Raw genomic sequence first — 144,179 nt, forward strand, 5'->3', positions numbered from 1 at the left:
GGAAGAAATGAGAAGCCGGTGAGAATACAATCTTAAGTCATCCACATATAACATACTAGCTGACCCGGCGAACTTCGTACCGCCTAACAATCAATGAACTTACAGTTTACTTACACCATTTATAAATCAGGAGCGGCTGTAATGTTTAATATATTATAATAAAATAAGGGTACAAATTCAATAAAACTACGTAAATGAGTACCAAAATTGCTTGTCAGAAAGACATTTTCTTTATTGAATCTACATAGGGTGAATCAGAGCGGATTTTTTCAACAAATTTTCTTACGTTTTAGCTTAAGAAATTTTGGGCATTGTGGTTTAATAAAGCAGTTCATGAAATAAAAATTATACGCATTCAGTTGTTGGCTATTTTCGTTATTAGGTGTAAAAAAATGTTTTTAGGTCCAAGTCTGTTGCATACACTTGGCCCATTCAGGGGGCAGGTTGACACGACCCCAGACCGACGCTTGACTGATGCTCAAAATCGTGCAAGAAAAGCCCCTATGAAGCAGCATTCGCATTAAATGACTTAAGGCGCGCCAGTTTTAGTATCTCTGTTTGGAAAAAATGCACTGCGTAAACGTACTGCATGCGTAAACGCACCACGGTGAGCCCTACACATTCGGGTTTAATGTCTTGCGTCAAGCACCTTCTGAGAAACAACAGTTTTTGTTTTGTTATCAGGCGCAAGATGAAGCGGATGAAGCTAAATAAATATAGCGAAGCAAAGCAGTGACGCAGCGAGGGGAGGTTTTGGGGGATAACCCCCCCCCCCCCCCAAGAGCTTAGAGAATTTTTTAATGAAAGATTTTGTTATTAATATTAGGGGGACGGATGGCTAACAAACAAAACATATTTAACTATTCACACAGCCGCAAAACCCACTATTTTGAACCATTTATCTCAAAAAATGTCTGAGGGAAGTGCCCCCACACTTCCCGCTTACCTTAGCGAGTTCTCTATACCCTACAGACCCGTGGTATTAGCTGCGCCCAAAACCCCCTATCCTAGCTACGCACTTGAAGCGAAGGATGAAATACAGAGGATGGTTTATCGACTCGTGAACATAGCACGCTAAATTGACTATGAGAAAATCATGGGTTTTCATTAGCACATGAGCACAAACAACACAAAAACTGAAAGAATGACCATGCGATTTTTTAATCGTTATCACGAATGCAACACGAGTTGTAAATTGAATACGTTTTAGCTCAAAAGGGCATATGAGTTGAGATCATGGAATCTACGGAATGAGGACTTCCTAACCTTTGAATTTTCCTTTGAGTAAAGTTGCGTGAATCACATTAATCACCAATTTTTTTAATGATCAAACACGTTCCGTTGGATAGTTATGGTTGGTTTAGGCTTCGAAAGATCATGAGCACAGAAACTTCATTTTTCTGTAAATCGTGCCTTGGTAAGCCAGGTACGTCCAAGGACTTAAAATATTCAGATAGATAGTTGGTGATTTCGTCTTCGTTTGTTACACATTTAAAAGATTCGAATCCATGCAGAGTAAGAACTATTTGAATTTACCTCGTTTTAGTCATCCACATCTTCGTTATTGCTCGCTAAATCAACCATCTTTGATTCTTTTGGTGATCAATCATATTCTGGAACTCTTTGTTGATGAGCAAACTACTCGATTCCTCGACAGGAACACGGACATTACCGTTTGTCAACAATTGCTTGGAGATTTGTTTACAAACACGGTAGTGAAGTGTCAACTCGAGCTGGGCCACGGCTGGGCTTACAATCAGCTCGAATTAAATTTTCAAAATGTAATTTCAATTTAATTAATATTTTGAATATATTTAGTAATTAAAATGTTATATTGTTACTAAATTCAGTTATTAAAGTGGTAAAAACAAAACTAATTATTTAATTTGCAGTTTTGACCGACTTATCAATTGTTGTGTTACTATAACTCCTAAATGCATGTCCATAGGAAAGAGATGAATTTTTTGTGTGAAATTATCCTTTTTTTAATGGCCTATATGTTAACCCCGCCTGTGACGAATCCAAAGAACCAAATCTCATTGAAATCGGTGCAGCCGTTCTCGAGTTATAAGTGTTCTAACTAACACGATTTTCGACTTTCTTTTATATATATAGATGAAATACGATAATCGTAAAACTTCTTTTTTTCTTTCCTCTAATTTTCTCTCTGCGATTCGATTCGTAATTCCCACTCATTTCCGTTTTCCATTGCATCATTTTGCAATAATTTCACTTCATTTTTGTTAAAAGATTAGTTTATTCCAAACTACTAATGATTTCAAGTACCATTATCCTATTTCAGTCTGGAATCTGTTGACTCATTTTAACCCATTGTTGGTTCTAAGTGATATCAAAAATTTATACATTTTCAGCTCTATTCAGGAAATATTTAAACTACATGTTATCTTCTGCTGTAAAGTATATTGGCGTAATATGTACACACACATTTGCCACAACAATTATGACGAGGATGAAATTTAAACATTTCTAACATGAGAAGTCTTCAAATTAAATTTCCCCGAGACGCAGCCCTGGGTTAGAAAAGGTTAATGTCTTTAAGAAAATCATTCCATGAAGCAACTAGAGTTATAAAACCACTTTATAAAATCATTACTTGCTATACTTATCAATTGAATGGAAAATTTTTTGAGCTTTATTAATATGCATATAATCTGTGTTACCACTAAATGTATTCCCGAGGCTGACATTGATCTCTAATTTTTACTTTACCACGAATCTGAAGAAGAGCATTATATAAAAGTAAAACTTTCAAATGTGATAAAAGCCAGGAAAAATAACTGCAAAAGAACTGATTTTTGAACTCCACACAGTTTATTAATTACAGAAATTAAGCATTCCATACATAAAAGCATTCAATTTCAATGGTCATTATAAACTTATAATCAAATATTCGACGGGCCGAAAGCAGCTCATCATAGCTCAGAGAAAAGAGCTATGTGCAGTGAAAGGATGCGAGGGGCATGACGCAGAAACGATGGAAGTGCTATGAAGGAAAGGAGACTTTGGGACGCCGTTTGAGAGTCAGATGTCGTGTAGGGAAAAGAAGGACCCTTTCGTGTGCATACCTTCACAGAGAAGGGTGCGCGTGGTTCACCTTCCGAATCGCTGCACTTGAATAACCCAAACTCCCACGGTCTTTTTCCCTCTTTCTCCATGCCTCTCTTTTCGGTTCGCTTGCTAGTGCTACTTGGTGCACTCCAACAAATAAGCAGCGACGAATTTATTCGCTATGCAACCCTTCACTCACGATGCTTATGGTCTTTTCCATATTATCTCCTACCCATTTGTGATATCCGTCCTTATCTTTTCATGTTCCCAATTTACCAAAAACAACTGAACGTCAAGCAGTAATAAACATGTAAAGATTTAAAGCCGTGACATATTTAACTTGAATAATTTTGACTGAAATATCTAGTGTGATCAGATGGTTATTTCATAGAGCACAATGCTCTTCATAGAGCACAATGCTCTTCATATACCGAGGAAAATATTTTTATTTTATACTTCTCCTTTCGGTTAGCTTGTAACAAGCACTGGTGTTATCTCTATCCAATATGATTTAGCATTTAGAGCTAGCCGTCAGAGCCGAAGAAAACGCCACCATAGCATTTTATGATAAAAGCACTGAGAGACAGTTTCCGCTTGATTTATCGGTTACTGCTTGGGTAAATATCGCATCAGGAACTAATAATTCCTTTATTTTATCGGCATAGAACCGAGAAATTCTCACAAGGTTTAAGGAATAGATATGCTCCAAAGTAAGAGAGCCAAATCTAATTCCATGGGGACAAAAATTTAATATGCATCATAACCAGAAAACACCAATGTGGAAATATTATCGGCACGTAGCAATAAACAGAGCCTTTTAACGAATCGCAATCAAAAGTCATTGCACCGCAATTACCCATTTACAAATGGTAACAGGGCCCTCAATATACTTATGGGACACTTTCCATTAAATTAGAGAGAACACTTGAGCGTCTCATAGCCTATGACTCGTGTTGGGCCCAGCAAATACCAACAATGAACTGATACCTTCACAGAGAAGGGTGCGCGTTGTTCACCGAGTTCATCATCTGCATATTTCCACCCCTACCCAAATTGTTCTGGCCGCGCTGACTCTGTTGACGCAAATGACTACCCTACACTGAAGCGACAAAAATGCCACCAGTGACAGCTTGAGAGGTCTAAAGGACCATGAGCATGAATCTCCGGAGTGCCTAAACGCTGATATTAATTACATTTGCCTTATTACGCCGAATTAATGGAAAAAAATTGTCAAGAATAAATAAAAAGTTGGCACGTTGGTATCTGATTCATAATATTACACCAGTGAGAAGCTGAAAGCAAATGAGTATTTATCCAGGAAGATTAAATTGGAATGATTATATCTCACAATTACCTCAATTAAATAGTAGCCATAAACAATAATTATTATCAATAAATTCTTATACTGATTAAAGTAGGTTTTCATGGGGTATTCATCGAGTATTCTGGTAGTATTCCCTCTCTTTATGGTCTTCTCTCCTAAATTCTCAAAAAGACCTACTCTCTTTAATACTTTAAAACTATCCAAAATAGATGTCTCCTCAGCAAAGGAGACAGCTGCATCTAGAAGTTGCCTCTCCTCACCCACCATGTCCAGCACTTCGTCGTTCCTCCTTCCACTACCACGTCCACTTCACCTTCTCTAATCTTCTCCTCGCCCACATTTCGAACGCCTCCAGTCTTCTCTTGTCCTCCTTCCAAAGTGTTCACGTTTCCGCACCGTAAAGCACTACCCTGCGGATCAGATTCTTGGTTAATCTTTTCTTTAAGCTCCTACGTAACGATCCTTATAACCTCCTTCCTGTCCATGAACGCCTCCTTTGCTAATGCAATTCTCATCAAGATATCCTTACCGCTTTACCGCTATACCGCCATTTGTCCAGGAAGATTAAATTGGAATGATTATATATCACAATTACCTCAATGAAAATAGTAGCTAACAACCATCACAAGTTTACCTTTATTTCCTGACACAAAGTGATCGTCGCCTAAAACCTATTTTTCCTTCGCCTTTTTTATTCTGTTTAAAATCCTCAGAGATACTTTCGACGCGAGTGGTATTAAGCTGATAGTCCCATGAACTCCGCATTCTGCTGTGATCCTGTAATGTGATGCCCAAATATTTGAATTGATCTACTTTCTGTGCTTTTCTCCACCTATCTTTACCTTGAGTCTCGCATTCCAATCTTGCGATGCTTTACAAAGCCGCATAACTTTTGTCTTCATCTGATCGATAATCATACCATACTCCTCGAATCGCTTATTTAATGCATCCACTATTACCTGGAGCCCCCTTTCTGACTGGAAAATCAACGCCTGATCATCTGTGAACCACACTGATTTAAACAACATTCTCTCAACTCTCACTCCAACTCCCAGCTCATCCCACGCCTATCTGGCCATCTCATCAGCGTGCACGTTAAAAAAAGCTAAAGCCTTGCCTCACTCCTCGGTCAATGCTTGCCCACCCTGATTCTCCGTCCGCTACCTTCACTTGTGCAGTCTGGTCCACGTATGGATTACGAATGAGTTACCTTTCCCTCCAGTTTACGCCAACTTTCTTAAGAATTCATGAATTTTACTCAACCCACTCTATCAAAAGCTTTTCTAACATCCACGAGGCATACATACTCGTCCTGAATAAATTCTTTATTTCTCTACACTAGGGACTTTCTTAAAGCTATTGCATCACAAGTTTACTTTTCTTTCCTGGCACAAAGTGATCGTCGCCTAAAACCCATTTTTCCTTCGCCTTTTTCATTCTGTTTAAAATCCTCAGAGATACTTTCGAAGCGAGTGGCATTAAGCTGATAGTCCCATGAACTCCTCATTCTGCAGATTTCCTCTTTATCGGTTGCGGAATCAAGACCGCTTTTACTAATTCTTCAAAACACCTCCTCATATCTACGTACTTGTTCGTAATACCTTCTCTCACCATCCTTGCCTAGACTATTCAGCAGCTCACTCGGAATATTCGACCCTCACCGTCTCCCCGATAGACAATAGTTATAATTTTTTTGCTATAAAATTACATTTTTCAGCTAGCAAGGGGTATCGTAGACAAATATTAATTTTTAATTAGTAAAATAGATAAATTAACACATACAATATAGGTTAATTTCGCTCTTTTTAAAACGTGGTGAAAAATTCTCAAATTGTTCCCGGCATTTTCTTCAAGTACCACTAAATTTCGGTGACTTTAAGAGGGCTAAGATTCACTTTGTGAAAAATAGTGGTAAAGCGATGCATCCGATTTCCCTCACCAGATGGACCTATGGTTAAGTGTTCGCCTTTGCCCTCCAACCGCTCCTGCGAGAAGATCACTCTTCCACATCACTTCTCAGCCTTAAAGACTTCTCCCGTACCATCTGCAATTGCCGAGTAAACACCGATTTCCGACTGCTGCGGTGCGTGAGACTCCGATTTTCCATTAGGTTTGCCTCTCTTCACTCGCGTTCACTGTGTGTGTAAACCCGAAAGTGGGCGGAAATGACCGCCTCTTCCCAGTGCCACGCCATCATTAGCACTCCCTCAATATCTATCTGCGACTACTCTGTCCTCAACTCCCTCTAACCCTTCGCGGCATTTGTAGAAACGTGAACTTATTAGGTGCTAATCATGAAATTGCATGCAATATATATCCATTTCGAGGCTTGGTAAATGAATATTAACGCCTTGCGCTGAAATGACGAGTCTAGCTTGTTATGAACTTCCAATCGGTAAACCGCCAAATCGCCAAATGACTTGTGTAGCTTTTCATCAGATTTTCATAATTTTAGCACTATTTAGGGAAACAATATAAATATTTTGAAAGTATAACAATATTAAAATATCCATAACGTACTTTAAGCACTCATATTTCACGAAATGTGATCCATTGGAAGGAATAAAACGATTTTATACGAGCGGCGATAGCTGTGTTCTCGTTGTTCTTACGGAAAAAGTGTTCGTTCATGAGCAATATCAAGTAAAAATCACTTTTTATTTCACGGTTCTACGTTGACTACAGGCTAAAAAATATAATTCCATTACATACCATTCTATTTAAAAAGAACCACAGAATAATTTATAGAGGATAGAAGAACGATTTTCAGAAAATATGTGGAAATGGAAAGGGTTAATTGCAGGAATAGAAGGATCAACAACTTTGTTATTTCCACATATTAATTTTCCACATAGTAATAAGGAGACATTTATAATGTTACTCTGTAACGAAACCATGGTCGGTGTCAATAAATTACTATGTGGAAATAGCAAAGTTGTTGATCCTTCTATTCCTGCGATCATGGATTTCCACCAAGTTACGCCCGCTACTATTAATTAAAGGGTTAATTTCTTACATTTTTATTATATTCTTTTAAAATTATGGGCATCAATTTTTCGTATACGGAGTAATTATTAGGTATACTTCGAATTTTTACAGAATTATGGTGTAGTTTTTTTATTACCAGCCCTATATATGGTAAATAAATTCAGCAAACATTGGCTCTAATAAAAAATTAAATCCATCACTCGTTAAGCCTCCAAAATTATTTATTTTTGATGAATGCCTCCAAAATGATGTATTTGGGCAACCCAAGAACTCTTTCTGCTATCAATTTGCCTAAAAAGTACAACGGTCTTCCTTACGTTTCTATTTTTGGCTGACCTTCATGGAATTTTTACAACGGAGAATAATTGTAGGTATACATATTCATTTGCCAGATTTGAGAATAAGTAAGAGATTTTTTCATGTTTTTGCATCGTCTGTTTCATAATAATTTTTACAGTGAAATTTTACTTTATCAACCTGTAATGACGTCATCACTCGTAATAGTAAATGAACATACTGAAGAATTAGCTATACACCAAATTAATAAAAAATTATCAATCCTCCATAAATATGCATGATAAATATTCAGCCAGTGTAATTCCGGAGGAAGTATTTCTGCATTAATTAAAATAGGGATTGAATCCTGAGTTATATGAATGTCATATGAAATAAATACAGCGTTTCAGGGCACATAAGGAATGTCGCTTAAAAATGTCGCTTGCCCTGACGAACAGATCCCAACAGAATGCCAGCCAGGTGTTTCTAATAATTAAGCGACAACTTCGTCATCTTGCTTGTTTAATTGCTGCTGTGGAGGACTGTTTGTTGAAACTTCCGTGCACTTGCGGGTAACTACTTATTCAGGTTCACGGATATAGCATCCTAAGACATAACGCCATGAGCCTAATAAGGCAAATTCCGGAATTAAATACAGATGCATACATGTCTGCGTTAAGTGATAGCTATTATTTGGCAGAATTATCGTCAAGAGCATTACTAAATTGGAAGATAATTTTAATTATTTACTTTGAAGGATATTCGCGTTTTGATAGCTAGCAAACTCCGTCTTAAAAAAACTTGGCTACTGATTTTTTTGTCTCTAGAAGAACAAAAAATCTTGGTATCTCAAAAAAAAGTAAAATTTAGCATGGGATTCCTCTGCTTCGCTACGTTTTTCAGTATGATGAGGAGTACGTTGCATTGGATGTAGAAAAGTAAAGTCACATGCTCAGTTAATTAAAAGCATTCTGCGCATTACCACACTGACTACAGCTCCGTAATGCATTCTCAGAGCATAGGAAAACTCTTCCCACCCGCACAGGTAATCTGAAATTTGCAGAGCAGCGGGAACCCCAGGGTAGCTTAATTGGCTTATGCAGTCTGAGCTAATTTTAGTGATGTGAGTATGAGTTTCTGTCCAAGGGAATGATAAAGCCACGTCGAATTCCGCACACGCCCCATGCTGGTGTGAAAATGCAGGGCATTTAACGATTTGGATTCATTCCAGGTCACATCTTATCACGTAATGTTAGCACTAGAGCATTAAATCTCACTCTTTCCAAATATCAGATTTTAGGATTATTGAAAATCTTCTTTTATGGCACATTGCCATAAATAATTGAACTTTTGTCGATACCTACACGATTGCTTGTAATTTAAAGCACATTGACTAAAAACGATCAATTACAGCGGGGAACAACCAATTCAAATTCGTGACTAACTTTTGGCCTATGGATAAGAAAATAACGTCAGTTTTTATCTATAACGTAAACTTTTAAAGCTACAGGACAATATCTTTTTTCTATCGTTTGTTACACAAAATTTGCATTAGAAGGAACTCAAATGGAAATATTACCATATATACTGGCCATAGAGTTGAATTACCGAATGAATGATTGGTTCACCGATGCGTGCGAATTGGCAACAAAATATCAGTGCGTGCAACCCGCTCAACACATAAGCTCCCTATTAGACTTTTGGACTAGGTGCCTGCGTAAAAACTATTACATCTCATGCATAACTAGACAACTATACACCTGTCAATGGCCTCCTACGGCGTCAGTCAGCCGGCAATAGTCGCATTAGGTTAATGTCAGCCAATTGGAGAGCAATGACGCCTCTTGTCTTGTCACTCAATCTAGAAGATAGTGGTCACAATCACACAAGTGCAGTGAAAAAACTTAACGAGGTAGAATAAAACAGACATTTTTGATTTCAGATTGCCTATTTTACCCAAAAATCACCTCAAAATTGAAGTTAAGAGAATACTATGTGTTAGAAGCTGTTCTCCAACGTTATCAAACCGTAACAAACTCGATTGTTTCAGGCTTAACTTTGTGAAAACCCATTGTAAACAATTAAAAATGTTAGGTACTTCTTCACACAATTTATTTAATACCATTTAACATCGAAACGAACGTCCAGTCTTGCTATGTAACAGGTCTCACAGTCACTGCACTTGAGTTTGTAAATGCCAATTCTATCATTAATGACAATTTTGTCCTTGGTATTACGAATGATAATAGTGCCTAAAATCAACTGTGTGAAAAAAGTACCATACCATTTTAATTGTTTAAACAGTAACAAGTACATACACTATGATAAAACTGTGATTCCTCACGATATCCTTTCCAAGATTTCATTTATGGTAACCAAAGTTTGATGTATAATGTAATTACTTTGCAATTTCTATTTTATTCTAAGATTTACTCGAAATTAAATTAATCCCATGAATTTATGCTTGCTTCCAATAAGATCACAAGCTTCACAATCTTCGTATTTAGCATGTTGTAAGAATTCAAACTAATTCCGTCGTAAATATCTCCTTAAGTCCACAGATCAATCATAATTGTATACTAATATTAGTGACCGTTCATCACTCCTTACATCATCGGTGCTCAGACTAAGTAAATCGCACTGTATTAGAAAGTTTCAGACAGGTAATTAAGAAAAATTGAAATTAAGCAGACATGAGTTTTGCAAAGTATGACTTCTTTTTCTTAGAAATTGGCGACCAGTAAGCTGGTTTAGTTTAAAATTCTATTTTTACAGCAGTTGTAAACCAATTATATATTTTAATAATTCAAATTATATTATTTTTCATTTTAATATTCTTGACTCAGAAATATGAGCTCGGGAAAACGCTATTTATTAATTGAATAAACAAATTTTATCATGGTATGATCATTTACACTCAACACAACGATCGAGTATCAAAACACAACATGGTGAACGAATACCACATTTACTCCAGGAAAGAACTATATTTAAATCTCATTTTTGTTCATGAATTGGTGGAATTGAATTTGTTAATTTATTATTAATTGATGGTTTTTAAAACAATTTAATGAGGTGTCATTGTATCCCCCGATAAAACTCTTGCCGAATGCGAAAAAAGTAATATTATACAATCATACCATTTAAATGTATTTATTTTGAAATGTAGGTATACAGAAACTGAAATATTTTTTAAAAGTTCAATGTATTCACTTTTAGTAATGTCAGTAATACTAGGACCATAAATGGAAATATTCACATGAACAAATATAATATAAGGTTTTACTTAAATATAACTTTACTTTATGTAACTATACTGCGGAAAGCATTAAAAATAAAATTATAAAATTTGACGTAAACGAGTTGCAATGATGAAAATCCAGAATAAAATATTAGTGGCGTAATATCAGTTGTATCAAAATTTCAAGGCATTACTTTTATTTGATGCTAAATTAATCATATTAGTAGATCTAAAACGTCCAAAAAGATGCTGAAAATGACCCTTATTTCGTGTTGTATACATTGTAGGTACCTAAGTAAATACGTAAATGATAAATATTTAATATAAGTATAAAACAGACAGAAAACATTGAACCATACCTTCATAAACAAGTTTTATACAATATATGCTCGATAATGTAGTTCCATTTGTATTCATTAAACACCATTATTTCGATCTCATTTTTTCCTTCAAACTACGGCGCATACAAAAGGCCAAAAAATTACCGTGAAATCCCGGAATCTTTCCCCTCTAACCTACTTTCCTCTCCCTTCATTAATTTATATAATTACGCAGAACAATTAAACGAATTAGAAAAAGCATTTGCTCAAAAACATATTCATTTCTACGTGCACATTGGACCACGATACCCGCCAAGGAAAACTCTCTCAGCGGGACACGAATTTCGAGGCATAATATTTCGTGCACACTTGTATATTTTTACCCGTCGTGAAAAAAATAATAAACCCTTAGCAGGGAGAAAGGGGAATGACACGAGGATACCAAACTGTGAGGTTGATGGGAGGGAAAAGGAGAAAATTAACACCGGTGTGGACCTCGTTATGAGAAATTATTTTTGTTTCGCCTCCCGTCCGCCGCCCCACACCTCACCGACACGACTCTGTTGGCAATCCTAACGAGTTGAGCCACATTTGACACGGTGAAGGGAAAGAATGGCTCCGGCCAAAGGAAGGGAACTTATTATTTCTTCGGGGCGATGTAAAGGAAACGCGAGCAAGGAAGGGAGAAGAAGGGTTATCAGAGGATGACGGCTACCGGTTAGACACTGTTTCTTGGGAGCAGAGGAGAAACGTAGTTTGAAAAGGAGTAGCACGATACTTTGAGGAAACTACTGAATAGAATCTGATAATTTAATTCCTCACCTATTTCAACATATCCGAAAAATGTTACATCTAGATCTAAGATCATGGCAACATATTACTCTATGCAAAAAAAGAAGTACATAAAAGAGTATCAAGTATTGTAAAACTAAAAAAAGAAGGATTTTCTGATGCTTTAATATGTGAAAATATTGCGCTAGCTCCCCTGATTTTCTTTATAAAAAGAATAACTTGGGAGCTAGTTTCAAATCGATATAAGCTTTTGTTTATGGATATGATAAAAGAATTATTAACTAATAAAATTGATCATCTACATTAATGGCGGCCTCTATACGAAAAGCTACGTAATTAGTGAACGAACCGACTGCAGCTGGATCCAACACTTCATCAAACAAACGTAATGCAGTTCAATTTTTGATTTTTTATTGAAAATAGTTCAGAATTAGCTGCGCGACGTACTAATATTATATTTTAATCGCTAATTATTAAATATATTGCACCTTCCATTACTTTTGGCTAAATTTCATTTGTATTCTAACTATAATGTACATTTCTATCCCGAAGAAGCACTAATTATCGCAAAGTCATGCAGAAAAATTTTGAATTGAAGCAGTAAATAGCAAAGCATATACCGCGGGAAGTCAGTTTTTTAACGGTAGTTGATTAAGATATAATAACAAGATCATATTTTTTTAGTTTCGATTCAAATAAAAAGTGCATCAAAATAAAGTACTCATAGATAAACATAGGACTATAACTAATAAATTTCCGGTTGAATACCCCAAGTATAATCTTTTTTGGAGCAAAAGAATCGGGAAGGAGTATTTCTAGCGAAGGTTGATAGTTAAAAATCGAAGACGGACGAGTTATTTAAGAGGTAATACGGAGGAGAAGGTCATATAGATTAATTACAGGAAAATGTTTGCAATAGTCAATATGCACTGAAAATGTGAAGATCGCAGCATGAGTTTAAAGCAAGCAATACGTCACTAAAAAAGAATGGTATAGCAGGAGAGATGCGTTCTCTTAATATCTGCTTGCTTTCGGGCACAAAACAAGCGGACGCGCGCTAAGGGTTGGAATAGCGTGAGGTGAAGGCGTGCGGGAGAGGCAAAGCTGAGGGGAGGTGAGGTAGACAGAAGGGGTGGGGGGACAAAGGTGTGCGTGCTTGACCCTTGTAAGAATTTCCTCTTCCCCCCCGCCCCTTCCCGTTCCTGCCCCTTCCTTTCCCATGGTCAGCAGTTGCGTTCCGCCGTCTACCGGCATGCAAGTTGTTAGGGTCTGCGTCGCAGCGCCAAACAGAACAAAACGCTCCGAACGAAATCGTGCCCCAAGATATAACGCAGGGTCCAGATACATTACGTCGTAATTCATATCTTTACTTGCCTAGCATCATAAAATTTTTCACCGCTTTAAGTGTGGCACAAACCGTTTTGTGATTTCGTACATTTTTGAGTAATGGTGTGGCATTAATAAATTAGTATGATAAAAGTGTTTGTAGTGAAATAGCAGGGAAGCAATAAACCGTAGGAAAAATTAATATGCATGCAGCATATATAGTACTCTACAGCGCAGCTTTATTGTCAAACTCAACTAAGCTTTATTAGGCCATCATTTTTAAACGAAGAAAAATACCTGTTTCATGAAATAAACAAAGAAGTTTTGATTAAAGGGAAAAGGTTAAGAAACTAAATTATGTTGCACGAAGATTGCTATGTAAAAGAATGTAAATCAACAAGACATTGGGATAAAATTTCTTCAGATGGAGCGGCAATTCGCCAGGAAAGTTTACACTGACAAAAAAGATCTCTGATGTTGACATTACTACTGTATAATAGGCACGTCGAGTTAATGAGTGAAGTCATTTTTTTATCTGTGGTTTATAAACGAGACAAGAAAACGGTCGAAATGAGAAAAATGCAGGGAATAGGTAAATCAAATACACAGTTTACGCTCACAAATAATTGAACCTCAAAGCTAGGCTAGAAGACTATGTTGAGTAGGTATCACATGCCTAGGAAGAATACAATGGATTCCGATAATTGCAGAAGGCTGATCTTTCGACAGCAAAAAGGAAGGAAAATATCAAAAAGTACCTTATAAAAGAACAATTGTACCGTAAAAGTTGAAATCCTGAAAGGCGTACTCATTGGAAAAGACAAGAAGAATCAGTAAACAAACACTTAAATTGGAACGAAAGTAAAATGTATTGAAATGGGAGAACAGAATGAATAGAATGCACTAATTTTTGCAGGTATATCACTGCTTATTATGAAGTTTATAAACAACGAATATTGGAACTTACCTATTGAACTAGCACTATGCTTACATGATGCTATCACTTTATTTAAATTAAACTACGCTGCCCTTTAACTTTTCATAACGGAATTACGAAAACTATGAATGTAACCAACTGCACAGGAATAAAAATATTTTCTACAGATTTTTTAAAGTGGACTGCCATATTACTTTGCTGTACATTGTTTTCAATCGTATAAACATTTTGAAATGTAATTTGACATTTTTTTTACAAATTTATGCATGAAAACCTGAGTTGAAATAGAAGATAGTCCGCAAAATTTTTATTTTCTTCAATTTCTCCTGTATTCATTGCTTCTAATGTTTCGAAAGTTCGAAGGTGAACGTTATCCTCTAATCGACTAAAGGTTCCCAGTGTTCCGCGAATTCCTCCACAAACCTCCCCAGGTAGCCCTATCTATCATGATCACCCTCTCCCTGGCTTCACGGCCGAAAACACCCGAGGCCTTTCCGAATGCGCCTAAACACTTCCCATCATCCACAGCTCTACACTTCCTTTGATTCTGTTTACGTGCCAACACGATCGATGGCGTTCACCCAAACGTTTTATATTCATCAACAGTTAGTTTCCAGGTAACGCTTCCGCACACCGACGGCAGACCACTCGAAGCGGGGCTGATGTCAATACGCCGTAAAAGTCTACGAATGTGGCCAGTAAATGCGCTGCAAGGGCAACCATCTGGACACACCATAATTCGCTCTCTATCGGATCAATTTCTCCCTTACTCTAACCCTTCGATCATTATGCATTAAATGAAAGTAAGATTTTTTTTAAAGATTACAATAGACTCTTCTCCCTCATAGATAGTAGTATATTTTTACCACTGAATCGTGTTAGAAACCATTAGAAAGTATCCATATTTCTGTGATTTTATATCTTTAAAAGTAGTGATTCCTTTTACTTATACACATTACTTTCACGTTATTGACATCCAGTTTTTGGAAAATGTGTTAACATACCAATTATTCAGCATGTTCGGGTAAAATTCTTTTCATTATATCCCATTTTTATCATATGATTTAGCCCGTCTGAGACAGTGCTACGAATCTCCATTATGTCAACAGAGACTCCACATCGTCATCGATAGCAATTTTACTATTAAAGTCGACACTGATAACGTGATGTTGACCCATAGTTGAGCCTGTTTAAGTAGAAGGGATAGGATTGTTGGCTAATCCGGATGCAGTTCACTCTATATACACCATTTCTTTCGCATGAACACCCTAAGGTAATTCTTCTAGCAACATGGTAGAACTTCTATCTGATGCTCAATAAAATAACAGTTTTTACATGTTTCACAATTCAATTCACAATTCTATTAATTTTCGAGTTTCGAACAGAATATAAAAAATATACTGTGTACCTAATCGATTGTCCGATAATATGCTTGAATAAAAGGAAAAAAAATGCTTATGATAAATTTCTGTTTGAAAAACTGCCATTTCACAGTTAAGTAAATTCTACATCATCTTTATTCAACCGACTAACATACAATCTGATGCCAGTTTTGACACCAAAAGTAAAAGCAATAGTAAGCATCATATAAAAATGCCATTTTTAATGCATTAATACCGGTAATTCCCTATTACTTTTACATTTGGCGTGGAATGCTCTATCGCACGACCTGGAAAATATAGCTCCAAAAGAAAATTTCCAAGAATCCTTCGATGGTGTCAAAATCTTTGTAAGTCACCACTGATTTTTCATCCATCAAAGCCAAGAACTTCTTTACACTTTGCGGTCCAGAAAGAAAACTAAACCTAAAAGATCAAAGTAAATTGAGTACCCTATTAGCACGGGATCAGAGCCTGCAGACGGCTATGATCCTTAATCTCGCCTCTCTTTCCTCAGTAGCCGGCTCCCAGATACCCACCACCTTCCTCACTCCAAGTGTCAGACAAGCACGTTAGATACTTCGGAATAGTTTTGCGGGAGAAAGAGAAGGCTTGTGGGACTCACCGCTGCAGTAAATCGATTTTCGCGATCGTAGGTACTCCAATTCCGCAACCTCTCCGCTCAGCAATGGCTCTCCCATAAATAATGAAAAGTAATCGCTCACTTCTGCCGCTGGTGTCCACGTCTCCAAAATGACTAGCTGCCGACTGACAATCGATGGTGAAGCGATGCAGAATCGAAAGATCTTATTCTGAATGAAATCTAACTCTGAAATCGACATCATATCTTGCAAAATAAGAAGATGGGGTCTAGAAATACGGTCGATAGTAACTTTTAAGGAAAGGTTTGGCATGGCATTTGGAGGATGCGACCGACAGGTAGGGTAATTAGCGCCGTAGAGAAGGGTTGGGAATGAAGGGTGGAGAGAACCACGGCACGCCGCAGCGCATTGTGGTCCCAATTCGAAAAATGCTGGCCAAAAGTCATTTTTTCGAATTTTTACATGGAATTTTTCAATGCTGTATTTGAATACTACAGGATATGGTTTACAATGTAAGTCACTCATTTGAAATTTTCGTTGATCAGAGCGGCTGGATGCCAGATGCCAGTGGCGTGAAATCGGACGATTATGTACATGTTCTTCGAAGAAGAGGAGAAGTTTCGTGGAGGACATATATTTAGCCAAAACACATTTTTACCTTTAAATAAAAACATTAGTGAATGGTGGAAAATATGTTTCTTTCGAGTTTTCCACGTCTACTATGTTATGTATATTTTTAAACTTTTAGAATCTTTTACCCGAATTTTCAAATAAATGTACAACATCGTTAAGAGTGTCACTTTCCGTCGCGGTGTCTTTTGCACGATTACACAGGAGACATTAAATGCACGTAGCAGTAAAGAAAATGTTTGCTACTAATTGTTACCCTGGAGTCAGCATTGATTTAACTACAATGATGCAATGCGCTGACGCAAGCGGCGGCTAGGTTGGCGCGTGGCAGGGCTCGAGGAAATCCAATATTTATGGGTATTATTCCATGTTTTCCATTGTTTATTTTCCATAACAAATCTATGCCTCATAAATAAACATCTTCTCTCATAAGTGGTACATTTTTGCATCTATTAATGGTTTCCAGTTGACGTTTCTTATTATTCATGTGTGCCGATGCTCTCCTAAAAATAGTCTCTTAAGAACTCCAGAGGAAGGTAATAATTGCGGAACGAAAGTAAGCGGCTGAGCACATAGTAATCTATTACAACGTGATTGCAATCAGAACAAAAAAACTCCCTCAAAATACTACTCCACCCTGTTCTATCGTTAGACCGATAAGTTTTCGTCCTCTCGCGGCACATTGATGTCACCTACGTAGCGGGCTCCTCAACCGCATGTAGGGCAAACGACTGCCGAAAAGGCTTAGGCTATTTATTGCGCCCACTGGGAAAACACAGCCACAGCTATCTTTACACTAGTAATAAATTGCACATTGGCGATTTGGGATAAAACGAGTAAGACTTCTCACCCTCCACGTGCGAATTTTCTCGGAAAATGAAGATAAAAGCATTGCGAACCGCACCCTGTGGAAAATCCAAATTACTTCTAGACATCGCTTGTTCGCAAATTTCGCGCAAAACTTCAGTATTACCCAGAGTTTGCCCAAAGAAAGACTTGAAAGTGAGTTACTCCAGGCATGGAAGAGGTCGAGTATTCTCGAAGTTTTGGGAAGAAGACTGCAGGGTTGAAGAAGAGAGGCCGTAGAATGTTGGTGCAGTGAAGTTTAATAACTATTTACTATTCTGTGACCATTTTTGGTGCAGTTATGGCATTGAATTAGTTATCGTTGTTTTTACCTTAAAACCACTTGGTTAAGAGTTAAATTGATATGAGAATTTTAACGCGTTGAATGTGGAAAAGGATCTATATCGTGTAGAAAAGGATCTATAGACTACTTAAGCAAGTTAGTTAGTTATGGACGCTAATGCAAAAATCACCTAAATAAGCTTTATGGAAAAATATTTAAATGTCATCCCAGTACATGCGGTAAGTATATGATGCTGGATTTGTGACGAGTTTAGAATTTTATCCAAATTCTTTACTTCAATATGTAAATAAAAACGCTACTTTCGAAGGATAAACAGAGTTGGCTGAAATTGGTAGATAAAAACATTATTTTAAGATAGCATTGAAAGGACAAGGAGAAGGAAAAAAGATACATGGACCCTTTCCGACAGCCGTCGCTCAAGAAGCTGCCCTTCCTTTTGGCCACTTGTCCGAGGAAGCAATGAAGGCGAAGGTTTGTCAGATAATGATTATGATTGCATAAAGAATTATTTCTTCACAATAACTCTGAGAGATAAGGAAAATTGTTAATTTCTTTCTTTGACGGTTAAATAACATCAAGTGAATGCTAAATCTCATTAAAATTATCGTACCAATTAATGTGCACGGTAATTAGATTCCCCACCACAAAAATATCTTATTGCAATGGGAACATTAAATTTGACGTTTAACTCGAGTCCATAGGAGTTATGAAATATTTTTCACTGCAATGTATCACATTTCAATGCTCGCATCACATTTTAATGCTCACCTTCATTGAAAATTGTGAAAGAAAGGACTCACTTCAAGAGTGCTTCCAAATCCATTGGCCCGTTTCAAGGAACTATAAAATTGACTGCGTCTGCTTTATTTGAATTATTTATTATATTTTTTTAAACAATCAATGCAGCAAAATAATATTTATCATAGGTTCATAATATAAAATTACAAATGCGATTACCTCAGTACTAAATACCATAAAACATATTAGAAAGTTGAAAAGTTCTCTTGATTCATTCACAATAAATTGTTCAAATATTGTCAAAAAATAAACAATAAAACTTTTAAATATATTTTGACTAAGTATCCTCTTCAGTATAATAAGATGGATCATTTGTTTTACTATCGCGGAAATGACCTTAAACTAAACCTTAAACACTAAGTGAAACAAGCCAATATTATGGAAGGAGCACAGGAAAGTCGCGCGGAGACAACTTGCCCACGCGTCCGTCCGCATTGCCATGGCGACGGGCGACGCGACGGGATGTTCGACGTGACCGCTCCCAATTTGCCGCCCTCGTCGAAGGCTACATGCTTTATCGCCAAACGCCCACTTCGACTCAAGTACTCGACCGACGTTGCCGCCAACCACGCCCCTCCAGGCAGGCAGCCTGCCTGACCCACTCCAAAAGGTTCTCCACACGCTGCGGTCTTGTCGGCTACTCCTCATCACCCGCTCTCAAAACTATTAAGTTGCCAGTCACTCACTCATACCACGGCCTAAGGGTTCATCCCCTAGGACGACTCTAGGCGTCATTTTCACAAGTCGAACCTCATGGTGTGACCAGTGACCATGAGCGTACTATATTTTTCATTCATTTCCTTATCGTTTTATTTCTCGATTTTCCCCGATTATTGATTGAAACCGACTGTGCGATGAGGAGGTTAATTTTTAGAGCCTAATGATCTTAGTATTCCTACGAAAATTTTTAATATGCACTATATCGAGAGTGTCCTTTTTTTAAAGGGGAATATTTAAAAATTAGCAATAAACGATTACAAACGATCATCAGCACCTATGCGGAACTCGAACCCACGACCGTCAGTTTCGTAGGCGAGAACTCTACCCTGCCGCCAACAAAGCCGATATCAGAGTGATCGAAATACATGCGAAATCTGGAAAAGTCATGGTGATGAATTTTCCAGATTTCGTATGTTAATGGTAACGGCTTTTCCAGATTTTTCATAGAATTCTCCCGGTTGAAGTAGGTTTACAAGGAAATTTTTCGAGTGCCTTAATTTAATTTTCCTCGTCGATTCCCCGTAAGGCTTATTTGCTTTCATTTCATCTATGCATTCTACTATCTTCCACCCCCTATCCTGTTTACCTCTCGTTCTTCCCAGTTCCACGAAATTTAATGTTCCCAACCCACTTAGCATCCTCCTCTTCCTCCTTCGGATTACTCTAAACGGGTCTTTTCCTCGCCCACCATTGGCTAGCACTTTGCCACTTAACCTTTTCTTAACATAACGATCCATCGATCAGCTATTTCCTATTCTTAAACGCCTCCTTTGCTGGGGATAATCTATTTCTCATATACTTACTGATTTTTCACTTTCCCTCAAGTGTACTGCGCAGATATTTTTTCAATGCTCCACAAGCTCCTCCTTGTGCCCATTGTGCATCATTATGCTAGCCTGTGATGTTTCACAAAACCCATAAATGTGGCTTTCCTGTGATCATTTTCATGCGACATTCCGTTTACTTAATGGATCTGATCAACTAATCGACCAGAGGTTGCAGTCATCTTCCGAATTCCAATTTTCCAGTTGCAGTCGTCTTGCAGCCGAATAGCAAATCGACGCCTCATCATTCACGATCCCCACTGATTTTAGAATCACTTCCGCACCTCAACTCCCATCTCTCATCCCACGCCTTCCCTACAACCCTACCACAAGAAGGTTTCATGGCAACAGCGATAGTGAATAACCTTGTCTAAAGCCTCGGCTAAAGCTCGCCCATCGGTCGGCTACCCCAACTATTTTATAATGAGCCATTGAGCTTGCATACCTAAATTAACTTTACTTAATGACTTCCTCCTAGATTCTGTGCAGATTTTCACTAAAAGTCTGCACAGATCCATAGTTGCCAGGATAATTATTAGTTAGCTCTCCTACCCTCGCAATCAAATGGATTAATTAGGTAACATCGGTTTTAAGGTACAACTGCAGAGTTAGTGCAAAATATTTAAGTGTCATCTAATAACACTTAGACTCTCTTAACCAAAGTTTTTATTGGAATACTTGCTTTAAATCTGTGAGACATAATTTGTACGGCTTATGCATATAATATTATAATCATTATAGTATTCTACCGGTTAAGGTACGTTTCCATGGAGTACTAAATAAGTGATCTGGGAGCCTCCCTATCCTTCCAGCACTGCCGCCTTCAATTCACTGAAAAGCCTACTCCCTTTCAATCTATCTAAAAATCCTATTCTTTTCCTTCCCCTAGCATTCTACCATCTAACACCATTTTCAATCCTCCCAACTAAGTACACCTCCCATCCATACCTTCTGTCTCCTCCGAATCTAATCTAAAAGCTGCCTCTCCTCGCCATCCATATCCAGCACTTCGTCGTTCCTTTTCCTCTCCAACCATTTCAACTTCTCCATTCTTCTCCATACCCACATCTCGATTGCCTCCAATCTTCTCTCGTCCTCTTTCCTCATTGTCCACGTTTCCGCATCGTACAGAGCTACACTCTAGATCAAACTTTTCGCAAACCTTTTCTTTAAACTCTTACATAACGATCCTCTCAGCAGCTCCTTCCTGTTCATGAACGCCTCCTTTGCTAGTGCAATTCGCTTCCTGATTTCCTTGTTACTGTAGCCGTTTTTCTCTAATGTGCTGCCCAAGTGGTTGAATTGCTCTACCTGCTCAAGTTTTTCCCCACCTACATTTATCTTGAGTCTCACATTCCTCGCTCACGAATACATATGATAATACATTTTTAATAAAATGTTTAAGCAGAAAAAATGATTTTCCGGTATCCAATTTTAATAATATAAGGATATTATTATGATTTCCCGGATAATAATTAATAAGGATAAGAGCCAGTCAAGTCTAAAGGTGTGCATTTCACAATGTGCAAGCTACCTTAATACTAATTGAACGACAAGGACTCTGCACCGCTCAAATCTACCACCTCTGGCAAATTGCTACCCGGTGCGAGTCCCCTATTTCCCTCTCTACACTACACAATTGGCTAGAGCGTAGAGGCACAAAAGTTCGCCGAGCACGGTGGAAAGAGAGGCGGTAAGGAGAGGGTGTTGGGAGTTGTTGGTGGAGGAAGAGGAGGTAAAGCTGTTCGAATAAGCTGAGAAAGCTTGCGTGACCAAAAAAAAAGCAGCCGAAGGGCCAGCAGAGCCTGAGAGCAGGAGGGTGAGTAGCGTGGGCGGACGGGAAGAATAAGGGGAGGGCGATGGGATGAGGCGGGCTGATTGGCGCACCCCCATGGGGAGGAATTTACAGTGGAGGCTAAAATAATTTTGAAGTTCTCAAAAACTAGAAAAGAAAACTCATTGGGCGGAATGGCTTTCTATGATGATACTAATAATTCCTCAATTTGTTGCCGGACTTGAGAACCCTTTAGCTGAATATAAAAGTAGTTTCCCGAAACTGTGCTCACTACCAAGATGTACACATGATAAAGTCACCCTATCAGGTCCCGTTGAGCAAGAAAACTAAATGACGAAAGCTATTCACGCTTATATATTAGAAACTGAAAATGCAATATAATCAGGTTTAGCGCTATTGCTTGATTATAATTCTATCCTTAATATTCCATCACGAAGGAAATGGAATACAAAAACAATTTTTTTTGTAATGGTTAAAACACAGTCCATTATTTGCAATTGATGTAATTATCTTTTAATCCTTCGGTGTTATAAAAACACATCACGCAAAGACTAAAATTATAAATGACAAAAACGGTCTATGTCAAAATCACGCTATTAAATCAACGGTGTGTGGTAAAATGCTGCGAAATATAGGCAGATAGTTATAAGGAAAAACAGAAATATTAGGTCTCTAAGATGTCCTGTTTTATTATTTGGCAGCAACGGATTGGCTATTGGCAAACCTATACAGAGTATCTCTCGGGTGGGCGATAAACTCTATATTAGTACAAGAAAAGGACAAAAGATTATTAAACCCAGTTGTACCAGTGAAGTAATCAAACCGATGGAAATATGGGGTAACGTTTTTTCAACATTTCATATATTTGTGTAATTTCATATAAATGTCGGATGACCAGAGACGTGACTGTTCAAGGACGAATATGATCCGACAGCTGGCAAAAAAATACAAAGTGGCCTAGTTACATATTACTATAAATTATCTACCTTCATTTTAATTTTTTACTGACGCCTGTATTTCTTCAATTCCGTATTTATATCCTTGTAAAGAGAGCCCTGGTCCAGAGGAATAGGGGGCCGGATTGTGGCCTCATCTCGGCCAGGTAAAAGAAATAAATAAAATCAAATCAAATAATTATCGAAATCATATAAATTTGCGCTCAACTCCATTCGTTGAATCACTGTGATTCCTTTCCAACAGCAGCCATTTTGGAAATTTCCTTCGCGGGGAATATGGGAACGCCCCTGCCAACTGTGTCGGGCGAACGTGGACCAGGTGGCGAAAGATGGCGTGGGAGAAGGCGCCGCAGCGCCGGCCAAAGTGACGCGTCGAGGTTGTGGCGTGATGCAGGCGAAGAAAGTGGAGATTGGAGACGGATGAGGGGGGAGTAATTTCAAGTGAGTGAGAAGTGGTCACGATATTCCGAGAGAGGCGAGACAAGTGGACGTGGGAGAACAGGAAAAGAGACAGTAAAGAATGACAACTAAAGATAAGGAAAAAATGAGAAACGGGGAAGTATATTGCATAAAATATGAAAAATGTGCTTAAGTATTGTTTTCAAAAGGACCATCAAATAGTAGCATTTCAAAGATTTTTTATGCATAAATTTGCAATTATTAAGTATGTTTAAAATAATATCCCTCCTATTTACTGAATTTAGACTATAAATAAAAAATATAAAAAATATGATTGATAAGGAGTCAAATTACGCCCTCATAGTTGATGAAAGCAAGGGAGAATTCACTCCCTCCCTCACCTCTAATGATTGCTTAAGGTAAGAATAATAAATCGTAATAATATTACTTTATACATGTTAGCGGTAAAATAATATTTATTTTGTTTAACCCAATCATATTTTCCAAGACATTATGTATGGCTAATATTTTCTGGTTTGAATAGCACTTAAAAGAATAAAAGTGACCAGTATAAAAACGATATCTCACAAAGCAGACCATTTTACTTTTTTCTTAGACCTATCACTGCTTCTTAGTCACGTTGGGAGAAAGCAGCTGAAGTGGTAAAAGCCTTGTTGAAGGAGGAAGGCAGGAAAAAACACACAGGAGTGGTCGGAGTGAAAGGAGCTAGGGAGCTGATGATAGCGGCGGAGTGATGAACGAAAAGGCTCCAGAGGACGGGGAGAAGTGGCCGGAGTGAAGAGAGACGAAATTAGATGTGGGCCTACGCTGAGTGGGCTCCGCGGAAAAGAGTAATCTGTGCGGAGAATTGGAAGACGGATGGAGAACAAGGTGACGGAGGGATATCTCTGGCTCATAAGGAAATAACTGCTTTAAAAGTATGAGGGTATTTATTATTTTACGAACCAATGAATATTGAGAAATTTCCCACGTTCTTTAACCAATTAAAGATATGAATATTTTAGGGCCTTTTTCCACCGGAGGAATTACGTGTAACGTGACGACTACCCCACACAACCATGTCCAGGGTAGGAACAACCTGCTCAGACGGAACTCGAACCTGCGACCTTCGGTTTGGTTAGCGATGACTTTACCCTGCCACCACCGAGGCTGGACAGTACGTTTCCGAAGCATTGTATCATTTTCTAGTCTAATTGAGTCATTCTGGTTAATATGGTAAGGGGAATGAGTAGATATCAGCAGAAAAAAAATCGAAAATAAATTCCAGATATTGACTTATATCCAAGTGTCAGTGACATTGACTTATATCCAATTATATTCAAGTGTGCAGCAGAAAGGAAGAAGTCAAGACTATAAGTCACTAACTCTTGCTTTACTTGGTGGTATTCCATTTAAGTTTTCCTGGATATACACAATTACTAATGCCACTTATATTTTATATCAGAGCGCGACCCGGGCTTCAATGAATTAAGATGATGATAATTCATTGAAACCCGGGTCACGCTCTGATATAAAAAAATAAGCAGTTAAAGTAATTGTGTATATCCAGGAAAACTTTGAAGTCAAGACTGACGTTAAATTAGGTAAAAAATAACTTGCAGAGGTGGATGAATTCTGTTATCTTTGAAGCACGACAACTATCGATGGAATAATTAAGAAAGAAATTATCAGAAATTACAGTTGGAGTATGCTTCTCTACGGAAAGTGAGACATGGACATTGACTACAGCGGAGAAACCAAGGAAAGGAGCATTATAAATGTGGTATTATAGAAAAATAATGAGGATCAAATGGATCAACCGAATTAATAATGAGGAAGTCCTAAGAAAAGTTGGAGAGAGGGGAGGCCTCGTGAAACATTTTGTTAACCCTACTGGCGAATAAAATTTTAAATACGAATTATTTAAACGTTTTACTCTAAGGCAAGATTGATAGGCAAGATTCCTTTGCCAGTTAACCCCACGGTTTAATAAATCAATTAATTCTCATAATTATACCTCATTTAACGACTTAGTGGATAGAATTTGAGAAATCTGTGATATTATTATGCAAAAAGACAAAAAATGAATTCAGTATGTGAGAAAATTAATGCAAATTTTACATTGAGCACTGATACAATTTACGATTTTGTGAGAGTAAATTGTTTCATTTATGATTAATTCCTAAGTATTATCAAATATTTTTTATTTTGGAATCCAATATCAATAAATCATCCGTAATTCAAGGTATTGCATACAAAGAAAATGAAAAAAATGCACAAATTCAAAATGTTATAGGTTTATCATTGAAGAAGTTTTAAACTATATTCACCGAAGAAGAAATTATGCCAGAAACCAATAGATGAGATGGAAAAAGATAGCGAGGGAGATTTCTTTTAAAGATTTAGGGTCAATAAGTAAGAGATATCATACATTTTTTACTGGATTTCTTTAACAATAAAGTATTCGTAATAGAAGGTATTGGAGTAAAAGAGAATGTAAAAAATGCACCAATACAAGATCTGATAGATTTATCATTGAAGATTTTTTTAACACGATATATGCACCAAAGGAGAAACTAAGATAGAAATGAATAGGATAGATGGAAAAAGAAAGCGAGGGAGTCGATGAGACGGCAGGGGTGGGGAGAAATGAAACGATTTGCGTTAGGCAAAGATGTATGGCCGCGAAAACAAACGGTAGCCCGTGCCGGGGAGAGGGGAGACAGGCGGGAGAGGGGAGGGGAATAAAGGTAAACAATGAGGAGGGGGGGAGGATAGGGGAGGGGTATAAAAGTGAATGGGACGGAGGTGTGGGCGGGGTGAGAATGGCAGCCCCTTCAGAGAGGAGTGGGAGGAGGAGGAGGAAGAGGGGATGATATTCTTTTTGAGAAAAGTGAAGCGAAGACCACAATGGAGGGCGGAGGAGTATACGAAGAAAAGAAGTGAAAAACGGAGGTCAGAGTGGTGTGGGGAGCACGAGTAAGTGTGCCAGAAAAGGGGTGGGGGAAAAGTGAAGAAAGGCTCTGGTAGTGGGATGGGTAGGGTGTCTGGAGACTGGAGATAATGGCTGGATTGATAATGGAGTTGATTGAAGAAGAAGTGCCCCACTACCTCTCTCGCCCTGTCTTGGACAGTGAGTTATGAGGAGGATGTGTTTATGTTGATTAATCGTCGAGGATAAACCACTTTATTAATCATTTAGTTGAGGGGTTGGGATGGAATCAAGGCAATTGGATTGGCCAAAGCGCACGGCCGAGGTGTTGGCGGCGCCACTGAGGCGATTGTGGTGAGGATAAAAAAAAATCACAAACGGAAAAAAATAAACAAACGTCTGCGAAGCGGGCGTACTCCAGGTGGTGCGCGAAGGTAGCTATCTCATAATCAGGGTTTAAATTAAGATATCGTGGTGTGGTTCCGCTCCGCTTTACGCTCCGAATGAAACGACGGGAAACGGGAACATCACGATTTAAGGGAGTTTAAATACACAGGGACTCTTTCCATTCTCGCTCTGGATAACCCGAAACGCGAAATAAAAAAGTTTACCCCACGATGATCTTTGAGTTATTCATTTACGCGTGTGTGCCTAAGCTGGATGTTCAAATAACACAGGGGAGGCAGCGCAAATGGCATTTATTCGCTCCAAAAATCCTAAAATTCCTCCTGTACACAGCGTAGGGTACATAAATGGAGGTAGAAGCAAACATTGCTTTGAAAAGGCTTTTCAAGGGACCAGGAGATCCTGAAAACAATGACCGCCCTAGGTAATTAAAAATCATACGAGGTCCTAGAAATCCTGGAATATTAGCTTAACGAATAATAATATGATAATAAAAATACTGGTATGGTAACGGGTAAGAATAGTACGAAGTATAATTTTTAAACAAATAATAAACGCATTTTTCTTCAAGAAGTTGTCAGTTTTGGGAATTCTAGAATTTTTTATATGTATATTGGAGAGAGTCAACCTAGACATTGACTTGAAGGATTGAGAAGTGCTAATACGGAAATATTTGCTAAATAAATAATTGAAAGCATTTTCCTTGATAAATTAAGCATTCAAAGGTCCATTTATCTCATAGCACACCTATATGATGCGCATGCGATGAATAAGATCGCATAATTTACACCTGTAATAAGTAGTTAAACTTTCAAATCTACCAGACAATTTTCTAAAAAAAACGGTATAAAATAGTTAGTTCCCCAAAGAAACAATGAATTTTTGCAGTAAATTTTAGGGCAAAAGATATGCCACCATGAGACAATTACAAAATCGTTAAACACATGGACGTTGAGGCGAAAGCAGTTAGTTTGAGTGATATTTGTATTGGGATCTATTGAAATTCATACTGAAATTATGCAGATTCATAATAAATTCGTTTGAGAAATGTTAAACATAGCAATTAAAGTAATCCCATTGCTAAGTACATTGAACAATTAGGTGAAGATATGTTTAAAAAGGCTGACATTAGAGAGTGGGAAATTAAGGATTCTTCTGTCATCAAATATAATTTCCTTCCAATGTAGGAAAATCCCACATTTTTTGTGGAAAAATCCCACATATAAATTATTCTTCAATGATATTATTAAATTCTAACTTCCCTGCAGGGTAAATGATACAAATAATTTAGCTCATTTACCTACGGAATATAAGAGAAAAACATAATTATTCAATTCCATGTCTCCTCATGACTAGATTTACTTCAATGACCCAGCCCGTTTCAGTAATTAAGAATTATGCACAATGGTTTCGAAGCCGGTACTAACTAAAGTTTATAAGATGGCTAAAATATGGAGGACATTATGAAAAGAGGTATTGATAATTCTAATAATAATACTAGGAGGGAGTGTTGCATTTAATTCTTCAATGAAATCTACCGTTTCTTACTGAATCATGGTTAATTTCCAAAGAAAGACCTACAATATTGCAAAAATGGCTGGTTTTTTACAGAGCATTTATCTTACAACAGAAGTAAAGCTACACAAAATGGGATAAAAGATAAGGTAATTCACGAATTCAATTTTAGCACAAATATACAACTCCATCCCTCTTCAGAGCGAACACGTGTATTGTTCACACGAAGGAAAGAAACACAGTAGGCACTGATTCCTTAATTAGGTGGAAGAAAAATGAAATCGCACTCGCAACGTGGAAAATGGAACCGAAATCAATTTTACATTTCGCTGTAACTGGACGTGAGAGCGCGAACTTTGGCGGAACAAGGGAAAAAAATAAAAAATAAACGCTTCGAAAAGACGCGAAACTACCGCCGTAAACATCCACTTATTAAAAATAAATGAACACAAAAAAATAATGCCTCGCGAAAAGAAATAATAACCGCCGGGAGGTAGGGATAACGAAATCCGGGATATATGTCTTTTTTTCTCCTCGTGATTATTTTCTTCGATCCCGACGAACTCGAGACGGCTGCAATTAAAGGTTGGAGTTCATCTTGCTGACCGCTCATTTCCGGCCAAATTACTCCGATGGCGACGCGGCGGCTGGCGGTTCACAGCTGCTAGCCGAAACTACAGCGAGAGAGGGAGACGGTGGGGAGTGAAAAGGGAGAAATGGAGTAAAGCGGGACGAGAGAAAAAAAGAAATCGAATACGAGAGAAAAATCCCACCGGCGGTGCGCGAGAGAGCGGGTATATATTTAAGTTACGAAGTGCGAGGCTGGTTCGGAATGGAGCCTCTGAGATGCATATGGCCCGGTGCCCCATTTGGTAAGGTTTACAAATTTTCAAACCGGCAAAATGAGATTTTTTGTGATTGAGAAGCTTCTTTATTTTCACATGTTAACAGCATTTCAGATTCTAGGAAGTGGTGACGTGAATTTTTTCCATGATATCTGACTCGCCAATGAATGAAACGAGATATTTGCTCATTTGAATTACACAAGCATATATTATAAATTTCGTTAAAAAAATTCCCCTAAAATTTAAAAAATACATGTTATTCCTCAAATATTCTTGAGATTAGACTTATATAAAGAATAATAAAGAGAACAACGAGTGCCCTAGTCTAAACACTAGGTTAGGGTACCTAGTGCTGGAGAGAATAAAATGCCTATCTCGAAATATAAGATGCTCGGGGGTAATTGGAGTATGAGTATATCATATGCATACTTATGGGAATTTTAAGTTTATCAGATAGGCACACCTACTTCTTCCTCTTTTGCTCCTTGAACAACATGCCTTGCCTCATTTGGAGACGTTTTGTGAATTTGGGAAGCTGTGGAATTTTAGTGTGGAGATTTATCAAAACAACCACCTGTCTCAGTGAGATTTGCTGACTTTCATTGCAATATGATTTATTCCTGCATGTGATTGTTATCGCCCTTGTTATCCGGTAGGTTTTATAATAGTGGTGCTCCGGTTACCCCAAAAGTTATTAATAAATGGGGTAAATGGGGCATGGTGTTGGGGTAACTGGGTCATGACGAACCCATCTACTCCAAAAGTTAATATGAATGCAAATTACACATGAAATATTTATTATGTAACTTAACGTAGCTCATAAATAGCTTAAAATTCCTTAACTTTAAAACATAACCTTTTTGCTCAGCTGCAGATCATGGTGCTAATACACGAGGAAAACTCAGAATATTGCTGGACTAGCCTACTCAATTGAATTGGTCGTGAAAATGCTGTAATAAATGATGTAAAAAGTGGGAAAAAAACTACTTCTGGAGCAGCATTGCTTTACCTCATTTCTATGAGTATGGCACAAAATCATGTTTCTGAAACTCGGAGAAAAGTACTCATATCTTAACGCCTAAGGGTGGTGGGGAAGTGACTTCTTATTTCTCTGCTGCTGAGGAAGAGGAATTTGCCATTGCAATAAAAGTTATGGAAAATAATGGCTTTGGCCGTACTTGCGAGGAGGTATAAGACAAAGTACAGTGTTAAATTGTTTTATACAAATTCGATACCAGATTCAGAAATCTGTGACCTGGCCCAGAACAGTTTCCTCTAGTCCTGGAAGAGATAACACAGCATCATCGCTTTGTTTTTTTGCTAATGGTAAGATGTTTCCTCTATTGTATGTTTTGAAAGTAAAATCCGTGAGGCCTCCGTTACTGTGCTAACACAACGGGCACAAAATGCATATTCATCAAAAAGTTGCGTAAACAAATATTTTTTCTGAACACTTGAAAGTACTCAGATAGATACTGTTACCCAAAATATTTGTGCTCAAATGGGATTGGACATGGGATGATCAAGTCGTGGGGTAATTAGAATCAACTGAGACGTGAAAATAATATTAATATAAAAATTGTTGAAAGGTAAAAATTGCATTTAAGTCACATGATGTGCTATTCCGACTGTTAATAAATCATAACGTGTTTTTTTCTCAGCAACCCTTTGGTGTTGTACGTCCAACAAAAAATATTTGAAAATTATGTTGTACTATCACATTGAAAACCCACCGGGAAGTTGTAAATAAATAACGGGCATTTAATGTTTGCATTTATTTACAAGACTAGATTTTCAGAGGCCAAATAATTTCTTAGATGTTGTTCTGCAGAGCTCAAAGCATGAAGTGAAGAAGAAGAAAATTAGTTATACCAGTTGTCTGGCTGTCAGCGAGATATCCCGAGAGAAAAACTTCAAACTCGTCCCCGTTCGTTCACAGGCGCAAACACACGCGCGTATGTGCGTGACGAACTGCCAGACTTGGCCGCGTCGGCGGTTTCGGTCCTCCCCCATCTTTCCCTTCCCTCCTCAGAAAAATCCCTCTCCTATTCGATTAGAATGGAGTGCTCGCAGCCTTTTATCCCGAGTGGAAGTGAAGAAAAGAGATGAAGGGAATTGTGGGCGAGAAGTTCGGGTTGAGGGGAGGAGAGACTGGAGGGCAGTAACTTATTGTCAACAAGACGGTGGATGAGAGAGAGAGAGAGATTTTTTTCTACATTTATTTCCCTTATCATTATTTTCTTTTTATTATTCCCTTCTACCTTGAGCCGGCCCTGACAGTTATTTATTTTTCCCAATTTCGCATGAACTGCGCAGGAGAGGAGGGAAAAGATTTATGCACGCTGCTCAGCACGAAGAGCAAAGCGGTGGGGTTAAGGAGAGGGGGGAACGTTTGGATGTGGTGCCGTCGGAGCTATTACTATCCATCATCAAGCGAATGGTGCAAATCTAGTCGCGTGATTTTTTTTAATTCTTTACTCGTACCTCCTCTACACCAGCTTGCACCCTACCAACCAATAGAGAGAGAGAGAGACCATTTCTTTCCTCCAAATCCAATTTTCCTCGCTCCGAAAGTTAGTTTCTCGTGCTCACTGCAGTTAAAAAAGTAATAAATGTTTAAAAAAAAGTGGAAGCACACAGTTGTGAGGAAGCAATAGCCAGAAGAGAGAAGTAAAATATAATGTAGCAAGCTCATTTGACCAGTTTCCCTCGGATTTAATTTATTTGCTTTCCTCTTTTTATTCGGCTATCGTATATTTTCCTGACCCTAGAGCGCTCCGCGGTTTGCATGCAAAACTGTTCGAGATAAATCACGCGGTTCTGATATCGGTGGATATTTCCTCATATGTTTGAACAACCTGGATGATAGATCCAAATTTAAGCTAATAGTTTTCTTGGTGGCCTACAAAACCTTTTACATGGGATGCAATACAGACAATTTTTGCTGAAAATGCAGCGCGTGGTACCGTAAGTGCATTTCAAATGTTCAAGGCCACTATTTCTTCCAAGAAATTTCCAGCGTATTAGTTTCACAGGTTTATGAGTCATGACATGCATCTAAAAACGGATATTCAACGGAAAACAAATAGCACTGAAAGTTTGAATTGTGTGCGAAATGATAGTAGCGAAGATATGGTTATAATAGATGAAAGTGACAAAAACGTAGACGTTGTCTTGCCAGTTCTGATCACCAAAATCACGCATTAAAGTTATCCATTTAAAATCAAGCGAGAAATATAGTCGACTCTCACCTTTGATTCTTGAGGAAATGTAATTGTGTATTCATAAATACTTGAAAAACGTATTACAAGCAGTGACATATACTTCTGTAGTTGCCCACATCATATCTTCAAGTACCCAAATTATATGTAGAAATATAAATGAATGGAAAATATCCTGATATATTACGAGGATGTATAAAGAGGCGTGATTATTGCGGCATAGTCTCTTTTAGGGCCGTAATATCACATTAAATTTCATGGATCACAACTTCAATTTGACTCCATCTCATTACAGATAACGAACTGTCTTAAAACTCTTCACAAACGATAAATTCAGCGAACGCTGTTCCCAAAGTGCGGCGAATAAATGAGAGATGTAGACTCAAAATTTGGTAAAATTGTACATATGACAAAAAAAGGGTAATATACACAAAAGTCAGCAATAACGCAGCTAGTTGGCTGACTTACCTTATCCGGTGATCTTCAACCATAGACAAGATGTTTTCTTCTATAGAGCTGGATTTCATCTTTAAGTCTAAAATCAACAGAAACTACTTTATACGGTCGTCCTGTAAGAAAATAATAAGCAAACACTCATTATTCACCCAATTACTTTCGGCTTCAAATCTTGGAAGTGATTAGTTTTCATACAAATAAAGTCACTTTTATTATTTCACTTATAAGTGAAAGTACGTAGTTGGTACTTTAAAAAAAATACCAACTACCCGCTCAGAAAAGAAAAAAAAACTAGGCTTAAAATTTTAGCATGATCACATATAACGAAAAAATCTCCAAGTGGTGACAAGAACCACAAACATTTTTCATATTGCCGGTATGAAATAAACACTGAAATTACGCAAAAAAGACAATTTTAGTTATAATAAAATATATTCTGTGGAATTGATATGCCTAATTTCATCTGTCCCCATGATGGAAAAATTCTACAGAGTATCGACGGAAAGTTTTTTCATTTATCATATTACATTACAACATAGACAGCTAACACCATTATCTATGTGGTAACTAGGGAAGATCTTGTGCTTCTTTGAGAATATGTACCGTGGGTCAGTCTAAAATGCTATACGCATTTTACACTAGCAAAATATTCTCAGAAGGGATGCAGGGATGTAACATTCCAACACATTTTGGAACTAAATAGGCGTAGAGAGTAAAACATAGAAAAATATTTTCATCCTTTTAATATCAATTGTAATTATACATGAAATCATTTATTTCACAAATAAACAAATGTGTTTCATAGAGTGGACAAGTAGATTTCAAGTACCTAAGAATTACACTTTTCAAGGTGAATCTGTTCTCTTTTAAATTGATGACTTTTCAGGTAAGCTCCGTCATCAGTTGGAGAAATTAAAAGGGCTGAGTTATTATCAGGCAGTAATGATTTCTTTCAGTACAGAAGCAGTAAGAAATAATCCCTTAGCCAATATCCCATCCCATCGTAAATACCCCTTGATATATCATAAGTGATTGACGTTCTTACAGCCAAGACAGAGCCTCCAACCGAATACCAGAGAATGGAACTCACCACATATCTACAAGAATCCTTCGCTTCTTTTCAACTTGATTCTGCGCAATCACAATATGAAGTCATCATTGATATGCATCTATGCTCAACTTGGCACTACGAAAATAAAAATTTCCGCGAGACGGTTTTTTACCATCGTTTTCACTTTTAGCCCCCGTAGCATATTTGTCACCGGATTAAAGTACCCTTTTACCAAACATCGGTCACTCTCGTTGCCTTATTTGCTCAAATCAAATAATTTGCGTTCATATCTTTAAGAGTATGTACACAATTTTACTATTCGACCAAAAGAAGACTTCACGGTGACATGAGTTTATCATCCACCAAGGCCTTCCAAGACTGAAAAATATAAACCCAGTCCTTCCGGTTTTCAGAGATGGGTTCCATTATATTCATCAAGTATTGAATCAAAATATTCCCCAGCCGGTCAATACCCTCATATGAATCAATAACGCCAAAGCGGTAAGATTTATCAGAATATGTTTGGCGTACTCCAGTTTTCCCTCCGCGGCGTCCAAAAAAATTCGTCCCTCTATATTCGCGAAGACACGCGATCGACTTCGTCGCTCGTCGTTCCTCCAATTCGTAAGAAGTCCTTTCTTAATCCGGCACCGTGATTTTAAGCGTCCAGGATGAGAAAGCTGGCAGGAGGCAGCGTGGAAAAGAATTTGAGACCGAGGCTTTTTAACTTGAACGGCGGACGTCCCATCATTACGACACCAGAGTTTAACACGCATAAAAGATTCAAAACCACCCCTTGGCGCTCAGAGAAGGGCGGTGGGGACGTTTTTGAACGTAACCGAGCTTGATAATCAAGACGACAAACGCAATTATCGAAAATTCTCACGTTCCGAAATCTCAACGTCAATTATCCCTAATGAAATTCCTGCTGCCCGTAGAAGCCGACGACAAATTATGATGTTCGCGATGATGAGGTGTTGACATGCGTTGCTGACGTTATTGAATACGATAAACACCATATTCTTTCACGAAATTTAGAAAAATCCCACGTTCTCATGCGTCGACGTAAATCTTTCCTTTTGAATTTCCCGCTGGCATGACGAGCCGACGACGGTTGATGACGTCAGCGATGACGAGGTGTTGACGTTGCCCCTTTCTGGCTTCCGTGACCTTCCCCGCCTCCCTGGCGGTACGGTGCTACGAGGTGGCGGCGACCGCGGAGGTGCCGGCGGCGTAGCCGGCTGCGATGCGGGGGAAGGACGGGGAGTGGGCGGAGAAGGAAGGAGCGGTCGCCGCCACACCTCTGACTCCCACGGAGTGGCTCCTCGGAGCCGAGGGCGGCGCTGATGATGACGCGAGGAACAGTGAAGGTATGAGGCGCGAAGAGACGAAGGCCGACATCGCGGCCAACAAGAGGGTGAGCGTAGGTGAAGAGGAGAAGCCAGAGGCTGCGGCCCTAACTGCAATAGACACAAGATGGAAGAGGGAGGTAGGGAGAGGAATATAATGTTAACTTACAGCAAATGTTAGTACAGTATCCCTTACCCAGCGGTTTCAGAAAACCGCGAACCAGAAAGTTAGGACTGTACGCTGTACAATCATTATTACTATGTATAGCAAAGTAACGCTATCGTGATTGGATGACCTTTAAAAAGATAAGTAAAAGCTAACATTTTTTACCATCTACAAATTCCATCTCACGAAAACTTTCTGTGCTAAAAATTTATTAGTTAGAAATAAACTGACAGGCGAGATTATTTGGCATTGCGATTTACGCAATGAATAAATCTTTTTACATTCTATAGATCTGATGACATGCAGCACTTGTTGCGTAGTTTGCACCGGGGAAACAAAACTTGAGGAATATTAAAATTCAGCGAATTTATACACATTATTTTTAATGGTGGTGAGTTCACTGCATAATTACAATTTGTATGGTGTACATCTTTGGCCGTGGTATCTTAATTGAAGTTCCGTTCTTTGACGACTAACTTTTTCAATATTTTGCTGACAGCAGTTGGAGGTGACACTTCTTTATTAGCACAATATTAAGCATGGAACCTGATAATTTACCGAATTACAATTCAACCGCACTAATTGAACAACTTAATGATAGATACCGGACAACACTTACAGGGCTGAACCAAATCCATGCCCGTAGCTATATCGGCACTCAGTTGGCCATGTCCATTGCTATAATAGTTTTGGCAAGTTAGCCCTCTAGGTACGAGCAGCGTTTCCGGCAAAATTGAATCCTAATTCATGCGTTCGCATTTAGAATTAACGAAATTGCAATAATCACTGGAAAAAAACTAAATTAACTTACTGTTTTTCTGGTGGAAAAGAGTAATATATATTTACCCAAAAACGTAATCAATTGCAGATAAGTTTATAGTTCTCTAAATTTTTGGAATGAAAAACTAAGTAGTAGAAACGATATTATTTCTATTTCTTAATTTTAGAATTTCACCCTAATTTTTAAAAACTCTCAAGACCAATTTTCTGCTTGCTGTAAATGAGCAGTCATAAGATGGATGTGGACCAGATATTTATAAAGAAGGTTAAACGACATCTCTGCGATCACTTTTTAAGTAAAAGTCTGTTGCAATAAGACCCTCGTAACACAATACGGAAAGAGAAATTTGGAAATATCGAATGGCTGTAGAATCAGAAGACGGAATGATGGAAGAGTATAGAACAAAAACGGTCGTACACTCACTATTCACACGTTTTCTTAAACATATTAGCATATTTTGGAAAAACTGTAGGGCAAAAGGGCTTGACAGGCAAACGGTCTTCTCATATTTGAGATTAAAAAAAAAACATACAAGAATTTCTGTACGAAATATTATCGTCATTTATGATGAAACTTATTAATATGAAAATATTAATAATTCACATATATAATAAATACAGTCATTGATCCCTTTTTCCACATGGGCAATGATTAAGGCTCCGTGATACTAAAAAAAACGAGCGTAATAATAAATGTTATAAAACTCTTGTCAATTTTTTAAGCGTCTGAGACGGGCACGTGCCCCCGTGCAAACCAACTAAATCCGCCTATGACAAATTATAAACATAAAATTTGCAGAATAGGAAAATAGAGACGCAGAATTAGTGTGAAAGTAAAATGAAACATAAGAGAAGAGTACGTCATTCGAGGATGAGCAGAAAGTAAACAGTGCGTGCAAGACTCAAAAACAATGACATTTAAAAAAAACGGACGATAAGAGTTTGAGGGACGGATCCGAGAGGAAAAAGAGGTGAAGTACCCAGCCAAGAACGAACGCCAGAGAAGCGTGAGGGGAGTGAACGGTAAGAGATGGACAAGGCAAGGCAGGGGGAGAAGGAAATGCAGCACTCGCCAAGTCGCGAGTGTCGAAACAAGAGAAGAACGAAAATGAAAAAAAAGCGTAACGCCCATGCACATAAACGAAAATAACAGATGCATTACGGCTTTAAAAAAAAAAGTACTGCTGGTATTTCCTTATTTCTTGCCCTTGTTTTTAATTTCTCCTGTTTTTTATTATTTCGTTCGTCAAAACGATGGTCGGAGGAGTCTTTTATGCGATAAATTTTCTTTTTTCCCTGCCTCATCCTTCACCTGTTTTCAGAAGGGGGTTTGAGTGAAAGAGAAGAAGGGGGTAGGAATGGCCTGAGTGAAGATATAAAAAAAAAAAAAAGATGGAACGGGACCCGTAGCGATGCACGTTTCGGAATCATAATCTCGCTGAAAAACGGCAGATGTCGCAAAAGAAAAATAAGCGCCAGGCGGGTTGGCGGAGTATACTCCGCTCGACATATTTACTTAGTCTGATGCAAGGAGACTCGCTCGAGATGCTGCTTTTGCCGTCGCTGGATGAAACTGACCGACTTCATCTGTTGCCTCACTCCGTACGCCTCGGGACGTTTTGAGGACTCAGTTTCGCTCCCACGAGTCTAAATTAAATGGAGGTATTACCAATTCTATTACTTCAAGTCGGAGGTAAGAAGTTCAAATACGTAGTAAGACTCGGGATAGATTTAACCTGAAATGTTATTACACTCTAAGAGATCAATATAGCCTCCACAAATAAAACGATAAAAAAATCTGCTCAACATCTCCTAGGGCATCATTTCATCAACGAAGTTAAGGTAGCCATAAAAGTAATATATTCAAATTTTCCTAGTTCACCGAGATGGTGATGCAACATAATATTTTTTTTTATTTGATCCACGAAACTTTCACAGACTTCAAGGATTCCGAGACAGCAAACAAATGTCATGGTCATCAGTACAGTCGAGACGATCGGAACCCTAAAATATGAGAAATTTAAAAAATTAAATGCTATTCATTGTAACAGGCTTCCTCCACGCTCCACTCCTCTCCATCTTCACAGATATTTTTGACATACGTACCTTAAGGTAACACCCAAATGAAGTACATTTCAAATACTCAAAATAAATTCTTGATAGGAAAATTCTAGCAGAACTTTTGATGAAGACATACGCCAAACTTTTAACTGGCTATGCAGCTTTTTATCGTTCTTCCGTGGCTGGATAAAAAACTAAACAACTCTTTTCCTTACTTCAGTCTTTACGACTGCGATCGTTTTAAATGCTGTGGTTTTTTCCAAGGATCGTTTTGAGAACAGATTTCTGGCCACGAGTCATCATTAAAATGCAACTACTTTCATAAGTAGAACTTATTTCCAATCCAAGGTATGGCAAATAAATAGATAACCAAGATCTGGATCAAATTTTATCAACCTCAAAGATCCGTAAGATTTCTACATAGATACTTAAAGTTCTTTAACAATATTCAAATAATATTTTAGCATTTATCAAAAGATAACAAATTTCGCAGTACATCAAACTCTCTCTCCTACTCAAGTTCTCAACATATCCCTCCACTAGTTAGATAAAGCAACAAAGGAGACTTTGGTCGAATATGAGGCTATGCGGTTAAACTTTTATAGGGGTGAAACATTTATAAGTAAAACAAATTCCAATAAACTCGAAAGACAATAAAATATACGGCATGATGGAGCAGAAGAACGAAATTATCATACGAGTGTTAGCGACTCATAGATTAACAGCTTCAAATGGTCACAAATATTTTTACTGAAAATATTTTGTGGAATGTGGGATATTGAAAACCTAATGAAGCGTCGTAACTCAACAAAGCAAGCATGATAAATACCATCATAGAAGACGATTAACCAATCCAAACCCACGCTACTCGGTAATTCCGCGATAACCTTCGAAACAATCCACTACCTCTTCTAGGATAGGAGGTTGCGTGGCGTTTGAGTATGATTCCAGCAATTGCAAATGCTCATGAAATATTTTCTACCACGCCATATGAGGTTATTTTAATGACTGAAAGGATACTTTACAAAATGAGTAAAATATGTTACGAGGTCTATAAACCACGCTTATATCACTATGTATCACTATTTTATCACTAATCTAGTCTGTGTCCATAACTTAATTGATTCGTTAGCTTAGATGAAGGTAACTTCTTATGGTGTAGTTATGAATGGTATCCACGAGTAAAGAGATGAATTGTAGGACAAGGCTATATATTTTTAAATAAATTGCAACGCTATTGTAAGGCCTAAATTTTAATTATATTCGAGATAGAATTTGCAATAGCAGTCGGTTATGAGGGGTCACAAGCATTTAATGTCTGATTACTAAGAGTGATTCAAATGGAATAAAAATAAAATTAAACTAATTGTGTAACTATAGCTATTCTGCAGTAAAAAGTGCGTTGTATCCCAAAATGGCTGGAAGCCGCTATTGAATGCTGTTTTTATTCTTTCTAGATATAATTTAACCAGGAAAACATATAAATTACAAGAACCAAACATTAAAAAAACTATTTCATTCTCATTGCAAGACTAATTTTCAATCTGTCTAAAATCTACGAGTTTTTATTAGAATTAAAGATCGTAGGCTAACATTCTGTACATCTCTATCTTTATTTTGAACTTCTTTAGAATCATGGTTTAGATGAGGATCCTTTTATCCTCTATTAGTCGACTAATATGAAGGAGGTTGAGCAATTTTGGAAGAAAATTATCTTCCTTTGGTCATCAGCTTTGACCATGGCCTGGTTGAGTTTGAAATTTATGGCATGAGTAATTTGCAAATTTATATCATCATTTTTAGGGTTAGAAACTGGTGCTTCAGTGATAATTCAAATAAAATTTTGGTTCCAATTAAATAAATGAATTCCATTCAATTTACGATCAGCGGTTAGTTAACTAAAATGTAAATTATTTTGTAAAATAAAGTGTAATAAAAAATTTAAACATTTAAACAAAATCTCATCCCAGCTTCCAAAACAATATAACGCACGATAAGCTTCATTAATCAGATATGAGCATCACTGATTCTGAAAATATTAGGCGGAATATTCCACTGTTAAATATTTAATGCAAATGCTCTGGCTGAAAGATAATGATTACTTCAAATATGCACAGTTGGAGTACAGTAAAATCAAAACAGTAAATAAGGCACCATTAATAGATATACAAATTGATATACCCTATCTTCGTTTTCTGCTATGTATTATTAATGGAAATTGTTATTAAAAGGAAAAAAGTCCTTATACGAGAACAATATATAACAAGACATGGACTTCATACAAAAAAATTTCTGATAACGTAAAGTTTATTCTTCCTGCTCTTAACCGATTTTACTTCCGTAGGCATATCATCCAAGCATTCATCCCACCACTGGTGTCATAAACGTCCGCAGCACTCAATCACAAAGTAAAAGCATTTGAAAAGTGAAAAATTAAGAAGAAAGTATGTCAAAGAAGTGGCTGCATCCTTGTTATAACTAACTTCTATGTACCCGGAAGAGTTTCCAACAAACATCTTACCCTAGAAGGCAATGAACCAATTACAACGCACATTTTTCATTCATCTTGCATTCTCCATAACTTCCTATAATGTTCACATAGCATTTAAAATTTGGTCGTAGGATTTTAGATAGGAATTATGTGTGCGATTGAATATTGACGAAAACAAACAAGGGGATTCATTGTTGGAAACAAAACACAAGACGGTCACATGACAACGGTAACAAATTAAAACTGTCTTCTTCGGCTGAATCGAATGCTCGCAGAGGATAGTCGAGGAAAAGGGTCGATATTAAAGGGAAAGTCGATAGTTGTAGCGCAGAAAGCGATAATACATACGATCTCCTCTCTACGACACGGAAACGGATCTTTCAAAGTATCTCATCCCCAAGTGCCTTCTCCGCCCATCCCATTACACCCGTCTTTGGAGCTCGAAACTCATTCGGGCAACCATACCCTTATCAAACACTCCGGATGACAACATCCACACCCGTTATCTAGCTTTCCCTTTCTGAACGAAACACAATTATGAACTACGGAATTAAGAGGGTGCTTTCAACTCTTCCGGAATCCATGCAATCAAGATTTGCATAATTTCTCAATCTTGAGATGATTAGTTTTTGGGCGCTGCACTCCATCGTTTCCGCACATCTCGATATCTCTATGAGAATGGTAAATGAGTTATAACTATTCGGTAATTTTTTCCTTGAAAAAAATGATATCTTACATAGTCTACTGCTGCGTTTAGTGCAATGCCGTAGAATAAAATGACATTTTATAACCATATTCGTGGTAAATACGCTTTATTAAAAAAATTATGATCTGAATTACATTATCAGTTGAAATCAGCTGAAAGTTAATGATAAGAAATGCCAAATTAAATATTCTACACAGCAAGGGAAAATGTAATCAATGTATTGAAACATTGAGACTACACTCAATGAATGTAATTTTATGTTCGAACTATAGCAAAATGGAATTAAAAAATGTATGTAAATGAAAAAAATACTTTTTTCTACATTATCGTTTGATTATTTTATGGAACATTTTTTGAAAAACTTAAACTCATTCAGTAGCTAATTATTTAGAAATGTGTACTGCCAGAGACGTAAAAGACGAGTTTAACTGCTTGGAATGGTTAAAAAAACAACCGATCTAACTTGAGGAACTGTTCATAGGAATGGGCTTTCGTTTAGTCCGGGCATTCGTTTTTATCCAATGGCTTGTGATTATCTTGTCGTTTCCGCTCTTTTGTGTCATGTTCGTTTAAAACATTGACTCTAATTTCCCACAGTTTACAATTGAAGTCTGCTTCTACATTATTCAATTGTAATTTGAGAACTAATTCAACTGTAATTTGAGCGCAAGAAATTCCAACTCTGCTGGGGAAAGTCGGCGGAAGCATATACACATTTTTTTCAACGTAAAAAAGAAATTGCATCGCGCCGATTTTTTTCGGCGGAACATGTTATTTCACGAGATTTTATTAAAAAATATCGTGAGCACTTACTTAATTGTATATATACACCTAAAAACTCAAATTCTTTTTTATGTTATATGCTTCACAAAGTTACAAGTTATGTGGATTAACATCAAGACAGAGAAAATGCTTTTAATCTTTACTGTGAAGTTTTAAAGTTACATAAATAGTTATAGAAATAAATAGTGAGTCATAAAGAAAAGCAACTTATAATAAATCGCAAAGAAAGTCGACCTGTGGAGTAAGTCTCTGCATCAAACAGAGAAAAAGTTTGTTTTACTTCTGGGGAGAATAAAAATAGAGATTTAAAAAATGTGCTTTTTATGCTTTGTAAATAGGTAGTAACGTATTATCAGGTTGGTAGCAAAAATTATGACGCTGCCTAGTTGCTTATTGACAAGGTACACTCTTAGCATACGAAAAAATTTTTCAAAACGAAATATTACTTTTATACTACATTTCAAATAATGTCGCATACGTTAAAAAACTGTAACTGTAGGAGAAAAACTCACGATTTATGAGAAAAACGTACGTAATTGTCCCGCAAGAAGATAGTGAGAACCTACGTCACCGTCATCCTGTAGGATATGCAATGGTAGCAAAACACTATAGATAAGATTGTGCATAACCTCCAGGATAAAAGAAACGAAGCATTGGACTCTGCAGCAATTTGATGGACATTCCTACCACGAATTCATTGTGTTCGGAATATGGGCTTTAGCATTAATAAGAAAATACCATTTTTCTATTTCGAATTGCAAGGCGGAAACAATTTTTTCTGCTTTGATCGGGATTTGACGCCCGAATTCACGCCACCTAATAAACCTTTAAGACAAACACTTCCACTGCAGAATTTTGCTTGCTTCAGAGGTTCCATAAATGTAACTTAACTCTTGGCTAGTATGTGTTGTTTTATGGCTCCTTAGCCATCGTCAATATTTGAAATGTGTCTGAAGTATTAAACCCTTGCCTGCCAGCGCTAACGAGAGGAAAGTGCTTTCCGTTCTACGAGTAGCATAAGAATGTTTTAAACCTCTCTATAAGCATCCATTTTCAGGGAAGGAGTTTCTCGGGTATCAGCTTATTAGGTTACCAGTGTTTTTAAACCAAATATTGCTTTCGTTTTTCAATAATTCACACTTTTATATGAATAATTCGTACTTTCAGGAATTGTAGAATTTTAAACGATTCTCAATCACTCACAATAACAACGTTAGTAAACACAAGGTACTAAAATTCTAACTCCAGAAGTTGTTAATTGCAACGCTAAAAATAAGTTTAAAAATCCATTACGCAAAAACACAAAGAATTCTTTTTAAACTATAAACTATAAAAAATGGAGAATGCAACAAAATGTTTCTTTGCACTTCACATCAAATTTCTGCATTGATGGGGATCATAAATGTGTAGGGGTATCGGGGCAAATAGCCAAGGAGTGGCCCCAATGTCTCGCTAAGCTGGGTTTCAGGCAGGGCATGAATAACTTCAACCATTGCTATCTCAGAGGTCACTTCCTTTCCCCCGCGTCGGCTCTAGTCATTGTTCGTGTGTTTGCGTTGAAAACTTCACGCAAGCAAGAGCAAACCTTAGGTCATTCGAGTATTAAAATGCTCGTCGGCCAGTGCCGACGCTCGGTGCGAAAGGGTTAACCTATAAACTAGTTTTCTGCTTTAATAACTTGAATCACACACACCTATGAACAAAGATTCCCTGCTGTCTATGACAGGAGACAGGGCCGGTGAGGCGTCCGGGCCGTCTTCTCTCCTCCCCTCGCTCGCCTGCACTCCCCGGGACTCGAACCGCGACTCCACGCTACCGTCTCCCTCCCACAGCAGGGCCGAGATGGTGGCCACGCAGCGGAGTCGGATGATGCGGGAGTTGTGGTAGGGATGCGGGGAGCCGTCCCGCCTCCGGCCGTTGCCTCCTCCCCTCTCCGCGTCACTGCCACCGCCGCCGCCTCCGGGGCCCGGCTCCAGGAATTGCTCCGGACGCGCCCGGAAGCGAAGGCCGAGGACGGCACTCATGAGGCCGTGCGGGCCGTGAGGAATGGGATCACGCTGGATCAACCAATTAGGGATCGCCTTTTGAAGTGCAAAGGGAAGAGCATGTTAATAAATAACCCGCACTAGGGATGATGAATCAATGTATACATAATAAGTATACATATTCTGCAATCAATATCAAATCAATATTCACCCAAAGTAATTAAAGAGCTTGGTTATGCATGGCTAGAATACTATGCGGAGGAAGTGATAAATGTGATGATGAAGGCGGGAACGCATAATAAGGAATTGGAGGTTTCTTTTCAACACTCGCTGCATTGACTGGATTATTATCAAAGAGAAACAACGTCAATAAAAAACGAGTTAGACGTTTATCCGCTGTTCCATGCATGTAAATCAATAGGGTCATTTACTCAGATGCGGATTTTCCATTCTTTGGAGAATTCCGGTGGGTATGTGTGAAAACTAAGTTTAACGAAAATGAATCTTCCCCATTTATTCATTATCGCCAAAGCCAAAAGAAATTACAGCCCATTTTGCAGGAATTGGTGAAGTCATACACTTCTTTACAAGTCTCTTTATTCATTGACTCTTGGACATTTAATCGTATTTATCCATCAACCTGGGCTACCCTTTATTCAAGCAGTTCTCACAAGGTCTGCATATTACTTACATTCCAACCCAATGCCAGAGCAAAAACGGATCGGATTTGAGTAGTATTTAAAGTTTCAGCTCCCATTCCCGTGGAATAAAAATGAATACCGGCGGTGACGTAGATTATTCATGAGCATTTTGATATGCATGACACTCCCTCCGTCGGATTGGAAGCTTAACCTTGATGTCCTTCCCGCCCTTCCTTAAGAGAAAAGTTCCGATGCCAGGTTTCCCTCCAGGATTCATTTCATGATTTTTCTTCATCGCGCACACAACTTGCGGTGTCCGTCGCGGCTTCTAGTATTGATTCCCGTGAGAGATACCCAAAATACGATGTAAATAAATTATGCTGGGTGGTTTACAGTTTAACAAATATTAATTGAGCTAAACCAGTAAGTGATTTCATGAAATATGCGACAATTACTCGATGACAATGACGACAACGACAGTATGAGGGAGAATGATAGCAGGAAGAGAAAATACGCACTTCATGAATGGAGTGAAAAAAAGTAATTGGACTGAAACAAGCCGTAATGAGAGAGCACGGTTGGCTTGATGCTTTCAACCCAATTTGAGGGAAAAGGAGAGAAATTCATTTTGTCCGCGCTGCGCTCTGCCAGAGATTTTGAAGCCGAGGGCAGAATTGGAGGGAGGAAGAGCATGCGATCAGTTATTGTGATACGATTCCAAATTCACAACGAAATTATGCGAGAGAGAGAGGGAGGGATAGAGAAAAAGGGAGAGCATAAAATTGAGCTCTCTAACGCAGGAAAAATGCACCGTTTTTAGACTGGGTCGGTTGGAAAAAAAAGCAGACTCATATTTTCGTCGATATGAAACGAAGCCAAGGTGATTGGATTATTGACATTTTATTCCTGCTGTGGAAACCACTGAAAGCGCTGACGTGATTTTGTGACATATCTGGAACAAAGCTCAACAAAATTGACGCATTTAATTCAATTTTCGGATTTGAATAATACTTTAAGCTTCCCTATATTTGTAGAGTATCTGAAAAATACTCACTGAGCATCATAGAGTCAAATCAAGTCATGCTTGAATTCAATATTTATTTATTTTTGGCTGCATAGGTTCATAATTAAATTCCGGTAAACAGAGCATTATTTTTCAAGCTCACAAAAAACCTGAAATCAGAGCTACGACTAAAGCAAGCAAGTTTTAAAATATCTTCGATGACCGTATTAAATGTTACCCAATTTTAAGTGCACACCTATTTTTTATTAATGCCATAAATTAGTTGCATTTCATTTAGTAAATGAAACATTTATTTCCCATGCATAACCATTTATCAATTCTATAGGTCAAAATGATATCTAATATCCAGAGGAAAAATAAGCATCTTTATTAATGCTTAAACACTTACTTAAAACATGACTAAAAACAGTTTTTGTGGTTATAGCTGAAAATAAGATTAAGTTCAACAAAAATAGTCATATTTTTTAGATAACAATAACTTCGCATTTATCAACATTTAAGATGCACTTTTACACTGAAAATTTTTATGTACTGAAATTTTCGGGTCATATTAAACGCTAGCTTGTGCATAAATGTCAAGTTTATTGCGGAACAAGTGAGAGTTTTTGCACTAATTTTGCATAATAATGTGGATTCCATTCATACTTATTACGACGAATCATACAATGACCGGAAAGCAATTGTTTGAAAATAGTATTATCGAAAAATTTCTCTAAATACTTGGCATGTGATTGTTTACACTCTGATTAGATTACATATTAAATTAATGACAATACCACGGTCTATATTTACCACCGTTAGTCAAATGCTACATTTCATTACCAACAAGGTATGGTCAAAAAAATATTCTAATAAATATTATAACCATTAGATACACTACAAAATAAATATAAAAAACATACTTAGGGCTATTTAGACCTTGTCATAGATTTAAAAAAAACTTTATACAAAATTTGGAAGGAGTGGCTCCTCTTTCACATTTCAAGTCTCGTAAAATATCTTACGTAAGATTTTACCATACTCCGAAATTTAACTGTGCAAATTATATGTCAATATGTTCGTTCATAACATCACCTGAATAAAAATTCATGCAGAAAACTTCATATTGTTTTAATTTGAGTTAAAACAATGACAACACCGGTGAAGTTAAATTACATTACAGATACAAAGTGCTATAAAGCAAAACCACAAAAATATGCCAAATGTATTATAAATTCAATCAGGAGTATGAAAAAAAGACATTTTTAAGTTTAAAGTTACCGGATAATCATTGATAAACCAGCGAAGTGCAGCGGCTGGGTGTGACTTTCCTGCCGTACAGTTCAAATCAACCCAATCTTCCATGTCATATGTATTCTTGCCACCAGTTATTTTTGGGGGTTCCTTTGGTGGGACTTCTAGGAACCAACGAAAGATGACACATGTAATGGGAAAGAAGAGAAGGGGAAAGGCAGTGAATACAATGATCCAAAAAATTTACTATCCTATTTTATCTGTAAACTTGTGGTTCCCTATGGTTCAAATATCTTCTAAGATCGTGCTTTCTTCATCTGAACTCGGAGAATAATTCTGTAAGCTGCGATAAGGGGTCGCAATTAAAGACTTTGTAAGATATTACATCACTTCAACATTAAATGTTCCTTCATGGCATATTTTAGCATACAAAGTTCATTATTTATGCGAAAAGGTTATAGTCTTGCAAAAATTATAAATTCAGTTCAGCAGAAGCAATAAAGCATATCATAAAATAAAATGACAGTAAAACTCTAAGTTTAGCTAACTCATAGCTCGCACAACTTATATGAAGTGAGTTTTTCTCTGGTAGTGGTTAGATTTTCCTCCAAGGCCCATATCTTATTTTCCAGTTATTAATAGCATAACTCCATTAATTTCGAAAATTTATCTTCCAAAAGTACAAGTGATTCTGCTACTTCATCCTTATAGGGATGATAAAAAGGATAACTCACTCACTGGACAGGTGTGACTGAATCATTCGTAAATCTTGCGAGTCGTGTATCAATTTTGTTAGGAATTCGAAAACATTGCTCTAAAATAAAGGTATAGACCGGTTAAAGACAAGGCAAGGGGTATTCAACCATGTTCTCCAATTTGATATAGAATTCATTCATATTAACAATAGGTTCTAAAAATTCCACATATTTTCTTTATAGAAAGCGTTATTTGCAGAGAAAAAGTAATTGCCTAAGGGTCGACAGGTCTTGGATAATTTAAGGATAGTAGTACAAAAAGAACTGAAAAGAATAGCTGGTTTAGCACAGAGGTTTTTCTTGAAATCATTAGAATTATTCTGCTTTTGACTGAGTGTTTGTAGCTAAAATTGTTAATCGGGAGGAAATTGATGGAAATAAACGAAGAATTACATAGACGTAATGGTTCTGATGTTATACCGGTATATTAGTGGTCAAATGAAACAACGCTAGCCTTCAAAGGTATAATACATTAGTAAATCTAAAAAGTTAAATTTAAAATTTTTCCCACTTATCGAAAGAAAAGCTTAGTTATAGAATATGTAATAAAAAAATGTTTCTGCCAGTCAATGTACATTTCTTTGTGCATTGACCACCATACTGTGAATTCAATGGACATTTAATGTACTTCCAAAAAAAATTAACGAATTTATTGGAAGCATTTAAATTTCTAATCGACCACATTGCAAAATTCATTTCACTTTGTTTTTTTAACACTGAAGGACAAGAGAGAAACGATTCAGAGGTACATACGAACATACAAAATTGAAGAGATGAAAATGGATATAAGAAGGCACTTTCATAAAATATTCCAATAATCAGTGAAAAATACGTAAACATTATAGTGATGAAACGATCTGTAAAGAGTAATATACCATCGATTTTTACCCTTATGATTGGGGAATAGGAAGGATTTGTCGGGGCGAGTACTCACATACGACTTCCATCCTGCCTTCACCGCTGGCCGAAGAGAACGAAGGCGCCTCGGCCGAAACTTCACATCGATACACGCCACTTGACCTCAGAGTCACGCTGCGAAGGAACACTTTCATGCTGTCCGACAGATGGTGCTGCTCTCATCGGCAAAGAGGAGGAGGACACAATCAATCGAAAATTCGCCACGGGCTCATTCACAAGGTCATAGGAGCCATACTAATAAGCACTCCAACAAACACACACAATATAGGGTTGACCAAAGCGATACATTTCATTGAGGAACGACGTATTACACTACACTATGCTATGAGGGCTACAAGCTTTCCTCGTGACTTAATAGAGTGAACTTTGTATAACTCACAGACGAGGTCCTTCCTATTAAATAATCAATAAATATTTAAATTAGAGGGGTATTTCCAATTCGTTTAAGCAATTTTCAACATATAACCTTGTGCCTCAATGATGTTTGGTCCTTTACTTTTGAGAAATTTTTATTTTTTTGTATGAAAAAGAGCATCTACCTTCAATTTATTCAAGAATTTAAAGTAATACCTTCAATGGAGTTATATATTTCATACGTGTTAGTGAAATTGAGGATATTGTCATCTCCGTGAAGCTCACAATACCTAACATCCTTCTGTAAGATTAAAAAAATAAAATATATAAAATTTCCTCTAAATATACCACAAATTTAGATAAATAAAATTTTTCCGGTTCAACGTTAATACCATGACTACACTGAACACCCAAATCAAAGATTGAAATTCAATCCATATGTTAGTAACAGATGCAGATCATCAACTTCAAAAATCAGATCGATACTTTCCTCCACAGAAATGAAATGAAATTTGAACATTTATAGAAATGATTAGTAGTATAAATGTATGGAAAGTTGATGAGTTTTCATAACTATATGTGGACTAATTTAAATTTAAACGAGAAAATAATTTTGGCCACGAAATATTATAATTAATAACTACTCTTTTACACATTTTCGGAAGTGATACGGTTCAAGCAGCCGTGTCATTACATTAAAAGTTTCCATTGAGCTGTTTAGCACAAAAATCACCATCCACCAATCCCCAAATGTAGTAGAAGTTAGATTTAGGCCAATTAGTTTCTCAGCACAGTTTCCAATTAGTCAACTTTGAATTAAGTCATCTCGGCCAACTTGCATTGGCGTACTCACGTCCACTCGGACGCCGTCCACTTTATACGAGTGCTGTCTGGGTGTCGCTCGGGGAACGTATCGATAGAACTCTTCGTTGTCCTTGTACCACTTGACGCTGTAAAGGCGGTCTCCTTCCAGCTCGTGTCCACACTCTAATAGGGCCATCTCGCCGCGTATCCGATACGTCGGAATTGACAGTTTTGTCAGCCGCAAGCCCAAGGTCACTGAAAAGAGAGTATAAGAGAATTTAATCATGGTAAAAACATCCCTCAACTAATGGCTCGCTAAAACTACGGCCATAGGTACTGACAAAGAGCTAAATTACACAAATCGGAACTGCGTAATGGAATCCATCGAGTATGTAAACAAGAAAAGGAAATTCCCAGAAATGGTAATTTTAATCTACCATGGATAAATATAAACCATTATACTGTAATTTACTGATTACAGTAGATACTATTCCATTTTGAATTTAACTGCTTCAAATTTACATAAATTTACACCCCTTTCCTTTAAATTAAAATCTCTTCCCCCTTTTCGGCCGGCATTCCAAAAGAAACCAGAATCTTAGGTAGGGTTTTTTAACACTCACTAAGGGTTGCGTTTGATATTTACGCTTATCTTATTAATTATACGTTTTCTTAGCGTATCTCAAACTTCATCTTTTTTATGGTAACACAGACTATGATTTCGAAAATTACGAAGTCGATCACTTTTCTACTATAGACACACTTATCATCTTATTGAATTATGTATTGGCATCAGCCATTGTCCCTACCTTATTTACTAGAGCTATCTCCTCTTTGCCTGCTATGATTAATATCACTCAGTAAATCAACAAGGAAATCCAAAATTAAGCGATGCTTAAATACATCGCAATTCTTGTGCCTCTGCATTCGAATACGTGTTCTTGTATTTGTCATCTCAGACGTCTCTCGTTCCTGAGCGAAACCATTATCGAATTTTCTCCATCCACATTCATCGCCATCCAAAATTCTAGAACAGGCACACCCACTCCTCAGCACGAAGGACGTCTTTTAGTCCTCCTTAAGCCTAATACCAGACGCTCCGAGCCGCTCCCGACATTGTAAATTCATGGTCTCTCCTCATCCCTCTTCTCTATCGCTTCACCTTTTTCTCAGAATGCCCAACTCCTATCCTCTCTCTCTTCATTCATTCCTTCTATTCTTCCTCATCCTCCCTCTATCTCCAACTCATTGTCAGCCACTTGTGCCCACTTCAGTCTGAACTTCAACACGATGGCACCTTCCTTTTCTCGTCTCCAAATGAGCAAACAAGGAATGATTGCACACACACACACCTGTGAACAGACACGAGAGCAAGTTGACAAATCCGTCAAATAATATCGTCGATATTCATAGCTACAGACGGTACCAGAAGACTAAATCAGGAAAAGAAAATTACCGCCAGGAAAACACACAATGTTAAACCCTGCATATTCAATGCTACACACTAGAAGCGCTACGATTCTCGCTATCACTCCGACCGCCACTATCTGTTTTTTGATGTGTTAGAGAGAAATCAGGCAATTGCAAAATATAGTTCTAATATAGCTAATAAAAACATAGTTAATAGGTTGAATTAATTCCAGAGATAATTAAATTCATTCTTAAAATTTTATTCAAAGCCAAAGTATAATGCGTATTTAAGTAATAAACAGTTTATAGACCCGAGATTTATTTCATGCAGATCTCCGTTACAATCACGACTTATTTAAAATTAATTTTTATATGTAAATGTGTTGAAATGAACAGCAAGAGCAGAAAAGTTTCTCGGGTTTTCCACCGGTTGATGTCGTCCATGTCTCCCGACGTTTCGATCCGCGACTTGCTGATATATCCTCAGGGGACCTTCCGAATGAAGACTCCTTCGGTAGATCACCTGAGGATGATCAGCATGTCGCGGATCGAAACGTCGGGAGACATGGACGACATCAACCGGTGGAAAACCCGAGAAACTTTTCTGCAACTGATACGCCGGGAAAACCTAAGATCATACATGAACAGCAAGAAATTCAAATTTTAATAAAAGAGGGTTTATGCACAGAGAGAATCAAGATAATTTCACGATTTCGCATTTCATATCACTCAACATTAGTACTTGCCGTTATTAATAACTAAGCATGAGGGTTTGAGGAAACAGCGCCAACGTATCATGGTTATATATAAATTTTAAAAGCAACATAATAAAATGGGTATACAATGTGATAACCAGGTTTTGTCTGTAGTTACCAAAACCAAGCGAAATAGTTCATCAAAAAATATAGGTAGAAACTATTGCTAAAAATTAAGGTATCAACACATTTTACATTTAAGCAAGTAATATTTTATCCTAGTTCCCGAGTTATAACTAATTCAGAGTTACCAATAAAAACTCAGGGGTAGCCATAACGAAGAATATGTTTCACCAGCTACCCAATAAAATTTTTCCGGGGGTACATATATGCACGTATAGACAATTCTGCTTGACTTATACCCCACAAATGAAGCTCATTTCAAATTAATTTATTCAAAAACATCATTGAAAATTGAATAAAAAAGCAAAGCCGGAGCCGAAAACGAAATTTTGGGGATACCTGCAATACAGACCCTTTACCTTACCTCCTTTCCAAAAAGGTCATTTCTCTAACCCCGGCGCAAAACAAACTTTTCCCTCCATAATCCACCCCCTTTTATTTACCCAATCCCTTAACCTCTGTATCGCTAACGTGCCAATGAGAAGCTTGGTAGACCTAAGTGAAAGTAAAATATTTGTTCTTCAACCTTCCGGCATTCTAACTTAGCTTGCTTGCATTCATTACTAACCTACACCTTACCAATCGATTCCTTTAACTGTGCCAGTCTTTCAATTCCTTTATTTAACCACCACTCCTGCTTGTACTCTCCCATCCTTGCTCACGTGACCTCGCTGTTCTATTCCATATTCTTCGCATAATCCTGCCACGTGCTGTAAACCTTTGAAATCCTTTTTACCAGTCTTTGATCAAAAAATCTCTCGAGCACCCTTCCTTTCTCTTTCATAAATGTTCAATAGGCTGGGCTAAAAGATGGATGGACCTTCGATATTAGCTAGATATTCCCTAAAGCTTTCGTGGACTCTAGCCAACATGGAGTTCACACTTTTACCTATCCTTAGTCTTATAGCAGATGTATAACTCTTAACGACTAGATTTAGCTTCTCCAGCAAAACTTGGAAGCCAATACGCTTAATTTTATTGCAGTATATTGTAATATAGCTGCTTAACTGTCATTTAGGCTTAGATATAGCTTACAATTTATTAGACTAAATTTTTTCCCACGAGGGAATATATTTTACCACCATACCATATCTGCTCACCATGCTTTCTAAGAAAAAGTCACTATTATGGACACATTAGTCTTCAATTAGTCATCTCGACATTTATGGATCATGAAAAGATTGAACTCCATCACGCCTCGACCATTTCCAACCTCATCACTTCAGCCTTACCAAAATACAGCGAATTAGTTGATTCCAACCGGTCAGGTATGATACCAGTTACATACCCAGGCTATTTTCTGTCAGGAGTGATTTCAGACTTTTTCCAGAACAATGGGTGTTTGGATAGTAGATGCAGTGCTTTGTATTTTATTTTTAGATATTATATTTATTTTAAAGATTAAAAAATTCCTTATCGATAACCAACTTATTTCGTCGTAAAAGCATTACTTTTCATGGTATACCAAGTTTGTAGTTGTGACATGAATTTGGTTTACATTCATGCATAACGAGAACAATTTTATTAAAACTACGTTTATCACAAGTATGATATTCAGACTGTATAAGCGTTGTCTCAAAAAGCAAGAATCCTCATCCCTGTTTCAGTCATTTATTTCCTTTTCTGTTCCAGTTCTGCAGCTCACATCACTCCGATTGTCATGCTGGTTATTTTCTGAGTTCCACCCGCGCCGTGTAGCTGACTCCACATTGCGCCACCTAATAATTCCATTCCCTTTGTCTGTAGACCTTGGGTGACTCTCGCCTATTTCTGGCATGCTCGTGAACTACTTCTGGCGATGCATTTCATGTGCATATGCATAAACTGTCCCTAGAAGTGAATTTTCTGTTTATTTTTAACGTAGCTTTTATGCACAAACTGAAACAATGCCGTGCCACAATGCGGAGCGCTTTATGGAGCAAGCTTTCATGAATTGTAAAAAGTGGGATAAAATTTGCTTAAACCGAGACTACTTTAAGGGAGTAAAAAAATTTCACCACCCGAACTTTTGACAGGCGAAAAAAAATCCAATTTATTCATTTCTATCAATCTATACATCATAATGACAGTTAATCATTATATGTTGGCGAACACGTGGTCAAAAATTATTTGACCTATGAACCACTGAACTCATTTCCAATCACAGAAGCGGTTAATTTAAAAGTTTTACACAGAAATTAGCTCAATTGTGAACGATAATGGCAGTAGGTATGTTAAGAGGTATGCGTTATTGAATACTTCCGAATTTCCGCATGGATAATTCGGTAAATAAATTAATATACGATTCTGTTATGCGGTAACTAACGGTGAAATGATAATGGATCCTGGGAAATGCAGAGCTTTTTCTCATTACAGGCCCAAATTAGACCATGTGAAGAGGATTTTAACACGTAATGAATTGCAGATTAATGCGTCATAAAAGAGATCTCCGACTCCCATACCAGCGGAAGCCACATGGTATTTTCGTTAAATAAAATAACAAAATTTTCATGCATATTTCACGCGATAATTCAAAATTTTTGCCATGAAAGGATGGTGATTCGGGTCCTATGCAAATGGGCATCAGTAATGTCGGTTAAAATAAATGAGAATAAAATGGCCTAAAAATCATCAAAAAATGTGAAATAATATGATTCCAAAAATGTCTAATAATTTGCACAGTATTAAAACGCCACTCTTACAGCAACCGTAAAAGAAAGCTATCCTGTGAACATAACAGTACAATCCGGTTATATCAGCTCGTGCCCTTTCAGTCTTATTTAGAAAGTAATGGGAAAGAGACATTTTTCTTTTGGCCCACCGTACTAGTCCATAGAGATAGATTTTAGGCGCTATCAAATTGGAATAAACAATACATCAACAAAACTATCAAACTAATTGATACATCAAAGGTTCCTCAAGGATGATGATCAACAAACATGACCTCATTTTTAGCTTATATGTACAATACAAAACACTAAATTGAACACCAATATTTTATGTGCTGGTTGGTACTTAACTAACTTAAATAACTAAAACGCATCGGACACACTGGCATGCTTTTGAATGCTAAAAAGCATTGACCGTACGTACGTAGTGACACTTCCTCAGTTACGGTTGGAAAAATATGTTTTGTCCTCCACATAAATATGAAATGTGATACGAGGAGGATGAAGTCAATTCACAGAAACGTACATAAGTGAAAACTTAATTAATTTTACCAAGTATGAGAGACACCATACCAGCCACCAAAGGAATAGGTCTAGGGTTTGCCAATGGGTCAAGGAATTCATTCTCATAAATAATTTTATAAACGCTATAAATCTGCTGCGATAGAATCGGCATATCGAAAGAAATGAAAACATTAGCAAAATAGAAGGATGAAAATTCAATCATATTAGAAAATTATCATTTAAATAACCATAATAACATAGAAAAATGTTCACCTATTTGTAATAACCTATGCAATGCCTTTGGCACTGGAAGAGTTGATAACCAAACAAGCTCTTAATTGCACCTGACTTCTCTTCCAAATGTCCCCAATCCCCTCCTGACATTGGCATGAGTGTGTGCAATTATTCAAAAAGTCATCTTTATTAAGTGAGCAGAGAGGCAAAAGGAAGCTATCACTGAGAACCGGGGGCAGTGAGTAAAAATGAAACTAGCATTTAGATTTTACTAAAAAAACTATATTAATTTAAAGGAACACGTAATCCCTTTACATCCATCCATTAGCTTTTAAAGATGCGATAAGATAGAGAATCTGTTGAAGAAACTGTCCCAGTGTGAACTCAGATTTCATATATACTGAAATATTAACTATGAAGTAGGATTAGAATATCACACAATTCTTAACTTTTTTTAAAATGAGATGTTATGATGAATCCACGAAGATGTGTAAAGTTGAAACTTATTTTGTTGTGCGGGAATCATCGATCAAATATACTCATCCCTAACAGCAATTTACTGCCATAAATTTATAAAATATCGTTCAACACCAAGCTTACCGAACTACGAATCCAACGTGAAACCCGCACTGAAAGGATAAATCATCCACTCTTAACTGGAGCCTTAAAAAAAAGGCGATGGGATAATCGCTAGGGAAAACTCTCGGGGAATATAAGTCAGGAGCCGGAAGGGCGAGGAGAAAATTGAACTTTTTCCAACTGCGATGCGTCAATTTTCTCGAGAACCTTAATTCTTCATCCACACACTTCTTCCTTCCGAGACAAACTTTGTTCGTCCGCACCTTATTCACAGCTACCATTTTATGGCCCACCCGCTCACAATCAAAACCCCTAAACCCTTAAAAACCCTACTCTTCTCCTAGCCATGGTCTCCCTCCCCCCCCTCCCCCCATTCCCTCACGACCGTGCCCCCCGCCAAATTTTCACGCGGGGGCCTCCTTCCCTCTCCGCCCCCGAGTCGAGGAGATAGAGACCTCTCCTGGGGGCAGTTAGAGCGATGTGGAGGCGGAGAGCATGATGTTGGGGGGGAGCGTTCTGGGGCAAGTTTTGAAGGGAAACATTTCATGCCTTCGCTTCCGTTTGCACATATATATATATCTCCCCTGCCCATCCTGCCCCACTGACGGCTGGCTACATGCAGCGAACCGCCTACCCACCCCATGCCCAGAGATGAGTCATTCAGGGTGTATATTGTTCCGAATGAACGGACTCGTTTGAGAAACGAGAGGGAACAGTTCTGGCTGCAAGCATAATTCTCAGGATAGCTCCCGGCACTGGACTTTAAAAGCTATTGTACAGTTGATCCAATTGGGGAAGTAATATAGTATCTCCTATGCACAACCCTCCTTAACGGTATGACACCAACATAAACTAAGTGTCAGTACTGGAGTTCTCTATAAACTCCAGACCTGGCTCACTTCCTCGTTTCATCGTATAGCAAACACTTACAAGACACACACAAGTATCACTAGTGAGAAATGCGTTAACGATTTCATTTTCAAAATTAGGAATAAATTAATTAAAATCATATAATACCTGTAGAAAATCTGAGGTAGACGTTTTTCAATCGATTTTGAATACAATTAGTTTTTTAAGTAATAATTTATGAACAATTTGTTTTCTTTAGTCAACTACGGATCAACAATACTTCACGTGATGTCAGAAGGCAAAATGTAAGCGAACAACGGTGGTGAACAATCTACCCATGGATTATTATTTCCACTTAGAGAAAAAAACACCATATCAGGTTGATCTTCATTTCGAAAAAATGATCCGTCCTTTACTAATACCAATTTAGAACAAAGCAAATTATGCAAGATCGATTTCCGGCATTAGAGAATTAGAGTGAAATAGCACAATTCAATCTCATAAATTGGGTCTGAAATACTGATTACGACGATAGCATTTGTTTCCATGGAGTTCATATTCAGTTTTAGTTATTATCACTAAATTGAACATTCTAGAAGAAGGAAGAGTATTAAGGTTTCAATATTTTTTTCTGCATCCTTTCTATCTGATAACCTTTTTCATTTACCTTAGTAATAGCTAAATTGTTATTTCTCATGTTGTTCTCGAATTTTGGTTACATCGGAGCCACTTTTGGCATTACATATTTACTATGAGGACAGTATAACACTATGGTAGATTCAGAAACCTTTACATGATGTAATGTTTAGCCATGAATACGTATAGAATGCTAATAAAAATGTATTGGGATGGCAATTGTGATTCCTTGATATATAATATTTAGAATGACCAAGTTTAATTCTTTCATCATTGGCTACACAGATTTATTCCTCTCACAGAGAGTTTTTTCCTGTCTGTCAACATCAGATTTCATATGACATAACCAAGCTTCAACTCTCGGTCAATAAAAAAAATCATCAAGAAACAGAAGAAGCTATTTCATTCACAAGTCCTGAATGAGTTAGAAACCAAATACCTTGTACGATATGTGGCACAATGTGTGGAAGTTTTGAATAAGCTTGAAAATAAGATTTCACTGTCTTATTCAGCTAACACCAATTTGATAACCAAAATCAAAAACTCGGGAAAACATCAGAATTGAAAGCGTTCTACATGAACAAAGGAATCATTCCACGAATTCGTTCCTTTTGGTGAAAAAGTTTGGAGGGAACGAATCGTACGATGGAACGAATCAACCCATCACTACTCACACCTCTTTACGAACACCGTCCCAACCCACGTCCCTCCGCATGCTTTGGCCGACATCCGAGCCCGTCGAGACGAAGATAATCCGGGGGAAGTGACGCGCTTCTCTACTTAACAATCAAGGGAGGGTGTTCTCGCGACGGCAATTTCAGAAGATCGATCCCGAAAGGATAGTCTCAGTGGTGCAGTCGAGGAAGTCGGTTGTGCACGCTTATGTTTCCGCACTCGATAAGAAATGAAATTAACCCTTTACTGCCACCGGGCCGATATAGCGACCCTCGCTGGTTAAGCGAAAACTGCCAGAATTATTCTTTAGGAAAACTGCCCGAATTATTTCTTTTTTTTCGTGATTGTGGCCTTTTCAACGGCTGTGATTTATGTAAACCCCCATAATCTATCTATGGTTATAAGATATAAATATATCTTAAGAATTGGGAAAAAATCTTGACGTATTAAATAAAATTAAGTAGGTGAAAAATTTTTAAACCTGAAATGTTGCTAATTCCGGAAAATATTGCCTTGGCAGTCTTCGTACATCTCACCTGAATTGAGGGAAAGAGCTCTCAGTGCTATGGGGCTACGGGAGTGGAGAGCAACGTAACATATTCTCAGCTTCGGTGAATGGAAAAAATTGAATGGGCGCTACGCATTGGCTTTCGAATCATCTAGAAACTCACCACTGGTCACGTTCGACTACCATATGAGCATAAATATTATATACAGGATCCTCCAATCCTGCGATTCCATTAATTCCCATCGGTCGCAAAAAAATAGCGGCACTCCAGTCGCAAGGACACATGTCAAAATACGTATTAGCCCGCAGGAGATACGCCACAAGGCGAATGGAATCGTTTATTGCTTGAAGGGAAGCCCAATATATATTCAACTGAGCTCAAATAATTAAAACTAAGCTCAATTGCATTAAAAATTGTTAACAGAACGCATTTAAACATTTAAAATTGAAATACGTTCCCTTCAAAACGTAGTACGTACATTTTCTTATACAGAAGCCTGCTATTCAAAATTATTGCCATGATTTCCCAGGAAATTTTATTTCTGAGCGAGGAAATATTTTGCGCAGCTGTGGCATCTAATTGTTTCCCATTTTTGCTCGAGAAAGCTTCCTTTGAATTATTTTATTTCCGTGACGCATTTTTAAGATAGTCATGGATTTTTCTTCCTCTTATGTTGCAATATGATATTGTGGACTCATTCTAACAAATTCCAGCCTAGTTTTCAAATTTGATTTTGTTATTAGTTGAAATTATAACACACAGTGGAGAAGGGGGGAAACATAACCGGAAATCTACATACTTTACCACTAGTGTGCCATAATTCTCTTGATGGAAGAGGTAAGAGCAGAATTTTCCAACAAGACGCTTTGTAAGAGATTGCTTGTACTCAGACGAGTGACCGCTCGCTTAAACGATGTTAATGGTTTGAGGCGTTACTTTATGGGGTTTATTCATATTGGATGAAATTTAAACTATGTTTTTTCACATAAAATATTTATTAGATCACTGCCATGGTTTCAACGCACTGCGTCATCCTCAGGCCAATGCATGCGTCATCCTCGGGCCTCCATGATAGTGATCTAATAAATATTTTACGCTGAAAACTCCGTTCCCAACTCCGCAGGCTCTCTCTCTGGATCTCAACGGTTCCTTTCTAACGAATCGAAAACTAGGCTTATATTGTAAAAATGAGTCCACCATATCGTATTGCAACATGTAGGGAAACCAAGTTCACATGTGTCTTAAAATGCGTCGCGTTTTGGCACAGAAATAAAATAATTCATGGACGCATGGTCCTTGACAACAACGGCTTCGGCGGTCCGTTACCCCCTCCAAATATCATAGTGCGTTGTGGAAAGAATGTATTATTACATAAATGAGTAAGAAAACAGCAGATAATTTTATGCATAATATTAATATCCTCATAGCAAAAGTTTTCTAAGGGTATAACATTCCTTCTCGGCCACTACAGGAAGGCACGCTTAATACTACCGTTGATAGAAGGCACGTATTTTAATCCGGTGCGTTGTACAAATTATAATAAAAATCCATCCATTGGTTTACATCGCCACGTTCTCAATGGAGGAAAAAGAAAGAAATGAGGAGCGGAGCCTACCTTAGGTGTTCGCCTGCTCCGGGGGGAGGTCAATTGTGTCACATGGAGAGATCACGAAAAAGTTTTTGCCCCTTTTATCAAAGTGCTTGGAGTCGTAAAAATGTATCGAAAGCCTCCAATTACAAATTTCACTTTCTAAATTTAGCTGCCTGGACAGAATTTTTTCCTAGAGGCTAATTCTTAACAATATTATGCCGTTTTAGTGAATATTTGATATTGTTCCATGGATTATTTTTCTCTTAAATGCAAATCCGGTTGAAATGTGTCTGGGGGCGTTTGCAGAAATATTACATAACGGGATTTGGGATCATTTGGAGTGGGTATCTTCAAGACATTATAATTTTAAAAATGTGGTGGTTTGAAATCCATAATCCTCTCCACCTTACCTCTTCCCCACAACTGGCATGCTAACATTACGTCAGGAAATAAGTGAAAAGAGGTTGAAGAGTAGCTGAGGAAGTGGAGAACTTCTGAAATGAGAAAATACATAGCAGAAGAGCTTTCAGTGCTTGATTTTGCGATATTCACGTTATTGCCGTTACCAATTTTTACACGTGTATAGCACGTAAAAATATAAATGCCATTCTTCCGTGTTTTACCTGGTTATATTTCTACTTCTTATATACTTAGTAAGAGAAGCTCTCTTCTGCTGTGAGAGGACAGATTTTTATTTTTTACAGTACTTGGCTTCCAAGATTGTATGGATCATAATTAGATAAAATACACAACTGGACAGTGAACACAGAAAAAAGGTATTTATAACTCTTGAATAAGATTCTCGGACGATTTTTTTTATATCGAACCAGCATAAAAATTGTAACAATATCCTTGCATGGTAATAATTTACTCTTCATTTTTGTTTGTTGCTATAGTTCGTTTAGGGCCAATTGACATCAAGCACACAGATATACAGAGAAAAAAAGAAAACAATGAAATTCCCAGCGACTTAATTGGAAGTTAGAAAAGAGTGCAACAAAATTGAATTGTTATACACTGGCAATTAAAATAAGGTAAATTTAAACAGTTAATGGTACATTAAAATGGTTAATTGTTGATATCCGATCGTAGGGGGTGCTCATATGGACACCGCGTATGATTTACTACTCGAATGAAAGCTGAAAATTCAGAAACTGAAAGCATAGATTGAAAAGGGAGTGACAAAATGCGTATTTCAGCACGACAACTTGTCAAGAGCAGATTTGTCAAAGCGGCCGAGGGAAGCCAGCCGCGTCAGATATGTCGACGATTCAATCTCTTTCCGAACCACAATCGTTTAACTTTCCCTCTCTAATAATGCCCTCTCGCTCTCGGAAACGAGTAGCTTCGAGTTTTCGCTTGTAAATGCTTGTTAACGACTGCCTCTTTCCCCACTATATATACCGGAAAAAAATAGAAAACTTCGACTTCCGAAAACCACCACCCGACGAAATTCATTGGAAGCCAATATGTGGGAGCCCTACACCTTGAACCAAACGATGAATTCTAACCATTAGTCCATCGCATTGAATTCCTTTTGCTCCATTATAATCTAAACATTTTGATTCCCGGTCCAAGAAAAATCCAGAGCCTTTACGTGAGTATTTGAAATGAATAGATTTTTTCCGTTGAAGTTATTCATGATACACAATTATAATTACGCCGTTCAAATGGTCTAAAAAGTTCAATAAACAAAATTCATGCAACTATAGTTACACGAAAAATAATTTTTTATGGAAATAATTATGGACTTGCAATATTTAGCTAAAATTGATAGGTACCACTAAGAATAAAAGGCGGGAAAATAACACATTTTTCTAGCCAATTGTACACCCGGGTGCGATAGAAACACACACCCACAGGCACATTGCCAAAAGTCATGCCGTAGAAATCTGGAGAGCGAATTGAATTTCGTGCTGATTCTGAGCAGATGATCAAGTTTATGTAATGGGAACATTCTACTTTCTTTGTGGTGGTAGTGAAAATTATTTTTAACCTTTGTCAACGTGCCATACCATCATACAGTCAATGCAGAAAAGTAACCAGTTTGAATCCGGGAGAAGTTTTGAATATCCTTAAATAAAAATTCTCGCGGCACAGAAAGGGAATGCCCCTCCCCAAACCGGGATGAGCACTAATCACACAGCCACTACTCGAGGTAAAGATCTTCAACTGAGGCAATCAAAGAGAATAATGTTTTTTTAAATATACACATCGCCAATCAAAGATATAATTATTCAAACAAAGTACAGTCTCGGCTGTCTCATAATCCGAAAGTAGTGAAAACATCACAATCTTCTCTGGCCAAACAGTTGAAACCTTGTTAAGCATAAAACCTATTGAGGTCTTCATTTTATAAGTATATTGGAGACTTTACCCCATGTCAAAGCTGTTAGTCTCCGTTTAAGTTTTGGTTGAAATACGAATTTGGCCAATTGTCATCCAGGCGTATGCTATCGGTGGATTTTAATCAGGATATCCAACAATTTGGCACCAGAATCAATAAACTACTTTACCATCGGAGCTTTGCAGCGGACAACCAGTTGCTCAGGTGGAGAACCCATATAGCCCAACTTGGCTACCTTTTTTCAACCACCTACCCATAAAATCCCTCCTCCCGACCCACAATAGGGCCGAGTGGGAACCATGACGACTGAAAGAGACGCTGGTTCTTTCCCATTCATTTGTCCTTCTTTCCACTTTCTCCACGCACCGGTGAAATTGCCCCTCTCGTCTCCCGCTCTCGCTTGGTTCTCGCGGTGGCCACGAGAGGCACTGCCACCGGGGGCGGAGCGATAGGGGGGAGAGCACCTGAAGCCAATTCGCCCTTAAAAACTTCCCGAGGACCGCAACATGGAGTGGTCCGAGTCAGCTTCACTCTCTCATTCCCTCCCATTCCCCTTCAACCTCTTGGCCAACCTCAACCACTCCCACTCCATCCTTGGCCTCTCCGAAATGAGCGCGACCCCAAAATTTTCTCCCTTTCGCTCGGCCACCTCGCTTTTTGTCTCCTCAACCGCCTCTTTCCCGCAGCGAGTTCCTTCCTTCCTTTCCCCCCGCCCACTCTCCTCATTGTGCCCACGAGTCTCCCCTTACGGAGGCCGGACGAAACAAGCAAGAGCAACAGGGTAGTTTAAGTTTTCTTATTCTATTTTTTTCGGGGGAGATCATCTGGTTTTAACATCGTTATCTCATTCCAGCGAATTACTTTCTTATAAAGGTTGCCGGCATATCGCCCCGCATCGAAATATCGAATAAGATTTAAATTTATTAATGCTAATGAATGCACTCTATGGCATTTGCGACAAACTTATGTTGAAGGTATGGTAACAAAAAATATCGCGTGTTCCATCGTACGTACTAGTTTCCCTTTGTAAAGATTCGCAATAAGGTTCAGGAATGAAATTACCAACTTGTTCCAGTAATTTATTTTTTAGACTTAAAGCATTTTTTTGATACTTGGGGATGTAAACGTGGATTACAATAAATGTATTTATTGTAAATTATTTATCTCAAATTTCCCAACAGCCAACAGAAATGAATTCAATTTTTCAGAGCAGCAACATTCTTAGGCGGGATGTATAATTTCAGGATGTTCCACAGCATGAAGTGCCAGCAGCAGCACAATTTGATGGCTGGCAGTGGCGAGTGTAGGACAGGGCTAAAATACTATGATCGTGATAAAATAAGGTTAAGTCCATCATATTTTACGTTAATTTGGAGGAAAACGGCGAGTAAAAATTGATTAACAGAAATAGGAGTGAGGAAGTGCATGACATGGTTTGAGAGGAGATGAAACTGCCAGAGGAGAGAAAAATGAGGCGAAGGATATGTATGGAGCGTGCAATGAGTAGAGAGGAGATGTTGAAAATCATCCAATGGGCAAAGATGTTGGGTAAGCAAGAAAAGAGGACGTAGAGGATTGGGTCCATGGATTCAGCGAATAATACTTATTATAGGTGGAATAATGACAATAATATGTCTTTATTGGGCGATATTGGGACTAGAAAGTCCATCTAACCCATCGTCAAACATTAAATTATTGTAGCTAAATACATTGCAAAGTTGCTCTTGGAATAACATTAGGCACAATGGCAAATGAGACATAGAAGTACGGTTTACAATCAAGAAACAAAATTATAAGTAAGAATAAGGAGATTTAAAGTGGGAAGAGCGATAAGCCGTAGTAAATGACGGAAGGTACTATACAAGCCTAACTCAAAACGGCAAAATACCTAACTCTTACATGTGGTGGGAAGTACAGCGCAATTCTTCGGTAAAACAGGTTAATAATTGATTATGCCGTTTCCAAAAAAAGCCAATTCAGCTAACAAGCAATATGTAGTAAAGCCACTTCATAGCTGAAGATTCAGGCTGAAAATCCTCACTACGTCACAACATCGAGTACGGTAAATGGACGCGAAGGAAATATAAAACGAGCTGCGACCAAAATATCTCTCAGTCTTCATTAAATGTGTGCAAATTCATTCCTTAACTATCAATTTTCATCAATAGATATGATTACCCGATTTCTCAGTCTATAGAATTTAATGATTGAAAAATTTTCATTAACTTTCTATCTCATTTATCACCAAATTAGGTGAATCACTCTTCCCCAAAAACATCACTTCATATTTTAACCGTGAAAACGGAGCGAAAATTCTAAACGATTAAGAAGTATCCTTTTTTAAACCTTTCTTATTGATTGATAGAAATTAAAATTAAACTATTCCATGTGCCATATTTTCTGTCTTGAAACACCCCATTCCCGTTTTCAACCAACTCTTACTTTCGAAGATTACGTCAAATAAACTGACCAACCTCGCGCGCTGCAAATATATACCAAAATTACATAATATTTTCTCTCTAAGCCTAACCTCACCGTTGACCCGTAGGTCTGACTTTTGCTGGGAAACTCAAACTGGATACAATGGCATACGAAGCCTTGCTTTGGATGTGCCAAATAACAGGGACCAGCAAACTCATGGTAAGCTATTTGGGATTATGTATTTTAGCAATTAGAGTTATTTCATAAAATAAATAATGAAATAATATGCAGACGCAGAGGAATACGTCTACGATAGATTGACTTGTTGCAATTTTAAGAATACCAAACAGAAAACTAAGACCAATCCAAATAAAGGATACGCAAATGCAGTGATCAGATATTAAAACAAAAACTCGGCTTCGATATTGAGTTAGAAAAAATGAAAACGGAAACAAATTTGAAGGACGTTTTAATGCCAATATACTTTCAATAAAGAAGATAGAGAAGAATCGTTAGCATTCAAGACCGGCAGTAGCTTAATCGGGATTGGGACATGTATGCATTTCTGATATGATAATCCTCAAAACGTAGGAAGCAAAACTTATCGACCAACGCAAATTATGAATTTATTACTTAGATATCATATAACTTGATGTATTAATTCATATACTTTGACCAAATATGACACGGATATGATTTCACTAACATAAATGCTGTCATAGCAAATCTGCATTAGGAAAACGACCGGCTAGTGGGAAAACATTTTTAAGTACACCAACATAAGTTTACTTAGCTTACTTCTGGTCTCAGCTGTGGCCTAAATCCTTATTTATCGCAAAGCTCAAGCAGAAGTTCACAGTGACCTAGGTGACCTATCTGTTTTGGGAGACTACAATGGAATTTGAAATATGTCAAAAAAAAGTCCCTTCACACCCATATTTTCAAGTTGTCGTCTTGACATATCTACTATTCTTCCACATAATAAAAATAAACGAGTTCCGGTCCCTACTTTTCACTCAGAGAAAAATAATCTATGGACTAACTTTGCGAGGCATAACCCTTTTTTTATTTTAAATAAAAAACTTTGTAAATTTCACATGTGGCTTCAAATACCTGTACCAGACCCTGCATTTGAACTTTATGATGTCGCACAGCGATGAAACTGGTCGTTAGTAAAGTCGCATGTGAAATATTCAAACTTTTTTATTTAAAATAAATACATTTCACCAAGCCACACCTCAAACCATCAATTTTAGGTATAACCCTCATTTATACTCCAAATTCTCCGCCAGCGAGACTTAAAAAACAGGAATTGTCAAAACATATTGTAACACTTATTTTTGAGTTGTTTTGGGTTGTTTTGAGTTGGATTTTGGTGTGACGATGGGTAGAAGGAGAACAATGGAGCGAGCAATAATAAGCAGCAGAGGAGGAACTGGGCGACTGTTGTTGACGGCGCGGGATGGTGGGGGGACTTAGATTGTAATAGTTATGGCCAACGGTTGTCTCTTTGCTTCCGAGTTTGTTAATAAAGTGCAATAAAAATATTTTTAGAGAAGATAAAAAACGTTACAATATATTAAATTATTGTTTTATTTATAAGTACTATACAGCTCCTTCGCTCATACGTGGAGACTTGTAATACTATTAAAAAATTGGGAAGTGTGGTAACCAAATTGATAGAGCTTCTGACAACTGATCGAGGAGTCCCGAGTCCAAACCCCGAGTGATTCCTTTGGATCCCAACAAAGAAATCCTCGAATTGCGAGGAGACCCAGGGAAAGGAAAACCTCTCCTACCCGGAATGCGTGAAATTCACTTGCCTGTGGCTTAGATCGAGGTGAGAACTATCCTCACTTATCCAAACAATCCTTCGGGTTAAATCACAAAGTGAAATTATTAAAAACTTGAATCATCTTTCAATATCCATCATAAAATACAAACATAATAAAAAAATTATAAATATAAACAACAAATGGAAAATGTCACACTTTAATATGTACCTCCACTATCGACCATGGTGGCGACACTATCGTTTTCAAGGTTTTCGACACTGTAAACTCATTTCCGACTCTATACGTAAATTTTAAAGACCTTGAAAATAACATCAGTGCATCAAAACCATGGTCGTTAGTGGAGTTATATATTAAAGTGTGAATATTAACATTTTTGTCTATACTTTAATCGTATGATATGTCGCATTTCCACCACGTCAAGCCTGAAACGATTTTAAAATATCTTCCAAAACAATTCTAAAACTAATTGGCAACGTTGTTGGCACTGGCGTTTAACAACAATATGTACTATATCTGAAGAAAGACCGCAGGGTTTCCCGGCGTATGATATCGTGGAAGGTTACTCGAGATTTTCAGCGGGCAGGTTTTCCATCACGTCCAAAGATTCAATGAAACATCGGCCGTAGATAACCTGACTCTGTGGAAATCCAGAGTAACCTTCCATATACTATAGCTTATTATTTAGTTTCTCTCATTAATATCACAATTTTCAAAGGTGTGAATGTGACACGTCGGCTCGATAAAGAAAACTAGATATAAAAAATTTGTTTATAATTACTCCTGAAAGTTTTCCGCTCCTTTCAGGGTTTCCGTGGTTTCCACTAGGTGGCCTCAATCCCTGCAGCACGTAAAACCCAAAGTGGGAAGTCGGACTCAGGAATTAGGAAGGGATTAAAGGGAGTCTAAGTGCCGACGAGAATATATAATAAGAAGCATAAGACAAGAGAAAGTGCGGGTGGACAGGTACATAATACGAAAAGAGGGAACACGGAGACGGGAGGGGGAAAGAGAAAGATATGGAGAGAAAGGAGGAGAGAGTGAAAGGGTTGAAGAAAAGGGAAATATGCTTACCACAGAAAAGGGGCCGCCCCACGCATTAATCCCAGGGAAAAGCGGACGCTTTAGCATTCCGCTCACGGCCGTCCTAACGTCACCGGGGCCAACTCCCTTTGCTTCGCTTGATATCGTCTACATAAGGCGCTTTTCGACGAACCAGCCACCGTGCTGGCGGGGATGGAAGAATGGGCAACCGCCCCACTTCCTACTTCCACCTACCCGCAAAACCATTTCCAGAAAAAAGAAAAAGAAGAAAAACGGAGACCAATAGCTGAAGCACAGTTTACAACACCTTAAGTTGGCATAACTTGCTATCATCCAGACCTAGCGGGAAAATATGACACCAGTCACAGCTCAGTCCATGCATCAATTGTAAAACGGTTTTAACCAGACTTTCGATAGTTTATAAGGCTATCAATATATTTTTGTCACAAGATTGTGAATAATGATATTTATATTTTTTTTAAGTTTAACTGAAGAAATTTTTCGTTTTCGCATATTTCCAGAGGAAAATTATTTTTACAAAGCACTAAAAAGTTTAAGAACAAAAGAAAGGTTGAAAAGATACACCTACTACTTTTTACTACTTTCGAAAATTGACATATTAATGTCTCGAATGCAAAATCAACTGCAAGATATATCTGATTATAGTAAGAGTGCGTTGTCACTAGACCAATTTCATGGTCTTGGCTCTCGTCTAGGATTTTCTAGACAGCTCGGCATGTTTCTCCAACATTTCCCTGAGGGCCCTGAGTATTTCCAAATTCAAATTTATTTTCCGGTTTTAACTGATTCCTCTGTATATTTATATCCATTCGTCATCTTCATCCTATCTACTTCAAGTCGAGTTTCGCCGATTAAAGGTATCATGAACCAGGTTTCTCTTCTCAGATTTTCAACTCCTTCCAAGCCTTCTATCGGGTGTAACTGATCTGAGAGGCATAGTGCGAGAGATTTTGAAAGTTTCTCACGGTAGGTAACATGGTCACGTGGCTTTCTTAGAAGCTGACAATATTCACATAGCCTGTTCAACCCTCCCGCTAACTTTGACTTTGAACCTCACGACGGAAAATTTGGTTCTGAGAATAAGATAATCGACCCAACTCGTAACGACTTTGAAGACGTGTTCCTTAAATATAGATCCATAAAAGCACATGTTTTATAAATGTTAGCCAAAAGAATATACTTCCATCCATTTATTGTTTAACTCTAATGCAAAACTAATTAGACACCAGTACAACAGGCACCTAGGATAGCTTATGGGGTTTAGCTAAACATAACAGCGTTGTCCAATACTTTAAAGCTGTATATAGCCGTATGAGTAATTTTAACAGTTATTTATTATTTTTTTTATTTCTTGTATATACTTAGCAAGCACGTCGTATAGACTCAACGCTGTAAATATTTCACCTGCCGGAAAGTTAGTCATGCCAAGTTAGCTTAAGTTGTTGTGAACGAGGCTGAGGATCCCGAAACTCGCAAACCCACACCCTCTACCTCACTAAATAGACACACGAGTACGTGCAACCTTTCCCTTCTTCAGGACCGCGTCTTATTTCCCCAAAACTCGCCGCATGACAGGCGCCACCTGCTCCACCGACTTCTCTCTCTCTCTCCGTCCACAAAGTCCCTCATTCTTCCCGGCGACCCAGAAAACCTACTCCAACACTCTCTGTAGACTCATCAAAAACGCCCACAAACCATGAATCTCCGCTCACCCGAGTACCAAATTCTGAGTGCCTGAGACTAAAAGTATATCGATGAGTCTCGAACAAGACCTAATATTATATTGATGATAGCCCTAAAAAGATAGTGGAGTTTTTCAATTTCTTCACTATATCGTACCTTGAAACTTTATACTAATTCCTCAAACTACCGAGGAACGCAAAAGAAACTTTCTTATGGTAAGAATGCTCGGCCTAATCATCATTCTTTTTCTCAAACTAATTGAATATCATAACTTGATTTTAGCTCCGTAATACTAACTTGAACACATTCATATTTTACCTGTTGTTTCCTCGGTCGACTTCAAAAGAATTCTGTTTTAATGACAGTTATTCTATGATTCCGCACCTACTGCACACTAGCCGATAAAATTCTGCCCAAGCAGAAAGCCGTCATCTACTAGCAGGACCAGAGAAATCAATCAAATGCAGCGATAATAATGAAAACCCAGCCAGCGAACATGATTTTAACTTCTTAAAATTGTACGAGCACTGTAGCTGAGTATGAAGTGGCCACACATCCTCATCTAACCCTGGTTAAATAAAAATAAAGCTAAAAAATTACTTAAACCTGTCAACCCAATACCTCCCCAAGAACGCTACTAGACAATGTAGCCCCTAACACGCGGCAATACACTCTACCCGAACACAATCCTTACAGTGCCAATCACCCCATCATTCACGTTTTAATACTCCTCCATACTTGCCACTTTTGGCTACTAAATATAGTGTTAATGTATTGTAAGGAGCAAAAATTCCTGACTAACGGTAAAAATACTCCAATACAGAAGGGATAACACAACATTTTTTTACGCCTGTATTTATTTAGCCTTGGAGCATGAAAATTTCAACGTACATTTTTTTTATTACCGCAATTTCTTTTAGGATATTGTTTAAAATTATTTTAATTTATTAGCTCATTTATTCCTCTGTGCCACCTGTGACTTAAAATGATGATCTAAAATGCAGAAAACAGGATCACAAGGGTTTATGGACAGACATCACCAAAGCTTTATTCGGCTTAGAATCGAGGACCATTAGAGTCAGATGCTGTAACCTCAACAGCAGTATTAGGCTACCACAATTTATCAAAAATTCATGGAAAATATAAATGGTTATTCCATGCCACAGCAAAATAAGCGGGTAGGTATGCATAGGGGGCGACTGACAGCTCAGGTCATTCGCGCTACGGGGAACGGTGGAGAGAGCCACAGCGTAGGCATAAGCCAGTTGTTAACGATTTAAAATGAGGGTTCGTAAATCGAAAAACTGGTTGAAGGTGGCTCCATGGAAGAAATGCTCAAAATCTTTGCGAAGATTCGGTTCCATGCACATCAAGACTCGAGCTAAAAGCTAAGCAAAGCAATTTACCACGCCTGTAACGAAATCAACAAGCAGTATAAATTAGAAATAGTTATTTGTAACAAAATCAAGATATAAGCAATGGTAGCAGGCGTGACTTAGTGGAAATCCTTTATCGTGGGAGTTGAAGGAATAAAAAACTCACCATGTGAATGAAGCAAAGCTTTTCTTCAACCTTACCATATGACAAGATTGGCATTGATATGATTCATCCAATAACACTCCTCACAAAAATTATATATTGTGCATAGATTATAAATAATTACATTTTTCATTTCCAAGCGGTAGTGAGTGTACAGTTTTTATTATCTTCTCCATCCCTATGTCTTTTAAGGGTCCAAATCCCTTTCCTTTTTAGATATCCGTGTCCCTTTTCCAACCCTTTCCTCGCCAACGATGCTTCCTGGTGCCCACGTCGCGCGAGTGCGGCATCACCTTCCATCCAACCTCCTTCCCCCTCCCCCAACCACGCCACGACCCCTTTTCCCCATCTTCCATTTTTCCACCCCTGCCGACATATTCCCTCTTCCTTTCACGAAATCCACCCTCCCACATACTCTCTCCAACTCTACTCCGACGTCCCAGCATGCTCTCTGACTCCCACACACATTACTCTCCCGCGCCACGCTTCCGCTATTTTTTTTCCGCTGACCGCAAACATGAACACATAAAATACATATATTCCCGGGCGCGAGAGCAGCAGCAGCAGCAAAGGAAATCAATTGGACGACGTGAGGGGCAAGCGGAATTTTTTAGCTCGCGGCGAGAGAGGCAATTGAGGGATTGAGAGGAGGAGGTTGGATGCGGGAGAAGGGCTGGGAGCCCGCGATGCCGGGAGGAAGTTCCACGGGGGAAAAGGAAGCGACAATGGGTAGTGTTCGGGAGATATGACCGGGTCTGAATTTTTCTAGACAAAAGTGACAGAACGACGAAAGTCAATTGATGCCTTGGACAACCAAATTGATTGAAGGCATTGCTTTAAAAGCATGAGAAACGTAAAAGAAAAGCGTACATACCACAAGGATAATGTACACTTAGCTCGAAGCGATAGGCTTTTGAAGGGTCATGGATAGACTGTTGTACTAGATATGTACGCGGTTACACCCCCGACACCGACATCCGATTCATGCTGCGACACCGATAATATCGATAATCTCCAAGCAATGAGTCATTCAAGAGTGCATGCCCACTGTGCCTCTTTTTTTTCTCTCCACAAAAAGGCCTGAAATATAGTTTTTAGTCGTGACTAATATGCTTCACAGACACCATCGTTTTGGATCTGAGCGCGACGCCTCCACACACCGAAACCATAACATTTAGACTCCACTGCCATCGAATCCTACAGTCGGAGCGAGTCTACGTTGCACTTGGGAAAGAGTTGTAAGCGAGGTAGATAGTGAGTCTGGGAAAGGGAGAGGAAGAAAAAATTGGAAATTTATGCGAGACGTGGTTGAAAAAAGGAGAGAATTGGGAATCATTCCAGAAAAAAAGAGGGATGAACATAACGCGAGGCCAAAAAATTACTGAAATGGAGGAACTTAAAGGATAAGATCATATTAGTATAATATGACATTGATAGCTATGAGGAAAAAGAAGAGACAGACTGGTTAAAAATTGTTACAGTCAGAAGATGGAAACATTCATGGTCACGTAAATATGTTTATTTTTTCTTTAAATTTGGCTTTCACACTTTAATATTTTAATTTATTGAATGATTGCAGCTTCGCACCATTGTGACTACCTCAGGTCCATTAACGATAAAAAAAACATGTTTGATATTTACTTTTTACCGTAATTTGCAGTTGTGGACGCAGATTCGAGTGAAAAAAATAGTTCAAGGCATTAAAATCATGTATTTTCACACGTAATAAAGATATTTATTACCAGAACTTCGTGACAACTTTATATATTTTGATCCGGCAGCGAGTGGCAGCGAAAGGCATTTGAACAATGCACAGTAGTGTTGAATAGGAAATATACAACACAAATAGTTCGTGTTGTCCACAAAGAACGAGTTTGGCTTTTTCAATTAAATCACTGGAGATATAAATGCATCAGAAACTGAAAAATATAACAAAACAATAGCTGAAACATTATTATGACAATAGAGAAAATATCTAAAAATGAACCCGATATTACGCCGTAGAGGTATCAGCAAGCCACAATAGCACATTATTAGGTATTTGGCACGAGCTCGTATTTAATAAATTGATTAAAACCGATCAAATTCAGTTGCATAAATTCCTTGCTGTAAAATTTCAGATTATGTCAGCATGCAGTCATTTAGGAATGCTTTCAACTCAAAGAAAAACGTATTGAAGATACAAAATAAATTATTATTCTGACCAATCCAAAATATATAAAGTTGCTACGAAGTTCTTGAAATAATGTGAGCCTTCACCTTGCGGGAGCCCGAAGTAACATTCCAAGATGTATTACTAGTTTCAGGTCAAAAGTGGTAACATTTTATTACAACACGCTTGCAACTGATACCGAAAACATCTAATCATCCAATAATACAAAAATTAATTTCAATTTCTAGAAATATTTAGCGCCCTAGTATTGAAAGATCCAAATTTAATAATACCGTAAAAATGGACCTATTACTCCGCACAGCGCTTTTATTCATCGGAAAAGTATGCCATTGAGACGGGGCACTATGAAGATCTGGTTACCAGGGTACGCTGTTTCAATTAAATACTCGGTCAACTCTGAAAAAAAAGAGGCAATATCCATCGAACAAAACTCACGGAGAAGGGGAGTTAGGAAAAAAGCTCACATACATGCAAATGAACCATTCAGACCTTTTCCCCACGCTTGCACTTCTATAAATATGATTTAATGCCCGGCGCAGCGCGAGAAAAATTCACGCCCTCGTAATTTCAAGCTCACCCGAAAACCGCTGATTAATGCTCGACTCTTTAAACTTTTACGCCATCCATACGAACTAGGAGCAGCAGGAAAATGATAAAATTCGAGAGAAAAAAATACATTCACGCTTTCCTATTCTGAGGGAGAGGGAAAGAGAGCGAGAGAGAGAGGAATGGTTTAATTAATACGCACTGAAGCGAAGAAAATGGGCAAAATGATTTATCGCCAAACCATCGAAAATCACCCGGATTTAAGTGGAATCGAGATTAATGCGTTACGGTTCGATTCCACCGCAACCCTTGCCTACACAGCTATTGTGATTGCGTCATAGGACACTTTTTTCGGTAGCAAGAGCATATTGGCGTTACGTCGAGTAGAGAAAGAAGAAATTGACCGCTTCAAAGCAGTCAAGCTCGAGTTACAGTCTTCCGTACGCGTAGAAAAACATAAAATTTTGATTAAAATACGAAAAATAATACATTGACCGTGGCTGTAGTAAGCTTAAGTAACAAGCGTAAAATGTTCCTGCAGATACAAAATATCGCTTCTAAATATATTTTCAACTACTGTCAGAAAGCATTTTACATAAATAATCCTATATATTTTTGGTAAACTCATCGAATAGATACATTTATAAGTATGGCCGAGCAATATGATTTAAGCCTTCAACCCAATATGGCTGCTCTATGGTCAATGATTTCTCTTTTTCTACATGACGCATGCGTGATTGACCCAACTTCTAGCAATAATTTTGTTCAAACAGTATTTTGATATAATTAAATATAATAAGTAATGCACACAAGTTTATGGCGACATCTTCTCATTGATGTTGTGTATCGTTGGAACCATTTAGATGTTATTTAAAAAAATGTACCCTCTGATAACATCTACAGTAATACGAAAATGGATAAGTACAGGATACAGTAGTTACTTATATAGCCAAACGTCTGGAGAAAAATCAAAATTATAGACACATTTATTAAAACTGCGATTTTTTGCTGCCACAACCATATATCCCACGAATTTCAAATCCTTTTGTTCGATGAATCGATTTCAAAACTATTCATAAACTCAAAATCTACTCTAATCCTCAGATGCCAATTTGGTGGTGCAACGATGGTTTCTATTCATCAATTCATTCCTCCCTTGACCGATATGCGTCTCATCTCTCATTTGCCGTAATGACGTGTAACGAAGTATTAATTGTAACGCGCCACTCTGTACGCACCTTCCTTCAGCCACCATTTATATATTATCCATGTCGCAAGATTTAATTTTTATAAAATTAATACCCTATTCTAATTATTTAATTTAGTTTTAATCCAACAAAATTCCCAATTGACACAATTAAGATTTTGCGTTCCATTAATGAGGATTAAGGCTTTCGCAACACGTACCAAATAATTTCAACGCATTGTAAAAAGTTGCGCAAAAATGTAAAGAAAAAGCTTACAAAGAGTTTCACAATGAACAGCTTAAAATCGTGATAGAAAGAAGGATATTAAGCAAACGAAGAGGGAGCGAAGATTTGGGAGGAGGAAAGGAAGAGTCATGAGTAGAATTAAAAATATTGACCCTTGCGCCCCAATAAAGGGGGAACTCAAAGAGGTAACTGGGACAGGCCTGAGACATTAGCACAGTATTCCCGCAAACCAACTTTCGCTTGTAGGAACCTATAGTAGCAATGGCCCGATGAAGATTTTAGGGAAAATAGGTATATCAGTACAGTCTATCTATAGTAAACGGTATAGCCGGGTAATAGAGGAGAAGACGAACTACTCTAATACGGAAAGGTTGGCAAAAAAGAACTCTTTCTTTTCGCCCGGGCCATTCTTCCCAACACGCAGACAGCCGGAGCGAAAGGGCTGAAAACTGGCACGCAGTTAACTCCTGGGCCCCAACTCCATAGTTACTGAAGCAAGCCAACCGTTGACTGGTCACGGGGTCGGTAAGTGATTGGGGAGAAGCGCCGGTAGGAGGAATCCGAAAGATCCGGGGAGGAGAGGGAGGATATATTCTTCTCGTGTGGACCTTCCCGTGAAAAGGGACGAAGAGGTAAATCCGAGGGAATCATGGGACAGGAGAGAGGCTGAGGGAAATAAGAGGCAAGGGTGCGTGCGCAAGGGTTGCAGGAAGAGGATCAGGGAGCGGAAAAGTCCCTGAAGAGCGTCAGGGTCCCGAGGGACAGGGTGCGACAGGTTTTTGCGGAAAGGATGGGGAGGATGTCAAGGGCCGATGGTCGCCTCTCTGGCGCACATCGGCGGTGCGTTGAGTGTGGCGAAGAGGAGGGAAAGGAATGGAGCGAGGCTGGAGAAAGCCATCAAGACAAAGGGGTGAAAGTGGACGTCTTAAGCAGGAAGAGTGGCACTTCAAATATTTATAGGACGGCTTTCCCGCGTTTGGGGACTTAGTAACTTTCCCGAAAAGGTAGGTGATTAAAATTTTCCGATCGGGAAAATTCTTAATTAAATGATTCTTCGTTAAATATTTATCGAGGGTGCAATACATAAAATTAATAGTATGCATTATACGTTTAAATTTTAATATCTTTTTGTGGTTTTTAACGCGGATCAAATCGTTAAATTTAGATACTAAGGTAATGGCACCTTGATAGTGATGCATTTTTTCAAACCGGTGGAGATCATCATATGTCTAAATATAAAGAATGATAATATAATTAATTTATAATTGTTGTATTAAAAATCAGCTATTGTAAACTTTGTCCATTGAGTTCAATAAATATGACTCACCACGTATATTTACTGTAATATACACCTACATTTGGTAAGAGAAAATATGAGGATCATTTTTGACAAAACATTCATGCAACTTCTTCATTACAAAATACGGCTGAGTTAGCTCGGTTATTTGGATTGGCTCCATAAAAAGAAAACACACATCCTTTTAAGATAAATTTAGCGAAAACTAATTACTTTTTCAGGCCTTTCCTACACTTACACTAAATAAATGAAAGCAGGTTACGGTATCAGGTCGGGTATCCCTGTAGTTGAGGAAAAAATCGGACCTCAAAACGTCGGTTAGTACGGACCAACTTTTCCGTTAGAAATCCCAAGAAATTTTCATTCCAACAACTAACTGTGAACGAGAATCAACGATAGTGAGAGACTATAAAAATATGCCTGTAATGGGTTTTTTCTATACTCTGAACATGAGTAGTAGTTAGAGTAGCCCAACGCACGTAATAAATCGCAGTAGGTACTCAGTATGATAACCAAAAGGATGATTTTTACATTCACTATACTTGATTTTTTCTTGTCACATAACGCAATTCCTTTTTTCCGACACTATGAATGAACAAACTCTTTTAACAACTTGTTTGAACTAAGTATGAAAAATTACTTGCGCTGTAGTCATATGGCCCAGAACGATGAATGACAAGTGGGAGTTAGCCTAGCATATATGTGCAATGCTATCAATTCTGGTTTTTGACAAAAAAAACTAAGAGCCGGCGTAATGCATTTCATGAAGGTGAACTCATCCGATTCCAAACTTCCTCGAGGTAGCTCTAGGGTATTATGTAGACGAATTTCTATGATAATTTTCTAGTTAGGCAGACGATACATTTCGACGGATTAACGCGCTAACAAGAATCTTACCGAACCATCTGTTTACCTCAAAAGAGTGCGACGAAATAACCCGAGGCCGAACGGAGATCAAACACGTATTCCTGTACGGATCCCCAGCCGACATCTGCGCCTCTCCGCGGGAACCAGAGCAAACAAGTTGACACACACATGCGTCACTGCTCGCGAGAATATGAGTGGATGAGACGGGAAAGTGGGTTGGGGATTATTTTGGGACAAAAGGGACGTCGAATGAATCAGTGCCGAGGTATTTGGGAAGGCTCAAGGGTTGGTCGGACTGGTATACTCTTCGTGGGGACGTATAGGCTTTGGGCTCGGACCGAGAGGGACTTAACTCGAAGAGTATCGGAAAGGGAGGGTACGGGGTGACACGAGAATGGATTCCGGCATGAGAAGATTTCAGGGAACAAATTGCTGGACCTATTCGGCAAACAGGGATTTTATGATCAGTTTGTGTTCGCAGCTGCAAAAAAATTAAGCTTTACCCATTATGTCCTGGTTTTAAACAATACACTTGTGAGGCGCATGCGATCAAATAGTGGAATAAATATTATTTTATTGGCTATGCAAAAAATTTGCACTATCACTCACACAAAATTAAATAATATTGAGCAATTTTTGGAAGTTTCCGATCATTATATAAAGGAACTTTTAACCGTAAAGCTAAAATTTTAGAATCACTTTTTCCTTCACTTTTTTTAGGTATAAAAGAACAGGAGTGACAGAGAAAGAAAACGCCTTAAGGCAAGCACCAAATCAATTATTAGCACAAGAATAAAGTAAGAGCAATGGTTATAGCTTATGAAAGAGAAATTGATGGGGAGGTATACAATGTACGCCACAATAGGTTATCAAATTAAGAGAATAAATCCTGCAGACAAACCGGCATAAAATACAAAGATTCTAAAGAAAAACTAAGGTGAGGCAAGTGAAAAAGAGGATTTTACAAAACATTTTCGAAGGTAAAAACTAAATCATGAGGTTTTTGATGAGTGTTACAAAATTAATGGAGTGAATTTCTTGGGGATAGCAATAAAAGGAATAAATTAACCTCATTTCCCCTAGTTTTTTTAGAAAATGCACCACTAATGGTACGATACATGCTTTTTCCTATCTTCTCTAAAGAGATTTTTAAGTTTCTAACAATACTGTGACTAGTATCATATAAGTATCTTTCTCGGATACCTTAATTTTGTTGCTCTATACTCCCTATTTGAGCAGAAATACATACATAAAGTATTACTCTAGATTATTCTTTCATTATTTGTAGATATAACAATGCATTTTTTCGGAGCACTGCAGATTCCAGTTAGATATGTTCTCCACCCACCAAGAACCCCATAAGCAACTGCATTGACTTCATCAGGTACTATTGATAGCCAATTGCAGAGTAGAAAAGACCTCGGACCATCGACGTTGTATGTAGTTACGATTCCTCATTTTAGTCATACTATTTCTATAATTACATTTTTTCACTGTAAGCATATTTCCTCCTACTCTGAGCTTTCTCCGTGATGCTTGAGGCACGCAGCCTTAGTTCTACATTCGTGCCTGCGAAAACGCAAAAATAATGTTCCTTTATAATAACATTAATTAATACTTGCTTCACATGATTATTAACGGGTGCCTTTCAATTCATTATTTTTTAAGCTCCAAAAATAACGGAAACTCAAGATAAAACATTGTTTAATTCTGTTTCACTCGTTACGCCATCAGATTTCATGGCTTATTGCAGCGTTCGGCAACCATTCTGTGACTGAAGGCCGCAATTTCAAGTTCAATGTCTTAAAACTAGCAAGCCTATCTGAGTCACCAATATTAGAGCGGATTCAAAGTATTTTCTTTCCACAAAAGCATATTTGTTCGCCGATAGTCATATCAGACATTCTCAATTCTCTCAAAATCCTACGAATTACGTAGAAATCTACGTATTCGGATAATTCTACGAACATTATTGAATATCATTAATCGAACTCATCATGAATCTGAGCTTTGGGTCTGAATGTGGCACGGACCGCGGAGCATCAATCATGTATTTATTTTGCATGAACCAATATAAGCAGTCGCAGGGGTACGCAGAAAATCAACGGCGCTAATTTACATTCGCTCAAAAGGTGAGCTGCCCCCACCATGTATGAAGCCATTCAGCTCACCTACCGCCTGAACAAAATAATGGAAAAACCTACGACAATCAGAGGAATCCGCCAATTCACGTCTCCCTCTCGTGGATATCTACAGTTCAACTCTAACCTACACTCGCGAAAGACTCGGCACTTTCGAAAAAACGGCACTCCGATATAGCGCTCCCTGCGTTCCGGGCATTTCGACCGTGGTATGGGGAAAACGGGACGAGAAATCCTCTCACGGTAGGGTGAAGATGTTGGGCTGGATTCAAGGTGGGAAGAGGACCTTGATTTGCCCCGGTAATGAAAGGGAGGGCGCAATGGGAGGATGGGGTAGGTAGGGAGAAAGGGGAAAACGCTGGAGGGTGAGAGAAAGAGAAAAGGGGGAGGGAGAGTGAGTTTTGAGGCGCGAGGGCAAACAGAAAGAGCAGAGCGAAGCAGGGACGGAGATAAAGGACGGGGAAAGGCAGAGGGGACGACTGGGCGTCTGAATAGTCTCATCTTCCCATCCTCCATTTTTAACCCTTACCCGGCCAAAACAATCCTTCCTCCAGGGGAGGGGGAAGGGGTCCGGCGAGCCTCGGTCGCCTTTCTCCATCATGAGTTTTAGAGATTTCTCCCCAAAAAGGTTTGCATATTTCCAGGGCTGTATTGTCCTCAGTCCCTCGCATATTTTCACCGAATAGAGCACCTTATTTTTTCATCTGTTTATAAATAAGTAGCAGACTACCCATTTATGCAATAAATGTTGCAGCTAGAATTAAGAATGTTCGTATGAGATAAAAATACCCCACTACCTATCCTAAGTACCTACGCTGATATAAAAATCAATTCGTATTGCAAACTCTATATATTTTATTGTATTTTGGTCTAAGACCTGATTACGAATGAAAATCGCTTCATACTCGATCTAGTTTAGAAATCTTGGTGGTGTTTATATCAAACGTCATCAGTTTCTGATTGGATTAGAATCCGAATTGGATTGAAATGAATATTAGCCTCCGAATGGATTAGAGATTTTTGAAATTATTAAATTATGCACAAACCGTGTACCTTTATACCAGAAAATTACTTCATTTGAACACTCCCTTTACTTTTATAGCATAAACCATGGATTACAGGCTATAACACCAACACTTTGGTCGGCTAGTTTAAAATACACTGCGGAGTTTAAGAATGTTTTATTTTAATGATGAACAGAAAAACGTTTAACTGATGAATGACTTTAATTACCATGAGCTCTTCCATTTTCCCAGTTTAACAAGAAGCTATACATCTTGCCAACAAAACTCTCTATATTCTCCTATTACTTTTAAAATTGTATTGTAAAAGGACAGTCATGGGAGTTAATTTGCGGACATCCTAAATAATGGAAGTTGCAAATAGGAAAGTAAATTAATTAAAAACATAATTATGAATAAAAATATCCAATTATAATGATTAGATTCCGATATTAAGGTAAAAAGGGTCAAAACCCAGGCAAATGTATGGGTAACAAAGCAATTTAACATAGTACATTTCACTTTCATCATGAAGACAATAAAATTCAGATTTGAATGGCTGATGTTTCCCCGAAATCCCCAGTCTTTCCCACTTTCTCAGAATGTAGGGCATCCTGTCGAATCAGCCTAAATAAAATTGCCTGCTATGATTATTAAGTTTCTTATCCTTCATTTATATCATGACCCAAAGGCGGATTTAGGGGAGGGGACTTGAACCCCCCACCCACCGAACGCTTAAAAAATAGACAAGATTTGGAATAAAGTTATCATTACGCTCCTTTTGTTTTGTGCATTACGGAACCTCATCCCTTTTACTTCATATTAATTACTTACATATCAAAACAAAGAGAATACTTCATAACGTAATAGTTGTATGTTGTTTCCCAAACATGAAATGACCGTTTGCCTGTCAGAATCCTGTGCTTCCTCTCTAGGAATAAATTCCGGATTCACCTTTGTCATGACCTACGTGAAGAAAATCAAATATGGTTCCTTGAGATTTTCAGATTTTATAAGGGTGAAAATTACTCCACAACGTCATTGCTCTCAAGTTCACCAGACGCCTTAGTCTCCCCATCGCACACAATACCAATCCTTTCCTTTCGCTCCTCCCCATTTCTGAGGGTCACGTGGTTTCCTTTTTCCTCACCTCCACAAAATCTCTCTCCAGTCTCAGAGCCCTCTCTCGGCCGTCCCCCACTCTCCGGCTCACACTCGCAGGACAATCCAACGCGCTTTTGCCGTCGAAAATCACATTTCCGCCTCCTCGCAGGGATCTGCGGAGTTTGTGTATCTGAGAGGTGTTTCATTTCCGAAGAAATCCAGTCTCGTGTCTCGGTATCGATGTGAGCGAGCGGCGGCAAGTGGCGGCGGCGGCGACTGCAAAATGTGCGAACGTGGGCGAGGAGAAAGACACGGCCGGAGTGCGATCTTCTTTTTTTTGTTGGAGAGGAGAAAGAGAGGTCTTGAAGAGTTGCAGCGGGTGGCAACAAAAGAGTTCGAAACTTTTTGTTTCTATTTCACTTCAGTGGTGTTTTACGTACTATGAAGAGTGCTCTCCTCGTAACGATCGAGTTGTTTAAAACAAGGATGAAAATTTGGATTGAATAAAATCTATAACTATCTAAAACAATTTGGCCACCAAATATTAATGTTCTTTTTAATTTTAATCCAATATGCCACTGGTAATTTACGGCTAAAATCGAAAATGAAACAAAAAATTTACTCATTAGCCTAAAATGTGCCCATTGCCACATGAAATCTCCTTCTCCAAATCACCTATTTTTAAAATTACTCAGCAATAAAAATATAAAGTAAGGAGTTGAGTACTAACTTCAGAGGCAAGTGTCACATAATTAAGGAAAAAAGGAATACACAGACGGAGAACGTGTTTTGTATGTCTCCTCAACGATTTTTTCCCTTAAGACGTAAACCTTCCAAAAAAAAAAGATTCGTGATGCATATCGACTTTTAGAAAACAAATATTTCATCCCAGAATTGCTTTCTCAGCTACATAAAAGCAGCGTGTTGCCCAAGGGACAAATGACAAATTAAATTGCAAGAAACACACTGGGTCCTAATTATTACACTATTTGAAGTACTTACTTCATTAAAGGTAATGACAAAAATCAACGGTTTTCTAGGTACGTACCTACTGGACGTCAGAATAATTCATAAGACGTAAACAGCATTTGCACAAGATAACGTATCAGAGTTCATGGCTACGGTGGCAAAAATACTGGTACTAATCGTTCATCACGCGATCAATAAACAATGGAAACAAAAGAATGGACTGAATAGCCAATAAAAAGTAATTTTTAACGATGACTTAATATCACGGAAGAAAATATCATAGGATTGTAAAATTTAAGTCAGTAAACACTAGCCAGGGGCAGAGTATGAATAATAATTCAGGTAACTGTATTTTTAATTAGTACACTGACAATAAATACGATATAAAATGATGTTTATAACGTTTCCTTCTTTGGATATTCTTCCCGTCGTGACAGAAAAAGGTAATTTCACTACGATGTAACCCCGAACTTCAGCAAGAGAAGAAATTAAACGCCTTCAGAATTACATTTCAAGATACCGCTCTCCGAGGAAACTGTCAGAGTGTGAATTAACATCCTCTAGACATAGACCAACAGAGGGTTTTCAATTACTCCTCTCCCCATTTCTAAATCCACGTGGCATGTCTGAACGTTAGCATAAAATTTATGACATTGATTCCGCAGCTTTAGCAAGCAAAAAAGTTGCACTTCTCCAACGCCGTGGGACGACGCTTAAAAGGTGCTCGTAAATTAGGTCATCAACCTACATATTCATCAGCTCGTCCCTCTTGTGTGCGAACGTTTCCATCGCCTTGTCGTTCCTTACCCGTAAAACCTTCCCCTTGGGCCAATACGCTTCCCTCCAACCTTCTTTTTCATCTCCATTCCCTCAAAAAACCTTAACTATCTAAGCACACCCCCGACCACTTTCCTATTGAGGTACGATAATGACTGAGCGAAGTATAAAATGCACGTGCTTGGTACTTATAAAAAAAAATCGCTATTCATTCAGGCTGAAAACCAAAATTAGGATAATTTCATACTTACCAAGGATAAGTACTATTTTTATAACAATTTCATTCAACCTTAGCATGTAACCTATTCATGTAACTAACGTTTTTCTCAGCTTAAATTTGCATCTAAATCAAAAATTAGACCCAACACGAGCCTAATTCTTTTTGTATCACGATTGCTATGTTAAAACGTACTTAAAATAGCTTTCATGCAATCACGAAAAACAAATCGATTATGGTATTGATAAACATATTTTATATCCTAGAAAAGTAATTTACTGGCTTCAAAATTGCTTACATCCATTTAAAAAAATATATATTAAAACAGAGCAAGTGAAGTTAACACGATGATAGAAAAAACGTTTTTAAATTTCACCCATCTTTTTCACTAATCCTGGTTTCGAAAAACTATGTCACGTCATACAAACGTTTTTTAGACGATATGAAACTGCTTCACGGTTCCATAAAATACCGGCATGTACCAGTGGCGCCGACTCCATGGGGCTTGAGGGGGCCCGAGCCCCCTCAATAATTCGTTATGGGTGTGAGGAAAACAGTGTCAGGCTTGTCGATTTTCCCCGGAGTGTCCAGATATCGAGATTAGAGTTCTCAGAGTTCCAATGTTGATCATATGACTCTACTAAAATGCTTAAAAAACTTAAAACTCACTACCTATAAAATTTCCCGGGGAAAGATCCCCGGTTTGGGCCCCCCCAATATTTTTTGTAAGTCGGCGTCCCTGGCATGTACTCTTAAGCGTGTTTAAGTAAAGCCTCGTTTTTTGGCCGTCAGCTAATGAAGTGTAATTACGAAAGCATCTTATGAAACTTTCATAAAAATGTCATATACTTCGCATGCGGGTGCAGCATCTGTAAAATGTGCACGAAAATTAGGGCTTCAATCACAATTAATTAATATCTGCTTTGTTTCTCTGCTCTGCTTCTCGTTATTTGTAGTTTCTTCATCGCACGAATTTTCCCTGTGACAATAAACTTGTGCTCGATGTACTTCTCTGCCCTTCCATGCTCAACTCCAGACCACTCTTGAGAAAGTTGATTCAGGAAACGAAGAGCATATCACTTCATTTATAACTAATAAATATTCTCATTGACTGTCCTTTAATGACTGATAACCAAAAAAATTGTCTCTCCATGATAAAATTCCTAAAATTACTTAGGTATAAAAATCCGCATTTGAATTCAGGACTTCGGGGTATTATTTGTGTAAGCGTAAAAAGGTTGTTTAATGTAAAAATATTAATGCCGCTTGAACAAAACCCTAAAGTGAAACAGTATTTTCATGGCTTAAGACTTATGGAAATAAATTAACGTAATCACTCCATTATTTTACTTTTATGATTTATTAGCTATGAAAGCATTTACATCAAATCATGGTAGCCAAATATTGATAAACATGTATGAAAATGTATTGCATTTAGATCAAATGGCTAGAGAAAGTAGTAACTTCAAAGATAATGATTGAACGGCCCACATTTTGTACATTCATATTTACCTTGATTACCTCATTACATGTTGCTAGAGATCGTTAACATCTAGCCAATACCAAGTCGAAGAGTATTTGCTTGGAATCGTGCTGTCGTGGCCGTGCTTCCTCAGAGAAAAACCCTCACCGCCTGCGTGCTCAGCGAACCTCATTCTTCCCCATTTTCTTCCCACCGCTCTTCTAATAATTCATTTGTAAAGCGAGAACGGCGACACCGCGGCGGGAATAACAACTATTCCAGCACGGGGGAGTAATGAAGCCATTTGTCGCCGCGCTTTGTCGTCGGCGGTGGCGCGGAAAGAGGATGCTCTTACCCCACCCACTATCCTCTTCGCCTCTTCCCGGCATTCCCTGCGCGCCCGGGGCCGCGCGATATTCAGATTCCGGTATCGTACTCGATGTACTCTGGAGTGTGAACAAAGAAAAGGTTGCGGGTTGTGGCAGAGAGGACTTTTGTACCTTACGAGTATTACATATATATCCCTGCGCGATCAAAAATACTAAGCGAATTTCTTAAAAAAAAAAAAAAAGGAAAACTTAATTTAATGAGATACATTATGAGAACAGATATTAAAAATATATTCTAAATAGGGAATATGAAGAAATAGACCAATTAAAATCACCATATGATGAACAAGTAAAAAATAGAAATTTATTTCTTCGGAGAAAAAAAAACGTCGAGTTGCACCATGACGTCAGTTTTCTCTTTGTTCCCACTGCTCACGTAATGGCCTAACCTCAACTAAGGTGAAGCTACTTCGAATGCTCGCATTACCATAACCCTTACCAGATCAATATTTGTCGTCCTTCTCGTAAGGGTTTGCTAAGACATTTGAGAAATCTGTTTCAGAGAGATATTTTCCCTGCTGAAATTGGCATTAGTACTTAAAAGTCTTCCTACATTTTATGCTACTTATTCTTTAAGCGAAATCATAGAATCCCTCATATGGAATCTCATGGTTTCCATATTGCAAAACTAATTTCAGCAATACTGTGAAGTATCGTGGCATGAACCTTCACCATAAAAGCTATTCTAGCGAACCATATGTATGCAATGTAAGAATAGTATATACATCAATAACAATTGAAGACTCCTAAAAATGAATTCCGTAGCAATCTATCAAACGAAAGGTTCAATAAGTGAAATGAAGCTGTTATAATACTCCAACTAAGTCACGCATGGATCTGAATAATGGAATCGTAGAACTGCAGAAAAACTTGAAATAATGCAAAACCAGAGCCCACTTTTCCTTCAATTAGCTGTAGCTTTACAACATCCCTAAATTACTTTTACTATATCAATACCTAACTTCATGCGCCATAACGGAAAAAAGTTTGTAAACTACAACAGCTTCAAATAAAATTGGATATAAACTTTAACTGCACAATGTAATCTATTTTACTGCAGGGACTCTTTTTAGCTATACCATGCAATTAAACGACATCAGACATACCTACTATACCTACAATTGCGACATATTTATCTTCACTTTAATGCCGATATACGGCAAAGTTCTCAAAATTAAGTCTTGAATGGGTGTATTAAGAGTCTAAACATAAAAACAAGTGAATATCGAGTCTAAGGCATCAAATTTTCATGTGCGATGGTTTCTACGACGTAGAATTGGTGAAAATATTACTAGTAGGTCTCCAAACACCCATTCATAGATATCACTACATAAAATGTGTATATTTTTCGAAATTCAGATTGGTCATACAAGTACGTTTCGTCCTGATAACTTGGATTTTCTGATGTTACATGGAAATTTTGCGCGATACCGTTTCATTATAAGGAATTTCAAAATAAAATGTTCTCAGCTTCTACAACCGATTGAGTTAATCGCTGGTTTGGCTTATGAATGAGACCAATTCTAATTCAATAATTAATACCAATAATTATAGTTAATAAATTAATAATAATTAATACCAATTCAATGTGGTAATAAAAAAACAGAGGGATATCCAATCCGATGGATTTCATTCATGGACCACATTTATTCAGTAATATGTCTTTTGGAAAAACATCAATGGTCTAATGGACAAAAATCAATCAGTCGTTTTGAAATATTTTTTAACGAAAACTATTTCAAAACGCCATTTCTTGCCAACCCTACCACGTTAGAAGTGAATGCTGGTATTTTAGCTCGCAGAGGACGAATACACTTTCAAAAAACCATGACTTGTGGAAACATACCCTACTAACACTTACCGTGTTGACCTAAGTACTGTAGACCTGTACACCAGTGCTAGCCATTTTCAATACTTTAGTGTAAATTCTTAATAACCAACCTTTGACGCGAGAAATAGATGTTGCGTATCATTTTTACGGATAAATTTTGGATTTGTTTTATTTAGTGGTTTAATACTTCGTTTAAAAAATGGCAAACTACGTAGTTCCAAAATACGGATGGCGTAGAATTACGCCCAAAGCAAAAATCGAAGGATTCCTCGTGGCCATACATTACGCCCATAGCACGAAAAGTGCTAATATCAATAGTCATATTATAGCCTAACCAATATGCATAGTTTTTCCACCTTAAAAACCCTGTAGATAACCATCGGATTCGCACTTTCGTAAATCCTTGTGACAACCACCGTCCCCTCTCCCCTTTCGATATCGCAGCCGATCGATACATCGCGAGATCACACGAGCCTGCCGCACGATCTATGCAAGGCACTCTCCCACTCCCTTTCGTCTCCCGCCCACATCCCATTCGTTCACCCCGTCATAAAAGCGAACTTCGGAGAGAACCACGACAGAGTCTTCCCTCTCCTCCCCCGACGCACACACACTATCCCATTCCCTCCGTGTCTCCTCTCGCCCGCGACCTTCGCCCATCAACCCATTTCCCGCCCTCCTCCCGCACCCCCATCGACCCACGCGCACGCGGCGAAGGTTTCAAAAGATGTTCCCCGCAAATATCGATAAATTTCGCCTTTGGCCAATTCCATTTGTGACGGAATTACCTTTAGAGAAAACTATGTAAATGGACATTTCGATAAAATTGTAAAATACAAAAAAGAATTGTCAAACTGGGCCCAACACGAGCCTAATTCTTTTTATTTAAACGCACCTAACATAGCTTTTTTTCAATCACGAAAAACAAATAGATTATGGTATTGATAAACATATTTTATATCCTAGAAAAGTAATTTACTGGCTTCAAAATTGCTTATACCCGTTTAAAAAAAATTTATATATTACAATAGAGCAAGTTAAGGTAACACAATGATAGAAAAAAGTTTTTAAATTCCACCGATCTTTTTCACTAATCCTGGTTTCGAAAAACTATGCCAAGGTATATACAAACGTTTTTAGACACTATGAAACTGTATCACGCTTCCATAAAATACCGGCATTTACTCTTAAGCTTGTTAGAGTGACGCCTAGCTTTTGGCCGTCAGCTAATGAAGCATAATGACGAAAGCATCCAATTCAGCCTAAATACAAAAAAAAATTGCCAACTTCCATGACTTTTTTGTTAGAATATTTTCGCAGCTTCTTTTGTTAATTTTGGTGGTTGCGTTCGGGAAATGATGCGTAGGTAACATTATCTGCTTAACGTTTCACTCCTCCTACTGGGAGCGTTTTCCATTCTCTTGAAAACGCTACCAGTAGGAGTGAAACTTAGAGCAGATGTTGTTGCCCACGCAGCATTATCCGAATGCAAGCACCAAAATTCTAAGCATGATCAAAAAACATTAATGGAAGTTATTTTCATACACAGAAACAAAATAAATTATCGAAATTCCTTCTAAATATACTCAAAATGAACGTGTGATGGAATTTGTTGCCAGGTCAGTGTAATGATCTCAAACTCGAAGCATAATTTGAATAAGTTTAATAAGGCTCTGAATTATGTTTCAAATGCAGATTTGACAAAATTAAATCACTCAGCTATTGATTTATCAAGATAAAATATTTCCAGCCTAAATTTTAATTTGAGAGAAAAAGTTGACATTTTCATGGAAATGCCCATTTATTTCGTGCTGATAAGCAAAATTAGTCACATGCCCCAAAAGTTTTCATACCAACTTTCCATTTTCAATTATCATCATCATCACTGCTCAGCAATCCTAAGATCGGTTTGACGCAGTTCTCCACTTAATCCTTCTAGAAGCTAATCTTTGGAAACCTAAGTATTTCCCCTCATCCTTCTTCACCTGTACCATATATTTGATTCGAGGCCTTCCTTTTCTGCTCTTGCCATCTACTCCATTTTCCATCCCCATTTACTTACACCTGATTTTTCTCTCACATCCATCATAAATTATTCATTAGCTGACGTCATATCCATGGAAAAACAATCGCATATAGGAACTTAGTTAGCACATACAGTCAGGTACACTGACAATGAGATATAAAATTTCCGTATTCTGGGAACGTAAAATATTCTAAATTCGAATTGGAAATTCGAAAATAAAATAAAATAATTACTCTAAAGAGTCTTTCCGTTAGGTCAGCCAAATTTTGCGCCAATGACCTTGTCTTTCCTATATCTCTTCTTTTCATGTAATCAAACGAAACAAAACGTCCTTCTCGCCTTTCGAAGTGGGCAATTCTCCACGCGATCAAGAATTATTTTCAACTTTATATTGCATCTCAGACGTTTTTCCATCACCACTTTCTCAATTCCTCTCACATATCCCTAATCGTTATCACCAGAGTGAACCCTGCCCTAAAAACGAAATTCAAATTCACATTTCTATACGGAATCGTGTGAAACGAAGAAGTTGTTACAATATGAGACAAATATGACCTCCGTATGGACACAAAACTTTACTTCCTTTAGTGATTGTTTATAATAGGTATTCTGGAAGCTATGTAGGTTTTCATGGAAACCTTTATGATTCCGATTGATTGCACATTTGAATGGAAAGGTTGAATACCATTTTCCACCATATGATATAACAGCCGAGTTACAAGATCAGCAGATTACGGATGAAATTGGATCATGAAAATAATTCTGATCGCCAGAGAGGCGTCTCCCCTAGTCAACGATCCTCCACCCTAGTAATCGCGGATTGACCATATCATACACTCCTCAAGCCTACATATAACGGTCAATCATGCATTCGTAGCCTTAGGAAAGGGTGGCCGAATGTGACTCAAAGCTTTAGTTGACTTTAATGCTCACATCTAGAGGCGAGCCGAGAAAAGTTTATTAATATTTGTCCCCTATATAGTGCTAAATCGTGCATAATTTCGCATTAATTTTTCACGAAAAATCAAAATTTTCTACATAACCCAAATGGCAGATTTATTTAGCGCTGAAATATAGTTAAATCAAATGAAACCAAAGAGATAGTCACAGGCTGTGATTATTATAAATCAATTGTGAGAGAAGATAAGATTATTATAAATCATAATCCATAGATTCTAGGATTGGTTTGACGCAGTTGTCTTCTTAGTATCCCTATTGGATACTATAACCATATTATATTACCATATTTCTACCTTATATGCCCATGATATTCCTTCCAACACTACTTAATTGAGATCTTCCTTTTCCATTCTTCTCGTCCTCTTGTACTGTGATCATTGGATTCATAAGTCCACCATGCCTCGAGATGGGGTCGATTGAGTTGTCACGTTTCCTCCTCGGGATGTTAATACGACTTAGTGAGATTATTTTTCTCAATCGAATCCTATAAAACTTAAAGATAATGATATCAAGTATTACATTATCCACAATCCCACAGCATCAAACTAGATTACTGACTACCTTGCACGACTCTTCTCTTCACTTTTCAGTTACATGAATAACCTTACACTGAGATGTGTAGCTACGAGAAAACTTATCCAGGACAGGAGCAATAATTTCATAGCCTTAGGTGTCTCTTATTATTCGAAATTAACGAGCACTGTTCGTTACGCAGATGATTCCGAATTCTATTTCCTTCATCAGCACCTCAATTATCTGTTGATTTTTACGTTTATGTAAAAATTTTCACGCATTATGTTTCTATTTTTAGACACTTCTTTCTTTATTATAAAAAAAAATTATTAAAATTATAAAATCCCTGACGGAAGAAAAATAATTTTCCAAAACGTCGCCTTCAGAAAAACTGATCCATAAAAGAGCAACGAACCCCTTGAGTTACTGATAAACAATTAAATAAAGATGTCAAAATATGGTAACTTCCATATAGGTGAATAAAAATTTTACAAAATCAGGCAAACAGCACCAATTTCACCAATCTATGACCAATAAGTGCAGGCTTGAAGGTACAATTTTCGACCATCCTCATTCTATTAGATCATCCACAGCTGCGACGTTGCCAAATGAATGGCATCCACCCACACACCAGGATGAAATCGTGGTCAACGAATTTTGTCGGATTATTTGCTTTTTTTTTACTTCTTTCCATTTCCTCTCCCCGCATCCCTCTCGTTAGGCTGGATCAGCATTTATCGTAGACGGGGGAAATATGGGTTCTGCGACCCCTCTCGGAACGGCGGAACGAAGAAGAAAAAAAAGCATTTTGACTCGCTTTCATTGACCGAACCTTCGATATCTCTACTGTGGCAAATTGAAGGGAATTCATTAGCAAATTGCGTGAAATTGATTTCATTTCTGCCATACATGACATATTTTCTCATCCCAAGAATAGTCAAAGTGAATTTTCAGATATAACACCGAGTATTCCAGTAAGGCACTCTCAAAAAGGCCCTTTTTTCAATTATACTGTTTAATAATCACTAAAATAAAACTCGTAAGCCATATGTAAGGATATTAACTGCAACTCACCGTAGTTCCTTTATTTTCCTATCTTTACAGCTTTATTTCTTTTCCATTTGCTTGGTATTAAGCTTTCTATAAGTACTTTCAAAATAATGAAGCTTCTAAAACTGAGAGGTCAACGGCTTCACTAAAATAGAACAAGAATAACCTAAATGTATCTATAAATAATGACTATGATATCTGAGTTTCGTCCAAAGCTATCAAAGCCAATAGAAGCTTCGAAGGCTTAACATAACATTAAATTACTTTCGAGTAGCTTCCACGCATTTTGAGATATTCTCGATACATTCCGGTCGTAATTGGAATTTGTGTGCATCCTTTTTTAAAGCCTTTAAAAATATATGAAATCAATAATCCAATAAAAGATTAATCATTTCCTCCCATGAAATTTATGAGCGATTAAGGTACGGTATTCAAATTCATACCCAAATACTGCTGCACACGGACCAAATCATTGAACACGCGGCAGGTCATAAAATATTGACTAAATAAATTTTATTTTAATTCATTCATATTTTGAAAATAGCCCATTCTATGTTCTAAAAATTCTCTTCTCATGTGACCAATCAATTTATTGTTCTCGCCAAAAACCACTGCAACATATCATGGAATCCACGGAAATATGTCCCAACTTGAACACCCCACTCAAGCAATCCCGATTTCCATAACCAAGGCTGCCAATGACAAGTATTAGGATAATAAATGACCAATTATTATAGAATTTAAAAAAGTTATAATGAATGTTCACAATGCTAAAAACTAAAAAAGGTTATTTCCACACTTAAATTCACAGCAGTACTACCGACCATGATTTATGAATATTATGTATTTTCAAGGAAAAGTTGGAACCATGGTCGGTAGTAGTGTTGTGAATTCAAGTGTGGAAACTACCATTTGTATTTTTTATCATGGATATATCAAACTTTCACCAAGCCAAGCCTGAAGCGATTTTATATGAATGTTCATAATTTCATCACCATGATTTTTACAATGCTCAGATTTCAGGATAAAAAAGAAAAATAGAGCGCAATTTTACTCGTGATTTGACAAAGATGACAAATTTAGGTAATTTAGGTCCATTTCATTGATTGCATATATGTAATCTAAAATCTAAACAGAATTTAATATTTTCTTCCATCAAATGCATAAAATAAAAACATTTGCTACACATTACTTCAAAACAGCTATTTCAATCATGTCCCTGATTTAGCACACATTGTACGTATAAAATAAGAGTCAAATACCGATCATTACCGAATATTTATTCCATACGTTTTCTTAATGATCCTCCTACGATAGATGCCTTTTCAGAATGAATATATGTGTACATAATTTTACCCCGCCAAGTCGACAGTCGAGATGCCTCTGAGCTTGAGAAACCTTATAAAATACACGTGTATTTGTATAAACAACCCGTGAAACTATCTTCCCACACTATCACTCTTGGACCGTGGCATCACCTGCTTCCCTCCCCTCGCATTTCTTCCACCCGTCCACTCATGCGCGTCGCCTCAACTCACCGCATCCGTAACCCGAATCCTAACCTCCACCCCCACCCAACCCTGACCGACCCACCCCCGCTCGCAGTCGTCCCAACCCAAGACCACTTCTCTTTCCCCCAGATCCCAACGGTGGCTCACCGAGTTACGATATATCGGTCGTTATAAACGATATTCCCAAGCAATAGATAATTATATTTATGCTAACTTAAAGTTTAATCGTGATATTTGGTGGAACTGTATAATATGAAACAATCACAGATACAATAATATTGTACGTTTCATAATTTTTTTTAAAGGTCTGACCGATGGTTTCAACTCTGAGCACCACTGAGAATGGCATTGAGTATAAGTAGTCTCACAACCTGGGTCAGAACATTAAAAAATTGTGGAACATAAAATATTAGTGTGTCAGCAATACCCACACAATATCTTATACCACTATATTTTCACGACACCATCTGATGAGTCTAGATTGGATTTTAAGTAATTAGTACATGATTAAACTTGAGGAAGTTAGACACAATCACCTGCATAGTAAATAATTCAAGTAACTTTAATTGTGAACTCATGGATTGATTATTGGGTAAAAATAAATTGCATACAAATAGTTATTACAACGATTGAATGTGTAATTCGGATAAAAACAAGATGAGGATTGGATAAGGGTAATTTGCAGTATTTACCCTCTTGGGAATTTTTTTTCAACTATAGAAGATATCAAGGTTAGCGCAAATTAAGGAACTACACTGCGTGAACAAAATTTAAGAGAGTATTTAGCGATATCAAAATACAGTAAACAACTTGGCTGGACTAAGATTTCAGTGGTTATCAGCGACAGCAACATGAAGAAAAAGAAAATAAAATTCATATTAAACAAACTTACAAGCACTTATTTTTATCAGCCAAGACGTTTACTGAAATTAGTAATGTTAGCATTCATACGCATATTCATTAAATAGATAACAATTCTTCACACAATTTCCATTAAGGTACCTGACCAAGAGGTAAACATTTTTTCAAAAAGTCGCACCTTAGGATTTAAAAATATACCTACCAAATATAGTACAAAATGTTTCCAAAAATGATGCTCATTACCTTAGGAAATTGTAGAGGAGACAATAACGATGAACAAGGGAATAGAACCTTTCCGTCATCAAGATGAGCTAAATCAATGGAAATACACCAAGAGGCATTTTGCAGTTACCAAGGAAACGCCAATAAGCTGTAAAATTCAGCATGAATAATAACTTTGACTTCCCTTCATCAAAAAATATACATTTTCCAGTTAATTATTATAAATTTAATGAATCATTTTTAAAAGCCTTTTTGAAACAAGTTGAAGTAAATATCGCATATAAAACATTAGCTAAATAGTTCAAAGTAAGCATTCTGTCGAAATTAAAATTTAGATTAAAACTTGATTTCTACTCAACTTATTCTTCATCCTCTTGTTTTATAATAACTTACCCAGATAAATACTTTGAAAGAATGAATAATACCTTGTACAACTATGAAGCTTCATCAAATCTACAGCCAAAGAACAAAAGTTTAGATGCATAGAGGAAAAACAACTTTTCGACTCATTAAAAACTCAATATTAATTTTCATTATATCTCCGAAAAAGACGAACTTAAAACATTTTCGAGTCAGCTTCAAGTCATTCTGAAAGTCAATTGAATTATAAATTGTCGTAGCTGGGTAACTGAACTCAAATTCATAAGATTTAAAACACTAGAAGCAGTGACCAATACGTTCGACTAAAGTACTGCGTATTATATTCAGCTAATTATAAAGAATAACCGATTCAAATTACCTGATGCCTGCATAGGAGTATTTTGGAAACAAAACTGAATAAAACACAGTATTGGAGCACGACATTTCACGTTATAACTCTAACAACTTACAGACAAACAATCTTAGATTACAGCACCAAACAAATTTATTTTGGTACACATAGTAATTCAAAATTAATTCTATTTACTGTTTCAGTGATGGTGGAGAATAACATTGGCTTCAAGAAACCCCCTGTGTATTGTCACATAAAGAATATAGTACAAGAATATCGGTGACGAATCTCATCAATTACATTTTATTCCAGAGAAAGACTTTAACATCCTTAAATCCCGATACGATACTCGATGCCGTATGAATCGATGCGTTCGAAGCTTATACCTTTCCCTTCTCCTCCTCGTACCCTTTTCACATTTGGGTCCAGATTCTCCGTTCTCGGTCCAGCGATCTGCATACACCCAGAGCATTCGGTTCGGCTCAACATATGCCTCGGCGTGTTTCCCCCACGATCCCTTCGGTCCGCCGGTGAACATACCTACACCCACATTTCATTTTTTTAGACACACATATGAAAATATATATCGCTTACGACTTCTTTCTTTTATTCCGTCATAGATGGCGTCAGAGAGATGTCCGTACCACTCTTCCTGTAATTACGCTCACTGCGGTCCAAGAGAAATCCGCGCCGCCACTGGGTTGAACTCAACGTTCCGCGACGAACAGTGGTGATTACGATTTCTTTCATACATTTTGAACGTGAGGAATATGGAATCGCGTTCTTTTTTAATTCGGCCAGGTTGGATATATCTGAGCTTTGAGGATTTTTTTCCAAAGCTTGTGCTCTGCAATTAGGATTGGATTTTAAGCGACACTCACGAACGAATTAATAGGACTCATTACGAGGGCTTTATAAAATATTTGTGATTGCATGACTATAAAAGGTTGAATTAAGCTGAAATAAATAAAATAGATCAGGATAAAATATTCCAGGTAACAATTGCGTGAATAATTTGTTTGCAAGAAATCAAAAAAAAATTATTTCTTAAACAGACTGTAAAGTACATTTTCTACAAAATGCGATGCCTTAGGTCTTTTACTTTGCTAAGTTATTCTTATTATTACGTCTACACTTATATACCATGTTTTGACATGAATAGAAGTAAAATATAGTGATTTCATCAACAAATATTTTCCACTCAGTAAATAACCATAAAAATTGTGTTTTAAAATACTTTAGTTTCGAGGAATTGGCGCCACCATCATTCCGATCGAAAAAAAACCGCAACAGCCGATGGCTGCTCCATTCACATCATAGCCTACATATTTGTTGGCAGCCTCAAGTTAACAGCGAAAACGACATCCTAAGAGCAACAAATAAGCAATATCCACTCTAAGAAAGGCTTTTCTAACATTTGAGGGAGGCAGTAAAGAAAAGACATAGAAGACACGTCAGTGAAGCACATGGTTGCTTTGTAGCAGTTCAAAGATAATGATAACTCTCACTCACTTATTCAAACTGAGAAATGATTTGAATAGCACTTGGCTTCCGATTGCTTCTGACCGAGGGATTCTTGAGTTCGAAGCCTGGCTGAAGCCTTTCAACGGCACGAAAATAAGTGCGGTTGAAGCGCGAGGTGGCTGAGGAAAGATATATACCCTGAAAGTTTGTCATTCACATTTCACTGCTTTAACTACTGTGGACTATACCCACAACTATCGTTAATGCTCGGGTCGAAACACGAAGTGAAGATCGTAATAACTGTATCGAATTTCTCACAAACACTCATAGAAGAAAATATGTATTCGGAGTAAAAAGCTATGAATTCTCCGTAAAATCTAACATTGAACAGTTATATTTTAGCATAGTGTAACAATGTATAACTGTATTGTTACACGGACATTCATATGAATGGTAATTTCATATTTCAGAAAAGTATACTCCTTTGCATTGAGGATAGAATGTTACTTATTTGTTATAATATTACCCAAGAGTAATTCAATGTACTTTCATCGGAAATGTATCCACTGACATATTATGTCAAATAGCTATCACCCTATTCAGAAATCATTATACTAATCCAGAAGTCTGAGTAAAATTGATATCATCATGGCCACTTGAAGAATCGTCTAACTATTGGAACCGCCACGCGCTGCTAAACCTGTATCCATTCCGGCTATACCTAACTTCTTTAAGTCTACACACATAAGCTCATCATTCTTCCACACTGACCTAGTTTATGAAACATAATACGTTGCGTAACGTGTTAGAGCCTCGAAGAGGTATCATGTTCTTTTTTTCATAATGCCTTCGCGCCGGCTATCTCTCCGAAGGTATAAGAATAATAAGGTAAAAGCTTCCTCGGTACATCTAACTCTAGGTTTTATGTTCTTCCATGATGAATGGTGGACCCATTTTAATCCAGAAGCGTTCTTTCTGATTTTGGAGGCAATACACTTGCTCATGGTTACATCATCGAAAAGTGACAATGTAATACTTATGCTAACTCGAGTTAGACTATTCGACCAGATTATCCTCGTTAATGCATAGTTTTTATGTATTGTGATTAATAATTACGCATGGTTTTATTCGTTGTTCTTCAGGCTTTATTAATAGAGGTCACGGCTAAATACTTTTTAGATTCAAGGAAAAATTACGGGTGTGGAGCTAGTAATAATAACACTTCTAGGAATCCGAAAATTGAAATATCGCAACCCCAAATGCATTCCTTGATGAGCAAATTGCAATCATTTCACACAAAAATTAAACATTGTAACATTGCAAGATACCTACGGATTGAAATCCTACGTGTTCCATTAAAGAGAATATTTAGCATTGAATTACTCATGTGCCTAACTTTTTACCTTTAAAATATAAATATCATATGCACTTCTTGTGCATTGGTCAGTGATGAAACCCTTACAATACTTGGCAAGGATTGATTAATAACCAGCCTACATGGCAGGTTAGAGTATTAAAGACTGCTAATTAATGCATCTAATCTTCACAGGTTTTTAGCATGCATTTGCATGAAAAAATCAGTTGTTAGCATCCAGAATATACTGCTCTTTTCTCCTCCAACCGATGAAGATTCCATCGAAAGAAGAACGATCTTGAATTTTTCGCCGGGAAATAGTGAAGAAACCAAGTCGAAAAGCGTTTCGTTCTGCGATCACTATTTACAGTTCTGAGTGGAAGATCACTATTCACAGTTATGAGTGACCAACTGACGGAGAAAAATCACAATGGTTTAGCAGCGCGAAAGAGAGGAAGACACGAGAAATTTAAGATCGAGGCCGGAAGGAGGAAGCTAAAAAATAAAAGAATTTCTAAAAACTCGACGTTGGTCCCTCCTCGAAAATGCAAAGATTACAAAAAGTTGGAAAAGCAAAATTTTCTCAAAGTTGGCCCATTTGGACTGGAGAGAAAAATATTGTTCCAAACTCGCCCCTCTGCTGAAAAGACGTTAGGACGGCCGAACAAACTCAATTCTCACCAACCATCTCCCTCTTCTTCTTCGTCCTTTCTTTCCCAGAATGCTCTCTGCTCGTCATGTACATCTCCCCACCCCCCTTCATTGCTGATTGCTGCTCCGGCCCCAACACCAAGATCCAAGAGAAAGCCGCACTCCACCCCACCCACTCAAAGTCGGATACCGAACCTTCAACCCTGCTGCTTAATGACATAGCCTAAGAAAACATCCAACTCTCACTCATTATTCCTACCACTGCAGGCCTTGTTATCACAAACAGGGTGATTCCAACGCTCCTACATCGGTGCATACACGTAGATTTGTAGCAGTGTAAAAGTCTGCGGAAACTTTTGTGCTGTGTGCGATGTTGTTAAGGAAATCTTGCGACAATATGAGTATGGAAAGGGAAATGTTGCCACACCTAAACTGATGGTAAAACCTGAAAACTCTTTCTGTAAATTATTAGCTATAAAATGACACTGAATGAGTTGAATTCCCTCTGTCTTGCACCGAAGTAAACGCATATACGTTAATTTTATAATCTCTGGTATTAAAATTAAAACCATCATCAAAAAATGTTATAAATATCAAATTTTGTAGTTCATCTACTTTCTGGGGAGGGAGAGGTGGATAGAAGGTCAGGTGGTGGTTAAATAATTTTTGGTTTGAAATCCAACATAAAGCATTGCAAAATCTATGCCAATAATAAAGGTTTCAAGACAGGCATTATGAACCAATAGCAACGAAATAAATAGGTAAATTACTACAATTTGATAGCAAGAGTTTAAAAGGTATTGATAGTTCCCTATAAAATGCGAAATTTTTTGCCTCTCTCAGATCATGTAGAGTTGACTTGTACCAATCACCTGATCATAGTCTCATGATTTTTCCCCCAGCATGCTCGCGGAAAAGTATGAGAAAACGACACAAGTATTTCAACCACAACTATCACTTTGCTATAAGTTGATATTTCGAAAGCTTATTGAAGATGCTAAAAAATAGTTAAAAGGCTTATTTATATATCATAATTATCATTTATAGCCATCAATATGCTTCCGTTTTCGTCATTTTTATTACAAACTTATACCACACCTACAGATGAATTATTCCCGGGAATTACACCTGGTAAGATGGCCCACGACCCGCTGTCATACCCGTGAAGAATTCGTGGAAGCCATATACTAGGAAACCCATCATAGCGCCTATAGATGCGGCAAAGAATATATTATTAATGTAAATTATCTTATTATCCTATATTAACAATATAAAAAAAATTAATATAAGTTAAACGCTGAAACTTTTTCGGGTTTTTCTCCGCTTCAGTGGACTTGTGGACAATATTATCGTTAGCTATCCTGCCTGCGTCTTTAGATTGAAGATCTCAACAAGGAAACTCATGCGGAAGAAAACCCGATAACAATGCAGAGATCAAGCCATTACCGCGGAAACGTTTCTTCTAACATAAATTAAAGTGTTTTTCTAAATATAGGAAAAGATATTACCCAATCCAGCAATACTCATCACAAAATACCCCTTATAATAAGCGTAAAAATGATTTTGAACAGCATTAAGCGGTTGAACTTCTAATGCGACATCTTTCCTTGCCTGCTATGAAAAAAATTCTATGTTCCTCCTCTGCTGGAGCCACGTCATAACAAAGAAGAGTAACGAGCCGAAATTGTTTTTTTTTTCAAGCACAAATATTGGCAGGAATTCGCTGTCATCTAATGCACGAAAATTCCCTGGGGAATATTACATGAGGGACATAGCTTTTTCACATTTCACGGGAACGCAGATTGCCCTGGCGCACACATTTCATTCCCAACAGGAAACATCCTTCTTTTCTTCTATTCAAATTCACGCATTGGAACTAACCACTTTTGATCGAATGGAAAAGCTATATATCTTTGCAGTTTCCCTTTACACGAAATGGAGGTGTCCAAAAGGAAACTTCTGGCTGTCAGCCCATGGAAAGATTCCGCCTACATTTTTATTCCAAAAAAGGAAATAAAAGGCTGTGGATATCGTTAAATAACTTGATGTAATCAGACAACGTGCGCAGTACAAGCATTACCAAAATAATTGAGTTAATTGAAAAAAGCAACGAGTTTAATTTATAAGCGTAGAGAATCGTATATTTCCCTCTATAAATAAAGATGGAAGAGATTGAATATCCAAATAAGTAAGTGTTTTAAAATGTTAGCACCAAAACTCTTTATTTTTATCTTTTTAACAGTTTAATTTTTAACATAGAAATATCAAAATCAATGTTAGGCATGGGCGAAATTAGTATAAAAGCAATGCATAGAAAATATCTCGTAAGTCACAACCAATTATATAAAATAGGGTTTATTGAAAATTAAAAATTAATAAAAGGCAGCACGCATCCATTTATGAACTTATAAAATTCACAAACACAAAGCTGATGTCTACTAAGCTATGAATAAAACACGAATGATTCCCTCGAAATATGCCCATTTTTTATGGAAGTAAAAAAATAACAAATAAAAAGAAAGCTTTTATGCGACCGCTTTACGTAATATAAAACGCATGAACTGCACCATTAACAATTCTTCGAAAGGAAAAGAGTCGAGTAACACGCGTCACTGCGAACTTTCTAATAATCGTGGTATCGTATCAAGATACACTGGACGTTTTCACCAGATAAGAACACAGTCCCTCGAGTCCACGAACTTCCAGCCTCAAAGAGGAAATAAAAAAATATCTAAACAACCAATGGCGTGACCTGAGGATTCTTTAAGTCCAACATCAGTCGGAAGATAAGCCTGTCATGCTTGAGGCGAAGGGAGTGAGATGGTCAAAAGACCGTTAGCAATTTTTTCCATCCTTATCGGAAAAGGGGCTCACTGCGGGGGAGAGAGTGAAGGACACGAAAGATAAGGAGGAAGGCATTCCCTGGGAGACAGAAAAAATGTAAGCTCTTACGTGGAATGAGTGGACTGAGACTAAAAAAGTGCACCTCCTCTCATGCTCTCTCGCGAGGCAAAGAAGCTACGCTAAGGGCCATTAAAACTACGAGTATTCTAAACTTGATGAGGATGGTGCATTCAAAAACTTTTTATGGCGACAAAGTAGGGAAATGAATAATAGATCACGTAATATTATAGCACAGTGATATCATTGAGGGACAAGTGCAGGTATCTATATCGATTGTTTGTAAATGCCGAATATAACGATTTGGCTTGCTTTACAACACTCAATTAGAATGGAGAATTTTTGTGAAAGTAACCCGAGAAACGAGAATTTGTAAGATAATTTTAAAATGATGAATCATTTGAGGAAGATAATCGTGAGACTTAATAAAAAGTCGAATAAAAGATGTAAATCAAAGTGAGCCATAACCATAAGAATCTATCTCTGTTTCGGTAAGGTCACATGGTCATTTAACAAAAAAATCAATTTACTGCAGAGTCACAAGTCGAAAACGAAGGCATACATTTATTAAAACATGGAAATCTCGTCACAAAAAACATAAGGTGCACGACGAGGATACTGTGGCACCTTGTTCTATATTTGGTGGAGACCAAAAAGACACGGGTATTCATGGATATCCACATTACTACTGACTTTTTTATTTTACATAAGTAACTACCACAGACTTTTTATACCTCACAAAAATTTAACTAAGTTTCAACTCTGTTTTTACCAAATTAGGATATCATCTCTCCCAGGGTACCTGAAAGCGTAGCTGATAGTTATATTTAATTATGTGAAACGAGTTTCTCTCAGAGGTAAATACAATGGAAATTCAATTGTTACTTCTTTTATATTGAACCTGCTAAAGCAAATCTGGTACCTCAATTCCATTCGAGGAAGAAAAAAGCATACTCAATAATCGAATAACTTTGTAATTAAGAGAGCATAATTTTTAATTAATATTAATCCGCGTTACCCCAGGTCACTGGAACCTGGGATGATAAATATGAAAATCAAGCTGCGGAACTAACGAAGTTAGGTCATTATTTAATTATTCATTGGTCCCACCGAGTGTTGCCGGAGCGTGTTGATTTTTCGAACACAAAAGCCCTTTTGACTGTCCCAACACCGAAAAAAGGGAATACACGGAGGGCAGGTAACGCATTCAACGTACTTACCGCCCCAGGTGGTGGATGCCAGCAGGACTATGGTCCTCACGATGGCCATGGCGATGCAGGAACTGGCCACAGTGGCGCCCGTCGCAGTCATCGCTTCAAACCCTCGGACAAACGTCAACTCGATCGGCGAACAGCACCGTCTTCCCTATCTCTCCACCACTTCCGTCACTCCAGCACTCAAAACAGCGAGACCACGGGCGTATTCTCCCACGAGAGGCACTTTTCATTGACTGGGGGGGGGGGGAGGGTCAGCGACAAACTTCAACTGCTCCTGGGCACGAAAGCATTTTTCTAGTTATTTTATTTATCATTTTTTCATGACGTTCCCTCCGCCGTGTGGATTCCACAGGTATGTGTTGTAGAGCAGAAGTGAGGGAAGGACTATAGCACCCCTTTTCCTCGACACAGTATCGCTTCGATAAGATTTCTTCGTATGGTCTGCCTCACGAAAGGTGAGCCAAAGTTCAAGGTTATCGCAGCCAATACACACACTTCGCAAAGGGAGGGGTAAAAAAAAACTCGATACTTCAAAACGTACCTTCTTTCCAGAGAAAGAGAAGCAGGAGACTATCGAAAATGTCTTCGGTGCTCTCCTATAGATCGCTACCAATCATGAAGGATTGACCCCCTATTTTACCTCAACGCACGAGGATAATCGTGAGGGCTACACTTTCAGAGAGTCAATATGTCCGTGGGATATGTTTTGACCGTCCAGAGAATTAGGAGTCATGTATCACTTTCACGTCTTCTTCCTTTTCTGATGAGCTGGTCCGTGCCCTAGCGTGGGGTCGACACGGAAAAGGAATGATATGTTTTCAGTAGCGTCCTTGTATACACCAGAGTTCGCAGGCACGTGAGAATACGGTGAGCAGGAGATCACTATCGCCTAACTGCTGAGCCAAAGTTTTCGATCACACAGCGGAAATAACCAGACCGACGACGATTGTAGCCCCACGTACACCAGCCAACACCCCGGGACACAGCCGGAACTCTCGCCGCAGATTTTCGGTTGTCGAGGCCGGCCTCCGTCTGATCGTAAGAACCCCTCTCGTGTGAGACGTCCTTCCCTCTGCGGGCACAGCAGGCTAACTGTGGACGGCGCAGTGGCGCGAAGGCAGGGGAAGGGGAAAGGAGGGGAGGTGACGAGGCGAGGTAGGGGAGGGCTCAGGAGAAGGTTTCGGCGCAGGAGTACAGGGGGAATTGGGGTAAGGGGTGGAGAAAAGTAGGGGTAAGCGTGTCTCATACCCCTGCCACAGAAACCACGCCAATCGCCCTACTTCCACACTACCCCTCCACCTCCCTCACGCCAACGAAAAAACCCTATCTCATACCCTTTCCCTTAAAAACCCTACCTTACCCATCCCCAACACACGTGCTCTCCGACCTTACAGGGAGGAAATAGGGGGGGGGGCAAAGCTGGAGGGGGGTGAGTAAAACCCCTTTTCAGCTCGCGTGCCAAAAAACGAGGAACAAATGCAACGCGATAAAAACTTCGCGCGACAGCTGAATTTCTAGTCCATTTCAGTGAGAAAGAAAGAGAGAGAGCTCAGAGTCGAGGGATGAAATCTTATTTGCAATTTCTCCACTTTGGGAGGGAGGCAATGGTGTTGGGTGGGGAGTTAAGGAAGACACTGGATGGCAGGTAAAATGGGAGGATTTGAAATGAAGGAATAGTAAGTTTGAAAAGGACACTTTTTATATAGTCACCAGCTCGACGACACAACCCTCGTAAGGAGTGTAAATTGATACCTAAACCGTAAGCCGTACGTAATAAAATATTACTAGAGTTTTTTTTTTGTGCTTAGCATTTAAATCAATAGATCTGTAAGGTAGGGAATGTAACGAAAAGCTCGCCTCCTCTCAAACTTCGAAGTGGTTGTATGAACGGTAAGTACCACTTCGTTGCAAGCCTATAAGAAGTAATGGGTAAATGGCCAGCAACAATCATTAGAAATAACATGCAATCAAAAGCATTATCGCTGCAAAGGTTTGATGAAAATCTACCATAGTGAATTAAATCAAACAGGCCAAGAGGGATTTAACATTCGTAACGAAGGTGAATGAGGTAATTTGAAACATACGGGTGTCCAAAACAAATTTGAATATACGGCGAAGAATTATTTCAAATAAATAACCGCGAACAATCCAGCGGCGCACAGTCACGGAGTCACTGGCAAAGTACATAATTTGCGAAATTGGCATGAAAAAATTGGGGCGCGAACCCGTTTCTCCCTAATTTGCACCAAGTTATCTGCCTCTTGAACTAACAGAAGTATTATGCTACATTATGTGTCCCATAGAATATGAAGTGTCCCAATTTAGGGCCTTCACTTTATTCGAGAAAGATTAAGGATTATAATAATAGAGAGCACCAATCTAAAATCAGGAAGAGTACTCAAGGAGACAAACTGAAATAATTAAAAATGTATTAAATCAGTATTTACCGAAGAACAAAGGAATTCTGAGCTCTCTCCCACTCTTCCTTAAATTACCTGGACGGCTAATTGTCCGAGTCTGGTAATTTTTTAAAAAGTAATATTCCAACACGGTTGAAGGAGCAGCGTTGCCGCTCTCCTGAGCCCCATGCTGAGGTGAAACTCGGTCTTCACGCGATCCATTCACGGTGAATTCACGCGATCACCGCCACGATCGTTCGGTTCAGCATGCTTCGCTCTTATCTTCAACCTCGCTATCGCAAAATCTCAAGCTAGGAGAAATTTTTAGGTGGGATTTATCTTTCATTAGCAATTCACCACAGTTTGTTGATACGGCTACGCGTTCCTTTGCTCAATTTTTAATACCCAGAGTGAGATTTACTTATCGCTCCAATTTTTATCCAATCAATCACAAAGCGGCAACAATATTTTGGCTTTCACTTTTAACAATTTCCTAACTTTTTTATCATCCCTTACTCTGAGCCTGGTTTCTAAATATAGCAACGTTCTATAAAACCTAACTTCAGATCATATCTTAGCTATGCAACCGTCATGCTTACCTGTCGTAGAATACTCCAGCTCCTGTCGCAGTAATTTTGAAAGCTATAAAAAAACGATACTACCCCTACATCATCATAAACGGTCAGTAATTCAAAGGTTGGTTTGAATCATCTCTTCATCTCCTATCGGCTAATATTTTATAATTTTCATCATAATTTTTCTTATTTACATCCTTCATCCTATCCTAGACCTCCCTTTTCTGTTCCTCTCTTTCACCAGGCCTTCAGCGATTGTTTTCAAAAGAAAATTTTGTCTAATGACTCAAGGAGTACATTACCTTCTCATCTGACCAATTTCATCCTGGAAAGCGTTTCACAAACCTAACATTTCACTTAATGAACTTATACATTTTTTAGAAAATGTATTAGTTCATTAAGTGAAATTCATAGTGTAAGTATTCATCGATATTAGTAACGTGTCAAAGTTTCCATTGGTTTTGTTTTACCTTTACATCGGAACGTTTTCTTTTACTGCTATTATTCATTCTTAGCCAAAGCCGTCGACTCCACTCTAAATATTCATGCTCTTTCTTATGAACTTCTGTAACATTCGGATCCCTCTCTTGGATGGCACCATGTACAAAACTAAATAAACACCAAATGACAACCATATGCCCTACGAGTATTCGGAGCCATAATGTACCTTTCCGCTAAATGAATTTACCATAGAAATCGCTAAAATCATGGGAGTTAGAATTACGATGTACATGCTGTTCCCACTTCAAGAAATCAAGTAAAACCTACGGTAAGCGAACAAATCCACAACTTTCATACATATGAGTCAGCATTTTTTATCACTTACTTAGCTCCTCCACCAGACTGAGTCAAGATGCCCAATAGCGAGCATACCCTGATAAATTTTTTGGCGAAAGGATCAAAAGTCTCCAACTTACCCAGATTTCCTCACAACTTTTATAGCTCCATATACTATAAATTAATTCTCATTGTAAGTATAAATTCTTGGTAAACTCCCACAGCATTCAGTGAGGTCTCTCAACTTGGATGATACTAAGTAAAAAAATCCAACAGGCAACGAAGATCAAAGAAAATTTTGAATCTCAGGTATGGAGGTTGTCGATTGTTTCGTCCACCATAGGTTTACTTTGATTACCAAATTCTAAAATGGGAATAGTTTTTAAATCGTAATTCACGCTCCTGATGGCGTCGGTAAGGTCGCTGCGTGGTCTTAGGTGCTGTTTGTTTATTCCAATAGACTAAGCCAAGGTGACCAATAGCGTGCATACCTTTATGCGTGTGTGATTAATTTTCCGGTGAAGAACAACAATTTCACACAACCAAGTTGTTTGTTAAACAATAATATTTAAAGCTTCATTTACTATTTATCAATAATCATAGTAAATATAAGTCCTTGATGACATCCCACAGTATTCAGTCCCTCAACTTGGATGATAACAAGTAAAAAAAAACAAGTAACGAAGGAGAAATACCCATGTACGGTCACGGAGCGATTCTCATTGCTCACGCTATCAGTAATCTCGGATTGATCGCCACTGAGATGAGAATGAGGATTTAAAAAAAAAGTCGATTAAACTTCAGCGGAGCAAATAAAACTTGTGGCGAGCTAACCAACCCGCACATCAAACGCGACATTGCGTGCGTGTGTCCCTTCGTAATCTTCCCGGCACGCGTGTCTCGTGCGCCAAGAGTCCTTCGTCCCCCTCCCACACATATATACATCCCCTCACCTCGCCTCGCCAATCAGCTTGTCCGTAGAGGAACACGCGCGCCTGTGGCATTACGCGTCGACTGCCGACCGCGGTCGACGATATGCTTCCCCGCGTCGCAGCGGAAAGGTTTGTAAGCCGTACGCATGCGTCGTGGTCAAATGAGTCTCAAATTGTCGGGGAAGGCGAAGAGGATCCCTCTCGACGGGTGAAGGAGAGAAAGGTTGATAACGCAGACGAGGACTTCCTCCTCTTCCACCATCTAGGGCCGCGAGTGCAAGCTTGGAGGAGTTTTTTTATAACCTGTTTGAGGCACCTGTTCAGGGGACTGCAGAGAGAAAGCCCAATTCCACCCCATAGTCGGCTGATATCTGCCATCACTTTGGTAGCATTTAACCGGTTTTCAAAAATGTCTGCGGCGCAGTGACGAGTGCAATACGATTCACCTTTTTTACAATATTTTGCGGTATAATTTTTGCTTTGGGGGGTTTAACATTGAAAAGTAATGAATTTGACAGATCACATCATCACGTACATAAATCTTGGTTATTAGCCCTAATTATGCCGTATTTCCCTGTGAACCTTGCATCTGTTTGTCCGTCAGCGACGCGAATGGTGACTTTAGTAAATCCATTTAAATGCGCGATGAGTAGAGGACGACTTGAGGATCCTATTTTGTAAAATTCAAGCCTGTTAATGTCCTGACAGAATAAAATGCAAGGCAGTAACATCTGAGTTGAGTTATAAAGGAATAATCTGATATGTACAGCCCAAGTTTTTTTCTTTTGCAATAAGCGCTATAATGTACGAAATCGCTAAATTATCTCACCACAAAGTGTCTCTGAATGCCCTTAACGGAGTTACTGAGCCGAAATAATGAGCCTTAGAGAGAAAACGGGTGTTCCAAATATGCAAGTATAAGCCTCTGTTTTTCGACTCATTTCCTCCGAGATCGTGAACTCAGTGTCACCCCATTGCGTGGCGGTTTGGTCTTCATTTATTGTACTCCATCCAGCCCCGTAAACAGCATAGTGGGGTTTTACATCAATGGAGGGTTATAAACAATCAACAATCGACGATCACAAACTCTCATTTCACAATTTTCGGAGGCCACTTTGAAATCAGTCACACGCTTATTGTGTGTTAGAATTCTTTTAGCTGAAGAACGCAGAGAAGTGCAGAGGTCGTGGTCCCTTCCTTCCTGATGGGCTTCGCTCCAGGGATGGCAAGAGAATCGAAACGAAAATTTTTCGTTTCGACTCGGAGAGAAACGAAAATACGAGGCCTGGGTTTAGTTTCGTTCCTGCACGAAATGAAAATCACCAAGGAGTTAAGTTTCGACCAGGTCAGAACTTTACTCCCGGGACCGAAAGAAAAGTAATCGGAACTCAGCTGCTCATAGTTAAGTTTCGATCCCAGAAGTTGAGTGGAGGAGGAAAAGAGGGAATAGTTTCGACCAATTACGTTTGACATGCGCGTAGAGAGGTTAAAACATCGAGCTTGGAAATCGAATGGCCAGTTTGCGTTCACCGTTCTCCAGTTAGTGGTAAAACATTAGTGCCCCATACATTTAATGGCGGCTGGCCGAACCTCTACTTCATACAACCATACATCCTACTCGGTTTGTGGGTCGAAACTAAACTGTTCGAAGGTGAATCACGTGGTCCCTCCGGTGCGAAGCATTATCTGCGTTTCGTTTCGTCCCAGAATTTTAGTTTAGTTTCGACCCGAAGCAATGTTGACTCCGATTTCGTTTCGACCCTGAGTTTAGCTATCCGGCTTTAATTTTTTCCGTTTCGTTTCCACATTTCGCTCCCGGGAACGAAACTATTGATATTTTACTGGTTTTGATTTTCGTCTAGTTTCACTTGCCATCCCTGCTTCACTCAGAATGATTCCTGCTACACGAAGAGTCAAATTGTTCAATGCGACTCCGAATTCCATTTATACGCTGAGACGATTTGTTAGACATTCAGCCAGCCATGTGTTATCTTTCCCCTCCCTTTCATCTCCCACGCATTTCACACCCAGTTCACTGTGCTTTTGATGCGCAAGCTTTTGGGAAGATTGTATCGTGTACATGAAATACGAACATATCGGCTTGACCACGGCGGGTTTCTAAGTAAAACAACATCATGTCAAAATATATATGGCACCTTTACATATAGTAACATCGACGCAGTAAATAAGTTTAGGGTATTTCAACCAGCCTTGAGGAACCGTGGACATGAGTTTTTGTCACTCATTTATCACATTGAAGGTAAATTTTCAACGACGCGAACTGAGCTTTATATTTGCATCGCGGCTTCACACTTGAAGTCACCAAGGCTATCTCAAAACCTCTTCCAAAAACTTTCTCTACTATAAAATGTTATTTGCGAATCGGTTTTTCGCACAAAAGTTGTCATTGAACAACTAAGATTCACTCGAATTGAAGCAAAAATATATTCCCTATACGGAGATATTTTAATAAAAAACAACTGAAATTCAAGGATTATTTTTTGGAAATTGCGAAAAAGAAACACCTTGAACTTATTCCCCTAATTGAGGAGGTTTCCATGCCTCCCATACTACAAGGGCAGCCTTGGAACTCAAATCGGCCGATATAGTCACGCCCTTACCACCAATTAAAGTTCTCCAAGTACCATATGTAATCGCAAGACCAAAAGTAAACTCTGAAAATAAGACATAATCAACCGCATTTATTTACGTAAGGTCTTTCAGATTTAACGGAAGAAAAAAGGACATTCATCCTGGGTTAACTTACAGTTTACTTAAAATAGGTACATTTTTTCAATAAATATTCTAATATTGAGTTTCTCCGTAGCTGTGGTATGAATTTCTTGTCTGGAAGGTCAAAAATGTTGGTTCATTGTGAACTAAATTGATTAGAAGCACCTCTAATTATCTTACGCTTTCTTCTTAATTGTGCCCTCAAAAATGACTTACAAACCTGCAATTAATAGGAAAGCCTATACTCGTGGCATAGAAACACGGCACATGAAATCTTTAAAAAGCTACACAGGGTTTATGGATTTCTTTCAGCGTCAAAGAAACCATTAAAAGAACAGTTTCCGAGGAAGAAAAAGGCCTTTACGTCGAATGTATCAAAAACGGTATCATTAATTAATTCATGTACTCCATAAATATTATACTTGAGCACATTTTGCCTGATCATTGTCACTTCATTCTGATACATTCACTGTCCTCAATTTTCGTGTCACTGATGCATTAAGAACTGGAAACCAAAATCTCCGTAGGTTCAACAACTATGCGCTTTTTAGATACATAATTCATAAAATATTTGGCGATGCAATGTGGCAAAGATAAGCGATAAAATTCATCAAAGGTTTGACCACAAATTTCCCAGGCTTTATTGGAGCACAATTCCTCGGAACATAATCTCTACGAACATAAAAATTTTGTTTTTATCAAAAAAATCTATAACTTCGAAAAATTCAAAAATTTGATACTACCTAGACACATCAAGTAGTTTTACAATAGGATTCAACACCATTACTAAATACTCAGTCATCAGTGACCACGTTCCAGCTACATTTGCCCAAAGAGCTTCGTTATGCATCAGCCTCTTTGGATTTAATCACACACATGAACGCATGATATCATGCGACGCAGCTTTTTTGGCGAGATCAGAGTATGAGGAAAGGAGCTCTCTTCTTTGTTCATTCCAGAAAAGAGGTTATTTTTTCCATCTCTTAGAGAACACATTCAACCTCATTCCTCGTCTCTTGTGTCAGACATACCAGTCCTTCGGTTGCAACACAAGAGGCGTGAGAGGAGAAGAGAAAAAAGCTGAACAATTACGAGACGAGGAATGATATGAATGGGTAGAATTAAGCTAACAAGTGGAATTGATGGGCGGAGAAAAAGGGATGAAGGTGGCTAAAGAAAATGAGTGGGCGAATTTAAAGAACAGCTGCTATAGACCTTCATGGTCGGGAAAAGTAGCACCATAGTGACCTCGTATTTGGAAAATATATTTCAGGCACGGTCATAGGGTGATTAAGGCAATTATACAGTCATTTAGCACTCCAGGCAGTTAGTGAAGGACGCCACACAACCGCCTGACGCCACTCTGCCTATGGTCATTGCGCAACAAAAAAATCAGACTACAGAGTCGGCAATCTTCGTATCATAGGCATCTTTGCAGCCTCTACATGGACGAATGATGCAAAAATTGATAAATTATGTTGTATCTGCCGATACGTACCGAGGCAACTAAAGTTCTGTAACTTCGATATGAATAAATCTGATATCGTTCAACTATGTTCAGTGGAACCATTTACTCTCAAATACAATAAATTTGATTCCTGTACAAAAATTAATATGCATGAAGAATAGAATGAGCATAATTTATTCTAACTTAAACTTAACATCAACACGGAAATACTGAAAATTAATAAAATCATTTTGTAACATATTTGTTCATTACGAATATGTTTTGTTGGAAAAATAACAGCAATAAATTTGCAATTGGAATAATTATCGGAGTATCACTGTGCGGTGGACTGAAAACATCATCTGCTTTGGTCCAGGATTACCAAGAGAGAATAATAAAATCGCGTCGCCGTGCTAAATCACGCTGGCCAGCGTGAGGCCATTCACCTGCCGTGGGTTGTATTTTGTAGCATCTAATACTTTTTTCTTACACAGATAATTGAATTTTTGATAAATAACAAAGCAATAACCAGCAATAAGCCTTAAAAAGAACATATTTCTTCCTCATGACTGGTCGTAGGTATTTCTCATTATTAGTGCCTTATTCGCGAAGAATTTATCGCTTAAAATTTTTTTTTCTAACTAGTACCTACAACGAAGTTTCATCTTGAAATTTTCAGGAATGCATGTAGACCGAGGAGCATGGTGGCCTGGTGAGAAAAGTGTTTGGCTGCTAACCAAAGGATCCTGGGCCGTAATCATGGGTGATGCAAACGACACTGAAATAAAAATTATCCCACTGGGATTTTTTATAGGGAAAGGAATTAGCTCCCCTACTCTGTTGAGTGATTTTCATTCGCCTTCGTCAACATAAGAATTTAATTCATTAATTGAAACCAACTGAGTGGCTGAAATACTAATTATGAAGCAAAACTTTCTTAACTCCGCAATTGGCTAAAATGCAAAGAATTTTCATTTTAGAAAATTGAGAAGTCAACTTTTCAAATTTGTAATACAGACAAATTCTGAAAAGGGAAAAAATTTCAAGTCTATATACGCTACACATTTTAAGAAGAGGTTTGAAAGCAGTTGGAAGTGGCAAAAATAGATTGGTCGAAACTAATGGGTCCTTTCCTCAAGTTCAAACAAAGTAAGTACAAAATTTTCAAAGCCAACAAATGATTTTCCTTACCCCAGGTCTCAGTGAAGGTAAATTATTTGGCATCTGAAAACAAAATTATTTGTCTATTTTTGCAGCTTATCCCCTCCAAATTATTCATCTCTCAACAGTGAATGAATGAATGATTATAAATGCTAATGGGTAATCAGCGTACAATGGCTATCTCACATAAGTAATGATGTTATCAAATTAAAACCAACTTATCTTGCTATGAATTTAAAATAATATAGCTTTATCGGGAAGATATAATAGTATTTAACGTTATGAAAATTTTAGAGTCCTCATCATCTTATTAGTTTCATTTTATTTTGCCTATACCGATACCGATACCGATACCGTAGTGGGTAGTCTTTTGATAATGGTAAATAAAAAAGTGACAGCTGTTCAATGCTCGAGGGGGCCTGGGAGACTTGAGTGAGGTCATCGATCCGACAATATCGACCGAACATCGTAACTCATCGGTCACTAACATTCGTAATTTTCACGGGCAATCGAAAGCATTGATCGCTGAGGCCTAACTTAACATTTTTGAAGCACGATATTAACAAGGGGGGATTGTGGCTTGCATAAAAATAGCATGGTGACGAAGCTGGCGCATAGCTGCTGATCGAAGGCTCCTTGGTGAGGCCTACGGGCTTTCTTCTTCTTCTTCGTGGCACTACAGCACAGTGTGGGCCTTCGCCTGCTGCACTATTGCTCCCCATTCTATCCTATTGGCATTGGCAATTCTGTCCTATTCTCCCATCAACCTCTCACTCCCATCTTGCCTAGGTCACATTGTACTTGGTCCATCCATCTGCCCTTGGGTCTTCCGTGTCTTCTTCCTTGAAATAGCCTCCCTTTGACCATCCGTTTTGGTATCTCATATCCTGACATTCTCTCAACATGTCCCATCCATCGTATCCTCTATGCCTTGATGAACTTTACTATGTTCCTTCCTTCGATCAGCTGTTCTATTTCCTCATTAAATCTTATCCTCCAATCCCCCCGGTCGTATACTGGGCCATATATTCTACGAAGGATAAGTTCTGAGTCTTTCTTCATCCGACGCTTTCATTTTCTAAGTCTATGAGCAATATGTCGCCACTGGCCGTGCTAATGTCATGTAAAGTTTCATGTTCAGAGATCTACTTATTAATGTATTCCTAAATAATTTTGCATTGGCATAGAAAGCCCTATTTCCGGCTTCAGTTCGTTCCCGTATGCACCTCCTGAGGTTATTGTCACTAGTTATTAATGCTCCAAGGTAAGTAAAGCTGCTTACACCCTGAAAGGTGTCACCATCCATTGTTAAGTAATGGGTCTCTCTTCGGTTCTGTGCTGCTGTCATCAGTATGTACTTAGTTTTATTTAATTAATTTTAAGGCCAATTTTGTTGCATTCCCTTTTCAAAATCATATAATTTTGCTTCAATTCTACCAGTCTTCTTGTGCTGCAATTGCAATATCATCCGCATATGTGCCGATCTGACTTGACTTCTCAAATATCGTTCCTTTCGAATCTATGGCTTCTACTACATTTTGGAGAGCCAGGTTGAAGAGTACAGCTGACAGCCCATCGCTCTGTTTAACTCCTGTATTGAGCTTAAACTCTGCACTGATCCTACGGGCGCGCGAATTAAAATCTTCAAAGTGTGAGGTGGCTCGAGGAGAAAAAAATTGGTCTCTCAAACCTGAATAAAATATAAAATTTATGTATCTGCGACTTAATCTGGAGTGAGCTCTGCCTCACCAACCCAAACCTTATTCCGCGTTCAAACTCCACATAAGTGTGCTTGCATGTGATATTAGCATTCTATATTGTAGCAATGGAATACATTTTTCAAATACAATGTTCGCCTTGATTGCCTAAATTTCGAGAATGGACTCACTTCCCAATTTTCTTTCACTTTCAATTTTGAATGAGTTTTCAAAATACAGAGACCCGTATTTTTCCAGTTTACGATACACCACCTATCTCTCATGCTAACCACGTTAAAAAATCACTTTAGTTGATAAAGGTGATGAGGTCACGAACTCATGCTAATCTGATTACCGCATCTCAGCTACTTCCAACCTCCTTCCACTGGTCTTCCTTGGTAGGTTGTTGTATTCTCTCTCATGAGGAATTCCATCCCTTATCAATAGACTGAAATAATTGAAAAAAAAGATTGAGTTCTCATTGAAAGACTTTCCCGAAACGAGGAAAAGACCGCAACTCTTATGACGTCAACAGCTCATGCTATGTGGGCGGATTTTCGCGTTTTCTTTCAAAACTTACGAGAGAATGGCTGAATGGGGAAATTAAATAATATTTTATGATGAAAACACTCATTTTCCCTTTCATTTACTAAATTCTTTCAATAAATTAATTTCGGGTCTCCATTCATGCTAGGGGTTCGTGTTATAGGCTAAATTTTCGAACAAAAAGCGATGAAGTGAATGGAGTAGACTAAGAGAATATCTGAACCTTGGAGATAGACACTATGTCTGTTTCCCTAATTTTTTAATAGAGCAGTTCTAAGATATTTTTATAAATATTGACCAATAATTATTAGAAGGTTAGGTTACTATACCAATAGCATTGTGATAAAAAATATCGTGAACTTGATACCTAACCTTCTTGTATTGCTGATTATTTTTTTAAGATTGTTAAAACTGCTCTCCTGAAAAATTAGGAAAACGGAAATAGTCCTTTAACTCCGAGGTAAAGATATGTATTTTACCGGAAGACGGTGTGAAGCACTTAGTCTTTGGACAGATAAAACACATTCTCCTCCCTTATAATGGTTGCTTAGAAAACCGAAAAAACCTGTTTCGGAGATTTTGATTTCTAATTTAACTTGCTATAGGAGATACAATTCTTATTTTGAGACGAAGAGAAAATTAAATTGTTTCAGAACCTACAATCAGAAATATTACATCTAAATGCAAAGCATATCAGCGGAGGCTAGAGAGAGATCAAAGGACCATAACCGGAGGAAAAAAGAAGAAACTTCTCCAATAGGCGGTCCATGACAGAGAGGGCATTGATCAGGTATGACGAAACACTATAGATGCATTGGTCTAAGAAACTAAGAGCAAGGGTAAAATGCAGGGTTGCGGTGTTTTAATTTTAGGGTTGCATGACTTGCATTCATAAAGTCACTTCCTTCAAATCTTGTCGAGTACTTTTGCCAGAATAGCAACTCGGTGTTCTTCTACCGCCTACTGCAATTATAAATTGGAGCCCTTTCCTCTAAATTTTAGACCATTAGGGATTTCTTTTTGAGCCGAATCATATTTAAGAAGAATAAGATCACCAAAAGGAAAATACAAGTACCTCTACAGTGATGCATTTAGAAGTTGGATTAAACAATGAGATGAGGATAAAACATGGAAATTAATGCAACTGCAATGAAGATAATGGCATGTGTGAGAGGGTTAAGTTTGATGGTTAAGGGAGGCGTTAGGTTTTATGGATTCAAATACAAATTGATCAACCTGATTACTTGATGACTGATCTTACGTGAAATAACATGCGAAAGAGGAGGTAAAAACAAAATAAAGAAAATAATAAATCCCTCATCCAATTGAATTTAACAAAATATACGAAAGCATTTATGTGAAGGCAAATAGCATTTTAAAAACTAGAATCTGCCTAATGCAGAGTAAATAGTCAAGCTAATAAAAATCTTAAATGCAATTAATTTCTCGCATCTCTCAGTTACCACAATAATGTGAAAATTCATTTAATCATAATAATAACTGAACAGCTATTTCATCTAAAAATAATCCTAAAAGTTTATTTTACGGAAACTATGATTAAAGAAACATCACTCCGAATAGAACTAAAATCGGAGCAGTTGATAAATTGAACTAAAGTACGAGGGATTTCGAAGCAAAGAAAATAAAGTGGATCTGTATTCAAAGAGAAATCCGAATCAATCCACTTCAATTACAGTTTTAAAGCTTTCAATGCCGCTCCTCTAGCTGTTCATTCCACTCATATATAGAATCTCGGCCGCGGAAGAGTATCTGAACAAATAAGCTTCGAAATGCGTTTCTTCGAAAGAAACTTATTTTACGCTAAACGATTCTAGATTCGAGAAAAACCTGTATATACCGCTTTTCATGGCGGCTAGAATGATAAGATGTGGACATATCATGCAAGATATTGGATTTTTTTGCAGTGCAGTACACTTTATATCTCATATTCCCCATTCCTATGCGACAATATGAATATTACGAGTAGGGTTATTTCGAGAAAAAATAAGTGAAAATACTAAAATGCTTCTAGATTCGTCTCAAGCATAAATACGTACGAAAAATGGTAAAATATCATGTTAATATGCAGGCAGTATAATTGATATGATTTCAGAAATAGAATATTTCTTGGAATTTTCAGAAAAAATGTAACTTAATTTTAACTGAGGGAAATAACCAAATTTATTTCATCATTTATGTTGAATTCATTACTAACATTTATAGCAACCAATTTTATTTAGAAATTACAAACAAGGTAAAATCTGATAACTTCAGAGTAAACCAATTTCGAAAAAAAAAATGCATTCAAGCCTGCATAAAACCGTAAATTATATCTACACGGGAGATATTTTTCAAACGCCGCTGACACATCGAAATTGCATCCTTGGGAAGTAAAACACGGTTCATATAAGCATAAGAAGCTTTCGTTTATATATTTGAGATATATAAAAAGGATAAATACAAACAAATGGGTGATTACCTATGAAATTCTTAATAAGCCACAACCTCAATTATAGCACACACTAACTCTACCACATGATTTTCTTTTTTCAAGTGATATTGCTGTGAGCTTACTGTAAAACCTCCATGAAAGTACGTTTCGAAGGTCGTGAAAGAAACGGGATGAACCTTTAAATCTGAGGTTCGGCAAAATATTCCAAACGTACAAACAGGTTTTCAGAAACGACTCGACCTAAACACTATCGTTTCTTTCGCTTCTGGAGGATAGAACGAGAAAAATCGATTGAAACCAATTCCCGAAGTGAAAACCTCCGCATTCTTCCAGGCACCCCGCTACCCACCCACTATGCGACGGAAATAAATAGTGGCGGCTTAGAGGATGTTGACATGCCGAGATTTGAATATCGAACTCCACCTTTAAAATACCTCTCCCACGTATCTCATCTCAAAATCTAGACGAAGCGCAACTTAAAAAAAACATACACATACAGATCGATCTAAGTCGTTGCGTTTCAAATCTAATATTCTTTTTAACAAATAAATTCCAAGCCTTTTGAAGCGATTTCTTTCCCGCAAGTGACTATGAGAATTACGGGGAGAATAATGAGAAGAGTATGATAGATAAAAATTATGTTGCTAATAAAATTAAAACCATATCGATGAAAAATAATTCTAAAGTAGCACGGTAAGGTATTTTTATTAGAAAGCATTTCTAGGTTGCCATAAAATAAAGAAAATTTTCATGCAAAGTAAACGATGGTGAAAAAATATAAACACTCCTAAATATATCACCTCAGAATAGTGTGAATTCGCACTAAATTAAGAGTACCGGGACTAGCCACGATGAAAAATTTACAAAGTTACTCGTAATGCACAAATTGAGCTATTGGAGTAGTCCACAAATTTCCGCAGGGGAGAATGACTCCATAGTAGCTTAACTAGCTAATGTACTCGACCGAAAATCGGGAGATCCGGGTTTGAATCGCGGTCAAGTTCTCTGTGGGGTTTTCGCACAGTGAATGAGCACGGTAATTTTAAAAAATGAATCACTAAAACAATCCTGAAGGATGAAATGCCTAAGATCATTTGGATGTGTCCATTAGATTCAGCGCGAGTTTGAAAAAATTCAATACGAATCTAATTTAAAACACATCCACAAATTTTGGAATGGAAATGTGTATATATGCATTAAATTAAATAAATAATATTGATCGCTACACAGTTTTTAAGTCACCAAGTATCCAATCTTAGGGTAGGGTAACTTATCTATTTGCAAAACTAATATTTTAAAACTGTACAAGAGATCCCCAATCTTCAATGCACCAAGTACCTATCCATTTTCTTAAAATAGTAGACTTTTTTATTTAAAAGTGAGGAAGAAAATAATTACCAAATAAATACGCAATGGTCAATAATTACATCGCTTATTTTTCAGATGCGATCTTTGAAAAACCCTCTTATATAGTTACTAAACTTGAAAGACGAGTTTTTTCGATAAAAATTAGGCAAAAAATTCACAGGTTAAGTGAATACAAGGCTTTACTCTTATTTGGTAACCCTAAAGGTATTTTAAATTTTGGCAAAGAATCACTAAACTGTATTTTTTTAATGAAATTATTTTAATAAAAACCTATTGTTGGCATAAAAAGAGTTAGAAGTAAATATTGCCAGCCGTAGGCAATACATGACTATTAAAATTTTAAAATATTTTAATACATGACTATTAAAATCATGACTCTAGTGCCATGGATCACTGATCCATGGCACTAGAGTCTTTACGGCGAATATCATTAAAATGACTTTGCCATATCTAACCGTGCTATTCAATTAGCAACAATTAGATTACAATGGGATTACATACAAAACGAAGTAGGACGGAAAAGGACCATGTGAACAACCACCTACGAGCACCTACGCCTTCCGAACATCCTTGGCATGTCTCTCTTTTCCGATGCCTCGGTAAATGGTACAAACATGACTGCACAATAACAATGAGTCTGGGATTTTTTTACAGAATTCACTGCTTAGTGAAACAACTGAAATCATTTGAGGTACCATAATCATACAAAATTCTCAATCGACTTAATTTCGTTTTCGGTTTCAATTTCGAACATGGAATAAGACTATAACAGGAGCTAGAGACAAAATCGCCAATTTTAATCTATAATCCAATTCCTACTATTATTCCTATGGATATGAAAAGTTTTAAAATCTATTCATTAATTTTCAATAAAAATTGGAAAAGAAAAACAAGATACCCATAGTTACCTATTTCTTTGCAGAGGCTACTAGCCATAGATGATAAATTATTAGACATGTATATACAGCGTAGCATGAAGAAACTAAGGTAACAAATAAATAAATCTTACAATACACAATAGAGAACTCTGGAATAACCAATAATTCTTATTCGAATAAAAAATAATTCGTTGCATTTATTCATATCAACACTGAAACTTCAACTCAATAAAAGATTCAAGATCACAGGCTATTTAATTTATAATTAGTAGCAATTATTTCCCATGGCGGTATTTTATGATGGATGCTATATATAGTACATACACACATTATCGAATTGAAATTCTTCGATGTTATTTAAACGAACATGGTGTTTTTTCAGCTATCAACAACTCGCTGGCACAACTATCGGCAACTACCTAACTTGAAAATAATATGGTACCTCCTTTATTAATAAACTTTCCATGTAAAATACATTTCCACAACCTTATAAAGAAGAAACATTGAACTCCGAAAAATAAGCTTTCAAAGCAAAATCATTGCGAGATAATTTCTCAGGTAATAAAGAGGCTATTTTTTTGAGAATTTTTAGCTTTTTAATTTGGTAATAAGTTAAACTGCGAGTCGAAAAGTAATGTATTAGTCTTTTATTTTCGTACCAGCACAACGTTAGGCACAGAAGAATCGCACATTAGTCCTTAATGGATATAAACATCATGGATACCATCTCGCGCATATGCGATCCAGAACAAAATTAGGATTTCAAAGATACGAAAAAAAAACAGTAAGGATATCAAAGGTATAGACTTAAGGATCACACACGCCCATAGGAGAGTAATTTTCTTTTACGCTCCAGAAAACAAAGTACGGGGACAGGTTCTCAAGTCGAAAATTCTTGCAGGAGATCCAATCGGAAAATTTAGTCCACGGAAGAAGACTCAGTTTAGAAAAGACTTAACCATTTCATTTCCCCACCATTGGAAAAATAATGCACCGAAGAGCATTACCCTCACGTTCCATTGTGCACGGAAAACATTATCGTCACCGAAATTCCGACCGTGAGGTAGGGAAAAAAAAATTCAGCCTAGCGAGTGGAAAACTAGCTGAGGAAGATCTAGGCCGAAAAAGGAAATAACACCGATCCGAGAGCCTTTTTAGATCGGCTCCCCTGTTCGGGAGATATAACCCACCTCCAACCCAATTCCAGGGAGGGAAAAATTCTCCCTACTCCACCCTCTTTTGGTTCACGACCAACCTTCTTCCTACCCGTGGAAACCCCTTCAAAAACAAGCTTTCCCGCCCTTCAACCTACCCCTTTTCTCCTTTACCTTCCCCCCTCCTCGGGTTTCTAATCCTGATTTATAGAAGAAGGGTGCCGAGAATTCCATTCCAAAAACGAAGAAAGAGACATCGCGGATATCACCCGACCTCCATCCCAACCAAACTCCCTCCCTCCCCGTTCCCCAGTCGTTTCCCGGGCTTCCACTTTTGCAAAGAAAATTAAGGTGCCGCCCGGGCTTCGGATGCAGTTCCGCTAAATGGCGTGGGAAAGACGAAAGGCGATACGGGTAACGGGGAGAGGAGGAGTATGGGGTTTTATAAGGTGAAAGGTGGAAAGGGGTGGGTGGCCCGAGTGCTGGAGATTGATGGAGAAGATAGAGAAGGGGATAGAGGAGGCGTGATAATGGTGGTAAGACTGCCTCGTTTCTCTCCATCTCGCTTTGCGTCGTCTCAAATATACGCGTGGTGAAATGAAACTAAACTAATACACAATATAGGTCGCTATTGAAGAAAAACGTTTAATTTTTAATAGATAATAATTAAGTAGCCCCATAACCGATCGTTCGGTCTGATTTTTACTAAATAAATGCGTGGTGACATTAAAATAATCCATAGTGTAAGTATATGTTGCACTGAGCATTTAATTTTGAATGCAAAATAAATAATGTCTCATTACCACTCATTTGGTCTGTTTTCCTGACACATTACCGCCTTAAAACATACGCTACCTTCACGCAACACGGATGGTAGATATATAGGGTAGACCATTTTTAACTTTTAAATAAATTATTCCTTTTTGAGTTTACCTTAGTATTTTCTTTGAGGAAAGATTTTCTTTTTTTAATTTACACATAAATTATGACAACTATCCACTCCAACATAAAAAGTTAATAATAACGGCAGAGTGAGTGTTAAACAAACAATGCCTAAGGAAAACCGGCAAAAATAATCATATCAAGAGGTATATGCGTCACCATCAAAAAATCCCGTTTCATCGCATAATGGTAGATTTCCTAAACAATCAATAGTCCGGTAAAATCCTTCATAGTTACGTAGCTGTATTAAATTTAATTTCGCTCATGTTATAATTTGGAATAAATAAGTTAATCAGTTTATGAGAAATGCACTTCTCACTTGTATTTTTTTCCATTATTTTTTCCATGGCTCAATGGATATGGTCTTTCTCTACTCTTTCCCGGCTTAGATGATGTAAAACAGCACAACATATCAATTTCTTAACTGAATTTGTCGCATCTGTGAGGAATCCATCCCCGACAACAGTTTGATTATCAATATCGACGAAAGTTTTCGGCATTCAGAATAGTTACTAAGGGTAGAAGCATATTTAAGGGTCCTCTAAGCGATGAAATTGGTTAAGCACTAATTCTCCAACAACTACCAGCTTTGGTGGTTCTTATCGATCGGGTAACATCTGTAAAATAAGAAACATATTTCCCACTCCTGCAGCATAGAAGCTATATGAGAAGCTTCCTCGCCGCTTACAGGCTTGAAAAACGTTAGAGGATGATTTAAATTAACGTACCGTATAATAGGTACCTTTTGTGAATATGTATAAATGTATTTCCATTCGAAAATTTGAAGAAAATGGACCAGCATTAAAAATGAACTTCATTAAAAACGCGAAATTGAAGTTGAATATATTCATATACTATTCGATGGAATATTTTACAATAGAATAAATTCATTGACTCTCAAAATCCTTCCTCTAATAATGGGTATTTTCCTGAATTACTAAGCGCACATTCAAACGTTGAATGGCGAGGTTTTCTCTCAAAATTGATAATTCTGTGATTCTGTTGAAAGCATAAAACTCACTACGGAAAATTTGAGAACACACAACCCATTAGCCAAGAAAGCCGGGATATTATCCCATAATTTGCCGTAAAGGTTGAATAAGTATGAAGAAACTTTGCCTCACTTAAACTTGCAGAGTAAATTTCAAGGAACGTATTTCTATGGGGGCACTAAACGGGAACACACGGGTTAAAAAGAGGGTAGTACGGCGAACAGAATTAAATGGAACAATGATTTAACTTCTCAGCGACCCAACTATCTCCAAGATACCTTTTCAAACAGGAAAAGTAGACGAGGCCCGCAATTTCAAGGATAGCTATTAGGAGAAACAAGAAGAGATGGTTAAAATGGAGGAAATGAATGAGGAATGGAAAAGTTTGGTGGAAGAAAAATACCTCAGCTGAGAGAATAGGAATTTTGGCCATCGAAAAGCAGGAAGTATGCGACGAGTGAAATCTACTCCATCATTGTTACTAGAGACGTCTTTAAGTTACACTGCCAAGAATTACAAAAAACCTACGCAGAGGAAATGCAATAAAATGGGAAGAAGAAATGAATTAAGATGTTTTATCAAAATAATCCGAGCTATATACTTTGAAAATTCCCAAAGTGCATTTACTAAGAAGCTTATCTCTGTGGGCAATGATATTTTAAAGTGTGAAAACAGCACACCTCAATTTGAATCAGTAGAGTAATTTGATTCGTAGCCTATATTATCACTCCATATTTTCGATGAAAAATGTATTCCTGCTCCATCAGGCCGGTTTTATGATGGAGTTAGGGGAAGATGAATACCTACACTTGATCTGAAATGTAGAAGGAATAAAAGATTTAGCTCTGTGACAATGTATAGCATCATTTCTTCCACTCTTTCTCACATGAAGTGCTGAGGTAAAACTTTTTCATCGGGGTTAACGCAAATCGAAAAGATTCATTTTTGTTTTATATACGAGAAACTTTTAAAGCTCTTACATTAGCTAATCTTTCTAAACAAATGGTTTTCTATTAAATAAGACGAGTAAGTTTCAAGTTTTAATCGAAATTTGTTCGTATTTCTTTGAGATTTGGCATTTTAAGCGCTACTTAAGCCCCATAAATTGCAGCGCGATCTCTTAAAAGAAAATGAACTGAAATCCGGAATTTTCAGTGATGTTACAACGGCTGGAAAACTTTTTCGGTTATTCTTCTGCAATTAAATATGTATATGGCCCACAATCTTTCAATAGGTTCTGATTAAGTCGAGTCAAAGAAATACTCAAGCAAAAAAAAAATTCACTCTGTATACATATAGCTCTGTGTTTCTAGTAAGAAAATAAATAGACTTACGCATCAGTGGCTTGTTTGGTAAAAATGGAGGATAAAGGGAGGTTTAAAGAGTTATTGAATGAGTTTAAGGAGAAACGATTTCTGGGACGCATGAAGGTTGGTACAATGAAAGAGTTATTGAAATAGATGCATCAAATAAAATATAATGCAACCATGCTGTTCTGGTGGCGCCAGTGGCGACTCAAAGCTACGTTTTCCTAGGTTACTACTCTTATTTGACTCTTTATGATGAACTAAATTTTTAAATTTTCTCGCTAGTTTGAAGAGTCCGACTGTCAATTTATTTATAACTATTTAGGTGTACACGCCCTTTGTGTATGATTAAAATGTCATTCGTATTCATTGTTTATTTTATATGTGGCAGTCACTTAAGACATACTTTTCACGAGCTCCGCGATTTTCGGTTCACATTGCATTGCTTTTCCGTGAATCTTCGGCCAAAAACCGTACTGCAACTATGCTACATTGCTACCGCCTCCATATTCACCATGTATACATCCGTGGGACTTCTTCCTCCTTTCTAAAATAAAGAGATCCTTAAAAGGCCGTCATTTTAAAAGTATAGATGATATTAGAAGAAATCGCTGACAAAGGAAAAGGCCATCACAAAGGTCGAGTTCTAGAAGTGGAAGTGGAAGTGGAAGTTCACGGATTGGAAGAAGCGCTGGCATAAGTACCTAACATTTAATGGGGACTATTTTGAAGGCGACAACATGAATTTAGACGGATAAATAATAAATTTTCAAAATAATAAATATATTGCAATCATTTAAAAAAAAAAAAAAAACTTCCCGCTATTACATGAAAACTTCTCGTTCTCAACACTTCATTAGCATAGCTATAGGCATCATCAGACCTGAAAAGCAGAAAAAGCATGAAAATTATGCTGCCCTAAAAACGTAGTATCATCAAAGCCATAAATATCACTCAGTGTAACAACTTAGTAAAGTGCCTAGTGTGTACATATTTTACTTCGTTTTTAACTGAATGACATGTTTCTGAGTCACAAATTACTGAAATCTATGACTTCCCCGAACGCCCATAAACGGAAAAAATATTAAAATAATCGTCTAACATTAAAATGCAACGTAATGCAACGAAAGATTAAAAAATTAAGATTATGATTTGATTTATTAGACACCTTCATCGTTCCTTAGTAATTATAATTCAAGTTCAAGTGAAAAATATATTACAAGAAGACCTAATAATTCTGTAGTACTATCTATAAATATCAGCTATATTATGCGTCATCATATATTTTAAAATGCACTAAATTTTGTAGTCAAGTCGTAATTTTCTCAATGCTCGCCAATTATCACTCCAAAACATGCAAAAAAACTAAGCTGTCGGTTTGAAAAAATTGAAAAAAAAAGTCTAGGAGCACAAATATTTAGGAATTTCTTATCATAATACGTTGACCTGGGGAATTATTGCATTCCAAATTTAGGTAGTAGGTACATAAGAAAATTTTATTTCACAAGAAATGCGGTAAATGTTAACCTATTAGGGTCTTTTTGCTTTTACATAATATAATGCTTTAGTTAATTCACGTCAATGCTATGCTATATTTTGCTGAGAAAGTTCCTTTAAAGTACTAATAATCAAACGAAGAGCCATAGAGAAAGTTTGTTCTCCATACACATAGAGTTCAAAATTCAGCCTTTAAAAAATAATGTTGCTTTCAGAGTTTTAAGATTCTACATTTCGAGCGGAAACAGTTGAGCTGAAAACCTAATTTATACAAGTCGACAAATTATATTTGAGGAATCCTACGGTAAATAAGTCAACATAAAAGAAGTCTTCTTTTATTTAGGTCCGATGTTTTTTTACCAAATTACCTATAGAAATAAAACATGGAGCTAAATTAGGTAATTTATTATGCTAAGATAATTTTTTTAGCTGAAAGTAATATCTTAGAATAATGTTAATTATATCGTTGAAATTGGATGAAATGTAATTTGCCTAATTTGAAATTATATTGTATATAAATATTTAATATTGTCTTTCCAAATTATTTGATGACTAGGTATAGATGATAATGATTATAATCAAATCTTTTTACTGAAAATGGTAGTCAAATTTAATTTAAAATAGGTATATCACTGAGTGCTCGAATGCGCTGCAGGAAGTGAAATTATTTTTTAGTGATAATTAATCTCATTTGTGTTTATTCCCTCCTATTTTTTATTTTTCAATGACCACCATACAGGAAAATGTTTTTAATTATTTTACAGCAATATTAGTCTAGCAAGAATGTAATCAGATACTAATCGACTCATGGAATTCATAACGCCCATCAGAAATATTTTTGCCTGTGGGCATGAAAAATGCTGAGTCACCATGCTACTCTTCCGTTTGAGATATGGCAAATATGTATTAATTTGCCTTATGACGTGTGACATTGGATAACCTTAGGAAACTGAGAATAAGCCTAGTCTCTCTCCTTATCCACTTATCTCTGCGGTGGAAATGGAGAAACTGGAAGCAAACTGAAGGTACAGGACACACGGTAAAAATGAGTGGTACTTAGCTACAAGCTGAGCAAATTCGGGAAAAGAATGTGACAAGAGAAATTGCGGAGGGCAAGACATTGAGACAATAGCCAAATCGGAGAGAGAGTGGGTTTTCGGTAAACTTGCAATACGGGATGGGCCAAAGAAGTTAAGTTTCAACCAAGAAAGGGGTAAGAAAAAAGGGGCTTGAAAGCAGGTAAGAAAGCGATGACGGATTTCAGGCAACAGGCAAACGTTTTCTATAAATGAAAGAGACAGAGGATGGCAGGCTAAGCGGCACATAATCCACTTCATAAATCTTTCATTACATATCCCTTCCACTTCCAGAACTTGAACCTAGGTCCCTCGCGTGTTGTACATTGAGTATGACCACCATTCCACAATGTCGTTCATCGTAAACTTAGCCTATTGTTGATTCATGAAAATACATGCAGGTATTTAAAAAAAACTGTGTAGAAGCCTGAAATATCGATACCTAACCTCACTGTGAACAGAAAAAGGAGAAAATTGAAGCAATCTTGAGGGAAGACCACCACCATGCTACAATGTCGTTCGTGGTAAAGCTAGCCTATTCCTGCTTCACGACAATTCACTCAGACGACGTTCAAAAACTACGTAGAAGCCTAAAATCTCACTACCAAACCTCACTCCGAGCATAAAAAATCGTTTCTAAAATCTCACTAGCTAACATCACTATGATCAGAGACAGGAGAAATCGGAAGCAATCCTGAGAAAAGAAACGGGACGAGACGGTGGAAGCGATCAGAATGTTATTGGAGAAATTTTGAAGAAGAACGCGGAGAAAGAAATCGCAACCGAGAGCAAGAGATAGAGACAAGAACCGGTTCGGGAAATGGGCGAAGGTCTTCGCAAAATCTGTACTATGGTATGGGCAAAAGGGTTTTGGGGTTCTGCCAGGGAAAGGGGTGAAAAAAGGGCCTTGGAAGGAGGTGAGAAAGAGGCGACGGATTTCAGACAACGGGCTAAAGTTTTCTCGAAGAGAGAAAGAGGGCGGTATAGTCGTGATAGAGCCTTGGAGCGTAAACTTTTCCCCCGAAGTCGAGCGCTGATTAGAGCTAACGTATAAATGTGCTGGGGAGAGAGAGACCTGAACGTGGGCAGTATATCGGCTGTAAAAAAGTGGATGGGTAGGGGCGATTTATTTTTATGTGAAGTGAGAGAAAATCGGATTCTTCTCATTCAACCCACTATCTCTGTAGCGGAAAATTTATTTTTTTGCGGACTGGTGAAAAAGAACTACCAGAATTACACGCGTTCAAACTTGAATGTTCTGGCACGTCCTTCACTAGCGTCTGGTTCCTCAAAAGATTTGTCCTTTCTGCTTTAGCATCGGTGCATGAGCCCTTCCAAAGGATTCCCACGGCACCCAGGACCGTCATGTAGCATCAACCTCAATTATTTTTCTTATCCAGCATCAATCGCTATCATGGGGGTAGCATTAAAATCTTACTAAAACATTAGCGCTTAGAGTAAGTGAATTTTTATACTTGGTTTTCATTTGCGTCTGCAAATTTTCTCCAAAGACTCGTTGAACCAGTAACAAACTTCTCAAAAAGATGAAAGGAGAATTTCCCGTTTACCATAAGTACTTCCTAAACTCCGCCACAGACGACGTCAGTTTTTTTCTTAAGAATTATAGTAATGATTTAGAGCCACAGGAAAACATCTGCTATGTATTTGATCACGGCTTAATGTTTGAGCACATTTCATCACTCTCTTAACGTCCTTGACCTTCCTAAAGAATTAAAGATTTGAAAATGCATTTAAAACTATATATTTTCCACGGTAACGTAAACAAATGACGTAAAAATTTATTTTAAGCAAGATTAATTTACTAAGCAAATTGCAAGAAAAACTAAATGGTAAAAAATTAAATGGATGAACTAAAATCAAATGGGCTTAAATATAAATAAATGAATGATTCCACTCCAGGTTCTAACTTTTTAGGTAATTAAGAGCAATTAATACGTTTTAGACAAATATGATCCTAACATTCAAGTTGAAAAGCTATTTTTAAAGCATCATTACCATTATATTCAAAGTATATCTTTGAGTTCCATCACATCGACAGTTAATATTCAACATCGCTGAGTGTTGATCTTGTTGAGGAGCTTAGTAGTAATCCTCATATGTAACTAAACAAGCGAGCTGGATATAGTAATTCATATTAAATGAAACTGTTTATTTTAAAAGACTTGCAAGGGTTTCATAAATTCAGGATAAATATTTTCTAACAAATGGTCTGATTGAAAAAATTTACATTCAATGCTTTTTATCTCTAGCTATTATGAGCGATAAATTCTATCAACTTATCCTAACAAATCTTATGTATTTAAAATCGAAGTTCAGGGCGATGAAATGACATAGCAGGCTCACCTGGGGTTGCGGCAAAATACAACATGTACTCACCTGCAATCCTATGGTTGGCAATTAAATCACTTTAATTAATGAAAATGTACTTTCAATATACCCTTTCTCTGTCTATAAACGACATACTTACGATTCAAGAAGATGTCCAAAACAACGGCTGAAGAAAGCAGGGACTGGATTTTGTCATAAATAATATTTAGTACTACGCAAAGGTCCCGCAAAATTCAAATTCATAGTTCAAGAAAACGACCACGTATTGGGCAGCAGCGCACGTGGACAATTGTAGCGAAAATGCCACTGAAGATAAATAATTTGCGTGCATCACGATTCGAGCTTATATCCCTTAATTTGTGCCATATTATCCACCACTTGATCCTCCAAGGCATCTTCTTCTTTCGTGAAGGCAGAACACTCGGCACTCACGCGGTATTTCCGGGTTCGGATCTAGTTTAAAGCAAATGATTTATCCTCCACGGAAATGAGGAAATCTATGGCAGAGTTCAACCGCTAAACTTCAGAACTAGTTAGCATTGAGAGCAAGAAATGCTACAACCATGGTTTTAATTAATAACTCAGCCTAATTTTTACGAAAAAAGGGCAAAATGCAACTGATAACTTCAGGTCTAACTATGTGAAATCTTGCAATTATGTGTGATATAACTATGTTATGTTACGTTTGAAAAATCTGATGATGCAACTATGTAATGAATCCCGGTGATGCTTTTCTTTAAATACATTAATGTACCTAACAAAATATATTTTTTATTTAACATAAAACATGTAATTCTAATATTTTTCTCAATAGGCATCAATTCGGTCGATTCGATTCAACAAACAGAAGGATGATTAGGGAAATATGGCCTCGTTTTTCGGCTTCCGACAAAGATTGTTTGCCCTTTTAAAACTGTTTGCGATCCTTTGCTCGAAGGAAAAGAGCTGCCAGATAATGCAATTCCAAGGAGGGGAGTGGTTCGAGAGATAAAGAAAATAGAAGAAGAGTGGCTCTTATAATGGCCAAGTTGACAGCGATTCCGCTCTTCAGAAGACGAAGAAACAATCATTTACGGTTGGTGTTGGAGTTATAAGTCAGATAGGGATGCGATGTTTAAGGCATGGTGATGCAGAAAAAAATGGGACTCACGCACAGCATCAGATGCGGCCTAAAAGGTGCAGACAAGTTCTAATGGAAAATGCATGGGTAATCACATTTTCCAGAGGCGTCATTAGATGCAGGGAAATTTGATAACGCGATGAGTAGCTCGGAGTAAGGTTTGGCTAGCCATTATCATAATGGGCTCCTGCATTCTCGTTCAAGCTCTCAAACTACTCGCCTTAACCCAAATTCAGGTTCAGAATCATAAGGAATGACAGAGATGAACGCAAAGGCTGGCGAAGGATTAGAAAATTGACGATAACTGCAATTCGAATTCGTTCATCATTTGAACGAGGATAAGTTTTTACTTAAAAGAGTGGAATAAGAGTAAATCCTTCTCATTTAATTCTTTAATAGCCGATATTATATTTGTTTTGAAAAAAATACACGTAAGATGCTAAAAATTTTATTCGCTAATTTTTCGTAACACACGCACTGCATATTTGAATTTGCAAGTTCTACACAAACAAAGTAACCTGATTTCTTGTGCGTACTGGAACATTTTAAAGGAAGTAATTTACCTGAATTAGCATTTAATCGGTTTTCCGTTTGTATATTAACAGGAAAATCACGGACATTAGGCCTTCATAGTCGTATGTCTTGAGTGTCTGCAAAGAATTACAAAAAAACCCACAGCAAACCACAATTTTTGCGGTAGAGGACACATAGTTTAGCACAAAACTTGCACCTTAGTACTTATATGCATTAGAATATACTCCATAAAGTGAATTTGCTATCAAATATTTATTTAATTAGAATAGAATTGTAATTTTGCAATAAAAGTTACGATTAATATGCAGCACACTTCACAGTAAAGACAAAATAAAAGTGGAAATTCTAGACTATCTAAACAATTCTAATGCAAAAACTTATCGTCCATAATTGTCAGTGAAGACAGGCTACAGAAAATTATTATAATATAAATACTAATCGAGATATGATGAAAATGGGGCAAAAAGAAATTTTAATTCGTGGGAATGGTTAAAAGACGTAACAAAGAAAAGGATTTTGGAGCCTAGCGTTAAGTAAATAGGAGGTGAAAACATTTACGAAGCTTGGAAAATTACGTTAAACCTTCTGAAACTGGAAGGCGGGAAATGGAAAGGCGATTTCCCACTGGGACGACGGCTCACGATGACTAATTGAAGAGTGCGACAGGAAGGGCACGAACGTGGCCACGGAAAGGTAGGCAACAGAAAGTCGGGCGCTGGGAATGTGAATGAAGAAGGAATGAATGTGGAAGAGGAATAGAAGCCTTAAAACCGTGGACAAACGAGTGGATCTACCCAGCTCTTTTCCCTCATCCCATCCCTAATTCTTTGGGATCCGTAAAAATGTAAAAGATCCACAACACCATTCTTTGCGAGGTCAACGAATGAAGACGAGTTTTCTTCGACATATATAGGGGAAAGTCCGGTAAGATGACGAAGCGGGTAAGATGACGAACTCGATTTTTCTCTTGTGCATTCATAGATAGCAGCATGAGTCCTAGCTCTTCCTGAGACTCAGGCAATTAGTTACGAAATTCACCGCAAAGAAAGGCGGGCCAAATGTTTTTGCGAGCAGTAGCGAGTGAGATGTGTTTTCTTACCTCGTGATTGTAAGTTTTGAAGTTTTTGGCGCAAGGAATTACTCGAATACGGTTAGTTGTTTTTACTCTTACCTATATTTTTCTCAGAATATAACCTGTCATGCAAAGAACCATGTCTTCAGTAGATTTTTAAGATGAGCTAGGGTAATGATAGATAACTTATAAACCAAAATGGCGACGTGGGGTAAGATGACGAGAAGTTTGCTGGTTCGTCATCTTACCCGACATCTTTTTGAGTACCTTTTATGAATAGCTTTTGACGTATTTAAAAAATTGGTTTCGGACTGAATTTTAGCTGGTAGGTTTGTCTATTTCAATAGTTTGTTTTAAGTTCGATTGGTGGTTTAGTTTTAGTTACTTTTAAATTCCTTTGGAAATCAAAATAACTACTGCTAAACCATCAATCTAAAGGCGGATCCAAATATGCGGTCAGCACGTCTGGCGAATGTTTCAGTTGTTATCATATAGAATTATTTTTATTACATTATATAAATGCATACATAGTATATATCTACGAATGTTTTAGGCTTGACAAACATCATGCCACGAAATTACACGAGGAAAAGTGACAGAGGAAAGTGGGATAAGGAGGCAATGGATGCAGCTGTTGCAGAAGTAAAAGAAAAAACCACTAGTGTAAATGCTGCAGCAAAGAAATATAACGTGCCGGAAGCAACTCTACGAAGATATGTTAAGCAGAGATGTGGCCCCAGTGGGAAAGTTGTAAGTTTGTTAGTAAAAAAATATAATTGCCTGAGAATTATTATTTTAAAAATTTATGGATAACTCTTTTATTTGTTTTAGGAATATCCTCATAACTTAGGCAGATTTAAGCAAACATTCACAGATCAACAAATAGAAGAGCTTAGACGATATATAATTGATTTGGACAAAAGAGCTTTTGGGATAACGAAAAACCAGTTTGGGAAATTGTGTTTTTCGTATGCAGAAAATTTAGGATTGAGCCATCGGTTCAATACAGAAAAGAAAGCCGCTGGAAAAGAATTCATTGCGAATTATCTAAAAATTTGCAAGCTATCGCTGCGAAAGCCAGAGGCAACATCGGTAGCTCGACTCATGGCTTTCAATCGAGTAAATGTAGGAAAGTTTTTTGAAACACTTAAAGAACTCAGATTGAACTATCTGTTCAAAGCCCAGAATATCTACAACATCGATGAGACGGGATTTTCCACAGTGCCAACGAAAACTCCTAAAGTGATCTCACCCATTGGATCCCTCCGTGTGATTAAAGTTTCTTCTGCTGAAAGAGGAGTAACAGTCACGGCCTTATGCGGTATGAGTGCCACTGGTACTTACATTCCACCTTTTCTAGTCTTTCCCAGGGTAAGGATGAATTCTGATTTTTTAAATGGAACACCCCCAGGTACCAAAGGAGTGGCTCATGAATCAGGATGGATGACTGCTCAAAACTTTCTAGAGTTCTTAGAACACTTTACTAGTCATGCTCACCCAAGTAAACAAAATCCAGTCCTAATTATCATGGACAATCACGCCTCACATGTCACCCTGGAATCCATTAACTTTTGTAGGAATAATGGAATATGCCTTCTCGGATTTCCAGCTCATACAAGTCACAGGTTGCAGCCGCTTGATGTGGCTTTCTATGGCCCGCTGAAGACTGCCTATAGTCAAGGCTGCGAAGATTATTTGGTTTCTAACCCAGGAGCCGTCATAACAATACGAGAGGTAGGCAGAATATTCGGTAAAGCTTACCTTAGAGTGAGTACTATCCAGACTGCTGTGAATGGGTTCAGAGCTACTGGCATTGAGCCCCTAGACAGCAACATTTTTACTGATGAAGATTTTCAAGCTTCACACACCACTGATATCGTTGAAAATAACCAAAAAGATGCTCGTACCATAGGTATCCAGCCCATTTCTTCAGCCCGTACTACAGACCCCGCCATGTCGGCAACCCTACCTCCACAGCATCCTAATTCCTCAACTGTTCCTCAACAGCCATCTACCTCTTCGACATTGCCTCCACAGCTCCCCACTTGCTCAGCCCTACCTCCACTTCCAATGGCCATCAAGAAAACAATCAGGCGACCCAGGAATAAACTGCCTTCTTACCACATTTCTGGAAGTCCTGTGAAACAAGCTCTTGAAGAAAAGCAGAAAGAAAAAGAATTGCTGGAAATAAAATGGCAGGAAAGATTGAAAAGAAAAGCTGAAGCATTGGCGTCAAAGAAAGCCAAGGGTTCTAAATCTGAGGAAGTAAAGAAAAATAAAACCGTAAAGAGGACAAAAAAAGTAAAGAAAATTAAAAAGCATCAACTGGATGACGAGTCATAGACGAGTCACCGGAAGAGGTTCCTTACATGGAGGACGACATAGAGAACGAATCAATATTTGATGAAAAGTGCATTATTTGTAGAGAGTATGGAAAGGAAGAATTGTGGTACCAGTGCTTCAGGTGCAAATCTTGGGCACATGCTGCATGTTCTGGCTGGAGTAATAGCGAAGCGAAAGACACGCCCTGGAAATGTGATTTTTGTGTGTAAATTGTATTTCCTGGTTACTATGTTCTTCTAAATTTTTGTATTGCCAAATTTTCAATGTTTTGTTTCATTAGAATCGACCGGTTCTTGATTTTTTTGTGCTTAAACTTTGACTTTTTAAAATTCATATTAAGGGTTAGCAAGCTAAATGTTTTTCTGAATCCTTAAAATAAAACTTTTCCATCTTAACGTACTACTTTTATCTGTTCGTCATCTTACCCACCCCCATTCGTCATCTTACCCCACGCGTGGGGTAAGATGACGAAAAATTACACTTTTACTTTGGTGAAATATTTTTCATACTTCAAGAGAGGAATACGTGGTACCAAATTTTTTTATTAAACATAAAGGTTGAAAGAATTGTCCTTTCGAATTTTAGGATTTTAAACCTCTTAATAAATTAAGGGCAAAAATCTGAAGCTTAAGTTCGTCATCTTACCCTACCTTCCCCTACCATTTTCCTTCCAATTTAGCTCTAAAATGTTAAGATTTTGTTACCGCAAAGAAAGATGGATTTAGATGGCGCATCACTCTCCCGCGATCATTAGCTTTTCTTGAGGCATCACTTGTTTAAGAGTGATGTTGTCATCTTGAACTTATTAGGTCATAGGAAGCACACCCATATCAACACTTATCTCCTTTCAATTTGCCTGTGTTTTCTAAATTGTAAATGTTTCATTTCTTAAGATATGGGTCAGGGGTTCGCATGTCTACCCTTTACTAAATTTAGTGATTAAATGCGTAGTTTGGTTTTGATTCAATAGGTGAGGTTAGAGCTCACCCCGAACTAAGTCGCATTTGAGTCGATTTCACGAATTCAGGTTGGGAACCCGATTTCCTCCTTTCGTTGGACCGCATAGCACTTCGAGGATTTTGTTTTTGGGATGACCGAGGGCTTCACCACGGATATCCCTCACGGACACGGGATCCCTCGTGCAGCAGCCCATTTCTCTACTCACCAAGCTACCATTATCCCTTGACCGTGATTCGAACCCGGATCCCCCGATTTCCGGTCGAGTGCATTAGCCAGTTAAGCTACCGAGGCGTCATTCTTCTGGAAATTTGAGGACTAAACCGGACAAGGTGTTATGGACTGCAGATCATATGATGCTACAAGCCGCCCAATTCGTGCGCACTGCGCCACCACACCACTTAACTGGCTAAAGCACTCGACCGGAAATCGGGGGAGCCGGGTTCGAATCCCATACAAGGCGAATGTTTTATTTCTGTACGGACTTTTCGCACAAATTGTGCACTGCGGGTGACTCCCGTAAGGTTAACACCGTGGTTCGTCCCGATATACTTAAATTAACACACTCCCCTCCGTCTATTCCATTTACACTGAAAAATTCAATACCTGCTAACAAAGACCACGCAGGAAATACATAGATGAAGGAAGAAATGGGAGGTGGTTGAGGATATAAAATAGATGAATAAGTAAGTATAAAAAGGTTTTCTCGTGTAATAATTGAGAGATGAATTGCTGCTAGCCAATACAATGGTTGTTGACCGAAGACGATTAAGATATTGTCTCGTTAAAACCATTGTATGAATTTCCTCATATTATAATCACTTCCCCTCTTCCTTAATGCAAATCTTTCACTTTCACCAAAATAAATCGAATTTTAAACCCATTTTGCTAGCATTAAACTTTGGTAAATAGTTCGACGCAATTTCATTACATACCAGGATATGTCATATGTAAGCCAAAACTTATGGGTGGAAATCTCGCACTCTTGAATTGGTTTCAATTCTAATTTTGGCCCCCAAGACCAAAAGCACCAAATGTATTTATTTGCTTCTTCAGAGTAATATATGATCGAAATATAAATATAGGAGTATTACGGTTAAACCCTAAGTTTATGCAGAGTAAGAGTTTTTTACCATATCGCAGTTGTTTTAGAGATGAAAAAAATATTAATTACAGGCTATAAATTGAGGATGAAAGTATTATCCAATAAGAGAACGAAGACATTTTTTTAGAAAAAAATTATTAATTTTTGCAAAAAAAATAATTATTTTAAGCTTAAATTCAAAGGAATTGACTTAATGTACAATTCCAAAGCTTTTGAAATAGCTCCTTGCGTAACTCGATATAGCCTCCATGAAGGGTCCAGGATTGAGCATTATGGAATTGAAAGTATCTAATTGATTAACTGATCCATCCATTTGAAATAGATCTCTACTGCGATGGAAAGCAAAGCATAAACCTGAAATTACTTGATTGCTATGATGACGTCCATTTCGTCAAATAATTGCCACATGGGATATTACCATTCAGCATTAACTCGAGTGATAGAGTGATGAAATCATTAAGGAGTAGTTCAAATACAAATAAGTATCATTCAGGTGGCAATTACTATCACATGAGTATGTATAACGCATCAAATATATAATTTAAAATGTCAAACATCGAGTAATCGGTAGGTAGTGCAAGATACATTGGCAAAAGTCAATTCTAAATGATTTAATGGGCCGTTTGCTATTATTAGAAAGTCAAATATTATGCAAAGATATGACTCTCTCATGACAAGTGTAACGCAAGGGCTTCAATTATGGTCGTCAACACTGATTATTAACATTGACAGGAATGTATTAATAGCTTTATCTCAATGAATCCGGAAGTCACAGCAAATTTTAATGCGTTTCAACTAGTCTAAAATGGGATCAAAGAGACTTTCAATTAATGAATCACGCAAGGTGTACACAAAATGAAGTACTAACCCTGTTTTAGCACCAATTTATACATTTAAAGGAAAATATGAGAGATAATGACTTAAATAACAGTGATATATTTTCAGAGCGGAAATGACAAGTAAGCTCTTTTTCATAAATATTTAGAACTTTAGCTAAGAAATTAAGTGAGAAAAAATATTGTAAAATTCGAACGGATTCTCAAAAAAGACTATTGACACAGTGTAAAAATGATTCATTTATAATTTACTCGCCTTCGATACATAATTATTAAGTTAAGGCAGGTTGTCATGGCTAAATTCGTCGCTAATAGGCACAACGTCAGTCCCATTTCCTTTTTTATTCTTCTACCTTATCAATTCTCTATATATTCTGACATTAACAATATTTGACCCAAATCAGGCCTAATCAAGGCAAGTGCAAAGAACTTCAGGAAGGTCCAAAAACACATTTTTCCGTGCCTTCGACTAATTGACTCTTCCTGAATAATCTAATATAATACCTGCGCTTTTAAGGGAATCGGACAGAAAAATCTTGTTCAGTCTGGATTATTATTATTCAGCATGATGACTAGGTCTTTAATTTAGAGTAACACAGTAATTATATGTTAAAAGAGAGTAGATAAATATAAATCGTGAAAAAAGTGATATAAACATGGCTCATCGCCAACGAGTAATATTGTTTAACCGACGAAAAATTCACCGACAGCAACCATTACTCTGAAGTGTCACCTCTTTTCATCCTTGACGCCGAATCATATGGGGATATGTATAGCTCGTGAAGGGGCCTAAAACAGATATCGAGATGTTCTAATAACTGAAAATCTGCCACGATGATAAACACCCATCTTGAATTTATAGATTCGGAAATCGAACAAAATTATTTTTTTCCAATCACGCGCCCTTATATGTGTGATCCATGGACTTGAGATGAAGATCGATCACCACTTAAATATGCCTACGAATAAATCAGGTACGTACTCCCTGACAGGATATTCAGATTTCGAAAGTTACTCCACAGGTCTCTTGATTCCGAAGCTGTCGACTATTCACTTACGAAGAAAGGTACAACAGAATCTAATAAACCTTTGTCTTTTAGATCACGACAAATGGGGAAATAGACTTCAATCTTAATGCAATAAATTGGTATTATAAAATATTCGGGCAACGCGAAATACGACTTTTGACATACTCTGATTCTTTCTACCACACATTTGAATAAATGTCAATCGGCGTGTTGAATTTCATTCATTTTTTTCCATTTTGATTTAGCTCTTGTACGCATTGACGTACCTTTTATGATAAATAAGCGTGTAAACATCATATGCATCGCAGCTTACACACACAAAATGTGAATTTCCGAGCTTCCGGATTATCTTTGGTTGTTTTGGCATTTTTGCCATTCTGAGCCATGCGGTGGTAACTGACGTTTCCCTAGTTTTTAACTCGCTTCTCCGGATTATAATGAAGATATATAAAATGAAAATACAAAAAAAAATTAAATATAATTTTAAGCCACAAAAGATGTATTTAATGTGACATCGTAGTTAAAAAATAAATTCAAAATGCCCATACCTAATTTCCACGAAATCCCCTTATTATGATTTAGATTAAATTCCTACACACTACAGGATTCAAGCTTCCAACCTTAGTCAGTGGGGCCATTTATTTGGCGTGAAGGAACAAGTAGCGAAGATAGGTATGATATATGAGTTATCCAGTCTTAATCTCGGTTTAGTATACCTGAAAGGAAAAAGCTAGGTTATTGTCTTTAAACGGAAATTAAAGCTCTTTTTTAGCTAAAAAAAAGACAGTTGTTTTGAGCAGTTTTTTTGTTATTTTGTTTTTGTAGTGTTTTGTTTGTTGTGATAGTAGTTCTTTTGTTATGAGTTCAAATGAGTTGTTATGAGCCATCAAAATTGGAATGATATACATTTTAAATCCATATCTACTCTGTGGGTTCTCCTCTGACCTAACTCCCTGACTTAGATACGCAACGTATCCAGCGTAGTCGCAAGGTAACAAGGTAAATAAATTATTTCAGTATCGATCAATAACAAAAAATAAAGAAAAAACTTTTAGGAAAAATTATCACCAATTCGCTCGATTATATCAAATTTCAGACAGTTCACTGACTTGATATAGGTTGCGATTGCGAAATAAAATTTTATGGCACCGTATATTGATGGAGTGCGAGAAATCCGGACGCCGGACATTTGACTTTGGAAAAATAACCCAAGTCATCTATAAATAGGGAAAATGATTTTCCGTAAAACCACTGAGCAACGAAAATTTTCCACCGGCATGCAAAGGTTCTTGGGTTTCAACTGTTAACATTTTCCTGGTGCTTGCGTGACGATTTGAGGGACACGATCGGATTTTTTTCTTTTTCCCTCTTAAGCACTTTATTTTAGCATATTAAACAGCTCCAAGTATATGTTTCTCACGGGATTTATAGCCACAATATACTTGTTATAATGCATCCACCGAGATTCACGAGTGAAACCAACCTGGCTGAAAAAAATACTTCCTGCCCCGCGGCTATAGATTTACGAGGACGAACCACAGTTACACTTATTTCTACGACGATTAGCTACAAATACTTCAATTGTAAGGACGGTTATGAACTATCAGTAGCAAAGAGTTAATCGTCAGAAATAATTATTGCAATCCAAGCATAGCAACCTAATCCCTTAGGATTTAACTCAAGCGAAATACAAATACAAGAGAACTGGTACAGATTAGACAATTGAAAATTAGAAATGAAATAAATACACCAAATAATAATAAGCGGATTTGAAAGTGTTCATAACTTTCTGAAGATGAAACATTGTTATAAGTTCGTGGAATGGCTAGTTTTCAAGCAAACTATCTTCGGTAGTGGAATTTATAAGTTTTCAGCACCAAAAAGCTGTTGAATCGCTGGAAATGACCTTCAATTCATTACCTATACCTTCACACTAAAGTTCTCTGAGGTACTAACCTAAGAGTTTTGGATAATTTACCCTCAATGATAAATAATCTCAATCAGATTACAGAGATGGAGAGGAGGGGAAGCAAAATCAAAAGAAGAATGAATTTTAACACCGTATTTCCGAAAAAGAGCATTAGTTTCGGTAAGCAATCAAATGGACGGAGAGAGCACATTCGTGAAAGAAAAAAAGCTTAATATCACTGTGAGAGATGGTGAATAATCGTAGGACTCGTAAGAGAATTGGAAACAGAATGACTGAGAGGAAGATGAGTGCAAAGGGAAAAGAATGAAACGATAAAAGCCGAAGGAAATAATTTTCGTAAAGGAAAGAGTGGAGATGGGGAGGAATTGGATGCGGAAACGTGGAGTTAGAGATGGAACGTGGGGTTGAGAGAACAGTCAGAAGGAGATCGGTGGTCAAAACACCAGCCCGCCCACATGATAACAGCCTAGAGTTGTTACGGCCAAATTATGGCCCAAAGGTATAAGGGCGTCTCACTCAAGTCACTCAACTCCAAACGGGGGAGTTATGTGCCGCCACTCACTGAAATGCACATTCGCAAATCCAACCGGCCACAATCTCGAAACTTATTTGATAAATAAAAACTACAGCTAACTAGAGACCCCTTACAAGACGATTTTTACATTTTGATTATATTAGGGCAGTTTTCTTTACGGACATTTCTTTCTCAGGAACTTGCGGAATAGCATAAGTTACCGAAAGATATTTCGAAAGTAAGAAGTTGGTAATCAGTTGATCTAAATAAGAAAAACTACGAGTCCGAATGAATATTAGGGTATAAATCATAATTTCTGTAGCAAATGACGTTATTCACAAGGAGAAAGAAGCTTGGAAAAATATTAAAACAAAAGAAAATTAATAAAAATACCTGAAAAATCCAGCCAAATTTGAGTTTTGAATATAGTCTCATAGTGACTTAATAATACCTGCCAGGATGGTTTGATGAAACATCCGCATTAATAGTCAAGATTCTTTTAGAAGGAACCAGATAAAGAATGTACGATACTTGAGCCTGACTTCTTTACACTTCCATGGGCTTTTAAAATTACTAAATCTTGACTACATCAAAAGGATTTAATAAAAATATGCAAATGAAAATAACAAATCTTGAATTCGTAATAAAATATCTCCATGTGTCATACATTTATACTCTTTCGCCCGGTGAAAAGAAAGCAATCTGGGATTCAAAGACAGCACGCTGAAAGCCAATCATCATCATATGCTCAAAAGTCAACATAAACCTTGGTAGATAGTATTATTAGAAACTCAGACCGGATTCATTGAGTCCCGGTCCAGGTGAAAGTTGCAGCATTTTCTCAATTTCGAAATACAAAACGTACTTCTAGTCTAAAAGACCCACTTTTTGCATTTAACATTTATCATGGGAAAGTATTTTAATTCAGATGCCGCAGCAAAAAAATTAAGGATTTCCATCGAACAATGAAGTAAATATTCTTCTAAAATGTACACATTTTATTGCTATAATAATTAGCAATGTTAAACGATCACCTAAGTCAAAAGACTATTACTTAATGAGAAAGTTGACGAATCCGCTATAGACTGCAGAAACGTTTGAAACTGATGCATTAGATTTATTCTAGGAAAATGCTATTGATCGTGGGCATTGTCTACATTTCTTTAAAATGTCACAAGCAAATATGGTATTTTTACACCATTTATGCAGACATTCAGAAAAGGTGTTTCAAATCACACTGCCAAGAAGCAATATCCTGCTAGATTCACTGAACGCGCCACAGTCACGTGGGGTCGGAGGGGTGAGTGGTTGTCCGGCAAAAGACCAACGCTCACGGGAGGTAAGAAAGAGGGCGGGTCCGGAGGTCACCGGGAAAGAGGGAGTTGTTATACCTCGAAACGCGGTTGAGGTGAGGAGCGGGCATTAAGTCATGCAAGGCCGCGAGGGTACCTACACGCCGCCGGAGTTTCCTCACGAGGCACCCACACTCTCCGTCCGATCCTACCCTTCCCTCCCGGCGAGGCAGCCGGGCGTCGCCGGTCAACCAACCCCAGCCGTTCCCCCACTCCCTCAGAATACAACAGTCCGGAGTTTAACTGTCACCGTTTTCCCATTGGTGGCCCCTTTCAACCTAACGCCCAATTACGGAAGCACGCTTTATCACATGCGAGGCAAAAAAAGGCACACCCCTCCTCCCCCGTCCCTATCTCAATATTCAACCAACTTCACTCCCCCAACGCTAACTCCTTGGCCATATCTTTTTCCTCCATCTACTTCCCTTTCTTCCCACGCCAATGCGTCCTCCTTTTCCCATTACGGAATCGATGGTTTTCTCCTTTATTTTTTTTCTTGTTTTAACCACGCTTTTCTTCCAGAGAGGATATAAGAGGCCAAGGGGATATCCGTTTTTTTAGCGTACTTCGCATGGAACTGAAAAGCTCCCAAGTTTATTGCTTCTCGCGTTTCGGGAAATAGATTTTTAGGGAAAAACCCTAAAGCTTAACTTCCACGGAGATCTATACTTTTTATATTTTTGCATGCTAATCTGCCATCTTTTCTCGGAAGAATTATTTTTTTCATAATCTCCCACGCCTGCTCAAAGCAAGCCCCGCATAACGCTCGGCTGCAATTAGTGTCTGGACCCCACAGTTTACAGTACCTAATTAATATGTTCCCGTTTTTCTTTGCTTTCTACACGTACAAAAGCGAAATAGCCAGAAAAAAATTGCTCGGGCTCCGTTAGTGAGAAGGAATGACCACGCAACGTAATCTTTAAGAAACTCTTTGAAATGATAACTTTTGAAGAGATATCTTAACTTTTAAGCAGTTAATATTAGGCAGATATGTTAATTCGTCTTTAAATGGACTTTAGCCCAAAAAATAAAATTTTCTTCCTTACATCATGTACACATAAAATTCCACCGTCCCCATCGATTAACTAACAGTAAATATCATGAATATAATACTAAGTGCGCCCATTTTTCGGAGCGGATTTTCTCCAATTTCAAATATTATCAAAGCATATCCTAAAATGGACGGATTTTGTACGGCATGATAGTCAGATCAATTAAGTTTCCTTCATAGGTTGACCATGAAAAATAAGAACTTGGCCCTCTGACAGTCCGCTCGGAAAGTTTGCGCTCAATCTTTTTCCAAAAGATTGTCAAATAAGAATGAGTTTTAAAAATTTCTTTGATACGATAAGGACATTTTTAATAAAAATTTCAATTGAACTATGAAATTCCGCCCAATCATTTTCGTGTTCATTCCTTGCAATCACTTCGTAGAAGGTTATTTCCTAATAAATGAATCAAAATCCAGTAGTTTTCCTAATTTTTTTACTTGACCCCAACCAGGTTCAAGGTTGTTCATGAATTAGTGTCTTAAAAATAAAACTTATGCGCAGAAACCGCTTAAAGACTCTGGTCAATGAACCTGTGAACAGATTAGTTTACTTTCCACATTTTGGTTAGATTATTTGCCTTCATTTAGTATATAGGAAGATGATTATTAAAGGTGATAAAGTTAAGATTTTACGTCTCAACTATAATTCCCCAACGTAGTTATCAAATACACATGGGAGGCTTTTGAGTATATTTGACGGACGCAAGCTGTTAAAAATAAATATTTTACCATAATAACAACTTACGTAATAGGTTTAATTTGTTACAAAGCTATAGTTTTGTTATTCATCCAATTAGAGTTTCGGCAATGTAAAGCAGTAGTTTTCAAAAGCCACGCACAAAACTTAATTCAGATTAGCTGATTGATAGCCAAAAATAAAAATCCATATATATTTTAAAAACAAATTACAATAGTGGTTTCCTATGCCTACCAGCGAGAAATTTGTGCATTCACAGCTTAACACAGACACCAGTATTCTCTCACTAAATACGTGTTATAATCTTAAAAATTCTATGACTAAAAAAGTGTTTTAATAGAAATCTG

At 37.7% G+C, this 144,179-nt stretch overlaps 1 protein-coding gene across 1 annotated transcript; it reads right to left on the reverse strand.

The window, feature by feature from the left end:
- Nucleotides 1–33,626: 33,626 nt before the first annotated feature.
- LOC124155726 lies at nt 33,627–104,103 on the reverse strand. Its single transcript, XM_046529785.1, has 6 exons — nt 103,015–104,103; nt 50,051–50,256; nt 48,860–48,995; nt 47,198–47,331; nt 43,981–44,368; nt 33,627–35,411 (listed from the first exon to the last, which is right to left on the reverse strand). Exons 1-6 carry the CDS (start codon nt 103,103–103,105, stop codon nt 35,149–35,151), a joined length of 1,218 nt encoding a protein of 405 aa, XP_046385741.1. The 5' UTR covers nt 103,106–104,103; the 3' UTR covers nt 33,627–35,148.
- Nucleotides 104,104–144,179: the final 40,076 nt, after the last annotated feature.

This window comes from Ischnura elegans, chromosome 3, assembly GCF_921293095.1.
Source record: "Ischnura elegans chromosome 3, ioIscEleg1.1, whole genome shotgun sequence".
Lineage (NCBI taxonomy): Eukaryota > Metazoa > Arthropoda > Insecta > Odonata > Coenagrionidae > Ischnura > Ischnura elegans.

What these genes read in the sequence shown, in the direction of transcription:
- LOC124155726 (XM_046529785.1), bottom strand. Translation starts at nt 103,105, where the DNA reads ATGACTGCGACGGGCGCCACTGTGGCCAGTTCCTGCATCGCCATGGCC. An exon ending in GGCATCCACCACCTGGGGCG is followed by an intron (nt 50,257 to 103,014) that starts GTAAGTACGTTG and finishes CTCTCTTTTCAG; the next exon opens with TGACCTTGGGCTTGCGGCTG. An exon ending in CAGGGAATCTTTGTTCATAG is followed by an intron (nt 35,412 to 43,980) that starts GTGTGTGTGATT and finishes TGTCTATTGCAG; the next exon opens with TTAGGGCCGCAGCCTCTGGC.